Below are 128,539 nucleotides of genomic sequence, written 5' to 3' on the forward strand. Positions count from 1 at the left end.
GTTAAAATGTCAATACTCCCAAAATCGATTCATAGGTTCAGTGCAATCCTTAACAGAATTCCTTTTTCATTTCTTGGTAGTGTCCTTTGACACACAACAGTTTTATAGTGTTAGCTCTTCAAGTTGGGACTTTAATCCATTTTGAGTTAATTTTTGTAACTCACGTGAGGTAGGAGTGCAAATTTATTTTTTTGTATGTAGATATCTAGTTATGCCAGCACCATTTGCTGAAAAGGCTGTTCTTTCCCCACTCAGTGGTCTTGGCACACTTGTTGAAACCGCTCTCAATCATATTCAATTGATCCATATTTATAATCTTAAATAGAAGAAAGAACAAAGTTGGAGGATGCTTACTTCCTAATTTCAAAACTTTCTGCAAAGTTACGGTAATCAAAACAAGGTAGTGCCGGCCTAAGAATAGATCTAGAGTATAATTTAGAGTTCAGCACTAAAACTTAAAAATCTCTGGGAAGGAAACATAGGTACAAATCTTTGTGACCTTGGGTTAGACAATGGTTTCTTAAATGTGACACCAAAATCACAAGAAACAACCAAAAACATTATAAATTTATCTTCATCAAAATTAAACACTTGGGTGTGTAAAAGGACACTATCAAGAAATTAAAAAAAGAAACCCACAAAATGGGAGAAGTTCTTTGCAAATCACGTATCTGATAAGAGTTCAGTATCCAGAGTATATAAATAACTCTTATAATTTAATAATAAGATGCCGAACAACCCACATTTTTAAGAGCCAACAGTTCTGAATATCTACTTCTCCAAAAGAAAGACCCACATGACCAACAAGCACATGTAAAGATACTCAACATTGTTATTCATTAAGGAAATGTCAATCTCAATCATAACAAGTCACCATTTCATATCCTGTCATTTTTTTTTAAAGGAAACTAACAAGTGTTGGTAAAGATGTGGAGAAATTGAAATTCTCACACAATACTGGTAGGAAAGTTAAATGGTGAAGTTCTATGGAAAGCAGTGTGGCAGTTCCTCAAAAAGTTAAACATAGAGTTACCATAAAACCCAGAAATTTTACTCCTGGGTGTATACCCAAGGGAATTAAAACTATAGGTCCACATAAAACAGGTACATGAGTGTTCAGAGCAGTAGTATTCGTAATAGCCAAAAAATGGAAACCACCCAAATGTCCTTCAACTGATGAATGGAATAATGAAGTGTGGTTTATCCATACAATGGAATTATTCAACCATATTGTTCAGTCATTCAACCATAAAAAGAAATGAAATACTGATACATGGTACGAGGTGAATAAGCCTTCAAGACATTATGCTAAGTGAAAGAAGCCAGTCACAAAAGGTTGTATATTGTATGATTCCACTTCTATACAATGTCCAGAATAGATACAACTATACATATAGAAAGTAAATTAGTGGTTGCCAGGGGATGGAGGGAGGTGGGGAGTGGGACTGACTGCTAACAAGTATGGGATTTCTTTTGGGGGTGATGGAAATGTTCTGGGGTTGGATAGTAATGATGATTGTACAGCATTGTGAATATGCTAAAAACTTCTGAATTCTGCAGTTTAGAATAGTAAATTTTATGTTACCTGAATTTTATCTCAGTTTAAAATAATCATAATCATACATAACTGGTACGTTAATCAAACACAATTTTTGATAAAAATAAAAGTACAGCTTAAAAAATGCATTATCCTTTAAGTTCCCTTCTAACTTCAAAATTACCTGCATCTACCCTTGGTGGAACCTAAGGGCTCAGAAGACCCCTAAATTGTCAACCCCACCTGCCTGTGGAGACAGGTTGGGTATCCAGCTCTTTTCTGTGTGACCAGTGCTGTAACCAAGTTCTAACACGAGGTCTCGGGTGGGAGCCGGGGGACGGAGGTGGATCAAACCAGGAAGCCTTGAGTTGGGGAGAAGAGGGCTTAGTAAAGACTCCCTCTGAAACTTCACACAGTAGTCTTCCCCCACCTCCCTCCAGCCTTCTGGGCAGGGCAGGTGTTTCGGTTTCTTTGAACAAAAATAAGAAACAGAGAAGCACCATTTCTCCTTCAAGACACACGTCCAGAGGTATAGATATAGGTGAGTACCATTTAAACATGTTTTTGTCTAATTTTAATCAGCTATGCCAGGAGATCTTAGACTTTATTGTGCATCAGAACCACCTGGGTTGGTCATAAATATGCAGATTCTCAAGGCTCCAATTCCATAGGTCTGGGGATCCCCCACAATCTGGTCAACGGATGGTACTTTGAACAGAACTGTCATATATAACACTTTTCTTTTCCTTTTGCTCAAGAAAGTAGAGGCATTTATTTTATTACAAGTCGTTATGTAGGTGTTGTTATTATTGGTAGTTGGATAATTTAGAGCTGTGTTTCTCAATTCAAGTTATGTTGTGGACCACAGATAAATTTACTCTCTTAGAGTTGAGTGGGCCACGGAGATGGGGAGGGACAGGCGAAAGGGATCCAAACTAGAATGTAACTTGGAGGAGTTTGAGGTTTGGCAACATTCTCCTTTTTTATCCCCAAGGCCTCCCAGGCCCAGACCATGAGTGTCTCTGAAATTTTGAGTAAGTGAATGAATAACCAACAAAAAGTGCAATGATTTTTGTAGATGTCTGATACCTCTCATTTGCTGAAAGTTTATGTCATGAATGGATGTTGAGTTTTGTCCAATGCTTTTCTGCATTTATCAAGAAGGATCGTACAGTTTTGTCATTATTCTGTTAATATGGTGATTTAAATTGACTGCTTTTTCAAATATTAAACCAATCTCTTAGTTTTTGTATAAGCACCACTTGGTCAGAATGCATTATGCTTTTGAAATACAAGTATACACAGAATTTGGGGCTCTTGTTCTCTACCCCTTTCGTATGAGAGACGTTTGCTCCGTTTGTGTCATTTCTTTTTGGACTTGTTTCAAGAGACAGCAAGTTTCCTGAAACAATCCTGCCATCATGACTTCTACATTTTATGGGAGGAAGAAAGAAAGGAAGGGAGAGATGGAGGGAGAGAAGAGGGGAGGGAATCAAGCAGACATAGTAAATGCTCACTAGACATTTGTTGAGTAAACGAGGGAATGACTCTGGGATCATTAGCCCTATTTTATATGTGAGGACCAAAGTTTCAAAAAGCTTAAATGGTTTGCCCAGGAGCACAGTAATAGGGCCCAAATTTCATCTTTGAATCCAGTTCCAGGTCTTTGAATCCAGTTGCACTGCTTTCTCCTACACCTACTAGGAGACTGGTCTAACTTCGTGCTACTCAAATGCCAATCTTCAAGGAGAAAAGGGGCTTATGACAGAATGTAAATTAATGCACTGCTTCCTTCATCAAGAAAACCTTGCTAAGAAAGAATGCTAACCAAACTAGAGTATACTTAATGACTCCATGTGCTGGTGAAATATCCTTATCTTGTTACAAACAGTTCACCAACTAGTACCGTGTTTCCCCAAAAATAAGACCTAGCCAGACCATTAGCTCTAATGCGTCTTTTGGAGCAAAAATTAATGTAAGACCCAGTCTTATATTATATTATATTATTATATTATGTTATGAAGACCCGGTCTTACATGATATTAAAATAAGACTGAGTCTTATATTAATTTTTGCTCCAAAAGACGCATTGGAACTGATGGTCCGGCTAGGTCTTATTTTCGGGGATACACGATAGCAAGTCCATGGACCGCACATTTCTGTAATATGAATTCTCTGGAACTATAGCCTAACCAGGTGCCTTTCAACTCCATGTCTCTATCACTTCAGACGCTCTCAATGTCTAGATGGAGCCCTCAGGCATCCCAGAGTCCACCACCCCTTACGATTATGATCCTGACAGCTTTCTGTGTGAGAAGCGGACCTTCACCTTTGCTGCCTTCAACACCACCATCCTGTATAGCCTGGTGTTCGTCCTCAGCCTGGTGGGCAACAGCCTGGTGTTGTGGGTCCTGGTGAAGTATGAGAGCCTGGAGTCCCTCACCAACGTCTTCATCCTCAACCTATGCCTCTCGGACCTGGTGTTCTCCTTCTTATTGCCTCTGTGGACCTTGGAATACCACTGGGGCTGGGTGCTGGGCGACTTCCCCTGCAAGCTCCTCAACATGGTCTTTTCCATCAGCCTCTTCAGCAGCATCTTCTTCCTGACCATCATGACCATCCACCGCTACCTGTCTGTGGTGAACCCCCTCTCATCCCTGAGAGTCCACACCCTCCAATGCCGAGTGCTCGTGACCACGGTGGTGTGGGCCGCCAGCGTCCTGTCCTCCATCCCTGATGCCATCTTCCACAAAGTGTTTCAGAATCCAGAACCTTCCCGTTGTGATTATTCAGAACTCAAGTGGTTCCTGGCCTCGGTCTACCAGCACATCGTCTTCTTCCTGCTCTCCATGGGGATTATCCTGTTCTGCTACGTGGAGATTCTCAGGACCCTGTTCCGGTCACGGTCCAGACGGCACCACCGGACTGTCAGGCTCATCCTGACCATTGTGCTGGCCCACTTCATCAGCTGGGCTCCCTACAACCTGTCCCTGTTTCTGCAGACGCTGTTGAAACTGGAGGTCATCCGGAGCTGTGAGATCAGCCAGCAGCTGGATTACGTCTTGCTCATCTGTCGCAATTTTGCCTTCTCCCATTGCTGCTTCAACCCAGTGCTCTACGTCTTCGTCGGGGTCAAGTTCCGCAGACACCTCAAAAGTCTGCTCCGGCACTTCTGCAGGTCACAGGGGTCGATCCCTTCCCCGCTACCTCACTCCCCGGGTTCCTTCCACTATGAGGGTGCCTCCTTCTACTGAAAGAGAGTTTGGTGGGGCAGGTAGCTATAGACAAAGGAGCTGGAGTGGGAGCAAGGAGAAATGGTACAGGAAGGAGCCCTGCAGAAGGTGCAACTCTGGGGAAGCTACAGCCTCCTGGTGGCGGGGAGGGGGGGGGCGGAAGAAATACATTACACCAGGTACATGCCCCCTCTTCTGCAGAAAAGTGGATCCCCACCTGCAAATTGTATATTGCCATCAAGAAAAACATTTCTTGGATTCTGAGTTCATCATTCATTCCTTCATTTAGACATGGATTTCTTATTGCTTAGTTTCAGAAGGTTCTAAAACAAGGAAGATGTCCCAGAAAGGAGCATCCGTCAAGACTTGATGAGGGGCTGAAACTCACTGTGTGTGATAATTGTGCCCCAGTCGCTCACACTCCAAACCTGAGTCATCTTCGAGCCCTGCATTTCCTTTCCCTCCACTCCCACGGCCAAGATTTATTGCCTCTGCCTGCCCAGTGTCTCTCAGAGATGTTCTTGCCATCATGAGCCCACAGATTCATCCCCCCACAATGGCCTCGCTTCCCCTTAGCAGTTTCCTGCTGCTCATCTCTTTCCCCACCAAGTGTCCTCTGCGTTGAAATCAGGGTGCTTCAAAAGCCTTACGGGCTCCTAGCTACATAGAAATAAAGCCCAGACACCTTAGCAAGTCTTCCAAGACCCCTTCAATCTAGTGCCAACTGACTTTTCCATTCTTATTCCACCCTAAGCTCCCACCCCCAATCAGCTTGGGATCCAAACACAAAAGACCACTGGCCCCTTTCCAGAAATCTTTCTCCCACTTACCTCTGGGCTCTTGTCATGCTGTCACCTGGGCCTGGAACATGTGCCCTTTTACTCCCTAACCTACAAGCAAGCCTCAGCTGAAAGGCCACCTCCTTCCGGAAGCCCCTCCTCAATCTTTAAATCAGGAGTGCCCTCTCTGTTTTGCTGTGGCACTCTGCTTGTCCCCTCGAAAATATTATTTGTCACTTTCCACCATACCTCGTAGTTACACACTTGCATGTCTTATCTCCCTGCCCCTTCAGACTGCAAACTGCCCGAGGACGGTTTACTGTTCCTACCCCCTGCTAAGGATGGACCCTGGTGCTCTATCACTGTGTACTGAGAAGGAGCAAAGAATGACAGCTGTCATTATTCTTCTGATTTATGCTTTCAGGGGAAATACACCATGGGGCGCTTTCGACCTTCCTTGCCCCAGGCTGCTTCTTTATAGATACTAACCTTTCTTCCCTAGTCTACACTCAGAGCACATTATTTAATCTTCTCCATGGCAATGATTATGCTTGACCTTGCTTTTTAGTTAGTGGTACACATGCCTACCTCTTACACAGTCTCATAGCTTCACATCCAAAAACGTAGATAAAAAGCCACCCTCTAAACTTAACCACACAGACCTGGTTCCAATCTGCGAACCTGATTCAGCTCTGGAATGGGGCCTTTGGAAAGCTCCCCAGGGGGTTCTGACATGCACCTTAGTTAGAAACATTTGCTGCAAGTCCTCGAAAATGGGAATACCAGAGTCTTGCTCAGTTCCTTTGCACAGAGTTACTGTGGCACCTAGTACATGCTTGTTGAATAAAGTAGCTACTAATACAGCCCTCAGCTGGAGCCTAGAGATGTATTTTTCCCTTCAGTTCCAGCTACAATTTCAATGATCTATTTGCCATTAGGTGGCCAGCCTTGGAGGAATTTGACCTGGCTGGGGAAGAGTGAGGGTCTAATTTCAAGAATTAGGTCAGTAACACCTGCTGGAGAGGGTTGGGTGGTGTACCAGTGAGGGGATAAAGCTCTAGGGAACTAACTAACCAATAGGTGGGGCCATTACTCGCCATGAATGGAAGAAATAGGAAAAGGAAGGAGACCATGAGATGGTTACAGGGTCAGAGAAGCTTATGGGCTTCTGTCAGGCTAATCATTTGGCGCCCCCTCAAATTGATAGGATTCAACTTTTGTTCAACTTTTATTTAGATGGTGGGCTCAGCCCAGGGAGCAGAAGGGCAGAGGATTCCAGCTCACACACCCACTTGGCCAAACCAAACCACCATGGGTTTTGAACCCACTTTTCTTAGAAGGCAGGTTCTGGGGTATCACCACACAGCATGTTCTTGGAGAAGCTTGCTTCACTGTCCCCACTCCATCCCATTCCTTCACATACTAAGATGCTTATCCAAGTATTTTTTTCAACAACACACAGCCATGTCACTTGGAGCACTTCATTAAATACAATCATGCCCATCTCTTTACATTTCTAGTGATGTTTTGGCTTTCCCAATAGACTAGCCTCCCGGGGAATCTTTAATCAAGAGTCTTCTCCGAATCCAGCTCCTTGGAAATCCAAGGGAAGAGGCACAGAGACAGAAAGGTGTAAACAGGAAGCTAGAGGGGCATCCTATCAGAAAGGAGTGTGGGTGAGACCCATGACCACACTCTGCATTCTCTGACCACACTCTTCATTGGCCACAACCTCCTGCTCTCCCCTCCCTCCATCCACTGAAACCACTGTGAAACCTCAGATGGATTCCTGCAGGCCTACCCCTCCCTCTCCAGTTGAAGAACGGTGCCCTGGACACAAGGCTGCAGACCTGCCACTCCTGAAACATAAAAAAATCCACAGCAGTTTCTGGGGAAGATCCTCTTCCCAGCATTTCCATTTCCACTCTCAAGCAAAATCAAGAAGAGAAGAACCTTGCCGATTCCTGAAAGGAATGGGCCTCTAAGCCCAGGACAGCTCCAGACCTCGGATGACCTCAGCCAGAGTGACACTTCCTCGAGAATACAACCTGTGTTGCATGTCTAGAATTTTCCTTGGTGCCCAGTAATATTTGTGGTTGGTTAAGTGGATAGGAGATCATATTTTTGCCTTTTTTCTACTTCTGTTTCCTCTTCTGACACTTGTTTATATTGTATCTTCTAGTCAACTCCAGGTATCATCCGTGGGCTTCCCATGAATTATTCTCCAGAGCCCACCAGCCCAGATATCACTTGGTTTGTTGAACTCCTAATGGCTTTCATTTGTGAAAGCTGCAAAGCCCAGTAGGACAGATTTCCAAAGTAAACTGGCTGAGAAAGCTCTCGGAATTTGAGCCCTGACCCCAAACCCCAATACCAAGCTCTTTTTCTTATCCACTGTGACTTTGGGCCTCTCAGAGCCTCCGTGCTGCCATCTGTAAAACTGCAGAAATGTTGACAACACAAAGACAGACTCTGCCCACATGGTGGAGGTACCCATGAAATCATGTGTGTAAAAGTACTTGCTTTGCAAATCATTTAGCCCAGACTAATACGAATTACTATTGCAATCATCTCATAAAAACAGAAAGCATCATTGTATCATGTTCACAAATAAAAGATTAGCATGAATTGGCTTACCTCTGGCTAGTTATGTCCTCCTTGTTTCTACCCAGGGTCATTACATAAGATTCCTCAAAGCTCTCTGCTTATGGGGAAACTGGGTTAGGGTCTGGGGTGAAGGGAGGGACACAGAAGAGGGATTGGAGCTAAAATGTGGACCAAGCTCTGTGTGGGTCAGGCTGGTGGGAAATTGGCTCCGTTTAGGCCTTAGGCAAAATTGTCCAAGACCATGTCTTTCTGGAGTGCTCTGTGGCTCAGTTTTCGGTCCCCTATCCCACTCTGGTCTGGTAACCCAAGTGTTCTGTCTCCAAGTCCAAGGCTTTTTTCTATCTCGTGATCTGTTTGTATCTGAACAAGAACCTTTCAGAGATCAGCCCTCCAATCAAAAGGAATGACACTGCTTCCTGCTGGGAATTTCAGGCCGCCTGAAAATGTGATGAGCGCTACTTTGCAGGTTTGGGGGTTAGTTTGTGAAGAGGAGCTGCGGTTATCCTAACCCCTCACCAAGTTATTCTGTATAGATCTCCCCTCTCCACCGTGAAACCAGCTCAGATTTTAGGTGTGAGGTGGTTGTAGTCCCCTGCTGCACAACGAACCCCCCCCCCCCGCCCTTCCACAAAAGGAAGTGTGACCAGAGGGACCAAAGGAGGACAAAAGCAGCCCAATTCCTGGACTTTGACCATTTCAGAATATCAGCCTTGAACATCACTTGTGGTTAGAAGAAATGGCCAACAGACGGGCATGGGAAATGGGGTGGTTGCAGGGAAAAGGGCATGAGCAGGAGACGTGTAGACCTCCAGGAGGTCCCTGGCCTCATTTATGGAGGGCCTGCTCTGTGTGAGGTCAGCGTGAAGCCAGTGCAAAGCCTGTGTAGGGGGAAATGAGACAGCAGAGATGAATTAGCTCCATTTTCAAGCTGGCCAGCCTCTAGTCACTCACAGTTGGGGAAAGGTTTCCATAGGATTACTCCAGTCCCAGGAAATTCCTGGCCCTTTCTCCAGATGACCTGGGTGAACCCTCTGGACCAACAGAAAATGACCTCACTTGGTTTTTCACACAACTGGGAATGCATACCTTGCGCATGTCATTGAAACTATTCCAAGGCACTTTGCCATGAATTATAGGAGTTGAGAAGAGAACGTACCCACCTGTATCTGCTCCTCCCACTTTGGTTACAATTGGTTCAACCTTCTGCCTCTGATCTTGTCTAATGGTAAGGAAAATATGAGTTTTTAAAAAAGTAATAATACTGAACATTGTTATTTCTTCAAAGTATCTTCTGTTTATTTCAACGTTAGAGGACCCACAAACGTTGGTCCCATGAGGAAGTCACTCACTTTTCTGGCTGGGCCTTTAGAAAGCCACTTCCCCTCCTTTGGAGTTTATTTTTTCAACTTAACTGGAGAGGTTTGAACTCAGTGATCTGTAAGGTCCCTTCCCATGATTAAAAAATAAAGTCTATGGGCCTATAATTTCATGGGTTGCATTTCCATGAGATTCTTCATGGGATACAAATCTATAGCATAGGGAGCATAGGGCATGTTTTGGGTTGAAGTGTGTCCCCCACTAAATTCCTATGTTCAAACCCTAACCCCTCATACCTCTGAATGTGACCTCATCTGGAAGTAGGTTAGTTACATATGCAGTTCGTTGAGATGAGGTCATATTGCACTAGGACAGGCCCCTAATCCAATGACTGGTGTCCTTAAAAAAAGGAAAAGTTTGGACACAGACAGGGACAAAGGGAGAAAGCCATGTGAAGACTAGAGGTATACTACCCCAAGCCAAGGAGCACCACAGATGGCCAGCAACCACCCAAAACTAGGAGAACGCTATGAGCAGATTCTCCCTTACAGCCGCAGAAGGAACCAACCCTGCAGACTCCTTCATCTCAGACTTCCAGCCTCCAGAACTGTGAGAAAAGAAACTTCTGTTGTTTAAGTTACCTCGTCTGTGGGATTTTTTTTATGGCGGGCTGAGCAGAACAATACAGGACACAAATTTCAGTAGGTATGCGGAAATTCCAGTGCATTTCAGAACCCACCCCAATAAGTCTTCTTCGTTTACCTGGCCCACACAGAGCATTGCACCTAACTAAAGACACATACAGGAGATTGGAAACTGACTTTTTCTGAAACCTACTCTGTGCTGGGTCCATACCTTTCCACATCTCACAGCCACCTTGTAAGACCTCTGTTTCCCCACTTAGACCATGGAGCGCATTAGGGCTCACAGAGGTCATACTCCAACATCCAGGGCATGGTTCTCAATCTGGGCAGTATGCTAGATCACGTGGAAAGCTTCAAAAAATACTGATGCCTGGGTCCTACCCCCAGAGTTTCTGATGCAATTGGTCTGGGGTGTGACCAGGCATCAAGATTTTTAAAAGTTCCCCAGGTGGTTATAATGTAGAGCCAAGTTTGAGAAGCACTGATCTAGTGTATTTATTCATTTGATCACTCACACAATAAATATTCATTGAACACCTACTATGTGCCAGGCACTGTGCTATGTGCCTTGCACACATTATGTCACATGTTCACAACGACTTTGTAAGGTAGGCATTGTCTTTTTTACCCAGATGAGAAAAGGGAGGCTTGGAGAGATAAATGACTTGCTCAAGCTCATGGGATCCAGATCGGGGATTTTTAAACTCAGGCCTATCTTGTCCCCAAATACCTACTTTTCCACCACATCATTCTGCTTCCCCAAACAAGGAATGTGTCCATAAGGACTCTTAGATATAATCAACAGAAATCACCTCCAGCTGTCATGCAGAAGAAAAATGTATGAAACAATATTGGGCAAGATTGCATCGTGATTGTGTCATAATATCTACAACTACATCACAAATGATTCAGGAAAATGAAAAAAGAAAGAAATGAATATAATTATACATAAAATGGAGGGAAGTAAAACACGGAAGTGTTTATACTCAGAGAAAGAGAAAAGATGCTGTAGAGCTCACAAAACTGACGGGAAGGCAGAAGAAACAGGTAAGACCAAAGAAGCTTATCTCTGGCACAACCACTCCAGAGGCCAGAGGTAGCAGCAGCTCCGGAAGGAACTGCCACCGCCCTGCACATGGCAGGCACATGCAGTGCTTGGATGGAGCTAAGGCCACACGCCTACACTCTGGCCCCGTGGGAGCTGGGACGGCACGCATGGGCTTGCTGTAGAAGTGGGCTCTATCTCCCACCAAGACTCATATGATGGGGAATCCCCCCAACTAGGGAAGGAGACCAGCCACCAAATCTACAAAGAACTGCCACCTGTGGGGATGAGGTTACTGAGGTTTCACTACTGCCCAGGCTTGCTGCAATCGAAGTCAACAATATGGGACACCAGAGGTGTGGCATCGATGCGCCCACCCAAAAATATCTTAGGAAGAAGACTCTGACAAGCAATACAATCAGACCCCACCCCAAACTGCTCCTTTCAGTACTGCCCCCTGCTCAGGACACCAGAACTATTCAACGAGGAAGTGACACTCTTAGAAAATGGCAAGCTCGATTATTGTAGAATAGTATTATTGAGAATTTCCTTCCTGCCATCCATTTACTTAAAGGTTATTCCTTGGTAGCAAAGATAAGACTTTTTCTAGGGGGCCCTTTTTAGTTTCTTCTCATATCTCATATGTAGTTGATTTCCTTTATTCTGAGTGTCAAGAGCCAGTTTGGGAAAAAAAGAATTTTATTTTTCTAATCAGAAAAAAAGATTTCATTGCACAATCTTGGGCAATGAAATACTTAAAGCCTCCTTAGGTTTGCCTTGAGAATTTGGAGGCTTCATAGTGGAAGAGGCACTGAATTATGAGTCTGAAGATCAGGATTTTAGTCCCAGGTGTGCCGCTAGCTGGTTGGGTGTGGTGCTGCAAATAGTGATGTTGATGATGGCGATTATGATAGTGGTGTTGCTGGTGGTAATGGTGGTGGTGCTGGTGGAGATGATGACACTGATGATGATAGTGATGATGATGATGGTGGTGGTGGTGATACTGGTGGTAATGGTGGAAATAGTGATGATGGTGGTGATGACGATAGCAATGATGATGATGGTGACGATGACAAAATAGCCAGAAATTATTCAACCCTAACTCTATATGAGGCACCATGCTAGAGTGCTTGTCTTGCCTTAGCTCATTTAATAGTCACAAATGTCATTTGAAATTGCTGTGTGCATGAAGGAGTTAAGCAAATTACAAGAAGTCACACAGTGAGGATTCAAACCTAAGCCTTCGGGCCACACATTGTGTCTCCTTCTACAAGCCTGTTAACATTTTCTAGGCCTTAGTTTCTTCATCTGTAATGCAATGAATTAGGTCAGAGGATTTTAACTAGGAATGCCTGACAGAATCACCTGGGAAGGTACTTTAAAATATACACACCAGAAGCTCACCCTTATCAGAGGTACTGATTCAGTACGTCTGGATGGGGCCCAGGCCTCTGTATTTATAAATACTTTCCCATGTGATTCCCATGCCCACAAGTGAGAACCCATGAACCAACACACTCTGAGTTTCCTTCCATCTCCTCTGGTTTTCCATCTGCATGTGCCAAAGTGTGTTTCCTGGAACACTAATCCCTTAACATGCCTCATGACCAACGGTTCCCATAGTAAATCATCCTGGGAAATGCTGCTGCCCTACCTCCATCTCAGAGACTCCCAGTGCTGTCCTGACTGCCCTGGCCCTGACTTTAGTCAGGCATGAGGCAAAGACACTTGCTGTGGTACCCTGCACTTTGAAGTTCTCACCTTTCGTGAAAAACAAAATAGGGCAAAATCTGAAAATCATTGTGTGGCTGCCTTGCTGATTATATCCTGGTGTGAGTTAATAGAATTATATAATAATCATTGCTACTGTTATTATTAAGTGTGTACGGTGTGCCAGGAATTGGGAAAGCACGTCACATACATTATCTTATTCAGTCCTCAGAACACTCCTCCTCATCACCTGACGAGGAAGAAAACACCCAGAGGAAAAGTGACCTGGCCGGGGTTACATTGCTGGGAGGTGGCCAAGTTGAAGCCCCCCTCAGTCTACCTGATGGCAGAGACCACCCAGCTAACCACACCCAAGTATGCCATACTGGGATCTGCAGGTTCCCAGGGGCTCAAGTCTTGGAATCAACGAGAAAATGAAAGGAAGTGATGATTTTGTCATTACCTCCCACATACACGATGTAGTAGATATTATTGCATATAGATATTATTAACGAATGCATGTGTTCTATTAAGTCCACTCTGAGTACTTTGCAACTTATAAATAGAAAATATAACTAATAAATAGAAATTGAGCAGAGAGTGGGGCAGAAGTTAGGGGTGGAAGTTCATTAACACGTAGTTTTTGAGCACTCATTTTAAGTAGATCAGTGTTTTAAGAAGTGAGGGAGATCAATATATAATGTTTTTTATTTAGCTCAACATATCAAAAATATTATCATTTCAACATGTAATCAATATAAAAATGTTAAGCTATTTTACATTCGTTTTTTTCGTATTGAGTCGTTGGAATTCAGGTGTATTTTGCACTTACAACACACGCACAATTCAACTCAAACTAGCCGCGTTTCAAATTCTCAAGTTAAACATGGACAGCGCTGCTTTCAAGATTCCAGACCCATGGTTTGTGGGCACACGCCGGCATTGCAAGGGTTAACCCACGGCGGGCTGCCAGGAAGGACCAGTAGGAGTTGTAAACATCTGCTCTGCGGCGCATGTCGGGAGTTGTAGTCTGCGTCCATCTGCACGTGACGTCCGATGGATGTTGTAGGCCTTGGCCCTGTGCAGCATGCCGGGAGTTGTAGTCCGCACCCGCCTGTGTTGCGGTCTGCGTATCATGGCCGACCACGCCGCGCTCCCGCGCTCTTCCGCTTGGCCGCAGAAAGTTTCGGTTCTGTCCAGCGGTGGACACACGAGCGCGTAAGTGCCACCGGGGTACCGGCCAGACTCTAGGGGCGTCCAGGCTACTCTTGGCCCCGGAGCGGAGAACTTGCCTCCGTGCGCGGCTTGTCACCTGTTGCCCTTTCCGTCCCCGCCCATCCCGGGTTATCCACAGACCTCGCCTGAGCTCTTGCCCTTGTCCCGTGGGCCTGGGAAGCACGTCGGGCCGGTAAAACTGACCCTGGAACCCAGCCTGCCTCAGGTTTTCAGTTAGAAAGACAGACCCGCCAAACACCAGTTTGGGTTCCAGGGTCCAGGGTCACAAGGTGGGGTCCCAGGGGCCGCAAAGGAACCCACCTTGTGGGGGTCTCAGAACAAGCCCTGGGATGTTTTAGGCACAAGACTTTCTGCCTGCATTGCCCAAGGGGCCGCTGACCTAAGAAGCGTAGATCCCGGCTTAGCTGGGCCGGGGCCGCCCAGACCTTCACTTTGCGAGACTCCACTGGTGCCCTGGTTTCTCCCTTCTTCCCACAGGAAGACGGTTTGTTCATCCCAGGACATCCTCAGGTCACGGCCCGTTCTCTTTACTCACTGCCCCTTGTGCCCAGATACAGGGTCTGGAGACCGGCCTCCGCTGATGGTTCCTGAAACACCTGTGGGTCTGTGGATGGCCTCTGACGTGGCTGCTCCGCTTGGACTGGAGTCTGTGCTGTTCAGAACCTCGCTGGGAGCTGTAGGGGGAGGGCTGGGTTTTATTATTGTTACAAGAAAGGCCTGTGTGGTTGACATGTTAACCACGTGGCTCCCCGTTAATGCACATAGGGCCTCTGATACCCCTTGTCACTCTTCACAGTTTTCGTTGGCTGCCCTCTCTGGGAAAAATAGAGCCCTTAGTGAAACTGCCTGTCTTGGTCACAGCTTCTCTGCCCCTCTGTTTGTCTTACCACAGCAGTTTCCTTTCCCTGCAGAAAAATGGGTCAGGGGCTGTGAGGGCAGAGGATCAGGCCCTAAGGTGCTCACTCTCCTCCTGCCACCAGGAGCCTTGCGGTCTCTAGCAAGCTCAACTTCCCTGCCATCTGCCTAATGCGGCTTCTGGGTGTTGCAGCTGGGGAGGAGTTGTCATTCTGAGATTTTCTGCTTTCAGTGGCTTCCACCTTCTGAAGTGGGCCCAGGTGGGCTGGGCTGCACTTGACCCGCACTCTCTGTGACAAGCACTGTTCACAAATTATTGAATGCCCTGTGCCAGTTAGGGGCCATTATTATTATCACTCTGGAAAGCAGAGTTAATTGTCTCAGTGATGGGCTATGGCCTTCTTTCTTTGATTAAAAGGATCTGAAAAGGCTCTTGCTTTAGGAAACAGGTTTTCTATTTAGTTTTTAAAGTGTTTTCAGTAGTTTATTAGGAAGATGGTTAAACATACAGACTCGTTGAAAGAATTGCACCACCTGTTAGATTCTACAATTAATGTTTTACTTCGATGATTTTTGTGGCTTTAGAGTCGATCTTGTAACTGCTCCTTGGATGGTCTTTGCTCCTTGTGGCTCGTTTTGGGGCACCAGCATGGGGTCAGGAACTACGCGTTTAGCCTGGTCCTTTTGGGGCAGCGAGGGCTCCCACAGATGTCTGTGATGAGAGGAAGCACTTAAAACAGGTGTCTGGGAGGAAGAATTATCCTAGACTCTTCTTCTGGCTGGACTAATAATCAAGTGAAAACCAGACAGATTAGCAAGAGAAAAACAAATTAAAGTTTAATAATATGTATACCTCCTGTATACATGAGAGAGACCCAGGAACACTGAGTAACTCACCCAAATGGTGGAAGCCATCAGCTTAAATAACACTTTCAGCTAAAGGCTAAAGAAGATATTGGGGGTAGAAGGTCAGTAATAGAAGGTGACCGGGAAAAGCACAGTAAACTAGGGGAAGGTGGTTATGCAGATTTAAGTCCCTGCCTTCTCCATTGCATGTAAAGGCAGGCCTGGGACAGTGAGGGAGAAACACCCTTACAGATGGATATTTCCCTTACAAATGTAAATATCCTTTTACAAGACCTTAACGTCTAGGCTTTCAGAGCTTCTCTCACTGCTTTTTCTTAAAATGAACTAGCCTAAGGTAACCAGTCATCCCAAAGGGGCGTATTTTGGAGTGGCAAACTCTTCAAGAGCAAGACCAGAACAGCGGGTGACCTTGGCCATGTTGGTCCCCGAGGCCGTGGGCTGCTTCTCCAGAACTGTCAGCACTTGAATGGCAGTCGTCATCTTCCCTTTAGGGGAGAGGTTTGGCTCGTGGGCACACTGTGTTTTCTGCTGATTCCAGGGACAGCTTTGGTGACTCAAGACTGGGATGCCTTTAAATGTGAGGAAGCGTGTTGTTCAGCTGTGAACGTCACTGGTAGGAACTCAGAGTGTGGAGCCATGTTCCCTGGAGCAGCCCGAGGCGGCCGAGCAGGTAAGGTTCATTAACTGGTGTCTTGTAACGAGCTGGAAGCGCCTGTGAGCAGAGATGAGTGGAGTTGGGCCTTGGCAAACATCTGCTCACCTAGTGGCCAGATGTCATTGTCTTGCTCAAAAGATAAACAGTATTTTTTGTTTGTAATCTCAGGCCAGTTGGGTTTAACTTTTTTGTTTGTTTGTTTTGTTTTAAAGCTCTTGATTGGGAGAAGAGCCTCTGTTCGAACAACTAAATAAACCAGTAGGGTGGGTATTGAAATGTGTCCAGGGGTCTGTGTTCATCTTCTTGCAGTTTTCAGATGTGTCACTGTAGGTCCCCATCGTAAAAGCTTCAGCTTCAGAGCCCGTGGGCTCCACAGCTTTTAAAAGAGGAGGATGAGGGCTGTGCTCAGGTGTGCAGGTGTTTTTCCCCCCGCTTCCTCACGGGGAAACCAGTCAGCCTGGTGCTTTTAGCGATCGCCATTGGTTGTTCCTGTTCATGCAGGTCTGTGGCATTTGAAAGATCCTGTTTTCAGGGATGAGGATACATACATCAGTGTGGTTCGGAGGACAGACTCAGGAGAGCTGTGGTCTGGTGACAGTACTGTGGCCCTGTGGCTGGTTCAGGGGCCGAAGGGCAGGTCTGACCAACTACCTCGGGAGCCTGGGGTACCTCACCCTTGACGTGGAGCAGAAAACTGTTAGGGAAACCCTTGCAATTTAGAAATAAAACCTGAAGCGGAAAAAGCATTTCCAGCAGGGCATTAGCATGCAGAGGGCTAGGCCAAGGGAATCAGTTGGGCTGGACAGCTGGACCAGAGGTGGCCGTTTAACGTGGAGCTAGAAGGGATATCTTCAAGCTGAGCCTATAGCCCCAGGGGCTTTTTCCAGGGCATCTGCAGCCTCGGTCAGAAACAGGGAGGGGGCACTTAGGAGCCTCAGCCAAAGATAGATGCTGAGCATGTCTGTTCTTCTCCTTCTCCACCTCCTCTGTGAGGGAAGATAAAGGGTAACCCCCACCCTGTATGAAAACAAACAAACCAAAAAACCACGCAAGGTAGAAAAAGATCAAGTAACATCCCCAGAATAGATCAATTTGCTAAAATTGTCTGAAAACAGTTGGGTGAGCTAAGCTTACCGTGTGTCTCACCCAGTCATGGCATGATCTGATCGGCAATAATAAATTTCACGTGACTAGTCTGACTCCAAAGCTCCAAATCTGAATAGGGTCCAAATTGGCAAGACTCAGCAACAATTGGTAAAAGAGAAGACCGTTTTCTTGCCCATTGCCACAAATGCTTCAGAGCTATCCTGGGTCTTGCTTGCCCCTCCTAAATGCCAGAATATAGGCACCCGAGCCCGTCCCCCTGGCCTGTCTATACCCAGCTTGTTGCTCTTGTCCCCATGGAGCATAGCAGAAATCACATCCGTCAAAACTTCCCCAGCCCTTGCAGTGTTCCTGTTAGATGGTTCCAGAGCCAAACTTCTAGGAATGGAGGAAAGAAAGGGCCTCGGGGAGGCTGGGTGAGTGGGGAGGTGGTGGTAATGGCTGTGGTTAGCACTGTCCTGGATAGGGTAAAGGAGGCTTCTGGGCAAGGTGACTTCGGGGTCACAGCTGGGGTGCACACTCTCTGGTAGACACAGTTAATCCACCTGATTGCTAAATTAATTTATTCCATTCATTCTTGGAATAATAACTATAATATTTACACAATAATGATGGTATAATGTCTGCAATTACTTGACTGCAGACTTGATTTTTTAAATGCATTATTTTAGTCAACATGAAAGTAATTTGTGCTCCATAAAGGAAAATTGAAAAATCAGAGAAATAGAATTTTTTGAAAATTTACCCATGTTTCCCACCATTGAAGGATAATTATCATTATTTACATGTTGGTACATTTCTAGTACATTTCTATGCCTAAAGTTTCATTTGGTTTGTGGAGCGAGAGCCAGTCAGTGTGTTTGGTTTTGTCTGATTCATTCATTGAACAAGTAATTCATTGAGGGCCCTCCGTGTGTCAGATCTGTGCTAGGTGCTGGGGAAGTAATGAATAAATAATGAATAGCAGTGGAGCTTACAGACAAGTGGGAAAGACAGATTGAACAAGACATTACTGGAGAGGTAGATGGCCACAAGAGTGGAAGAAAGGAGAGATCCCTGCACTAGGGCTTAGAATCTTGAGCAAAGTAGAGTTCGGTGCCTCATGTGCCTCTGCCTTCGTCTAGGAGCTTCTCACAGGCCTCAGGTGAGCTCCCTTAGTTGCCTGTAAGCTCGCTGGGGTGTATATGGTCTGCCCCTCCCCGCAGGAGCGTGAGTTCCTTGAAGCCCAGGGCTCCGCCGGCCTTGTCCACAGCTGTAGCTCCAGCTTCTGGGTCCGGCCTGCCTCTTCATAGTGGTGCCAAGCACAACCCCTCTGGGCTGGCAGGCGGTTTGTTAACACGTAGAGGTTACGTGTTGTCTCCCTGAGGGCCGTGTTTGGTGGAGCAGCACATTCTATCAGAGAGAGCGATAGTACATCCTACCAGTTCTTAATTCATCATTAGCTGGACTGACGCCTTGATGCTCCGCTCAGGAGACTTCCTGGAGCCTGTGATTTGGGAGTGCTGCAGTTGTCTCCGCCAGTGCGGGCTTTGTGCTGTTGGGGGGCAGGAGTAGACGCACCAGTTGAGGTCTTACTCATTGTGCCGCTGATCCAGCAATGGCCTAGATTTTTACACGTGCCGTCATCACTTCCTGGATGGTTTCTCTGGGCTGTCCAGTGGCACTGCTGCCCCAAATACAGATGTATAGCCCCTCCCAGGAGCAGCTGCCATTCTTCCTAAGAAAAAAGACAGTCTGCTTCCCCCAGACCCGGAAGCAACACTTCACATCCACAGGTCCCCCTTGACTCTGCTCTCCTAGGTCAGTGGGCTGAAATTGGGGCCGGTGTCATGTGTGTTCAGGGCGAGTGACCGAAAAACCTGAAATTATCGGTGAGAAAGAGGGGGGACCCAGAGAAGTTTCAAGAAGTGATGGCAAAGTCTCAGGTCTTCATTCTCTCTAAGAAAGAAGATTGCAAGCAAGGAGGAGTGTTTGGAAAACGTGGCCCAGGCCTGCATTTGGTCAACACATTAATTGTAGGTCTAAGGGATGGAGTTGCCCAATGAGCTTTTGCTCACGTGTGCTGAAATGTCCGCCTCTGAGCTGACCTCTGAGCAACTCCTGAGCACTCCCTTCCCTAGGTACCTTCTTGGAGCTCTGGTGAGGGTAGCCTGTCTGCCCACCAACCTGTTCAGCGCTTGAGCCAGTGGGACCTCGGGCCTTCAGAGCTGCAGGTACCAGCCTAGTACCCCCCTTTCCATAGGTGGTAACTGGACATATGCTGTTGGGTGTGTTGAACCAGACCAAGGCAGTGAACTCTTCCAGAAAGGCTTTCTGCTTTGGGCTGATCTGAACTGTCCTTGTTAACTTCCTTTCTTGGTCTGGGTGGAATTTCCAGCTGGTCTGCTTCCAGCTGGTGTGAGTGCGAGGAGTCCAACGGTAGGTAAGGTACCCTCTGGTTCTTAGCTCTAGTGTTGGGAGCAATAGGACAAAGTTTGTTGAAGGCCTGGCAAGCTTGTCTTCTACGCCCAAACCTCCTCTTCCTCCCCTTCTGTTCCTTCTTTCCTTCTGTAGCTACTCAGACGCTGTGTTGCTCCTGTCAGAGCCAGTTTCTGGGCAACATTGTGAAGGTTAGTCATTTGCACCATTGTGTAAATAAGTTTACAAGAGTCAATCTTTGCCTTTTAATTTGGGACTAAACTGCTGTGTCTGTTGTTTAAGGCATTTAGGGCTTCCGGGCAGGTATAGGAGGAATTTGGAGGTGGGGAAGATCCTTTACCTCTAAAATAATACCTAGGCCATGACTAGGCACTCAGGAAGTAGTCCCAGGTAATAAATAAGAATTTTAAAACATGCTTTTAGTCCCTTTCAGAAGATTGGGTATTTTCAGACATTCTGGGTAAGTTTAAACATAATTTTGGATTGTTGGCTAGAGAACCCAATGTTCTCCCAAATTTTATAAAATATATTTCTTTGTTGTTTGAAAGCTTGCCAGAGACAGTGATAGAGGTTTTTACTAGTCACGCAACAACGACCCTGGGTTCATGGAGGTAACTTGTACTTTGGGGTCTTGTAAGGTGTGGGGGTCCTGGAGTCCTTCCCCCAGTGCTGAAGCAGCCATGGTGATGTGGACAGAAGCTGCCTCTGAGTGTCTCCTGAGCTAGGGGAGCAGTTGGCTAGTGGGGGTGGAGGTCAGCTTTGAGCTGGCTCGGGCCAGAAGTCTGTGAGACAATAAGAAATACGCATTTAGTCATTGTCCTTTGTTCCTGGCACAGAGCTAAACCCCTTGGAATTTCCTGATAGGAGCGTCTTTTGTTCTTCATAACAAACCCCTTTCTACCTTACCTGAGTTTATGCTAATGAGTGGCTCTTGGCTGAGGTCCCCACATGGCTTCAGGGTGGTAGCTGGTTTCCAGAGGAACCAACCACGAGAGTAGAGGGTTAGAACTTTCATCAGTCCCACCCCCAGACTTCTGGGGAGGGGGAGAGGGACTGAAGGTGGAGTTAATCACAGTGGCCAGTGATTTAATCAGTCATGCCTTTGTAAGGAGGGTGGGGAGCCCCAGGCCATGGGAGATCCTTTCCTGGGAGATTTCTTCCCCCAACTGTGCATCTCTTCCATTTGTCTATTCCTGAATTGTATTCTTTAAAATAAATAGTAATAGAACTGTAAGATAAAATAAAATAAACCAGTAATAGTAAAGTGTTTCCCAGGTTTTTTGTGGCGTTCTAGCAAATTATTAAACCCAAGGAGGAGATCGTGGGACCCCCCACCCCCACCCCGGGTTCTAGTTAGTTGGTCAGAAGTACAGGTAGTGACCTGGGACTTGCTGCTACTGCTGGGAGCGGGCAGTCCTGTGGCCCGAGCCCTAAACCCGGAGCCGGCACTGACTCGAGGTGGTTAGTGTCAGACTCGAATTCAATTGTAGGGCATCCAGGTGGTGTCAGAACTGGATACCGGTGTGGGGAAGACCCACACATTTGGTGTCAGAAGGGTTGTGAATAAAAATTAAAAAAAAAAAGCTTCATCCCTCCACCAAAGGGCAGAGTTATCTAGAGACACCAGGAAGTTAACTGTGGTGCGGCGAGAGACAGTGCCCCGTCTTTGTCATCGATGGTTAGTAATGACCTCAGAGCAAGGAAGGGCAGGACAAAGTGCCAGGAGTTGTCCTTTCCACGTCCATGAAAACAGCATCCCTGTGGAGACTGTGCTCCTCCAAGGAAGCTCGCATTTACTTCCGGAAACCCTGTGAGACGGTGACCCACAGGCACGGTAGGAAGCCCACTGGGACCTCCATGCCCATCAGCCAGTTTCTTAGGGCTCATTACCTTGGTGGTGACGCAGCCCCTTTGGAAAAGCAGCTTGTATAGTCAGCCGCTGGCACAGCTCAGCCCATGACCCGGGAACTTGGCATCAGCTGGGTATACTCCTAGGATCAGGTGGAGAAGGCGTCCTGGGCTCAGGCCTACCTGAGGGCCAGGACGTCCCGAGCGAGCATGTTTCTGTCTGTGCCCAGGCTTGACCTACCAGGATGCTCGTTTGGTTTGCAAATGTTGTTCCCTCCCTCATGGCAGAGTCCAAAGGGGGCTGGTTTCTAGAAAATCCAGCTGGTTGTCTAGTTCATGCGTTGTCCTGGCCAGAGCCTGGATAAGTTAACTCAGAGTCTGTTGTTCTCACTTCCTTTCAAGCTCCACCCTCTCCCACGTATGCAAGTCTTGCCTCTAGTTGAAGTAAACACAGACCCAGCAGGCTTGTTAGAAGACTCATGGGGTATTAGTCATCTTCCCCCAAGATTAGTTCTTCCAGAAACTACAAAGCTCTCTCTGTGCTGACGACATTCAGAAAAGGAACACAGGTAGAGAAACAGGCTTTATACGTACTCTGCACCCTGGTGCCCTTTCCTCCTTGGGTCTCTCTGAAGGACTGTTGTTCATTTTTCAGACCTGGCCCAACTCAGTTGCCGTCACCGAGTGCCTACCACCCTCTCCCTTCCCCGAGTAGAATTAGTTTTCCCTTCCTCAGTCCCACTGCATCTTTCTAAATTCATCACAATGCCGCTGTTTTTGCTGAGATATATTTTACAAGATGTGAGTTTTGATAAATACATGTTTGTCAGATATATGTAGTCATGTAGCCACCACCATAATCAAGATAGAACAGAATTGCCCCCCACAATTTCTGCATACTCCTTTGTAGTCAAAGCCTCCCTTCACCCTCAGACCCTGACAACCACTGATTTGATTTCTTCCCAGTGCTTTGCCTTAGCAAGAATATCATGCAAAATAGGGTCGTGAAGTGTGTAGCCTTTTCAGTTTGGCTTCTTTGACTCAGCACAAAGCATTTGTTGCGTGTATCTGTAGTTCGTGCCTCTTCATTGCCGAATGCCTGTAACTTTTTATCCATATCTCTGCGTGGACCTCTTCTGCTGGATCCTGATATCTGGATATTTTTCTGTCTCCCTCCTTGGTGCCCAGCCAAGCTCCTCCAGAGCTGGCCTGTGCCTTGCATGCCTCTGTGTGCCCAGCCCACACATAGTAGGTGCTTGGCAGAGTGTGGCGCCAGGGCAGCTGTGCACTGACCGTCGTGAGCCAGGTGGGGCAAAGTGTGTGTTTGGGCAGCAGAGCCCCTGCAGAAATCTGGCCGAGCCCAGGCTCCCCCTCTCTAGGGCCCTGGCTGGTCCCTGCTCAGGCTCTGGGTTCCTCAGGCGACCTGGAGAGACGCCCAGGACAGGCAGGCTGGCTTCTTGTAAACCACTCCCACCGTGAGTTTGGTGTCTGATGGGCAGGGTGCCAGCACTTGCTCGTGGGCTTTGGAGGGTTCTCGGGACCCCCTGACTCTGGGGCTCCGTGTCTTTGTGGTACAGGTGTGTGTCTGTCTCATTCCTCCCAGGCGAGACAAGCCCTCTTTGGTCCTTGTTTTCACTGAGTCATAGCTGCTTGGCTTGTTAGTTAAAAATAGGCCTGGGCATATCTGCCCTCTGACAGGCCCTCCTCCCGCAGGCTGATGCTGAATGCTTATGTAAATATTTGGAGGAGCATGAGGTTGGAATCGTTTCTATTCCGGGATCTGCTTGCCTCGCCCCTGGAGCAGTAAGGGGAAGATGGCAGCAGGGGAGTGAGGGCCTGCACGTGTTAGAAACACTCAGGGTGGTGGCATGTTATTCGGGAGACACTGGCATTCAGGGTGGTTCCTAGAAGCCAGTGGAAGTGGTTGGTCATTTGCTGTAGTGACAGTGGCTCAACTATAAATCCACAGAGTTTGAAATCACACTGACGATTCTACTCACACCACGATTCTACTCCTTGCTGGCCTGTGGCCTTAGACAAGTTTCACGGCTTCTCTGAATGCCAGTTCCTCTTCTGTACGTTACCTACCCCACTAGGGCGATTGTAAGAATGAAAAAGATCATGTGTGTAAAGCACCTAACAGGGCCCAGCACACAGTAGGCCCTCATGTAGTGGTGGCTGCTACTATGGCCGCCTCCAGTCTTGCTGCTTTGCCAGCAAACACTACGACTTTGAGGTGGGCAAGGAGGTAGAGCTTCTGACAGGAGGACCCAGCAGGGTCCAAGTGCACGTCCAGGCCTCTTTCCGATGCCGCTCGTATCTCCTCATCTTTATTGGACTGCAGCCACTACTGTGTCCTTAAATCACTTCAGCAGCTGCCCAAGTAGGGCTGGTAACTCTGGACTCACCAGCCATGAGAGGACAGTAACTGAGCTTAAAATAGAAGTGTCCCTTGACTGGTCCCGAGGGCTGTGCGGGGCCCTGATGGCAGGCCCGGTGGGGTCGGCCCACCCAGGCAGAGCCGGACTCTGGGCAGCGGGAGCTGCAGCCCTTCCCCCGCGAGGCAAGCCGGGCTTTCCTTGGTGCAGGAGCCCTGAGGGTATGTGTCCTCAGCCCACGCTCCTGGCCAGAGGTTACCGACCAGCCCTCCGAGAAAGCAGGCCTGGGGAAGATGTGGGGCCGGGCAGGGGGAGGCAGGGGCTTGGTGGTAGCCGGCACCTGAGGCTTAGCAGGCCAGGAACTGGGGTTGGACTGGTTCTGGCCTTGGTGCTGGGGCTGTGGGAAGCCACGGAGGGGCATCTAGAAAGGTGGAAGTGAGGCAATGCTGTCTCAGGGCGGAAAGGACGGGGACTCAAAAAGAATAGGCCACTCTGGTTGATCTTGTTTCTTTTTAAGGCCCAAACCAGGTCATTGTGTCTGAATATGAGTGTGTCAGAAGCCAGGCAGGGAATGCCCACAGAGCAAGGCCCACACAGAAAGGTCAAGCCCTTCCCATTATGAGAAGACGCCCAGACGGGCGACTTTGTGCCAGAGCAGCGTCCCTCTCCTGTCCTTACATTACGTCTGTGATGGCCTCTTCCCGCTGCAGGTGCCGCCATGGAGTCTGACTTCTGCTGACCAGACCCAGGACCCAGGACTCAGGACGCAGGCCGAAAGCCGAAGGTGCTCGGCCAGGACAGGCGGCCTGCAGCCAGCGGCCATGGCTTCCACTGGGGCGGAGGGCCAGCTCCAGAGAATCATCCGCGATTTGCAAGGTACGGTTAGGCCGCTTGGCACGCAGGTTTGGGCTGGAGGCAGCTGTAACTGTGCTCTCGATGTTGCCAGTTGAAATTGAGCCCTGTCAGCTGTGTTCACACGAGAGTAATTGGAGCCCTCAGGACACGTCATATTGAAATATTTGGGGCTCAGATGTCCGTCCTGTGTAAGGCTGGGAAAGCTTGCCTGGCCCTCATCCCAGGGCACTGTAAAGCCACTTTGTGAACAAAATCGATTACTCCTTTCTCGGGCGGGTGTGTGTGGGTGTGGGTGTGTGTGTTCATTCGTTCTTGGCTTTATCGCGGCTGTGTATTGTCTTGGCTTAACCACAAGCCTCTGGGCTCTGATGGAAGTGGTCCAGTTGGGGAACAGTGTTCTCCTTCCCTCTGAGCAGGAAGACCAGATACCCGTTTTTCTTGTTTTGCTGTCTCACCTGGTTGTGGTGGGCGGACGGCCCGTTGCCTGGGACACACTCCAGTTCTGGGCCTGCTGCCTGCCGGACCTCCCCAAGTGTGGCCGTGCCCAAGGAGAGTCTCTGCCTGTAGGCCTCTCTCTGGAGACGGGCCAGGAGTGGAGGGGCGCGTAAACAGGAGCAAAGTCAGGAGGAGGGGCTGCTTTCTCTGCCGGCTGCAGAGTCTAGGATCCAAGGCCTGCCTTTCAGGGGGTGGTCCAAAGGTCAGAATTTTGGCAAGTTTTCCAGACCCCGCAGACCCCAGGACTGGTCTTGTAAAGCCTCTTTGGAGCTCCTGCACTTGCTGCAACATCGTCTGACACTCACCACTTCCTCCTCGTCGCAGAGACCACAGTGACAGTCTTCTGACACAGCGAAGGCCCAGGGTCCTCCTGCTCAGACACCGTGATGACCAACAGTAGCCTCTCCTGCCCAGGGCCATCGGGCTGGTGGTGACCACACAGTCCTCATTCTGAAGGCCACAGTCGGTTAGATAAAATCACCTTCTCAGGCTTATCTCCTATTTACATAGCACTTTGGGCCTCTACTAGCTAATAATCACATGGCGTTTCACATGTGTCAGGCACTGTCCTACACGTCTTACAGATAATAACTCACTGAGCCCTCATGTTTGGTTCCATGAGGTAGGAACCATCGTTATTCCCATTTTGCAGATACGGAAACGGGCACAGAGAGGTTCAGTGGCTTGCTTAAAGTCACACGTCCAGTCGGGCAGGGCCTGGGTGTGCACTCACAGGGTGCCAGAATTTGTGCTCTTAACCATACCAGTCTGCTTCTGGCTAAAATGTTGATGCTTTAAAAACATATATATCTGTACACACACACACACACACACACACACACACACACACACAGGGAAAGTAAAATGACAATCCCTGCAAATCTGCATTTGCCACTGTCCTTGAGAGTTTCTCCCCAGCGCAGGCAGTCCTCTCTATGTTTCAGTGTCTGGTTCTCCAGCAAGACTGGAACCCAGAGGTCCTTAGTGGGAGGAAGAGAACTTCCAGTGCACTTGGGTGGGAATTCTTAAAAGGCACCGCGTTCTCCAGACCCTTTCCTTTTACCTGTTGGTAGCTGTCTGGATACGCACACAGTAAGGCTCCAGCTTCTGCCGTGGTGCATCCTTACTGAGCTGTGCTTGTGCAGTGCTCAGCCTTCACCCTCTGCAGGGCAGCCTCGTGTCCTGGTGACAGCAGTTACCAGGGCTTTGGTGTCAGGCAGGCTCAGGGGCAGCTCCTGGCTCCGCATTGGAACCCTGGCAGATGTTGAACAAGTCCCTTCGCCTTCCAAGGCACAGTGTTAGCTTTGATGATAACACCCACTGCTCAAGGTTGTTGGCAGAAGCAAATAATAATTCATGTGAAGCTAAGATTATTCCTAAGGAATGCATTTGCTTTATCAGAGATTAGAGCTAGAAACTTGGTATTTCATATCCAAGGCTCGCGCTGTCAAAATCTCAGGAGTTCCCAGATCAGGTTCTGAGCACTAAGCCAGCCTGAGGGTGGAGGAGGAAGGGCGCGTGTCTTCTCCAACCCCTGGGTCCCCAACTTTCTGTGCCAGCCACAGCAGACACCTCTAATAGGGCACAACTGGGCAACAATCACTTGTAGGAATCAGTCCTAAGAACCGGTCTTTGCTGTTAGCTGACCTTGGCCTGCGGGGTCAGTGTTAATTAAACTTGAGCAGCTCGGGCTCAGTTTGTGTCCTGGGCAGACCTGCTCTGTAGCCACGGTGCTTGAGGTCAGGGGCTCGGCCTCCTTTTCTGTTAAGAGTTATCAGAGAAGAAGATAGATTTTTGTCTATTTGTTTTAGTTTTTTTCTTTGGGTTTTTTTAAATATCTATTTTTTTAAGAAGACTGTTTGTCCAGCATTTTCCAACCATCTCAGCTAGAGACATTTTTCCAAGTTCTAATTGAAACCCAGCTTCTAGCAGTCCCACAGCAGAGGCTGGGAGTGAGGGTCAAAGGGGGATTTTCCCCGTTTCTGCACAGGGAGGTAAATTATCTCCGAAGTGAATGGGGGGGCTCTGGAGTCCAAGCCCTTGAGAAAACCAAGGTTGTCATTCTAGCTGTGTTGTTTGCCATCCGTGATCTTGGGCCAAGCGCTCACCTCCGTGAGTGCCTCGTCTGCAGAATTCTAAGTTGTACTTATTTTTTGATATATATTTTATTTTTTGTCATATTTTGATAGCTCTGAAGTTGGGATCACCTTAAAGTCAACTGCAGCTCAGGTTTGTTGACATGAAGCACTCCCTGTCGCAGTGCTGTATTAAGTGAGAAAGACATGCAAAAGCCAGGCCCTAACAGGCAGGCAGCTAGCAGCTACTGTTGTCCTTCTTGGGACTGTCATTGCTAGTGTAGTGTTTGCACACTCTGGTCTTCTGCAGCCTGGACTCCCCTGTCCTGAGCAGTAGAATGAGTGAAGGACAACAAGAAGCATGGCCGCAGTAAAGGATAGAGATTTCTGGGTCAGTATCGGGGGACTTCCGTATGACTCATCCACGCAGCCAACATGTGTGGACCAAATACTGCATGCAAATTACAAGGCCTACGTGGTGGCCCTACAGGGACGGCCCAGAACTGTGCCCAGCCAGCGAGCTGTGGCGAAGGACCGGTGGGCTGTCACCACTGTGGGAGCTTAGCCAGCGTCCCATGGATGCTGACATCCTTCACATTTCTGAGCTGCTGTGCCGTCGCTGACCACTTACTCCTCGTGCTTCCTGGAGTTACTCTGCTTCTCTCACTTCCCTGAGGTCGATCACCATTTGATAACACGTTCCTATTTGTTGTCTTTAAGATGCTGTGACAGAACTAAGCAAAGAATTTAAGGAAGCAGGGGAACCCATCACAGATGACAGCACCAGCTTGCATAAGTTTTCTTACAAACTTGAGTATCTCCTTCAAGTAAGTGACTCCTGTGATGTGTTGATTTCTGCTCTGCTGTCTCGTTTCCCTCTTGGGTGACTCATCAGCATTCAGGATGTGGTCCTGAAAGCTCAATGGGGCATTAAGTCCTGTCAGACTGAAGGTCACGCCACCAAGTGCTGTCCACTGGGGAATCGGAATGTTGCCCCTTAGGATGATTTGAGAATCCAGAACATTCTTTAGAGATTTAGGTCAGCGTAAGGCAGAGGTCGCAAGGTCACTGTATAGCAGAGATCTAACATTGGGGCAGTCACGTCTCCCTTTGAGAGTCTGGTGAAAGCTATGGAATATCTCCCAAAGAAACATGCATATGTGTGTGTGTCTATACAACCAATCGCACATTTTCCAGGAGTGTGTGGGCCCTCTGAAAATTATCCAGAGGCCCCTATTTTTAGAGCCTTGCTGCTCAAAGTGTTAGGCCCCAGTCCTGTAAGAATTCTGACTCCAGCAAGGTTAGGGCTTCCACAGCAGGGTCCGTGGTAGAGGGAGACTTTGTGTTTTTCCATTATCACTGAGATTGCTTAGGGCCGCTAGGGCTACCCTGGGTTAGCTTGCATTTGTTTTTATCTGGGGATTGTGTTTATGGTTTGTTCTTTGATTAGAGTAGAGCTCAAAATGCAATTCTTGGCTCTTCTGTAATTGCTCTGCATTCTTGACTTGCCTTTGGTGCTGGAAGGGAAAGGCATTTATGCCTTGGGTGGGTCTCCTGGCCTTCCAGCTGCCCTGGAATTGACTGGTGTTGCATACTACCAGGTGCCAGAGACCCGCCGGAGAAAGAAGATGTTCAATGTCAAGGAGTCACTGTCAGATTGGGCTCCTGACGAAGTTAAATACGCAGGCGGGGTCCTTGATGCTCTCCTGACTTATCCTCCACAGCCCACTGTGGGCTGCACCCTAGGAGGCATTTGTGTGTCCCCCTGAGTATTGCAACTGCTGTCAGAATGTGTTCTACTGTGTCGAGGGGTTTGAGCTGGATGTGAGTGGTGTGGGATGTTGCAGTTAGTGGGGGTAGGAGCGTGTGCTGCGTAATAAGCTAACGCTCGCTCCTGTGTGCTGAGCCTGAGACGGCCCTCGTGTTCTGCTCGTGATACTGGTATCTATCCCACAGTCAATAAAGTGTGCTCGGAGTCTGCAATCCAGAGTGGACTATGTTTTCATCAGATTCTGTCCTCCGCGGGTGGCTGAGGTGTTGAAGGTGGAGCTAAGCAAGGCAGGATTAAACGTGAATTACTGCGGCCGTCATCACGGCCCACACGACCAGCAGCCCAGGGTCAGCCGCACAGGCATCCCCTGGCAGCACGTTAGGAATGGATTCTTGGTTCCCACCGTGACCCCCCAAATCAGGAGCTTTGAGGTCAGCTCAGGAAGTTTTAACACGCCCAGAGCCTAATGCATGTGTCTGCTTGGTTCAAGAAACAGATCTATAGAACGCTGCAGGCGTGGAAGAATACAGGCAGCTGCAGGAAGGAAATGGATCAAATTGTTGACAGAAGTTATCTTCGAGTGGTGGTGTTAGGCATTATAGTTTCTAATTTTTTCTATTTTTTTAATCCAGATTTCCTAACTGTATATGCATATGATCAGGAAAAAATGCTCTAAAATGTTACGTTAGAGAAAGACATACCTATGCATTTTGAACACCCTCAGGTTGCAACGCCACGTCCCACCGAAGTACACAGGAGGAAGCCCACTGGCGGAGACGCCCCCAGCGTGCTGACGGACTCACCCTTCATGTGCCTTTTCAACTCGCTCTCTGTCTTACCTTGTGAACGTGTTTATGGACCTTTTTTTCCCAACCAGCTCATTTTGGTTTTGGATTTGAAATGACTCATAGCTGACATTTGAATTTATTGTGTGTATATTAAAACATTGTTGACACTTGAGTAACTGGGATAAAGTGCCACTTACTCATTTCCTTAAGTTGAGATGTAGTTAACACTGTTCACATTGCCCTTAAGATTTGGCACATGTATTTCTCTGTCGTAAGTTGTTGCATATCTTTATCAAAGATCACAACTTTGGTGGTCTTCCACCCAACTCTGTGCACAGAGGTCTCTTAATGGATAAATCTTTTTGGGGGTGCTATTATTCCTGAATCTTACTAGTTGTATGACCTTGAGATAGTTACTTAACCTCTCCTAGCCTCAGTTTCCTCATCTGTAAATTGGGAGTTAAAACACCTTCATTTGCTAATAAATGAAAATAATGCCAGTGAAGTGCTTTGCCCAGTGCCAGGCAACTAAGAAGCTATTATTATTATTTATTTATTTTAAACTCTTAAGTTTTACTGGGGAATATTGGGGAATAGTGTGTTTCTCAGGGGCCCATCAGCTCCAGGTCATTGTACTTCAATCTAGTTGTGGAGGGCGCAGCAGCTCAGCTCCAAGTCTGGTCGCCGTTTTCAATCTTTAGTGGCAGGGGGCGCATCCACGATCCTGTATGGGAATTGAACTGGCAACGTTGTTGTTGAGAACTCGCCCTCTAACCAACTGAGCCATCCGGCCACCCCAGAAGCTATCATTATTTGTCATTTAAATGGTGGGATGAACAGCAGCGGGTTTGAACCTCCTTTCTCTGTCCTTTTCCCTCCCCAGTTCGATCAGAAAGAGAAGGCGACCCTCTTGGGCAACAAGAAGGACTATTGGGATTACTTCTGTGCCTGCCTGGCCAGGGTGAAAGGAGCCAATGATGGGATACGATTCGTCAAGTCTATTTCAGAGGTGAGCAGCCAAGGACCTCAAGTCTTCCTCCTCCTGCCTGACGCGTCTCTTGCAGAGAGGCCTTTGCTGCAGGCAGTCGAGTGAGGAGGTCGGGTGTATGGGGGTAAAGAAGTGAGGAAGTCCAGTCCCCGCATGCTCAGTGCCCGCTGAGCTCGGGGAGCCCGGTGTGAGCAGTGATGACTGAGGAATGGCCGGGTCCTGGCGCTGCTGTTACATCACAACCCACACGTTGCCTGTCAGGGTGGGCTGTTCACACTGGTCGGCTCTTGGTGCCCCTCAGGCGTGTACAGCACAGGACACCTCCACCTTTCTATAAAAATCAGTTTCTTAGAGAAAATTCTTAACGTTGGCTAGGTTGGTTTCTCTACGGTTTGCCTAGGGAACTTGGATTTGAAATGAGTCATTTCTTAAAATGCTGACATGCTACGCAGTGAGTGCTGAGCCCCTCAAGAGCAGAATGTCGTGGCTTTGCTGTTTTACAAAACTCCAAAGCAGCAACATTCATCCTCTCACTCTCCTTTCTGCCTCTCTCCCACCTGCCACTCCATATGAATCTCTTTCCCTTTCTCATAAACCTAGTCCATCTGCGAGTAAAGAACTTTGCACGTTAGGGAGTGCTCACCCCCAAGATTTAGGGCAGGAGACCTAAAGGTTTATACTGTTCATCTTTTCAGTATCTTGTCATTAAGTTGAAAGTCACTTGAAAGCCAGCAGATGTGCTCCTTGGCTGGCCTCCTGCAAAGGCCACGGAGTCAGGTGTTCTGGGGGGACTGGAGCCGGATGGGTTTCTTCTTATAGAGGATGACACATGTGCTGACATTGAGGGCTGGATATTTTCCACCAGCTGCACCCTCTGACACCAGAGAAAATGAGGAGACCCTGGCTTGGAAGAGTTTGTTCTGCACATTTCTTTAATGTCCATGTAGCGTCTTGTGAGCTCGTGCCTGGGGACCCTCGGGTGCACGGTGTGGAGCAGTGTTTTAATGCAGCAGAAATCGGGAGGGTTCTCGTTGTCGCCCTTCCCCCCAGAAGCCTAGTTCTCATTGTCGTTTTCTTCCAGTCTTCAGAGCAACTGAAGCCTTCACCTTTATGACTCAAACAGCTGAAGTCTGGAAATAGATTTAGTTTAATACTCATTGTCCAGGGTTATGAAATGCTTACATCTGCTTTTCAGCTAGTTTCCTCTTCTTTTCTCATAATGCAGTCAAACCTTTAGACAATCCAAGGCCAGAAAAACTGACTTCTAGAAGCAAAACCTGCACGATCCTGGTGGGTGTGTGGTGGGTGTCACTGGCATAAGCTCTGCCTCCCGTAGGGTCCAGTCAGCTCGTCTCTGTTGCCAGCTCTGCTCTGTGGGGCACCATTGTGAGGAACGGCTCGGGCTGTCCCTGGGCTTCCTGAACACTGATTACAGTTAACCAAGTCCCCAGCAGTCTCCGCCCTGCAGGTAGGAGGGGCTGCTGGACACCTGGGTTAACTCCAATCAGTAATCAAGTGCCATCCAGGCCAACAAGCCAGAAGGTAAATGTAAACGTTCATGGATGAGATGTATCTTTGGGTCCCTCAGGCCCCTTGGGGCGGGAGGCAGACATTTGGGCTGAAACAGCCCAAGGCTCTAATCAGCCACTTGTAAAGGTTCAGAACAGATTGGGCTCAGCCCGGACTGCACCCGTCTCTCCACAGCGGGCAAGATCAGAACCAGGGTGCAGCGTGGCATCCACTCCTGGCGCAGTGGCCTGGCTTAAAGCACAATCGGCCCTGGCGTAGCTTGCAGACTTCCCTGTCCTTTGCTGCTGTTGTATCGCTTCCTGATATAGTACATGTGAGTTCCGATTAAACGCTGAAAATTTTAAGGAATTAGGTAATGAAAGCAGATCCATGATCTCAAAAAAATAAAAAGGCTGTGCAGTATTTCCATTTGGAATACACAGGAACTATTGTTCTCTTCCCCAAGAGATGTTTAAAAAGACCTCATAAAATAAATAGCTCCTTTTTATATATATCTAATAAATTCAGTCAATAGGCCTGATTAAAAATATGGACTCACTTGTTTTCCATTAAAAAAATCCGATGTTCCAAATGCTGTTACAATGGCCGTTTTGCTAATAAGGACACACCCCTCTCTTGGGAGCTTGCAGACATGGGCAGTTATACGAGGTTCTTACTTGGTTCCGTGGGCCTGGGGGTGTGTGTATGACTGACATGCTTCACTTCACAATGCCTTGCTCAGCTGTTCTTGCTGCCTGAGTTTCTAATATCACCACTGAACACTTTGTTCTCAACCTCACTCCTCAGTGGAAAAAGTATTTGTATATGGGGATGCCATCAAGATTCTCCCCTGGGCATCATCTGTCATGATCAGCTGTCTGCAGCCATGCCATTGGGGTTATTACAAAGCTGGGGTCAGGCTGCCTCCCACCTTCGTTCCCAGACATCCTGACTTTACCTCATACCCACAAAGCTCACAGGGAGAAATACCTTACAGCCTCTCTAGTTCATGAGGTTTCACACCTTTTTGTTTTTTAGAACTATTTCATCTTGTGGTGTCGTTTCCTCAGTCAACAATAGCTCTGAGCTAAAAGATGTTTTATGCTTGGATGTTTACACCATCATTAATGTTCCAAGGCGCAAGGCTGTACCACTTACTTCCTGTCTCAATGCAGTGCCGTAGTTGGTTTCTTAATAGTGTGGAGGGTTATGGCCATCTTGATGAAACCACTGCTGCCTCTTCCCCTGCCAGCAAGTGAAACGTAGCTGACCTTTGAAGGGTAAGGCGGGTGTGGGTCTCTGCTTACCCCACTCAGAGCCAGAGCCTGACAGAACAGGCACCTGTGGTAGGTTGAGAGCTTTTGAATTCCTGCCTACTTACCTTGAGCTTCTGGGGCTAAAACATCAAGAGTATGAGTCCTCATTTGCAAACTGGTCTCACGTGTCTTTTTTGGCTGTCCCCTTGATCCCATCCATCTTGGTGGCTGTGTGTCCACAGCTGGCAGAGTCTCTGACCAGCATACCCCACCTCCATCACAATGAGCTTCCAAAAACTTCTTTAGAAACCATGTTTTGGTGTGGTGGGGAGAGGTTCCGAAGACAGGCCTGCACCGTCCACCGCAGACTTCCTGAAATAGAAGCATGCCCATGTTTTTGTTACCCCAGTGTGACCGGCCACTTAGAGACACCCTTTGCTCTCACTCCCTGGACATCTTTGACTAAATGCAGCTGAAAAGAAACCCACCGAGGAAAGCATTAATAGATACGTGGGTTTTACTGATGGTTTCCTGAGGACTCAGGAGGCAGTTCTACATCTATCAAGTCTGCCCTTTGGCCCCCCACCCTCCACCCTCATTAGCCAAACTGAGACCATCTCTCACTCAAGCTCACTTCTGGTGTGAGAAGCCCTTCCTTTACCTCCAAGGTATATTCTAAATACTTCAAGTTAAAAATCATACAGTTTCATCTCTGACTTCCAAACCCAGAGATTCTGATGGAGCATCGAGGGAGGATCCCCTTTGTGGAGTCCACAGAGGTTGGCGAGCCTCCCGCGAACCTGGCTTCCTGGACACGTTTGCTGGGGTCTGCAGATGGTTCTGGGTGGAGGCCTGCAAGAAGTCCGCCCACTTCAGGCTGTGCGGTGACATTATCAAACATTTTGTGTCGCTTAAGGGACATGAGTGAAGCCAATGTGACATTTTCTGCCCTGTTTTTGTTTCATTCAAGCCATCTGTGAGGCCAGGTCTCTAGTTAGGCCAACAGCTCTTCATTTCTATGTGATCTACTTTTTCCAGCTGCGAACGTCTCTGGGAAAAGGAAGAGCATTTATTCGCTACTCCTTGGTGCACCAGAGCTTGGCAGACACCTTACAGCAGTGCTTCATGAACGTCAAAGTGACCAGGTAAATACTTCAGGTGCTGGGATGGCCCCCATACCATTCAGAAATGAATCGGAGTCCCCTCATTAATAGTAAGGACAACTGCATGCCTGTTTGTGTGGCACCTTGGCACAAGCAAAGCCCTTCCACATCTGTCATCCTCTCTTACCTGTCCCTACCACGGTCCTTGGCACACATGGGGCAGGTAGCACTGAGGTTTACTGGTGAGAAAACGGAGGCTCAGAGAGCCTAAAGCCCTTCTCTAGGCCCCAGCGATGCTGAGTTGTAAAGCAGGAGCTTGGATCCAGGTCTCCTAACTCCTAGTGCCAAGTAGTTTTTCCTGGTAGAGAGCATGTCCATGGTGCTGGCGCTAATGAATGGACAGACACACCCCACTTGTCACCCTGGACCCAGTGGATTGCAGCCTTGGCCTCTCGGCAGCATCAGCGGTGGGGTTTTAACACCATGGAGCCTGGAGCCTCACCCGAGACAGGGAGTCAGCGCCTGCTGGGTGTGTCTGGGCTCCCCGGAGATTGTGATGGGTGACCAGTTAGGGACCCTCGGTGCTGGTAGTGATGAAGCCTGGGGGGAGGGAAGGGGGAGGCAGGACTGAGGGTGTAAAGCTGGGGGAAGGTCCTGACAGGGCACTGATGGGCGGCATCTCGGGTTGCCCAGCGGCCCTCTGCCAGCTCTGTCTCCCCTCTCCTCCGGGAGCATTTTTCCAGTTCCTCAAAGAAAGAAATCACTTCTGAATGCTAAAAGAAAGACCTGTTGGGGAAAAATACTTGGTTTCATTTTGTTACCTTTAAGATTGATTTGCATAAAGACGTGTTTCTCGCACGTGTGACGGGTGTTGTGCGTTCACGTGAGTCGAGAACCTTCACATGCTTGATGTGAAGGTTATTTTGTTCTGGGTGTTTGGTGAAAACCGTCCTAAACAGCTTGGCTCCAGTGTGTCAGAGTCCACAGACAACAGCCATGCAGCTCTGTAAACTCACCAACGTTGTCCTTTTAAATTCCCATCACCTCATGGGAAGTGAAAGAGCCGGTACGTCACAGTTCATCTTCTGTTCCTTCCCCTTTAAACTGGTGTCGGGACAGAAATTAGTGGTGAGTTTGGTGTCCTGTACCGAGTTCTCCCGAAGGAATAGAAGATGAGGTTACGTTTCAGAAAGGAAGTGTTCTTTCCCCTGTAATTACCCTTTCTTGGCAGGTAATTGAGATTTAAAGTTTCTCAGATCCTTTTTGGGACCTAGATGTGATGGAAATAATAAATGAATAAGTATCTAGTTCATTTCAGCAATTTCTTTCTAGAGTAAGAAGTCTCTTTATTTGAGACTTCTGTGTTCCTGCAGTAAAAAGCAAATTGGGGGCGGGGGTTGCGTGTGTCTGTCTGTAATTCAGTAACCTGAGTTAGAACTGGGTGAGGCAGAGTCCTACTGACAGGACTGATAAATTCACTCTTTTCTGGTCTGTATCAGTCTTGTGAGCGCTACCTTGTTCTGTGTCTCTGCAGTGACTGGTACTATGCAAGAAGCCCCTTTCTGAAGCCGAGGCTGAGCTCCGACATTGTGGGCCAGCTCTACGAGCTGACGGACATTCAGTTTGACCTGGCATCACGGGGCTATGACCTGGATGCTGCCTGGCCGACGTTTGCCAGGTATGTTGACGAATTGCTTGGTTTAAAAGGGAGAAGAGATGTTTGAAGTTTGAAGATCACCTCTAGTCTACTCAAAGCACTATTGTTTGCTTAGTAAATTACATAAAGGTTTGCAACTCATATACCTGCTCGTTTTACAGACCTGAGACTTCGTTGAATGGTGACTCAGAATAACATTTGGGCCCCAACCTTACGCTAACCTAATTGACCAGGAGGTATGCGTCAGTGGAGATTCATATACTAAACCTGAGGTTTTTAAATGTGTTAAGGGACTTGTCATGACAGCCTGGGAGGAGCAGGTGGGCTTTTTCCCATTTGTGCTCTTAGGGAGTTATCATGGAGGCCTTCCAGGCAGTAAGAGAGGGAGTGAAAGCTACAGCCCTTCACATAAGGGTTGCTGGAGGGGTTGCTGTGTTTTCTCCTTACACAGGATGGCACTCAACACGCCATCCAACTGAATCCGCATGACCACTCCGGGAGGGAGGAAACAGGCTCAGAGAGTGCAGGGACTTGCCCAGAGTCACCCAGCTGGTGGACAGCAGGGCCAGGGCATGGACTCGAGTTAAACTTAAGACCGGCATTCTTTGTTTTGTTTACTTTCTGTGAATGAGGTTTCTAAAATTTTTCATATTTTGTATTAGGAAATATTTCCAATGTAGAGAATAGTACTGAAGATAATGATATCCACGTACCAGGAATTAATAGCTAACATTTTGCCATATTTACTTTATGTGTCCTTTTTAAAACTTTCTAATTTTGAAATTATTTCAGAATTACAGAACAGCTACAAAAGTAGAACAGAGTACTCATCTAGCCTTCCCTCTATTCCCCAGCTATCAGTATGTTACCACAGGTGTTTTATTCTTTATGTATACATGTTGTTTTTTTCCTAAGTCATTGGAGAGTAAGCTATAGACTCGATTCCCCTTTCCTCCAATACACTTCATTGTGTATTTCCTAAAATCAAGGATATCCTCTTATTAACCTCAGTACAGTTATTAAAATCAGGAAACTAACATCAATAACAATACCACGATTTAATTTACAGACCTTGTTTAAATATTGAGAATTATCCCAATAATGTCTTCTATAATCTAGGGTCACATGTTACAGTTAATTTTTATGTCTCTGTTTCAGAACAGTCTAACTTGGAACAGTGTCTCAGTCTTTGAAAAGCACAAGTCAGTTATTTTGTAAAACGTTCCTTATGGGAGTTTGTCTAGCGTTTCCACATGTCACGCAGGGTGTCATACGGGGTCTCTGGTCCCGCTCCCCACATAAGAACGCAGGACATGGTGAGACCAAAAAGGAACACCCATGGAGCCATAGATAGGGGACTCATACCAGTATATTCTCGCTGGCAGCTGGGTTGGAGACACAGGAGGCAGGCGCCACACGATCCACAATCCGCACTCCGCCACCTACTACTAGCTCAGCCACCACCTTCTTGCTAGCCCCCATTTTCGGCTAGTGTAGCCACAGCAGTTATATTAGTGGCCAGTGGCTCACTGGTTACAGCTGACAGCCAACTAGCCACAGCTGATGGCCATCCAATCACAGCTGATGGCCATTTACCACCTGAGCCAGCGCCTTTCCACGTGAGGGCGAGAGCCTGGGAACTGTACTCCTGGCTCTGTCCCTACACCACGTTATTAAATTTAGGGTTAAGCATTTTTGGAAGGATGCTTCCAAGGACACAACTTCAAATGTTGTGTCCTCCATTCATAATATCCAGAGACACCGGATACTCATTTGTTTCATTATGAGCACGGTTAACCATGATAATTTGGTTAAAGTGGGGTCTGCCACGGTTCTATTAAAGTGACTGTTTTTCCTATTGTAATTAATATGTATCTTGTAGTAAGATACTTTGAGATTAGTTTGTTATCCTGTTTTTTTTAATACCTCTCTCATCTATTAGTTTTAGCATCCATTGATAATTTAGGCAAGAATTTTTTTACTATGTGTGTATCCATAAATGTTTTATTTGTGTATATAGTTTTATTTTGCATACATGGAATCATGAGGTAGCTAACCATTTGCACCTTGCTTTTTTTCACTCCACATTGTTTTTGAGATTTTATCTGTATTTGCCCACAGAATTCTATAGCTGTAGGGTAGTGGTCAGCAACCACGGCCCATAGGGCTGTGTGTAACTCAGCTTCGCCCATTGTTTGCGTGTTGTCTCTGGCTGCTTTCATGCTACAGTGGCAGAGGAGTTGTGACAGATAAGGCTTGCAAGCCCTTAATATTTACACCCGGCCCTTTACAAAAAAAGATTGGTATGGAGTATTCTGTTGTGCGAATAAGCCACGTTTTATCTGTTTCCCTAGCAGCACAGAGCTAGACTGGTTCCACTTTCTCCACCATGACAGTGCTGCCAACAGTGCCCCCATATGTCTCCTTATGCGCATAGGTGGCTGTCTTTAGGGTAGATTCTGACAAGTGGAATTGCTGGGTTGTGGACACCAATAAGTTTTTAAAAATGCAATCATTGTAGCTTAAGGAAAAGCTTCTGGTTAAATAAAAATGTTTAGTTTGCACTGTTCCTACCAAACGAGAATTATACAAGGCTTCATGTTTCTAGGCTGTCAAATAGAACTTTCTGCAATGAGGGAAATGTTCTGTCTACACCGTCCAGTGTAGTTACCAGAACGACTTAGAAGCAGGTCACTCAGCCACGTTACACATGTGTAGTTATAAAGCGGTGACCATGGGCCCCTAAGCCCAGTGTGACCTGTATTTACCAGGTTGACTGCTACTCGTTCCTCACTAACAGACCGACTATGGCAGGCACCAAAACTTAAGAAAAATTTAAACCAAAAATTACAAAATATTACGTTCACTTAGTTCTTTTTTGGCACTGAGGGGAAAGCCGTCATGTTTCCACTTTAGCAATGGGGCCCATTTGCTACAGACCCAACGGAAATGTGCTCTTTGGTGGGAACTGCTGGGTTTTGCCTTCTTATACTGTCTGGGAAGACATTGCCCCCTGTCACTACCTGGTTGCCTAGTGACAACCAAGGCCTTCACACATGCAAGTGTGTGTGTGTTCCTGGCTCTGATCCAGGTATGTCTGTTCTGTGCCCCACAGGAGGACCCTGGCCGCTGGCTCCTCAGCTTACATGTGGAAACCCCCCAGCCGAAGCTCCAGCATGAGCAGCCTGCTGAGCAGCTACCTGCAGGTACTGTCGGAAAGGCTGCCGAGTGCCTGGCTGCAGGGTCAGCCAGGGCACATCGCTGCCCCTCGCGGCTCAGGGTGGCGTTCTTAGACACCTGTGGTTCCAGCCAGAGCCACATAAACCCTCAGCTATGCCCCGTGTTTCCCAGAGTCCAGGTGTTTATAACCGGAAAGAACTCATTAGGCCTTTGAAAAATTAAGTGCTAAAAGCAGTTCAGCACTGGGGTGAAAAGCGGCAGAGTCAGATCCCGACTCTCACCTCCCAGCTGTGTGACCCTGGGAAGATGACTTACCCTCTCAGAGCTCCAGCTCGCTCATCCATAAATCGGGGATTATAAAAAGCACTCTCGCTGATCGGGGGTGGTGGGGATTGAGTGAGGAAGCACACATGCATGAACGCTTGACAGAGCAAGTGCTCAGTAAACTAGTGGGTAAGGGTTGGTTTTGTTAATTTTGTTAGAAATGTGAATGTATCATAGCTATTTATAGTTTTGTGGGAAAGAACACTGAAATTAATCAACAAGCAAAATAAAAATAATCAACGTAAGCAGCATTAGGAGTAGACTAACCTTTTACCCTATTTTGTGGTTCAATCACAGCAGCTGTGGGTGTGGTGCAGTGGTGAACAGTAGTTTAAATGTAACTTAATTTATCTAAGAGCCGACATCCACTATATTACCAAAGCTACAGGAGGCTAGATGGGAAATGCGAGTTCTGAGTCTCAGTTGAGCTCACCTGTGTGCTGATGTGTCCTTGGGATGTGCTGCTGACCTCCTTTGGCAGGTGCTGTGAGCAAAGGGGTTCTAGTCCTTTGAATAGCTTGGTAGACTCACCTTAGGTCACGGAGTTGCTGTATTTTTACTTCTGTTCTCATTAAATGGTAAAGCTTTTCCAAGTAGCTTCATCCCAAAGCCACCTGTTTTTGGTTTTTCCTCCCCAGACTCAGGAAATGGGCTCCAGCTTTGACCTGAACAGCCCCTTAAACAACGAGGCCCTGGAGGGCTTTGACGAGATGCGGGTGGAGCTGGACCAGCTGGAGGTGCGGGAGAAGCAGCTGCAGGAGCGGATGCAGCAGCTGGACAGGGAGAACCAGGAGCTGAAGGCGACCATCAGCTTGCAGGGAGAGCAGCTGCAGATGGAGAAGGAGAGGGGTCGTGCTGCAGCTGAGGACAATGCTCGCCTCACTTGCATGGTGGCCGAGCTCCAAAAGCAGTGGGAAGTCACCCAGGCCTCCCAGGACACGGTGAAGGAGCTGCAGAAGTGCCTGCAGGTCTTGGAGGTGGCTGCAGTGGTGAAGGAGGAGGGTTCGCACTCAGCTGTGCGGCAGCTGGAATCCATACTGCAGCCTCTGGTGCAGGAGCTCGAGGCCACACGGGACTCCCTGGGCAGGAGGAACCAGCTTCCAGATGATGTCCGGAACCCGCCGGGCGCAGCTGAGCAGAAGGTGCATGTGGCACTAGACACAAAGGGGCAGCAGGAGCCCACGCCCAGTGACTTGGCCCTGGAGATCCAGCAGCTGGGGGAGAAGCTTCGAGCTCTAGAAGGGGAGAGCACCAAGGTCCAGGAGCTCAACAGGCAGCAGAGTGCCCAGCTGGAGCAGCTGGCCAAGGAGCTGCAGCTGAAGGACGAGGCCCGGGCCGGCCTGGAGCGGCTTCTGAGGGAGATGGCGCCGCTCCAGGAGGAGCTGTCCAAGAAGGGACAGGAGACATCCCAGCTCCGGCGACGGCTGCAGGAGTCGCTGGCCCACTTGAGCTCCCTGGAGGAAGAGCTAGCCGAGGCAAGACAGGGGGAGCAGCGTCAGCGAGAGGAGAGGAAGCTGCTGGAGCAGGAGGCCAGGTCCCTGACCCGGCAGCTGCAGCTCCTCGAGACGCAGCTGGCACAGGTGAGCCAGCATGTGAGTGACCTGGAGGAGCAGAAGAAGCAGCTCATCCAGGACAAAGACCACCTCAGCCAGAAGGTGGGGATGCTGGAGCTGCTTGCTGGGCAGCCAGGCCCAGATCTGCCTGTGGCAGGGGACCAGAGTGAGGCTCTGGGCCCCCCGGACGCCACCCAGCCACAGCCCCTCGAGAAGCCAGAGGAACAGGAGGGAACGACGGACGATACAGAAATGCCAGCGAGCGGCCAGGAGGAGGTGCTCCAACAGGTCAACAGGGAGCTGGAGAAGGAGCTACAGAGTGTGCGTGCGCTCAACCAGCTCCTGGAGAACAAGCTGCAGGCCCTGCAAGCTGACTACCAGGTGCTGCAGCAGCGGGAGGCGGCCATCCGGGGCTCCCTGGCCTCCCTGGAGTCCGAGCAGGCCAGCATCCGGCACATGGGTGACCAGATGGAAGCAAGCCTCCTGGCTGTGAAGAAGGCCAAGGAGACCATGAGGGCCCACGTGGCAGAGAAGGAGGCTGCCCTGCAGAGCAAGGAGGCCGAGTGCCAGCAGCTGCGGGAGCAGCTAGAGCAGAGCCAGCAGCTGGCAGAGGCCCGGGAAGGGGAGCACAGGGCTCTGGAGAGCCAGTGCCAACAGCAGGCCCAGCTGATTGAGACCCTCACAGCAGAAAAGCCTCACCAGGGGCTCGGTCCACCTCAAGAAAACGCATCCCATGAACTAGCTGCCCAGGAGGGCCATCAGGGGGAGGCCCAGCGACTGCAGGCTGAGGTCATGGACCTCCGGGCCACACTGCAGGCAGCCCTGGGTGACCAGGAGAAAGTGCAGAGCCAGCTGAGTGTGGCTGAGGCAGCGCTGCAGGAACACAAGGCCCTTGTGCAGCAACTCAAGGAACAGAACGAAGCCCTCAACAGGGCGCATGTGCAGGAGCTGCTGCAGTGCTCGGAGCAGGAAGGGCTGCTGCAAGACGAGAGGTCCCACGAGCCCCATCTGAGGGTGGAGGAGCTCCAGGCCCTGCGGGACGAGCTGTCCCAGGCGAAATGCACCTCCCAGGAAGCCCACCTGGAACAGGCCGAGCTGCAGGAGGAGTTGCACCGGGCCAACACGGACACAGCTGAGCTGGGCATCCAGGTCTGTGCGCTGACCGCAGAGAAAGAGCGGATGGAGGGGGCCTTGGCCTGCACCGCCCAGGAGCTCCAGGATGCCAAAGAGGCAGCCTCCAGGGAGCGAGAGGGCCTGGAACACCAAGTGGCAGGGCTGCAGCGAGAGAAGGAGAGCTTGCAGGAGAAGCTGAGGGGGGCCGAGGAGGCGGCCAGCTCACTGCCTGGCCTGCGGGCCCAGCTGGCCCAGGCTGAGCAGCGGGCCCAGAGCCTCCAGGAGACTGCACACCAGGAGCTCGACACCCTCAAGTTCCAGCTGAGCACTGAGATCATGGACTACCAGAGCAAACTTAAGGTAACCCTGGCCTTGACCATCCGGGCGGCACCTGTCTTTTGCAGCCATGCCTGGTGACTTCACAAGAGGATAGGATGCACCTGCAGCCATGTGGCCCATGGCACCCAGGCAGACAAGGTCCTGTCCTGCTGTCGTAGCCCAGCTTCCTCCTCCCTGCAGGAACGTTAGGGACGCAGCTCTGGGAGTGATGCCTTAGCCCAGAACTCTAAACTCTAGGCCATTGCAGACAAGTTTGTTTTTAAATTAGTAGCCAGCTTGTAAAGAGCAGGATGTTTACAAATCCAGTTTGGGGGCTTTTGAAATCTTGGGAGACCATAGAGCCTGCGTCCGCATGCCCCCATGGCAGGAGTCAGCAGGAGCTGAGTGGGGCTGCCCACTTTCAAGGAGGCATCGTCTGCTGTTTGCTCACACTCCTTTCTGTACTTGCCCAGCCCCTTTGGGCATGTGAGTTTGAGACCCTTGCCGGAGCCTCTAGAGACCACTGCAGAATGGCAGCAGTTCCTGGCTGCCTCGAGTCCTGTCCCTGGGCTCTCTGTCCCTTCAGGTGCCATCCTGATGGCAGGTGCGTGACAGTTAGGTTTCCCAAGGCCCTGGGGATAGACGAGTCATGAGAACAGCGGTTCCCATGTGCCTTTGATCCTGCACAGAGAAAAAGGCTGAAGAGCGAGGGTACAGGCAGCGCGGCCTTGGGGCTCTGGTTCCAGTGCTCACCACCTGTCTGTCTGTACCAGGTCTGTGCACTTGGATCACTCCTGACCCTCTGCTCTTAGGCAGTTACTGCGTTGTCCCCACAGACGTGTCTCCCACCCTGGGTCCCCATCCTGTGCAGTTCCATGCAGCTCATAGGCCACTTTTTCTGTTGCAGAAATGAAATTCTAAGCTTGGGTACCAAGCTAAGTCTCTTAGGAAGCTTGAAGGATTTTGTTACCAAATGAAGCCTGAAGCTTATTGAGTTTGGGGGAAAAAATGGAGGGGTAGCTTGTTTTCACCCATTTGGACAAGGACCCAACTTCTACAATCCCTGTCTCTCCAGGCCGCCAGTGAAGAATGCAGGAACCTCAGGGGCCAGCTTGAAGACCAAGGCCGGCAGCTGCAGGCCGCCCAGGAGGCGGTGGGGAAGCTGGAGGTAGGCCCGGCCTGTGCGGCCCAGGGGAGTGCGCTCCGGGAGCCTGCGCAGTGGCTGGCCCCCCGGGCCGCCTGGGCGGCGAGTCAGTGTGGCGCCTTCTGCCTGCTCATTCCCAGGCCCGGTGTGTGGACCCATTAGGGCAAGGGGAGCTGGTTTGGTTTTCGCTGGACCATTGGAGGGCCCCCTACAGGACTTCCAGCTCCCAAGCTGAAGCCGTCATCAGTTCACTGTTGTAGACACCCAGACTTTGTGTCACAGTCCCTTTCCACTCCCTGGATACCTGGCTGAAGCTGCCAAGTGTGGTTTTCACCCAGCCCTACGGGACGGAAATAAGTTGTCCTTAGTCCTCTCCCCAGGCATTCTCTAAGTCAGTGACTCGGAACGGAGTGGGGAGCAGCGGTGGTGCTGAAACCTGTCTTCAGGGCAGTGACTTTTTTTAGGTGAACCCTGTTCCTGCCACCCCACCTCCACCCTCACCCTGGAGATTCTGATACCTGCCGTCCCTCCAGCCACCACAACCAGTTGCAATTGAAGCTTAGGGGACATAATTAAAACAGGAGTGTGTCACACTCCACAAATAAGAACAAAGGTTCTTGGCCTCTTGCACTTAAAAACAGAGAAACAAAAGCCCCTCCAGTTAGAAGTGACCCAGCCAGGTGGGGCGGAGAGCACGCCAGTGACCCTGTGGCATCTGGCACGTGCTTTTGCAAGCTGAGTGAGTGTCTTCTCCCTGGTGTCCCGGGCCAGGCCGCCCGGGCAGATACGGAAGAGAAGCTGAGCCGCAGCAGCAGCCACCTCTCGGAGTCCCGGGCCGCCATGCTGAAGAAGGACGAGGAGGCAGCTGCCCTCCGGGACAGCTTGGCCAGGTTGGTGACGGTCCTCCCACGCAGCCAGCGGTAGTGACTTCAGGGAAGGAGAGGCTGTTGGATGCAGTCATTTAGAAAGTCAGCCGCTGATGTCAGGTTAAAGAAGGCCTTTGCAAGAAAAGCCACAGACACACCAGGTACCCGAAACACGCCACAGAGACCCTGGCATTCTGCTTAGCGTCGCTCTATGGATGGCAGACCTTCCTCTTAGTTCCTGTCCTATCTCTGGCTGGCCACATTTCAGTTCAGTAACGTCAAGCTTTGGAAAAACTAACAGGCAATAATAGTGGGATACAATGACGGTAATAACGACAGCACACAGACACTTGAATATTATGCCTAAAATGGAGCAGCACTGTTTGTGTTTTGCGTCTGTTTGTCCCTTTCATCCTCCCAACAGTCCTGTGAGGATGGAATTGTTTATCCCCATTTTAGTGATGAGGAGGAGGAGGCTCAGAAGAGTTGAGTCGCCGTCTCAGGGTCGGACAGTATGTAAGTGTTAGCAGTGGGGTTAGAACCCAGACCATTTGGCTCCCGAGTCTGTTTTCTCACCAACTACCTAAAAAATATATAGACAGATCGTGTTGTGTTCTGTTTTACTGTAGGGTACTGGCCGTGTGTGCGTGCGCGCGCGCGTGTGTGTGTGTGTGTGTGTGTGTGTGTGTGTGTATTTTCCCCGCTATGGATTTGACTGGAGCTCTTCATATTCGCTGTGAAATGAGAGGCGCAGGGTGAGGTGTGGGTTCTCCTGAGAGTGAGCGAGTGAGGGACCAGGACGGGCTTGCGTCCTGCAGCCTCTCTGGTGCCGTGTCCATGGAGGGCACATCATGCTGTCGTCACCCTTCCATCGTGATTTTTTTTAACTTGACAGTATGGCCCTACGTGTGGCCGGCCCTCAGGCCTCCCCGAGCCACCCCGTCGTCAGGCTTGGGGGCCACCTGGAGTTGTGAGCATGAGCCCCCCCCATCTGCTGGTAGGGCCAAGCTAGTCCTGCCGAGGCCTGATTAAGACAGGTTTGTCGGGAGGGTGGGGTGCGGGGACCACGTGGCATGTGGCCCCCACAAAGGCCGGCTTGCACTTTCCCAGCTGTCCCGTCATCCCCACCTCTCACCCTCCTTCCAGGCCTGGGCCCAGGCCCCATGGGAGATCCAGAACAGGTTCGATGTTCCGTGACCCGGATGTGCATTACTTCTCATACCTGGCTGCCTTTAGCCAGGTCACGTTCACATGACAGTTTAAATAGAACTTCCCAAGTTGGTGGTGTGTGTGTTTATTTTACTTTTTTAAGTGCTGTGGTTGTTTATGAGATCTCAGAGCCATTGTTTTAGCTGCTCAAAGTTTCATAATCCATCTGCCCAGGATTGGGTTTTCTGTTACTCATTGTGTGAAGCCATGAGGGGGTGTGTGTACACCCGTGAGGTCATTTTGGTGGACAGTGTCTAGTAAACAACCTCCTGACAATGTTGTAGTGGACGTGAAAAGGCTGGCTTAGATACAAACTAATTTGTCTCTGCGGAGCCCTCTGTTTACTGACCCTTTTATGAACATCTTGCTGGGCCTTGGGAGTTTATAGGGCATCCTTGGAAAACCACTGCCTTATGGGACAGCCGAGTTGAAAGTGGGGTGGGCAAGATGGGGAGACAGCCTGGCTCAGCCAGCCGCCTCTGCTGTAGGCTGAGGCTGCAGTGCCCCAGACAGAATTCCTTAGTCCTCGGTGTCAGGTCGAACCCCTGGCAGTGCAGACCGAGTGCCTGTTGTATGCCCAGCACTGAGCCCCATGTGTAGAGTCCCAAAGACTCACAGAGGACTGGTCCTCTGTGTGGTGACCTCCAGGGAGCTGTGCCTCTGTTCTTTGTGTCCTGACTCCTTTTTCCTCTTGCAAAGCCCCCCATCGGGCTCCTCTCATAACCTCAGGCCCTGCCTAAGAACCACGCAGTGCAGACTTGAGCTCAACCTGAGGTGCTCCCAGTGACCTGAGGTCGACCTGCCCTCCCAGGACGCCCTTGAGTTGGGTGTGTGTGTGTGTGTGTGTGTGTGTGAGTGTGTGTGTGTGGCAGGGCATGAAGAGTCTGGGTGTGAGAGGAGTCTGCAAGGCTAGGGGAATGCACCACGTGAGCATAGCAGGTGCTGCCGAGGGGCTCCTTCCCCGTGATGAGGGGACGGCTGGGAGGGCAGCGGGACCCCTCATTAGAGGCCTGGGTCAGCCCGGAGGCACAGTGGAAGCTGGACATAGTGGATAATCGGGAAAACTGACTGCTTCTCTACCAGGACCCAGAAGGAACTTGAAAAAGCCATGAGAAAAATCCAAGAGTATTGCGACAAACTCTGCCAGGAGGTGACAAACAGGGAGAAGAATGACCAGAAGATGCTCGCTGACCTGGATGACCTGAATAGAACCAAGAAGTACCTGGAGGAACGGCTGATAGAGCTGCTCAGGTGACTAAGGGACAAACAGGTGGCTGGGGTTTTCCTCCAAGCTTCGGTTTTCTTTAAGGAAACGCAGCTCTTCTTAAAAGGACTCTTCAAGGGAAATGCCCACCACCTTGTGTGTGTGTTCGGTTGTTAAGCCCCGCCCCCCTTTCCCCCACGTGCAAGGTCTGCTCAGGCCCTTAGCAGCCTTCTAAGGGGATTTCACTGTTAACCACTAGTGCTCCTCTGGGTTTCTGTTTTCATATTGCCATGTAATTTTTTCCAAATCTCTATGTGTGCAGAGCCACAAGAGTGACAATCAGTGATGGTTCGTATCTTAGGGAATTTCTCCCTTCCCAGTACCAGGGTTCCCAAACTCCAGTGCAAGGAGCAGACAGCTAATGTAAACGCATGACCTTGGCCAAGAGGGCACTTTGGGAAAGCGGAGGACGCAGCACGTTCCCCCTGCAGTTGTTGCCACACAGGCATCAAGCCCAGGGTGCCCAGATCACCTTACTTCTTAAGAGAAGTGGGAAATCTGAATGTTTATGTGAAATTGGCCTGACTTTTAAACACTGGCAAGCCGTTCAAAAAAATTTTAAATTTTTTTCTTATGGAAATTGTCAAATATGCAAAAATAGAATAACAGAATGCACCCTGTGAACGTGTTACCCAGCTCAACATTATTCAGTTCATAGGCGATCTTGTTTCATCCAGAGTCCCACCCATTTCCCCCACGTCCCCAGATTATTCTGACGCAAATCCCAGATAATCATTTCATCCGCAAACGTTTTAGCATGTATCTCTCCAAGACAAGGACTCTGCATTTTAAACGACCACAATATTATTACCGCACTTAAAAATTGGCTGTATTTCTGGTATCATCAAGTATCGAGTCAGTTTCAAAGTGTTTCCAATTGCCTTATAATTTTTTCTAATCAGGATCTAAATTAGAGCCATACATTGTGTGGTGATGTGTTTCTTAGATCTTTTAGTCTATGGGTTTCCCCACCATCTCTCTAACTTTTTTTTTTTCTTTGCAATTTACTTTTGAAAAAACAAGGTCATTCATCTGGCAGAGTTTCCCCGTAGCCTGCATTTTACCAACTGCCTCTCCATCCCATCACCTAACGCGCTCTTCCACCCTTTGTATTTCCTGTAAATGGATAGTTGGAACTAGGGCAGTGGTCCTCAACCGTGACTGCACCTTAGAATCACGAGGGGAGCTATTAAAAAAAACACTTCTTTCCAGGCCCCACCCAGACCAGCCAAATTGGGATTTCTGGGAGTGGGGTCCAAGCCGTCAGTGAGCCAGAGGTAAAAGCACTGCTCTGCTAGAGGCTTGCTCAGACTCAGGTTCAAACTTCTGCCCAGAGCGTTTCATAGAATCGGCTTGTAGTTCTGGGTCTCCCCTTCAAGAGTCACCTAAGACCTGACTATCCTTTTCATTGAATGTTAGCAGCCGTGGACAAGCAATGCCTAGATCTGTTCATTCATTTGGGGTTACAAAAGGGTGCTATTATAACTAAACTGGAAGTTTAACAACTTTGCCCTCCTGTCACCAGTGTGCAGACTGGGAACTCAGGGCCTTTGTGACCTCCGAGCGCAGACATCTTCCCGAGGTGTGTGATGGAGAAGCCCAGATCCTGGCAGCATGCCTGCATTCCCAGGGTGTGGGGCCTGGCATTCTGGGACAAAACAGACATGCTGTGGCCTGCCTGGGAGAAATGTGGTCCGGAGAACAAATCTTTCTGCTTCCTGACAATTTCAAGTGTTCTTAAAAAGCCAGTCAATTCCATGTTCTGGCTTTTGGATTTAGGGGCAATGGTCTGGGTTTTGTATGGCGTCCCTGGCTGGTGATGGAGCCAGTTTCTCAGGACCTAAGTGGCTCTGGTGTTGATCATCAGGGTGTTGCTGGGCCACATGAACCCTCAGGATGGTGGCAGGGGTTCCATGCAGGGAAGAATTAACCTTCCCATGTCAGAAGCCGTAAGCCCTGAAAATGGCCATTTAGCAGGAACAATTCCCCCCTGGCGTAGCAGGCATAGGTGGACAATGCCAGAGCTTCCCGAAAAGCCCCCCTCTTCTTTCAGCCTTCCTGGAGTGACTGTACCTTCTCTTGGAGGAGAAGGGAAGATAACATCCCATCAGGTTTTCAGGCTGGGAAATCTTTGGTCTTCTGCAGTGATTAGTTGTTATTTGAACCGTAAACTATAAAAACATAAAGGGCCCTGAGCACATTTAAGATTTGAGTGGGCAGAGCATCCGTGGTCCTCGGGCTCGCAGCGCACAGACTGTCGTGTAATCATGACAGCACGTTGCAGCTTATACTCCCAGGGGCCTTATGCACTGTCGTGTAGACGCCTGAGCAGTGTGTGGCCCTCGTCCACGCTGGCAGCTCTGCAGTTGCCAGAGCCTTTTATGTACAGCCGGGACCTCCTCTGTACCTACGTATGTGCGGTGTCAGTTAAGGGCTCGCATTTTCAGAGGGTCCCACTGAGTCTGGGACTGATGTGCGGTGACAGAGAAGCCCTAGATGGGGTGTGTTTCCAAAGTAAAAGTGAATTTTCCTTCTGTGTCTTGGTAAATTTGGAGTCAGTCTTTCGAAATGAATCGGATAATTCTATTGTTTTCATGGATTTTTTCTTTTTCTAATGTGGCTTTGACCCAGAGACAAGGATGCTCTCTGGCAGAAGTCAGATGCCCTGGAATTCCAGCAGAAGCTCAGTGCTGAGGAGAGGTGGCTTGGGGACTCGGAGGCCACCCACTGCTCTGACTGCAAGCGCGAGTTCAGCTGGATGGTGCGGCGACACCACTGCAGGTCAGCGGGCAGCGGGCAGGGCCCAGAACCAGAGCGAATGGCTCGGACAGACATTGGCATCGTGGCTGACTAGGACAAGCACAGTGCTTTCTGGCTGTGAGGGAACAGGGCGAGGATGGTGGCTTAGGACACTCAGGGACCTGGAAAGGGCAGAGAGTTTAATACAGAGGTGCAGGGGAGATAAGGGGACCCGCAGGGATGTGGCGCGTCCAGATACCAGCAGCCTTGGGCCCTCCCTCAGCCTGCAGGGACCGAGGGGAAGGGGCATTACTGGAACCCCAGGAGAATGGGGGCTGAGGCGTCACTGGAACAGCAGAGCGCTGAGATGCTCCTGGGCCCAAGGAAGGGCAGGCGGAAGGGGATCTCGGGCTGGGGCCAGGGCACAGGGGCCGTTCACCGGGGCCGAGGCGGGGCACGTACACTCGCATCGTGTGTCAGGGAAGGGGAGTTTCCCGCGTGCTTTACCGCAGCCCCGCCTCCCGCAGCCTCGGGAAGGAAAACCTGCTCCCACTCAGCTTACCAGCATGGCTTTATTGGAATCTTGTCAAATGGGCCAGAAGGTCTCACACTGAAGTGGGGGCAGAGCCAGATTTGACGGGAGCCATTGGCGTCCAGAACCCAACAGAGACCCAGTTCCAGTGTGCGAGGCCCACAAAGCGCTGTCCTCACAGCCTGTGCTTATTTGGTCCCCAGGATATGTGGCCGCATCTTCTGTTACTACTGCTGCAACAACTACGTCGTGACAAAGCACGGTGGCAGGAAGGAGCGCTGCTGCCGAGCCTGCTTCCAGAAGTTCAGTGAAGGCCCCAGCTCCCCCGATAGCAACAGCTCCGGCACCAGCCAGGGAGAGCCCAGCCCCACACTGTCGCCAGCCCAAGCCGGGGCCCAGGCCACCAGAGGCCAAGGTCAGTCCCCCGCTGCTGCCCTCGGTGTTCTCGAGGTGGCCCCACCCTCGCATTTCTACCCCATTGTGGGTAGTTAGCTCTAAGACCTCGATTCAATGTTTTCCAAACCTAAGCATTCAAAAGGTGTTAAAAATGTAGTACCACCAATCTGAGACTTTCTTTTTTATGTAATTAGGATTGAAAGAGAATTGAAAAGGGAATAACTTTCTCTGATATGATTTAGCGTTGTGTAACATGAGGCCCGTGTTGCTCTTAGCTCACATGCTACGTTCTCCACACTTTGGAGGATGCTGTCTCCCACAGCCTCAGCCCCAATATTCCACCCTCTCTCCCAGAGTAACCAGAGTTGTGTCTGGAAATGACCGCGCGTCCTTCGCTCCCTTCCTGTGGCTCACGTTCCCTCCCAGTGGCCAAGCAGGAGGCATTCTCCTTCATGTGCTTTCTCTCAGTTCAGTAAAAGGAAGTGGGATGTGGTTCCTGCCGCTTTTGCTCCAGGCCCGGCCTAGCAGAGCAGCCCAGGCTGCCGTCTCAGGGGCCGCACTTTGGCTGTGCCAGGGAGCCAGAGCTGAGACGGCAGGGCAGACGTGAGTCTTGTCTTTGCTCCTCATCGTCTTCCAATCTTCTGCTCATTTAAAACTCTTTCTTTAACTATTGAATTTTGAGAGTCCTTTATATATTCTAGATGAAAGTTATTTATAGATATGTGTTTTACAAATATTTTCTCCCATTCTATAGCCTGTAGTTTCACTTTCTTTCAAAGAGCAGAAATGGTTTTCAAAAAGCAGAAGTTTATAATTTTGATGACGTCTAATCCATTTTTTTTCTTTCTCATAGAGCAATGTTTTTCTTTTGGTGTCATGTGTCTTTGTTGAACCCAAGGACTGAAAGGTCTTGTTTTTTTTCCTAGAAGTTTTATAGTTTTAGGTTGCATGTTTAGGTCTGATCCATTTTGCGTTGATTTTTGTATGTGGTACAAGTTATTCGTAGAGATTCATTTTTTTGCAGATGGTTTTTTTGCCATTGTAATTGTTTTAATACCACTGGTTGAAAAGCGTATTCTTTTCCTATGGAATTGCCTTTGCATCTTTGTCAAAAATCAATTGCCCTTGCATAGGTGGGTCTACAGCTGGACTTTCTCTTCCTTTCCATTTATCTGTGTGCGCTTTCTTTCACCAACACCACACCGTTACGATTGTCGTAGCTTTGTAATGAGTCTTCAAATCAGGTAGAGTGGGTCCTCCAATTTTGTTCTTTACCAAAGTGTTGGCTCTTCTAGCTTCTTTGCTTTTCCGCATAAATTTTAGAATCAGTTTGTCAATTTCTACAAAATATTCTGGTGACATTCTGGTGGGAACTGCATTGAATCTCTCTGTGAATCTGAGGAGAATTGACATCTTAACACAATGGAGCCTTCTAAGCCATGAACCTAGTGTAGCTCTCCATTTATTTAGATCTTTTTTGATATCTCCCAGTGGCCATCATGTTGAGTCCCTGATGCTCATTTTCCCTCCCCTTCTTTTCCTTCTGCCAGTCTCAGAGGGCAGGTTCAGGAGTGTGGCTGAGTCTGTGGAGAGAAACCAATTCCTAGTCCCCCTTTCCAGCCTGTGCCTTGAGCCCTGCATTATGCAGACTTCAGCCAAGACGAAGAGCGTTTCTTCTAAAGCACAGCCTGTCCCAGTTTCCATGTGGCAGGGCTCGCTGGGAACTTGGAGCTCATAGGAATTGGTCTTCTTGCTGAACAGCCCAGGAATCTGTCTTCCCCTTGCCCGACTCACTGGTGTATGTTCCAGCGACAACAGAGTGTCAGAGTGCTGACGTTACCTGTTTTGATTTCTGACATTTCCTGTCGCCTTGTTTGTTTCTCTGCCTTCCTTCCTCCTTCCCTCTCAATCTGTCTTTCTGTCTTCTTTTTTTGTTCGCCTCAGACCTGCCATCACATTTTTTGTGACATGTACAAGAGAGTGTTTGTGGGTGGGTGACTGGCACAGGAGCAGGCATACTGCATTGTTCCTACCGAGTGGCCGGCAAAGTCAGACACAAGTCCCTGGTTGGAGCACAATGGTTGCTGCAACTCCCTGAGCCGGGGGAGGGTCTCTCCCACCCCCACCCCCACCCCCCAGTGGATTGGGATGGAAGTGCAGCCCAGACGGAATCCTGCTTTCAAAGAGGCGCCAAGAGATAGTGTCTGTGTCTTATGGGTCAAGGATTCAGCAGCGCAAAATGTTTACTTTTCTGGTACGTTCTTTCCTGATAAGGTTTAGGTGAGTTTTTCTCCTTCTAAATAAAGCGTCTCAGGGACTATATAAGAGCTTGAAACCTCTCTAAGCCCCTAACTAGGGCTTCACAGAAATCTCTTAAGTTGTGCATTGAGTTTCACCTGGAGTCTCAGCTCTGCTTTTCCAGAGTGTCCAGCAGCCATCTCTTTCCCATCTGGAGTGGGCACTCGCAGTGTGCCCCGGCTTGTCCTGTATAGCTGCCCTCCGTCTGTTCTCTGAGGCTCCCTCCCCATCCTGTGTGTAACCGCTGTGCTTCTCTTGTCTCCTGATCGGCCTCTGCCCCAGGTGCGAACACAGACTCCAGGCTGCCTGACGACGCCGTGTTTGACATCATCACGGATGAGGAGCTGTGCCAGATACAGGAGTCCGGCTCCTCCTCGCCCGGAACACCCGCTGAGTCTGATTCCCTTGACCCAAACGTGGCCGAACAGTGAGTAGACGCCACCTCCATTTCCTGAGTGCTCATTAAATGCCTGGCCCTTGTATGTTCTTACCGAAGGACCAGGGAAATGCAGAAGCAGGACTGGCTGTCTTTGCTTAAAGGGAAGGTGCCTTAGAACAGAGCTTGGGATGGGATGGGATGGCGCTCGAGGGGCACCAGGGCTCGGGAGTGGTCAGTGTTGAGCCTTGTCAGAGGGTTCCTGGGCACTCAGTGGTCCCCTGATTTCAGCATCTCCATTAAGGCCTTTCTTAGTTTGGGCAACTAGATTAATCTGCTTAGGCCGCCATAACAAAAGACCACAGACTGGGCAGCTTAAACCAGAAATTTAGTTCTCACAGCTCTGGAGACTGCGGGTGCCAGATCAAGGTGTGAGCAGTTTGGTTTCCTCTAAGGCCTCTCTCCTGGGCTTGTAGACAGATGGCCACTGTGTCGCTGCCTGCTCACGGGGGCGTCTCTCTACGTGTGTGCACGCCTGGTGTCTCTGTGTCCTAATCTCTTCTTAGGAGGACACCACTCAGATTGGATCAGGGTCCCCCTAATGGTCGGTCTCATTTTCACTAAGTTACTTCTTTATAGCCCTTATTTCCAAATTTAGTCACATTCTGAGCTACGGGGGGTTAGGACTGCAACACAGGAATTTGAAGGGGACGCAGATCAGCCCAGGAGAGCAGCCCTTGCTGTGCTGCCTGAGCCGAGCTCAGAGCAGCGAGTTGCCCTTTAAAAATCCCATTCGTCTTTTGGAACCACTAATCAGGCTGGGTAACGACGCCCTGAGGAAGGAAGCTCGGATTTCGTCTCACTTGTCTCGGGGAGATGTGTTCTCTCCGAAGTCCCTTTAGCTCCTGAGAAGCCCTCCCAGAGTCCCCGAGTCCTAGGCAGGCCTGTCACCCTTCCACACGCCCAGCCTGTGCCCTGCCCGTCGCCAGCGTCCTGTGCTGCTCGTAGTCAGGCACCCCGGCCCACCAACCCGTCCTGAGGCTGATGGCGCCACAGGCTGCCCTACAAGTGCTGCTTCTGCATGGCCCGCTCTGTTTTCTGGGCTCGCTGTTTTTAACAAGGTTTGGAAGGAGAGTTTTGCCAATTTTTAAATATATGCAGTACTGCACAAAGTGTCACCATATTAAATGACACGCGTTTGCCATGGGACCCACAGGAAAAGGTCAGGATCCCCTCTGTGGCAGCCTTGCCCAGTGTTTGTCAGCTCCTAGAGTTTGACCTGAGTCCAGTTTCTACAGCAAAGCACTGGCTGTTCAGAAGCTCGAGAAAGAATTGACACGACTGCCACGTCCAGACGTTTCTTGACACACTTTCCATCCCATTTAGGGGGTTTTGTGATGCTCTTGGTAACTTGTATTGAAATCGCTGCTACTCCCTTCCTGCCCAGAGTTCAGAGGCAGACTAGGATTGACCTGTCAGATTATTACCCGGGGTTTCTGCTGCATGAGAGGAGATGTGCTTCGTCTCCGCGAGGCCCTCAGCACAGGAGCTGTCCGGCCTCAGCGTACCTACCTCCTCTCTCCCGTACTCTCTTACTGGCCAGTGACTGAACCTGCCCTGTTGTGGCCTCACGGATCAGCCAAGCTGTCACCCAACCCAAGAAAGCCCCTGCTCACTGTCGCTACTGTGACTGGGCCTTTCTTCTGGAACCCTCACCTCAGAAGCCGCCCCTGACTGCCGCAGCCTGCAGCACTGTCCCCGACCCCAAGGCCTGGTGGTCCCCAGGGCATGTTCCATTCCATTAGCCCTGAGTCACTCTCTGCCCTCATCACCTGGCAGCTCTTCACTGACCACGCCTTCACTCCCGGGCAGGTGGGTCCGTGGTAAGGTGAGCAGGACCAAGCCTCTGGCTGCAGCCTATGTCAGAAAACGACCCCCTGCAGCCTCCTCTTTCCCTCACCCTTTTCCCAGTGGGAACCAAAACAGAAGGTGTTCTGACTGCTGACAAATATAGGTGTTTTCAGTCTTGGGAAATCAGGAAGTGTTCCAGGGGAAGGAACTGGCCGGTGTGCTGGCCCACGGCCTGCAAGGTGGATCCGCGACTGACAGACAGAGACCTGCACTGGGTCTTTTCTGATGAAGAGCCAGCCCTCGCGTCAGTTAAGGGCCTGCCTCGTCACACACCTTCTTTGTGCAGTAGCTAGAGGGAGTCCCAAGCAGATCTGGAAGCTTTTTCTTATATTCTTTTTCTTCCTAAGTTTAAGACCAGTCACACACACCAGGACATGTGTAAGCGACCCTGACAGGAAACTTCGAGAAGGAAGTCAGCTAGTCCAGAGTCAGAAGTAGTCCAGGACGGATTGTACACTGTGAGTCCAGGTCCATGGGGAAAGAAGGCAGCTTGGAGCGGTGTTGTTGAAGGCCACTGTCCCTGTGCCAGCAGCTTGTACACGTGGCCTCACTTGGTCCCTGCTGTACGTGTCGGAACGAGGCTTTGGGCCCAGAGTGCGTCCCCTAGGCCCCAGCCTGTACGTGTCGGAACGAGGCTTTGGGCCCAGAGTGCGTCCCCTTAGGCCCCAGCCTGGAGACTTGCTTTGAAGAGGACAGCTCTCTTCCCCAGGTCCCCACCTCCCTATCTGCACAGCAGAGATCTGTCCACGCCCCCGGCCTCATGTACATTCTCATATACGTAGGGCTAACCAAGTTGTCTGCCTTGCCTCTCCCAGCAGTGATGGCACAGGAAGAGATGCCAAGTCCAGGCTTTCGGGGAGACCTGGCAGACTCCCTGAGCAGCCTCCCAGTTGGCCCCATGCCGCCCCCACCCCCCCAGTGTGGCTCAGGGCTAGAGTAGCAGTGTGAGGCAGGAACACAGCTCCTCAGATGAAAAGATGACACTCTTCAGAACCTTCTAGATATGACTGTGACCCGCCACCCCCGCACACACGTAGTCATCCAGGCCCACCTCAGCCAGCTCCCCTGACCAGGTGTCCGACTGTTCTCAGGACTGAGACGGCAGGCAGAGAAGGAGAGAAAAATGTCAGTCAGCTGGTAGCTGCACTGGGCCTGGGCTCCCTTGACCTCTGCTCAGTTTCCGCCCAGTCATGCCCTTGAGGCCGGGCCCCCTCTTCTGATTACTGGACAGACGACAGGCTATATGGTGGTGACGAGTTAGAGCTCCAGAATCAGACCCACTTGGTTCCATGGCTTTGGGCCCTGCGCCCCCTGAACTCAGTTCCCTTCCCTGTACCAAAGAGGCGGGCAGCACCCACTCCCTGGGGTTCTTGGGAGGATTAGAAGAGAGTGATGTGTACCAAGCACAAGCCCGGTGCCTGCATCGCGAGGCCTCCTGTGGACGTGCGTTGTTTTCATGGCGTTTTATCTGCGTTGTGATGTGTAGGGCTGAGCCGTGCTTGTCTGCTGCTGTGTGCTCAGTACCGTGTACCCAGAAGCCCACTGGTCTCCAAGGAAAATCACTCCAGATGTGTGGATGCTGCCGAGCTGGCGCTCACACAGGCACAGCCTGCCCCCCGACCCACGAGCATCTCTACCAGGAATTGCTTTAGAACTGGCACTTTGTGGTCACAATGCTTTGGGGAAGCGGTGGTGGGTTTCTCACCGTGAGGAGATTTGATGCCTGGTATCAAGCGAAACGTGAACAGGATATGGTGATAATGGTTAAGGTTAGAAAGCCACCCTGCATGTGGGCTAACAGCTACGCCTACAGATGAGGGCAGAGCTAGCAGGTACCTGGGGCCCTTCGTACCCAGCATTTCTGGGCGGAGAAAGAGGCTCTTCACTGAGGTTTTAGCCCCATTCTGCTGAGTCTTTGAGAGCTTTGGCAGGTGTTAGTCTCTCTGAACCAGTTTCCTCATCTGAAAACGGGGATGGTAGTGCCAAGCCTCCTGCACAACGGCGTTGGCAGTTAGGAACCACGGAGGATGGGCACAGGAAAGGGGGTGCTGCCTTGACCACCCCTTGGAGGGGAAGGCTGGAGCGCTCCTGGGCCCCGTGCTTTCTGCTCTGCCTCCACCCCTCCAGTCGTGGCTGCTTCCAGTTTTTCTCCCCCACAGCACCTTTTCCTCGGTGCAGAAGGCTCTCGGAGATCACCTGGGCTTCTCCCAGGTAGCCCTGGAATCAGGGTCACCCTGTGTTCACATCGGACAGTGTGGCCATCCGTGGTCTCTAACCACCCCACCACCAAGCACTGGGGACATGTTGGGGTCGGGGAGGAGCCCACTCTTTACCTCAGACCCCAAGGCCACACCTGAGACAGACTGGACTGGATAGAACTGAGCCAGGGTCCACACCCAGCCTGGCCCCCTCCAGCCCCCCAGGTAGCTCAGACCCCTTCCATCACGTGCTGGTATGTGTGAGCAGAGGGGAGCCAAGGTGGGGAGAAAAGCAGGTCTGAGTTTGAAAACTTATACTTCGTGGGCTGTTGTGTGGACAGAATGAAGTCAAGACACAAAAGCCCTCCGTGACCAACACGTGCTGTGCCAGTGTCTATTGCCAATAATGGTGTGTATCCAGAGGAGGGTCAGAAAACCATACCTACTCCCAGGTGTAGCAGGTAAGGGCCCAGGTTGTGTAGGACCAGTGAGTGACTGAGGAAGAAGAGAAGGTGAAAGAAGACTCAGCGGTGGGGCGTTCTGGGGACAGTAGGGTACATTTTCCTAAACTGTGGAAGGGCCGGTGCAACACTTTTTTGCAGGGGGCCTAGAGAGGGCATAGAGAACAGGCTGGGGATAGAGCACGGCCTGGCAGGTGCCTGGTCTCACTTGACTCAGCCAGGCAGGCACCTGCAGGCAGAAGCCAGTGGTCCCTGCAGCTGCCCCTCTGTTGTCGTGGCCAGGCAGCCCCCCAGCTTGGTTCTCAGTGCACTGTCCATGCCTCATAAAGCACTCCTGGAGGGACGGCTGTCAGTGTGGGCGGTGAAACAGGCTGGGGTAGGTTGAGTTGCTTGCCCGAAGACAGACACACAGAGGTGGAGCGGTCACTGAGCCGGCGTCTGAGTGGCCCGAGTCCTGCTTTCCCCATTACACCACACTGCTTCCCTCTGGGAACATGTGGTTGCAGCCCTGGCTCCCCCGCTCCCCGACTCTTCACCTTTTCCCCAGTTAGGGCCTCTGCCTCGGGCTGGGTCACTGTACGGGAAGTCAGGGGCTAGTGGCCCCTCTGTCTAAAGGGCTGAACATTAGGGTCAGCGCACAAAGAGGGGTGACAGAAGATCCCCTCTGCAGCCAATTTTAAAGTGATAAAAGCCTTGTCGCCAGGACAAGGGCAGATTTTGTAGTTTGAAGATGTGCCTGGAGGCCCTTGCAGCCTGAGTACAGTAAAGTAACTCGTTGTGGGTGCGTGTAGGCGTGTTTATGAAATAGTAGGCGACTCCGGTGGGGCCCGCAAGGCTCAGCCTGTGCTCACTGGACCAGAGCGTGTGTGGCATGCTGTGCACCCCTGGAAGGCACGCAGCAAACCCTGCCAGCCTCGCCAGCACACGGGGAGCCATCGGCAGCTTCCATTTTGTGTTGCTAGTTCTTTGTTTTTTTTTAATTGCGGTTAAATTTATTGGTTAAGATTATGAAAGTTTCAAGTGTACAGTTCTGTAATACATCATCTATCTGTTGCATTGTGTGCTCACCACCCAGAGTCTAGTCTCTTTCCGTCACCATATGTTTTGCTTCCTTTTACCCTCTTCTACCTCCTTTTATCCACCTTCCCCTCTGGTAGTCACCGTACTGTTGTCTGTGTCAATGAGCTTTTTTCTTTGTTATGTTAATTCATTTGTTGCTTTCTGTTTTATGTTTCACATGTAAGTGAAATCACATGATTCTTGACCTTTTCTATCTGACTTACTTCGCTTAGCATGATACTCTCAAGATACACTCATATTGTCGCCAATGGCAGTGTTTCATCTTGTCTTACAGCTCAGTAGTATTGTTAATTCTTGTGAGAACAAAACTGGCATTTTGGAGCCCTTCTGCCCAAGAATGCAGACTATGCTAAGCGTTCTGTGCGCATTACCTCAGGTCCTCGCCACGCCAGCCCTAAGAGCTGGGTGCTCTTATGGTCCATGTTTCACCAAAATGAAAGAGGTTAAGAGATTCCCAACTGGTCTTACCAACTAGCGAGGGACAGAGCTGGGGTTCAGCTCTGGTCTGTCCAAACCTGAGCCAGTTCTGGCCTGCCTCGTGCACTCTCCTTGCCTGTCGTCCGCTGGTTCTCCATATTTCAGTGAATGATTTGTGACGCATGAGCCAAAATGGCAGCGATAAGCCTGTTGAGCAGACTGTTAGGTTCTGTAAACATGCACAGGTGTCTAACATGACAGCTGCTTCATCCTGGGGCCACATTGTGGGGGTTAAACAAATGCACCTCATCTTCTGGGCAGGAGGCTGGAAGCCATAGTGAAGGAACTGGGTTGTTTTCACTAGAACATTCCACTTCCTTGATAGAGCAAGCAGTACCTAGAACATTTACGATTTTAACTTATTTCTTGGGTTCTGGGCCCACAAGTGATCACTTTTGATCCATTCCAGGCATACCACATTAAAGTAGAAGGGTAAGAGTAGTTTGGAGACTTTTTTTAAAAGTTTCTTTCTTAGTCATGAAAATCATATGCTGTTTGATGTATGTGTGTATTATGTATACACACATAATAGGATGCGTGTGTGTGTGTGTGTGTGTGTGTGTGACACAGGATAATTCATTTTTTAAACAAGCAGACCCCACGTTTCAGAAACACCTCTTAGATTAATGACAGTCTTAAACTCTGCTGCACACACTTTTCTAGCATTCTGTGGACCACTGGAATTCTCAGTCAATTCGTTTATTTTGGCCCATTCATATTCCCTGGTGCTGAGTCCTTCCAGGATTAATCAAAGAGAAAGAACATAAGCATCTATCTACATAAAAGCCAAACCCCAAGGTGAGGCAGAACCTGATCTCATTTCCGTCAGGAGCCTGGTGATTGAGGTCTGAGCTGAATAGGCCAGCACTTGTATTCATGGCTACTCTCACCTCCCCTGCCTCCCAGAGACCAAAAGAATCTTCTGCATTTGGGAGCCCAGAGCGTCATCAGCAGCCTTGTTGGCCATAGTCCCCTCTTCAACCTTCAGTTCCAGTTCCAGTCTTAGTGAAGGAAAACTGGAGGTCTTTAGAGTCACACGTCATTCCATCTGTGTCAGGATTCTCAGGGATGGCAGCAGAAGAGCTCTTACAGTTTTCAGACTCCCCTTTGAGCTTTAGGCCTGTGTGTTCATGAGGAGAACAGACGTGTTCCTGCCTGAGACGAAGCATTCTGCAGCAGCTGCAGCATTTGGGTACTTCGCCAAGGAATGCATAAGCTATATACAAAGCCGTCCTCGTCACATCCAGCGGACGCAGCCGTCTCTGCAGCTTCTCCACAAGCCCTACAGCTGGAACATACTGGTGGCCTCTGCGTTTTGGGAGGCGGAACACGTCTTGGAAGTGTCCTCTGAAGACTTCCAGTGTCCTGAGGACCCCAGGTAGGGGAGGCAGCCAATGTCTTTCACCAGTTTCCAGAAGTTCCTACGGAACTTCAGGCCAACAAAGGCATAGAGCATGGGGTTGAGGCAGGCCCGCAGGTAGGCAATGGCCTCCGTCACTGTGACAGCGTAGTGGAAGCTGATCATGGTGTAGTACTCCCAGCTCGTGCTGCGGACGAGCTTCACGAGGTTGAAGGGCGTCTGGGTCAGCACGAACATGGCCACCACCAGGAAGATGATCTTGAGAGACTTGTGCCTCTGAAAGCCTCGGGCGTGGAGCAGGGTCTTGATTATGACCGAGTAGCAGACAATCATGGCGAGCAGTGGCAGGAAGAACCCGAGGCTCATCTGGATGGCGAGAACGGGCGTGGAAATCCCGTCGTCATGGTAACCACAGATAGACTTGTCCTGGTGCCTGACATCGCCGTAGATGATCTGCGGCAAGGACACCAGCAGGGAGAACACCCAGGTGGACACGCAGATGGCCTTGCCCCAGCTCATCCGCTTGGCCTGCTGGTTGTAGGCCTTGGTGGCCTGAACCACTGCCATGAAGCGGTCCATGGTGATGCAGGTGAGGATGAGCATGGACGTGTAGAAGTTCAAAGTGTAGACGCCCAGCAGGGTTTTGCACATGATCTTGCCGAAGACCCACTCGTGGATGCCCGCGTAGGCCCAGAAGGGCAGCGTGCAGACGAACACCAGGTCAGCCAGGGGCAGGTTGAGCAGCAGCACGTCCGTCAGGCTCTTCAGCTTCTGGTAGAAGATGTGTATGACCAGCACCAGCGCGTTCCCCACCAGGCCGCAGATGAACACCACCACGTACACGCAGGGCAGAAAGAAATGGCGGAACTGCAGGAAGCGCTGGAGCGCCTGGCTGCTGTTGTGGGGAGTGTCGAAGAACCCGGGGTCCTGATAATCGTCGTCAGCCATGGTGTCTGTGCTGTTGGACATCTCTGAGTCGAAACACAGGAATTACATTTAAGGCTGAGGGCTCACTCCCCTCACCTTCCCACTGCCCCGCTGCTCACATTTAGGGCACATAGTCATCTCCTAAACCCACCCAGCGTTCTGCCCCCTGCCCGCACATGCTGGTATACTGGAGATAGCCCGTTGTACCGGGAAACGGCTCAGACTGGACAGGGAGTTCTTCTTTGGCCCTCAAATTCTCAGGGTCTCACGCATCTGAGAGACGATGCCTGACCTCACGCATGGTGCATAAAATCCTGTGCTGACTTTGAAATCAAAGGGCACCATGTAGTGAAATGGGGACAGTTCCCTTTGGAAGGGCAGCACTGCTGCCTAATGGGGAGGGCCTGTCTTCATCTGCCTGTGCCTCACAGCAGGTGCCTGCCCACCCTGGGCCCCATTTCTGTTAAATTAGCCCCCGGCGCTGCTTATTCTGAAAGCTAAGGCACATATTCCCCTTCTGGGGGGTGGGGGGGGGGGCCGAGGGGAAGGGTCCACCATCAAGGAGACTCCTCGAGACCAGGAGGTGTGTGGGGACGGTCAGGACTCGTGCTTGCGTGGGTCGTGCATCCTGCCTTTTCTTGCCCTTGGATGCATAGATTTTAAAAGATGGCTTATGGGGAAACAAGGCGCAGAAAAGCACATGGCTGACAGTGCTTGACCAGGGAGTGGGGAGTTCTCCCTCCCCAGTCCCAACCCCAACCTTCCCCCTTATTAGCTGCCACAGTTAACTACAGCCCACCGTCAGAGCTCTGATTCCTGAAGGTTTCTTGACCTTCTGGAACCTCTTCACAGGTAGATTTCCCCAGACAGGAACATTGCCTTAGCTTTCATGACTAGCAGTTTAGGGCCAAGGGGTCTCCTTTACCAAATGGAAGACGCCAGTGGGTGGGCTACTGCAGCAAGGCTGGTGGCTGGCCTTGCAGGGAACTTGCAGCGAAGCCCAAACACCTGCCTTTCTTGCCCGGGGCTCCTGGCCTTTAAGGTGTCACTTCCCTTTGACCCTTCTCTCTGCCCTGTGACCCTGCTGAGGACCACAGACAGGGCACAGAGGTGATATAACCCGTGGCCTGGGAGTGCCAGGCCACTGCCCTACAGGTCGCAGCACACGGTGGGTTGTTGCCAGTGACCCAGTGCCATGTCCTGCTAGTACCTCAAGAAGTGTTTTAAGAAGAGCGGGCATTTGGTTTAGCAACGTCAGAATATCACCTGGCCAGACGAGGGCATATAAGCGGAGACATCTCCGTCCTTATCTACCCAGAGATTGTTCTCTTCCTGACTGGAAACGCTGTCAGCCCTGGAGGTGCCGCCTCAGTTTTTCCTGGGGGCAAAGCAGCCTTTCTTGCCCACGAAGGACCTTGCCTTTGGGATGTGACTACTCAGTAAAAAGTCCCTGCTCCTAGACCACAAGATGTCAGCTCTCTATGAGTGACAGGCCAGCCGTAGGCACCGTGCCCCGCCAGCTCCCTGGACTGCTGGGGTAAGTAGGTCAGATGACGGTGTGTATGTCTTACTGCTTCACACAGAGACGAAAACTTTTTTTTCATCATTTAGAACATGAAGTAGGTGGCTGTCCTTTCTTAAGAGTAATGTCAACTCTCCATTATTGCTTGACTCATTCTTGCCCTTTTAAAAAAAAAAAATCCTACCATGGCTGTTGCTGCATCCTTATCCTGACATTACGTTTCCTCAAAGGCCCGTGCAAATTCCTTTGTGAGAAATTCCTCTGTGATAGCAGCCTGTTGTTAATAATGTGTGAGCAGGTTGGCCCTGCACGGCTCTGTGTAGATAGAGTATGAAAAATTCCTTTTCCTTCTAGAAATGTTAAAACCATTTATCTTCTATAACCAAAGTTCTATGTTGATTTGTGAAAATTAAAAGTAATATATACAGTAAATGAGCAAATTATAATTCAGATATAAATAGAATATAAGTAACGTTTAGAAAGTGCTTTGAATAGTGTGAAAAATGCAATGCACTTAAATTGCTGAGAAGAGTATAAGCACAAAGTACATACGCAGAATCAGTATTGGCTGTTACTATTAAAGTGAATTGATGACGAGAAGGATGTAAAATTGATCATGATTGTTAAGTCAGCCTTTGATCATAAACCCCTTAGACTCATAAAAGCCACAGACCTTTGCCTCAGAAATATGTACACACACCCCTGCAATTCTGGGGATTTGTGAACCCTGACTCCCTGTGCCACATAACTGTGCACCCTTGTTTAAGGATCCATGATCCTCTATAGGATTTTGACCGTATTTTTTTAAAACAGAAAAGTGACCAGATTTTATCAGTTTGCTTGTGGCTGGTGGAATTAGGGGTGATGTATTTCCCTTCCTCCTTTATATTTTTTTATGTTTTCCAAAATGTCTACAGTGGCACATTGAGACAAGAAAGTAAATCTAATCTGAGATAGCAGCCTGTCTTATAAAATAGAAAAGAAACAAAAACAGACTAGCCTCTGCCTGTCTCCTTCGGAGGGTCTGATTAGGCCATCACCGCCAGTACCATGACCTTACAAGCACTGACTCTCTGCCCAGGACCGCAGTCCTCTAACCCTCACAGCAGCAACAGCAGAGATGGAATCCGAACCAAGAGCAAATGAGCGCTAAGGCCTGGGCATCTGACATCAGGCTGTGCTGTAGGCAGGCGTCTGAGCTGACAACCTGGAGTTCTGTCTTACCTATAAAGCAGACAAGTGATTCACCAGCAGAGATGATGTGTCAGTTCCAGAGACGAGCTCTGTTCAGCAGCAGGTCCTGCCCCTACTGCTCTGTGATGTGGGGTGTGTTTCCGCTGAAGAGCTTTTAAGAACTCTTGCTTGGGGATGATCGAGACCCAGCCCATCATGCAGATCAGAATCCACATGACCAGCCCGCACCCCATGTAATTTGGGGGCCAAAGATAGGAAGCGGTGGCTCTGATGCTGCGTACCTGCTGCCACCGGGCTGGGGACGTACTCTTCTGCCAGGTCCCAAGATGGTTTTTGCTTGTAAACTAAAGGGGAACACTAAGTTGGTCTGGCTCTGGCAGTCCACTGAAGATGGCATTTGTACCTTAAGATTGTTTCATTTACTAGCCATATGTCTGTTTCGAACAGTTTGGGTCTAGACCATGCAGAGTCCCAGCGGTGGCCTGGGTTCTATGTCTGCATGCAGCCTCCACTCACATAATAGCCACTGGTGCTCATAGCCCTGCAGAGGAGGTACCCCAATTGTATAAATGAGAATACTGAAGACAAAATAACAGCCCCATGTGCACACAGCCGCTAAGTGGCCCTTGCAGGATACAAACCCAGGTCTCTGTCATTGCGAGACCAGTGGGCTCTAGATGGCTTCTAGGTGATGGGTTTGCCGTGGGGCCTGGTGCAGCCCTGCCTCCTACAGCCTCACCACCGGGGCCCCTCGTAGGCCGTGCTCCCCCGCCCTGCTCATCCTGCACAGTCCTTCTCACTTCTGGAACTCCCCAGGTAATGAGCACCTTGATCAGACTACAGTTTCAGCTGTTGGTCTCCACGCTCCTAACATGCAGGCGCTTCTGGGAAATAACACTTGGGAGGCAGGAATTGGAGGAATGTCTGCCTGGGTCAGATTCCCCCACTGCCTGCTCTGTGGAAAGCGTACTAGGTAGAGGTGTGGACTCCATTTCTGCTTTCCCAGAAGCAGCTACCCTCCTTCCAAGTCACCAGGCCTCCCTTCCCTGATTGTGCACCCCTATCCAACCTGCTTCCCCCCAAGGCTGGTGCTCTGCCCCCCTTGTTAGGCAAGTCCTCTCCTGTGGTTGTTCCTGAGGTCAGGGTATCAGGCATCGGGAGTAGGGACCAGAAGCAGCCCCAGAAAACTAGAGACAATAATACTCAGTTCTATTAGGATTCGGGCCCTGGGCTGGATGCTTCTGTGTATAGTTGTCTAATCCTAGTCATGTACAGGCGAATAAGCAAATTGGTGACATTAGCTCATTTGTCCAAGAACACGTGTCCCCAGGAGTCACCCAGGATCTGTTCCCTGTAGTACTCTGAGTATGGAGCTATCCAGGGGGCCCTGGTAAAAGATCTGAAGACCTCTACTGGATTTTCAGGTCTTTGAATGAACTAATTCAAACTCTCCACCAAACTGATACAAATGAATGAGGCTCTGTAGAATATGTATCTCTAGACTGATGGGTGGGCGGGTGGGTGGGTAGGTAGGTGCAGGGGCTGAGGGATGAATGAACAAACGAATGGGCTAAACCCAGTACTGGAGAGGAGATGGGCCAAAGCATCCATCCTTGTGAAAGAGACCTTTGGGGGCAAGACATCCCTTTAGAGTGACATTTGACAGTCTTTTAAGCTTTGAGAGATGAGCTTTACCCAGGGGCAAGCCAACCATGTCATTTGGGACTGGTTCGTAGGGCAGAGTCTGCCCGGCCTGACCCTTGTCAGACACTTGCTCAGCCATGCTCTCTCTTAGCAATCACTTGTATTCCGTGGGGAAAACCAGGCCTTGCCTGGTGCCCTGTACAACTAACTGTGTGCATGCATGTGGGTGCTTGGGGGGTCGGGGTGATGTGTATGTGGGAGCATGACCACATTTGTCATAACTGTTCTCCAGTGGAAAGCTCTCCAGTGAAAGACTTGCAGTTAGATTGGAGAAACAGAGCCAACTGGGGGCCAGAATTTTATTTCAGCTGCTTCACAAAGTGCCTTTTGTTATCTGCCAGTTTGTCATGTTCATTGTTTCAAGGGCATTGCTTTTCTTTGAAACAAAACAGTAAACTTCTTAAGGGCAAGTACGCTGTCATATGTCTTGGATTTCCCCTGGAATACTTAAACGTTTCCCAACTAGAATTGAGGGAGGAAGAAAAGGAAAGTGGCAGCCATGCCAGCTGCAGGTTTACCTCGGAAGTCAGACTGTTGACCTCACCTTTCCCAAGCACCTGACATCCTTGAGCCTGAGCCTGAGCTACGATGGCACCCAGGGAGGCAGCAGCAGAAGAGGCTAAGTGCAGGGCATTGGTGGGCGAGGGGCTGCGGAGGACGAGTGAAAAGATCCTCAGAAAAGGAGCCTAACAGAAAAGTGAGTTGGCTGTGGCTTGCTCAGCGGCGCCCCCAGGTGACGGTTGCGAGAATGGGCCTGCAGGTTTGTGTGTTGTGTCAGACCAGAGTTACCCAGTAATCAAATCAGGTTCCCAGAAGTGCTTTTCTTCACTTGGTTTTTAGACAAAAAGGAAGCCAATGACTAAAAGAAAAACTAGGAATGTAACAGTAAACTAAAAAGGTGCCCCTGAACCTTCCAAACCGTGCTGTTCAGTAGAGCCTTCTGCAGTGACGGGCATGTCCTGTATCACTGCTGTCCGACCCAGCGGCCACTAGCTCATGTGGCCGTTGAGCACTAGAAGTGGGACCTAGTGCAAGACCAAGGAGCCAGGTTTTGAGTTTTTGTAAATTTGGATGAATTTGAGTAAATTTGGATGAATTGAGTAGTAGCCACATGCAGCAGGTGGCTACTGTGTTGGGCCGTTGTCAACTAAAGACGTCTGCGTTCACAGCCTGTCCACAGGTGGAGGCTGACCTGGGGCAGCAGGAGCTGGGCAGTGAGGCAAAGCACCACTCACAGCTGTGCTGGGCATAGCAAGGCAGAGCAGTAGCTGGAGCCCTCTGGGGAAGGTTGTCAGCCAGACACTCGGCCACTGGGGTTCGGGCACCCGTTCCTTCCTGGCCATTCTACACAGAGCAGAGTCTGCTTCCTTGCCAGTCTTCAGTAATTAAATGGAAAAATTGGATAGTAATTAAATGAAAAAGGCGAAAGCATTTTGATTTGTGAGAAGGGAGTACTATGGATTCCAGCTGCAGAGATTTCTAAGCTGCGGGGACCCCACCCGTGACCCCTCATCCAGGCAGACATGGACTCCTGGACTACGTGCTGGGGACTTCCTCATTATTTGCCTTGTCCACGGTCCCTACTTTATTCTTACCTGGTTCTAAAGTGGAGCCTTGGTCAGGTCCCCTGGAGGGACATTTGGGACAGAAACCACCGTAGCCTGTGGCATATAATCCAGCTGTGTATTGAGCACAGGCTTTGTGCAGGGCTGGTGCCCCTGGATGACCACCTCCCAGAGGGTGGAGCAAGTTGACAGGTGTGCGAGCATCAAGACAGCTTCGGCTGGACTGGCCGCAGGCCCGGGGACAGAATCTCAGCAGGAAAGGGTGACTTGCCATCAGCTATAGGAGGCCACCATAGCCAGCAGTAAGCTCCTATTACCAGAGCAAGAGGATGAGGAAGGTCACTTGTGAACAGTGTGTTTGTCTCACTTCTTTTCTGAGAAAAACACCTCTGGCAATAGAAGGAAGTCGCTCTGGTAGGAGATAGGCTGCCCCCTTGTGGCCTTGCTTTTCCCTGTCATTCTCAAACTTAAAAATCTGGTGACATCTTCTAGCACCGTTGCTTAGACATTTTCTCCTGCCTCGCACAATAAGAAATACGCTTTACATGACTGCCCAGGTGTCTACGTGTGTCGACGTCAAGTCAGAATAGGAACCTCATGAAACAGTACTTAGCCCTCCCAACGTGCAGTATGCTATTGCACTGATAGTTTCTATTGTGGTTTTTCAGTGTTGGCCGTAAATTACTAAATTGATTCACAACCTAAATGGGCCATGACCCACAGTTTGAAAATCCACTCAAAAGAAAACTGCCCCTAATCATTGTCTTCGAGATGGCATCACGCACCCACGCACACTCTGACCTCCCCTCCCCACCTCACTCAGCTCCCCCTGCAGGGAGGGCCTCAGCCAGGACTGGCAAGGGTCTGCGGGACCTCCTCTGGGAACCATCTACCTGCAGGTGATCAGGGGTTGTCTGTCATGGTCAGAGAAGGGGGAGATGCAGGAAGAGAGGGAATAAGAGATGAGGGCATTCTTTGTCCTGCACGCATGAGGACAGAGAACCAACTACAGTTTTCAGAGCTTATTCCTTCATACGTGTTTCTCTTTTTTGTTTATGGTATTTGTACTTTGGACAAAGATAAGAGCAAATGAAATGAGGTAGGCCTGAGTGGCCTTGGGCCCGTCTCCTGTCCCCTACATCCCTGCCTCCGTAGCTATCAAGTGGGGTTTGGACTAATTGGTCTCTTGAGCTGCTTCTCGCACTAATGTGCTGTGATTCTGTTAGTCCCGGGGTGAGGGGTGGGGGAGTCTGGAAACCAGTGGTTAGAAGAGTAACAAGAAGGAGGTGAGCAGGGAGGAGCTCAGCGGTTGGGGCTGGGCCGGGGAGAAAGAGGAACAACAGTGAGAAGGCCAAGGGCGGGGTGCTGCCCAGACCAAGCCCACCTCTTGCCAAGCTGGTGCGCTGCTCCGTGAGCTGCCTCCTTCAAGTCCTCTGAAACTCACAGCCTTTTCAAGCCGGCAGAACCTGGAATCCATCTGGTTCCATCTCCCCCCTTTAAAGGAGAGAAAACTGAAGTCTCAGAGGAGGAAAGGGCTTACCCAGAGTCACGCAGTCCTAAAGCCAAGACTGGAACCACCTTGGAGTGACAAAAGAGCTATGCCAGCTCTCTGCCCTCTGCAGCCATAGTGACCTCCAGCTAGAAGGAGCCCCGTGCTCAGGGCTAGTGGTGCTCAGCCCCCGAAGGGCAGGGTGTTTGTGAAAACAGGCTGTTCCACTTGTCTTGGGCTGCTGTGGACTGCACACAGACAGCCCTGGCTGGGCACCTGGGCGCTAGTGAGTGTCTGATGACCTAGGCAGCCCTGGAGGCTCCTAGTACCAGCCCCCCGCCACCCCACCCCCCCGCGGCCCCCGCAGCAGTGCCCCGAGAGCAGACCTGCACCCAGTGGCCTCAGCACTCCAGCAGTAGACAGGCAACAAGGCGGAGGACAGGGAGCTGTATGGTGGCGAGGGCAGCTGTCAAGCCTGGTGATGAGCAGGTGTCACCTCCAGGCAGCCCGAATGAAGCCAGACCTTGAGCTTGGAGCATTCCCAAGAGCACAGAGGCCTCTCCCCATGCACTGTCTGTCCTCCAGCTCAGAGAGGCTTTCTAAGTTGGCAGCAAATAGTCTGCTTTTGTGTCTGAGAAAATCCTGTTAGAGGCAAAGGTGGCTGCAGTCTGTCCTCGGGTGTGGATCTGCTAACCCAGCGTCTGCCTCTCCATGTGTGACTCAGGGTCTTCTTCCTTCAAGGATCTGTCCCCAATTCTTGTTTTGATTTTGTCAGCATTCCCTCTGCTCTTTTAGCCTGAATCTACACTAACAAGTGACACCCCCATGCACATTTCTTAGCAAGTAGCCTTAAGTCTCTTTGGTTCCTGCAGATGGCAGCGGCTGACGGCTGTGGCACCGGTCCAGTATGGCAGGGAAAGCTCAGCTGGGTTTTGCGTTCCCTCCTGGTTGTGGGTCGCCATGCCGTGGTTAGGGTTTATGGTGAGATTGTGTCTCAGTGTTTCCCACCCACTTTGATGGTTTCCCTCTCGATTGCCCAGTGTGAAGGGGTCACTCCGCCAGTTGTTAGGGGTTTTTCAGGGGAAATTGTTCCATGGATAGCTGTAGGTTCGGCATGTCTGTGGGGGGAGGTGAGTTAAGCATCTTCTTACGACGCCTTCTTGAACCGGAACCTCCTCTTTTGTATTTCCGATGTCCCGGAAATAGTAGGTCCTGTGCTCACCTGAGCTCTGGGGTTCAGGATCTGTTAATTGGCCGGGAAAGCTGCAGAGCCCTCCCTGCATGGCCGTGGGTGTTACACCAGTGTTTCAGCACAAGTCATGGCTCCACTCCAGGTGGATCCAGGAGCTTGGTGCCCTCGTGGGTGTGGAGGTGGCGAGGAGGGCCGTCTGATCGCACGTCTGGATGCTTGCTGTCAGCCCGCTGACCTCATACTGCCCTTGTGTGTGCTGAGACCGCCTTCCAGTGTGGAAACAAAGAAAGGACACCTCCTTCCATTTTGCCTTCTTGTGTATGAAAAGGAAGGGGATGCCCTTGGGGAACTCACCCCATAAACATGAGGACCACCATCCACCTGTAGATTATTATACCCAACGGCTAGACCCTGTGGCTCAAGGGTACCGCCCTTGCCTCAGGGCCGTTCCTGTTACTGTCCTTTGGGTTAAGGCCCCTGGAGAAATAGTCATGGAATCCCAAGCCGTAGGAGCCCTCCTGAATTCCTGTCACACTTAACACCTTTCGGCCAGTCGTCCTACCCCTTACTTACGAAATCCTCTTACTTACTGCTCCCCACATAATTCTCTCACCGTAATAACCTTAACCTGGCCACGCTTCTTCCCTCCTGCAAGGAGGAGACTCCTCATGACTGTTGGACGGACAGATCACCTCCTGACCCCCACCTCACCGACCCCTTGATGACTTCTAAGAAACTCCTTTGGAAAACGCTGACTTCTCACGGTTCACTGATGGTTCTTATGTAAAGGGAGGAGATGGTAAATGTGCTGGATGGATATGTACTTGCAACTCATTTAGAAGTCAGGGGGCTGCACTTTGGCCTTTGGCCACCTCAGCCCAGCAGGCTGAGTTGTACACTCTTTCTCGGGCCTTCATTTTCGCCAAGGGCAAGACTGCAAATATCTCTACTGCCAGCAGATGTGCCTTTGGAGTGACTCGTGACTTTGGAGTGCTGTGGGAACAGCGAGGCTTCCTTACCTCTAATGAGGGTAAATGAGAAATGGCCTTTAGGTCCATGACTTACTGCATGCCTTATGTCCACATGCCAGACTTGACCCCCCGAAGGCTAAAGGAAACCACCTCGCTGACATTTCTGCCAAAAACACTGCTCTCAGAGGAACCAATAACCAAACCTGTGTCATGGTCCAAAGGGATGTTTCCCCAAATTATGATCTACAAAAGTTGGCTAGAGATGTGTAACAATTGGCCCCAGAAAAAGAAAGACAAAACTGGCAATGTAGTAACTGTTGGTCTGATAAAAAGAGAGAACTCTGGTTTGGGCCAAATAAAAACCCAGTCCTGCCAGAGAACCTAAAATTCCCGTTGCTGACTACTATACATGCATTAAATCATTGGTCTGCTGATAAAAGGATAACTTTTATGAATCAGTACTGGTAAGCAAATATTAATAAGGCCACAGACAGTGTCTACTTTCCTCGCCCCTCCTACCCAAAATATAGTCCTGGGAAACCTGTCTGCACTGCCCCCAAATACTTTAAATTACCCAGTGGATCGAGATTTGGGAAATGGATTTCATGCAGCTACCCCCATCTCATGGATAGAAACATGTTTTAGTCATGGTGTGTATGTTTTCTCACTGGGTTGAAGCTTTCCCTGGTAGGCAGGGTACTGCCTCTTCTTTAGGGGCTAAATTCTGTGAGAAAAGGTTATCCCACCTGGGGAACCCGTCTCGTACTTCATAGTGAGCAGATAATTCATTTCACCCGTCAGGTGATTCGGCAGGTCTCTGCTATTTGGCGGGTTTAACGACACTTTCACTGTGTTTAGCACCCTCCACCCTGAGGGCTAGTTGAACGCACTAATGGCATTAGTAAGACTATGGGCACAATTTGTCGAGACCCTTCAAAAGCACCCTGGCCAAAAGCACTGCCTAGTCCTTTTAAGTCTCAGGTCTGCCCCTTTTGGAACTCGTAAACTTTCACGCTTTGAGATAGTCCCAGGATGCCCACAGCCCCTAGCTCCTGCCTCTTTTGATCCACACCCCCCAAAAAAGGAGATATACTTCAATATTGTAAAGGCCTTATTGATTCTGTTGAAAGTTAACTGTGCTTCAATAGAACAGTCTTTTCACAACATACTGTCAGGAGCTGAAGACCTCCAGCATCACTCCTTATAACCCAGAGATCCCGTCTATCGGAGAAGACATCCCCAAAAGACTCTTCAACCTTGTTGGAAAGGCCCCTATCGGGTTCTATTAACTAACCCTCATGCCGCAGACTCGTGGGGTAGATTCTTGGCTTCATGAGTCACGTCTAAAGAAAGCGCCAAACCCTGACTGACCTGCACACTAACTGGTGATGAGAAAATAAAGATTTCCAGGAACTGAAGCAGACGACAGCTGAAGGAGACAGGTTCCCAAAGATGACTAGACCAGGCCTGTGTACCCCCTTTCCCTTGCTCGTTCTCATGTTTCCTTTGTCCTCTGTTTCTTGGGAAGTCAATGCCCTTGTCTGTGTTTCTCAATCCCTTAAAAAAGGGGGAAACCTTTCTGACTTGGATCTGTCACCGAAAGTTCCGATCTCTTCACAATGTTGGAGACCCCTTGGTCTTGTCTGTAACCAGTTTCTCTCTAGTCCCAAATGCTCCTGCCGTTACACCCGGCAGCCTGTGGATGTTACCTGTCAGGGTAGGCTGTGGTGACCAGCTGTTGCGTACCTTGTTTCAGCCTTTCCCTGGTGTCACCATTCCAGCTCAGGTAAACCCTCCATCTTTGCCAATTGTATAGTCTTCACTCCCGTATGTTCTTTTACTTATCTCAGTGTGACGTGTCTCCCTAGGAGGCCACCCAAAGGAGTTTGTGTCACCCAAGGGTTTTCAAACTGGTTTACACCTCTGCACGGTTTTTATAAAAAACCCCTTTAGGAAGCAATGGCCTCTCAAAGAATGTCATGTTGATTCCTCCAACCCATAGCTTGAAAGGGTCAATTAGGAATTTCCAGCTAATGAATCTATTAATAACAAGGCCTTAGCTGGAGTCCTCTGTACTCCACCAGGTTTCATTTTTGTTTGTGGTGGACAGCATTTCCTATAGACATATGAATACTTTAGATGTCTGGCAGCTTGGAGGTCATTGTTTATTGGGACATTTAAGTATCCCTGTTAACATCCATAAACAATCAGACGCCTCCCATTGGTCCACTGCATTAGATTTCTGTACCATCTTAAACGTGAACGGCATACATGACTCCTGGTTTCCTTCCACAGGGAGAGCTTTTCTCCCTTGGGTCAAAGTAAGTGCCAATAAATGCACAATCAGAAACCTCTTCCTAACATGGGAGAGCGAGCCGATTCCACAAAGTAACAGCAGTCCAAGAACGATCCATTGACTCGTTGGCTAAAGTAGTTTTAGACAATCACATGGCCCTTGATTTATCTTCTTGCTGAGCAAGGAGGTATTTGTGTGATGGCAGATACCATCTGTTGTACATCGATAAATACCTCAAGAGAGGTAGAAATTCAGTTACACACTGGTTATAACATGGACAAGTACACTGGTAATAACAAATTTCTCTTGACACTCCATGGTCTTTTGATCTATTTAGGCTACCTTCAGGTTTGGGCTCCTGGTTTAGCACAATCATACAAACAGGACTTGTCATAACATTTTTAACTCTGCTTTGCATAATTATTTTTAAGCTCTGTACCTGTTGCCTGTCAAAGCTTTGTAGAAACAGTATACCAAATAGGGTGATACTAGCTGAACGCTTGTAACCTTGATACGTTGGGGAATGCCTGAGAGTTCTCCCTCCTATCTTTCTGTGTTACTCACATGGGGTCGGTTGCTGTGTACTTTCCCTCCGACGTGGGACATGACAATCTGGAAAGCTGCTTCCTGCCATCAAAGAACAAAACCACTCAAGGTGGAAAAACCTGGCTCTTCATCAGTGATGCTTTCGAGGAATGACCTTGATGAAAAGGGAGAAATGTGAAAATAAAGGAAACCTCATTTAAAATGGACTCTGGAAACCCTGAAGGGGGAGCGCTCTCACATGAACCACTCATTGCAGGAAGGAGGAAGACAAGGATATTTCAATAAGGGAGGACATTTTTCGTATAGGAATTCCATCTGCTTTTTAAAAAGGAAGGAAGACCACTCCCTTCTCCAGCAACAATGTGGTAACCACCGATCGCAGCCAATGAGAACCCACCACAACCTCCAACTCTTGTTCTCCGCCAATGAGCTTTTGTTCAACACAACCCTCCGCAATTTCCTCCTAGAACCTAATAAGAGTTGTCCTTGATTTTGTCTCTTCGGACTTGCCTCTGTTTCACCATAGCTTTGCTTTGTCCCAGATGGCAATTCTCTGCTCTTCCCGAAAACTCCTTTTGCCGGTTATAAAATAAGTGACTAGCTTGTTTTTGAGGTTGACACCAGCAAGACCCCAGCTGTGTGTTCTTGCCTCAGATGGAGAGTTGGTGGGCGGGGCCCATGCCCACTTCCTGTGTCCTGTGCAGTGCCTAACCGGCCTGGGCCTGGGCTGACCTCGGGACACATTCAACTGTAGGCAGAGTGCGGGGAGGGCAGGACTGAGTTCCCGCAGGGCCTCAGAGGACAGGGCGGGTGAGTGTGCCCTGGGGTGCGTGGGGGCAGTTTGGGGCATATTGGCCTCACCCCAGAGACATTTGGGGAGAGCTCTCTGAGAAGGGGGTGGTTCCTGTACCATTTCTGGGAAGAAGCCCCGCTGGGTGGGAGCATCATGAACGCCTTCCGTGGGGGGGTGGGGGGGGATCATTGTTATTTTCTGGACCTAGGTTTCCCCTGGCAGAATTGAGGAGCAGAGCTGGTTGGGCTTGCGGTCCTTGAGGTCATATACGCCATTGGCCCAGCTGGGTGTGGGGCCCAGCAGGATGAGCCCTGATCTGGAGTCAGGGTGTCTGATTCTCGCCCTGCCTCTCAGGGACTTCCTGGGCCTCTGTGTCCCCATCAGTGAAGTGGGGGGACTGCAGTCTAGCAATGTATTCAGTAGGAGCTAAAAATGTTCCATGGTCAAATAAATGTAGGCGTGCTGGAGTTACAATTTATTAGATGTCGTTGCTGCAGGGCTTCTCAGAGCCTTGAATTTACTGCTTACGTCGCCGTGACTTTCTGAGATTATGTGGTTATGTGGTTCTCCCACACCAACTCCCTCCCCCACCCCAGCACTGGTGTCCCACAGATCACGTTTTGGGAACCATAGTGTGTCTGTGCTGCCAGGGAGCTCTCACTGCTGATTCTCTGCACAGCTGACAGTGGGTCGTGAGAGAAAGAGGAGAGGTGGCCTAGATCTGCCCCCTTTGCCCATGGCTCTGTCCCATGGCCTCCCTCTCGGCCTACACCTAGTCTGCCCCATCAGCTCGGGGGCCTGTTCTTGTTCCCCAGAGATGGGCCACAGCGGGCTCCTTTGGTCGTGGACTGGCACTGAGAAGGTGGGCTCCGTGGTGCCGCCAGCTTGCCCTGTGGCTGTAGCCCTCTGCTGGTGGGGGGTGAGGGGTGGTGCATTGGCGTCATGGTCACCCCTCCCCACCGCTGGGAAGACGGCAGGGAAATCACTGCAGCCCTGTTGTCTTCTCCCCATCCTGTGTCCCACTGCCCAGAGAGTCTGCCAGGCCTCGGTCATGGCTGCTGGGATTGCAGGATTTCCCACGCGTTCTGAGGTTACATGACTTCAGTACATGGGACCCTATGTGCTGATCACTAAATGGATGTTCTCTTGTCTGTGACATTTCAGGGACTCCCCGTCAAACTCACTAACCCCTGAGGACACTGAAGACATGCCCCTGGGGCAGGATGCTGAAATCTGCTTGCTGAAGTCTGGAGAACTGATGTAAGTGCCAGGTCCCTGAGCGGGACTTCCCAGGGTGGATTTGGGGCGCAGGAGCCAAGGAGGAGCGGGGTCTGCCCAGTGCCAGAGCCGGAAAGCACCCCGAGGGTGCTCAGACTTGGCACCGGTAGGGGATTTTTTTTTTTAGATATAACTTACATACAGTAAAATTCCCCCTTTTTAGTATATAATGCTTGGACTTTGACAAATAATGCAGTGTAAGCACTAGTCGTCCTGCTGGGCCCCACACCCTGCTCAGCCAGCAGCATATACAATCTCAAGGACCTCAAAGCCCAACTAGCACCCCCAATTCTGCTGCAGGGGAAACGTAGGCCCAGAAAAGAAAAATGATTTTCTCCCACGTGACCATTCATGCAGACCAGTTCCATCACCCCCAGAAGTTCCCGTGCCCCTTTATGGTCATCCTGCTCTCACCCCTATGCCTGATTTTCTTTTTTGAAAATAACTTCGTTTTACTTTCTTATCGTAAAAACAATACGTTTTCATTGTAGAAAATGAGGAAAGCAGAGAGAAGCAAATCTCATTGGTATATAGCCTTCCAATCTTTTAATACATACATATGTAATTTTTTAACATAAACATCTTATTTTGCAGTCTTTTTAAATTTCATAGTGCACGGGTATTTTCCCATAGCATCCTTTTTCTCCAGTGTTCTGTCCAGCGGCTGCATTATAGTCGTTGAATAGATTCCATCACTCATCACAGGTACTTACTCAGCATAGGTACTGTTCTAAGTTCTTCAAGTACATTGGTGAAGAAAATGGAAAAAGGTCCTTGCCCTCATGTTCAGTTTATAGGCCAGTCGGGGCTGACAAACAATAAACATGAATAAATCAGTAAATTATATAGTATTTTACAAGGTGGTGCTTGCTGTGGAAAAGAAACAAAGAGTAAGAATAAGAAGGGAGGGGAATTCACAATTTTGACACTAAGAAGGTAAGGCTTGAAGTAGCTGCCATGTATATAAGGGAACAGCATTTAGGCAGAGGGAACAGTCAGTGCAAAGTCCCTGGGGCAGGATGGTGCCTGGCATGTTCAAGGAACCAGGAGAGGGCCAGGGTGGCTGAAGCAGAGCGAGCAAGGGAGACCTTGTCAGAGAGGGAATGGGGTCCACATCACACCAGACCTCGCTGGCCATTGTGAGGACTTTGGTTTTTAATCTGAGGGAAATGGGAGCCCCAAAATAAGGTTTGGAATAGAAGAGTGACTTTAATTTACATCTGATTGCTCTGGTTGCCATGTGGAGAATGACTGGAGGGACAAGGGCAGAAGCAGGAAGGCCAGTAGAATGTACGCTTACGGTGTGAGTCTTGTAGACAGTAGGCTTCTTTCATTTAAGATGATATTTGAGCAGAGAGAGCAAACCCTTGATTTATTAGTATCTCCTCTGAGGAGACTGAGTGTTGTCCTCTGACTGACCAGATGGTGTCAGGAAATGGTAAAAAGAGTAAAGACACAACCCAAATAATGATGCAAGGGGAGGATTCTGGAACATAAAATTATAACATGACCCAGCATTGGCGGGGCGTTCTGCCAGAGTGAGTGACTGCGTACGTGGTAGTACCGTAACATTTCATGTTACAACAGACACCTCTTTTCCTCAGCGAACCCTTCTATCTACTCTCAGAGTCTTAAAAACTGTAAATACTGGACAAGACCTTTTGTACCATATTAGAAATAAAGCTTAACACATAGAATAATGTTGCATGGAATTAAATTTTCACAAAGGTGAATGACTTTGAGCTCTTCTCTAGAGCATTTGGGTCTTTTAATCATCGATTAGTCTCATTAGCATAGTTTTGGGTAGTGTTTCCATCCATCCCCTCAGCTTTGGAGGCAGACAGCATGCGCAGCACCACCACTTACTTGCTGTGCTGTCTCGGACAAGTGAGCTAACCTCTCTGAGCTTTGGTTTCCAGCCCTGTGTTAAGCGGACAGTAATATGTTTTCTCCATGAAAGGCAGTTTGGTGTTGTAGAAAGGCAATGAATGGCTTGGGATCAGATCTGTGTGGACATGGACCAAGTTTCTCCATCTTTGACACATGACCTTCTTCCCGCACAAAATGGAAGCACGATGTTTCTTCATGTAGCTATTGTGATAACACATGACCCGGTGAGCAGAGGGGCTTGGCACATAGTGGCCGCCACTTTCCCGTTTCATAGTTGGGAAGATGAGACTGGCCCAAGGCCACAGCACTGCTAAGTTGTAGCCCCGAGCTGTCATGCTGCCTGTGGAGTTGCACGTGCAGGACGGGGTGCCACTCAGGCGACGTGGGCAGCGTCAGGGAGACTTTCCTGTTCAGGTCAAGTTCATCCTCTCATGTAACATTCACACCAGTCGGGAGGCAGGCATGGTTGGCCCTGTTTGCAGATGAGGAGATTGGGGCTTAAGAGAAGGTAAGCCCTGCGGCAGGTAAGAAGTGAGGCAGGTACCAGAACCTGGGTCCCTTTGGCTCCACACCTCATTCTTCACATCACATCTGGGTCCTGCGGAAGGCCCCGCAGCAGAGGAATCACTAAACCCTTCGGACTGATGGGAGAAGCTCGTACACACTTAGTGAGAGTTAGAACCAGGGACACAGCCCGAAGCCTTTCTCCCTGAGGCCATCATGCCAGCCCTGCCTTAAAAAGAATCCGGGGTGTTGCATTTAGGAAAAGTCAGGGTGCCCACTTGGAATCTTGCAACAGGCCCCAGATTTTACTGAGAAGAGGGACCACCAAAAGGGCAGGAGGTTTCTAATAATGGTTATACTTTCTGCTGGTGCTAATTACATAATTCTGCTGGGTGAGGGGCGGGGGATTAGAAAGAGAAAGGGGTCAACTGAGCCTCAGGGCAGGGAGAGCAACAGACAGCTGCGGCCTCTGCACTCGCTCCCTCGCCCTGAGGGGCCTGGAGCAGCTCAGGATTAGGGTTTCCAGGCGGGAATTCCCGCCCGTTCTCAGGAAGTTTTTTCGCTTTCCTGTTCCCAAATCCCGAGATATAAACTGTTTTCTGCTATCCACAATGAATCATTTCTACAAAGTGATGGCCAATACTACCAACCACCTGGGTTCAAGGAGCCGATTTTCCCGATTTCCCGACCAACTTTTCTCAGGATTCGGGAACAGAAAAGTAGAAAAAATTCCCGAGAACGGGCGGGAATTCTCGCCCGGAAACCCTACTCTGGATGTTCTCCCAGTTCCAGCGGGCTTGCAGCTACCACAGCAGCTCCATGCAGGCAAGGACTGTCGTCTGTATCTCTCACCCATGTCCCTAGAACCATGCCAGGCACGTAGTAAGGTGCTCAGGAAACGCCTGTTGACGTGAGCTGCACATCATGTTTTCTCCCATAATGAAGCGTGTTGGGCGAGGTTACCCAGGTCTTGTCCTCCCGAGAGCCTCCGGGCCTCTGGCTACCTCTAAGCCACACACAATGTGACCAGCAAACTCCCAACACTTAGCCCACTTTGATCAGGTCGTCTCTGCACTTGGTTTTCAGGATCAAATTACCCCTCACAGTGGAAGAGATCACCAACTTCGGAGAGGGCAATAGGGAGCTATTCGTGAGGTCCAGTACCTACAGCCTCATCCCCATCACTGTGGCCGAGGCCGGCCTCACCATCAGCTGGGTCTTCTCCTCTGACCCCAAGAGTATCTCCTTCTGTGTGGTCTTCCAGGAGGCAGAGGACACACCGCTGGAGCAGTGTAAGGTAAGGCTGGTCCCTGCCCGCGGGCCCTGCCTACACGTCAGGCCTGGGCAGGCCTTCCCTGGAATGTTCTAGGCCCCAGCTGTGAGAGGGGCACGGAGAGAAGCCAGGGTGGGAGAGCCTCTGGGCTGTGTGTCACAGAGCAGGCAGAGCACCTGGCCTTGTCCAGCTTGGGGAAGGAGAGACCGGAAGTCCAGGAGAGCTGTCTGTAAATGTCTGAAGGTCGCTCCTTTGTCAGGCAGCTGCAGTCTGACCTTGGGATAGATCGGTGGGTGAAAGTTAGAGGAACACAGAAGTATAACTCAGTGCAAGGAGCATTTTTAACAGAGCTGTGCAGAGCAAGAGTGGGTCACTGTGGGAGGTGACCGAGATCTCTGCCTCTGGCTGTTAGCTTCAGACGGTCAGGCTCTCGCCTCAGAAACATCAACAAGAGACACGTAGCTGTTGTGTCACTTGGGTTATTGGGCTTGAAATCTTGGTGGCAGATACCAGTTCATAAACCCCTAGGACATTGTGGATTTGGAATGTTGGTCATAGTTCTCAGCCTGGGCTGCACATTAGAAACACCTGGGGAGTTTGTTGGACACCCCCCCACCCCCACTCCCAAGGCCACGTCCCAGACACTAAATCAGAATCTGTAGGATTCATGCCAGGCACATAGTAAGGTGCCAGTGAGCAGCTGAGGCTGAGGACGACGGGGCTGGATTGAGGGGAGAAAGCAGAGGAGAGGATGGGTGGAATCCGGAGCCAGGACGGTGCGCAGGACCCGTGGTGGCTGATGAGTATGGGGCGAGGGGAGGGAGGGGCGGGGACCCGTTCCTGCATCGCAGGGAGAGGCTGCAGGGGCAGCGGAGGGAGAGCTGGTCTGGGTGGAAACGCGTTCCATTCGATCACCCTGAGTGGTGGAAGGAATGGTGAGGACAGTCAGACATGCTGGACAGGAGCTCAGGGCGGGTCCTAGGCTGTTAATACAGTTGCCACAATCGCCACTTTTCAAGAATGACAAGAATCGAGACAGAGAAGAGCAATTTGAAGCCACGTGAAACAAGACTTCTGTGGCGTCTTTGTGATAATTCCCATTTGTCCCTCATACGTGTGGCCCAGTGGGTGCCCTGAGGGGCTCGGGGCTCGGGGTGGGACGACCCAGAGCTGCAGGAGAGCCAGGCTGGGCCCGGTGGGACAGTCTGCTGCTCCTGCTGCCGCGTCTACATGGAGGCACGTCTGTCTGTCCACTGTGGTTTGCTCTCCTGCCTTCCCTGCCCTATGGGGACCTGCTCAGCGTACGGATTGCTTTATTATTTCTGTCCTCTTCAGATTCGCTCCTTAAATGTCAGTCTATCCCCCTGAGGTGGCCTGTGTGTCAGTCTCATGTTCGTTCTCCTTTGAACAAGCCTCTGCCCTCTCCTCTCAGGAGCTGACAGCTGCACCCCCTGCATAGCTCTGGAGCCCTTCCTCCCTGAGAGATTGCCAACCTCCAGCCTGGGGGTCCTTGCAGGCCTGAGAGTGGCCTCAGGGATGGCAGGAGAGCAGGGAAGTTGGCATCTCACTTGGGGGCCAGTCTTTGTCCCCGTTGCAGGTGAGGAAACAGATGCAGAGTGACGTGCCTGTGTGCTTGTCAGTTCTGCGCTGACAAACCGCTGCCCGGCCAAGGAAGCACCACCAGCCCCTTTGCTGTTTGCCCTCGTGTTCCCAAGGCCCACCAGGCACCTAGCACTGCGTCCGCCCAGATTAGTGGCGTTTGGCAGGAGGGAGGGAGGTGACGAAGCCAGGCGTCCAGGCCTTTGCCATTCCACCTGCCCACACGTGGCTGGGCTCTGGGCCTCTCCCCAGCTCGGTCACTCACCCGCCAAATCCGCATGGCCCGGGAGACCTGTGTTGTTCCTGGGGCAGCAGTCCTCATGTCTGGCTTCCAGGTGGCTTTCTGGGGGCTGTGACTCCCGTTGTCTTTCCCACAGTGGACGCCAGGGGGCAGGAGGAGCCCATCTATAGGGCGAGCGAGCCTGGTGCCCAGGTGTTCCTCTGTCACCAGCCCACTGTGAGCAGTGGTGGTTGTTTCTGCCTGAGGCCCCCCAAACAGGGCACCTGTTTCCAGGCACACGTCCCCAGCATCTGTCCCGGAGACTCCCCAGGTGACCCCTGAGCCTGGGTCTTACAGGAAACACCGGGATGCAGTGCACTTTGCAGCACTTAAGCTTCGCGAGGCTGGAGGTGCAGGCGTGGGACTGCTGTGCACTCGCCATCTGCTCAGGGCCACTCACTGAGCTCGTGCTGTGATGTAAATGGGCTCTGCGGGGCCCACTGGGGATAGAGAGAGAAGGGATCTGTCCTGGAGGAGCTCGTGGTGTCATCAGAGCGAGACCCTAGGACATAGACTGCTGTGATTTCTGGTGGTGAGTGTTGTGACTGGTGGGTGGGCACTGTGGGGTACCCAAGGAGGGCAGCTAACCCAGCCTGGGACCAGCGATCAGGGTGGGGGGAGACCTGGGTTCGAGCAGCATCTAGGCAGAAGGAGCAGCATTGCAGAAGGCCAGCCCCATCTCTGGTGGCACTTGGTAGACACCCCCCACCCTGGGCCACCCTCTCTCCAGAGTAACATCTTCCATGAAGGACATGCCTTGACACTGACATTAGAGATTGTGAATTTGGGAAGGCACTTGATAAGAGAAACAGTAAATCAACGACTTGAGGCTACTCGTGTGCAAACCACTGAGGACAATCAGAACAGGACACGGACCCTGCTGTCTGTCTGGGCAGAGGACCCGTGTTTGGCCAGAGAAGCTCGCGGCCACAGAGGGCGTTGGGAGGAGCCAGGGCTGGGAGCAAGGACCTTTGACTTTTTATTTTTTAAACAGCTTTATTGAGATACAATTCACATACCATATAATTCACCCATTTAAAATGTACAATTCATTGGATTTTTTTTTATTTTTTTTTTAGTATATCCACAGAGTTGTGCAACTGTCACCATTATCTACTTTTAGATCACTTGCATCATCCCAAAGAGAATTCTGGACCTATTAGCAGTTACTCCCCAACCTGCAGCGCAGCAACCACCAACCTGCTTTCTGTGTTTATGGACTTGCCTGTTCTGGACATTTCATGTCCATGGAATCATACAATATGTGGCCTTTGTCACGGGCTTCTTCCACTTAGCATAGAGCCCTTCTTTAGTATAATACCAGGGCCTGAAGCCACTAGAGCCCAGAGAGAGATCACTTAAACAAGCTTGGCCTGTTTGCAGAGACATCTCGTAAATCAGGGAGGGCGTGGACACTGGCGGCCAATGGGAGGCGTCCCCAGAGTTCACACAGTGGAGTCCTGTCTCTTGGTTTATGCCAGTCATCTTCCTATCACGTCAGCTGCGTGAGCTTTCACATCAGAGCCTTTATTAATCTCCCCTAGAGATTTGTTTATTTATTTAAAAATAACGAGAGAATTTTACAGATTTTGACCATGGTAGAAAAATAGCAGCTGGAATGCATGAAAAATAGAGTAGGATGTTTGAAAGAAATGAAGAGTATTCTTTTAAATGTAGCCTCTTCTGAGAACCTGCCTTAACGAGCTCTTGGTTGTTGCTTTGTAATCAAGGCAGTGACTGTGAAGATAGGAAGTGCAGGGCGCACAGGTGTCTGTGTGTAAACAGCAAGCCTTCCTCCCAGCAGCCCTTCCTGTGCTTGCTGGAGTATGTTAGGCCAGGCTCACAAGTTTTAGGGCATGGACCACAGAAACAGACCTAACCATTCGGCCTCCCACTATCTTCAGTCCCTGGTGGAGGTGGAATTAGAATATTATAGAACAGTAATGGAATAGCGTGCAGAGTGGCTGCCACAGAGCCCCCACATAGTAGGTTCTTATGCATCTTTGTCCCCTCCAGGCTTAACTTGGGCCCATCCTGCTTCCCACCACCAGCTTCAAGCCAGAGCAAATGTACTGCAGTGTCTGGAACACAGTGTGTGCACGCTGTGTGTGCACAGTGTGTTCTCCCATGCCTTTGGTATCTCCCTTTTGATTTCTCTTAGACGCATGTGTTATTTAGAAGTGATTTTATTTCCAAATATTTGGGGGTTTTCCAGAGATCTGCTATTTATTCTAACTTAATTCCATTGTCAGAAAACACACTTTATATGACATGAATCCTATTCAATGTAAGTAGTAGTTTTGTTTTGTTTTTTTTTAACAGCTTAGAGTATGACATACCTGGTGAATGTTCCAAGTGCACTTGAAAAAAATGTGTGTTCTGCTGCCATTGGATTAAATGTTCTGTAAATATCAATTAGATCAAGTTAGTTGCTAGTGTTGTTCAAGTCTTCTATTTCCTTATTGAGTTCCTGTCTACTTATTCCCTCAATTATTGAGAGATATTGAAATATCCAACTATAATAATTGAATTTATTCTGTTCCTCCTGTAATTCTAGTACTTTCTTGCTTCATGTGTTTTGAAACTCTGTCATCAAATGCATAAATGTATAGGATTATTATGTCATCTTGATTAACATCTTTATCATTATGAAAATTATCCCTGGTTATTTTCTTTGATATTAATATAGTCAGTCCAGCTTTCTTTTGACTAGTGTTTCATGGTATGTCTCTTTACATCCTTGTACTTTTAACCTATTTGTATCCTTATAGTTCAGTTGCATTTCTTGTAGGCATGATGGGGCTGGGTCTTGCTTTTATCCAACCTGATAATCTCTGCCTTTTAATTGGGATGCTTAGACCATTTACATTTAATGTGACTCTTGATAAGGTTAGGTTTGAGTATATCATCTCACTATTTGTTTCTTATTTGTCCCATCTGGTGATGGTTCCCTTTTCTTCTCAAAGCAGTGAGCTAGGGCAGTTGTAAGGCTCACCTGTTTTCTCAGAAATCACTGTCCTTCACAGCCTGATGTCCAGTATCTTGAAAACTGTTGTTTTGTATAAAACTAGGGCCAATGGGAGATGTCCAGACAAATGGATTTCACCTAGAATAAGCCCCAGCTTCCTGAAGCCAGAAAGGGACTGCTTCTCCAGATGGTGGGGCGTTCTGGCACTGGCCATGGTCATAGGAGGCTGGGGGAGCGTTCCTTTGGGCTGCTAACCAGTTCCTATGAATTCTGGATGGAATTCATACCTACAGCTTGCCCCCTACCACAAGTATCAACAAATGCCAGGGCATGTGGAAGGCATTCCCCCACTCCTGGGGGCTGATCCCAGCCCCCAAGCCAACTCAACTTTGACTTCAGACAGGACATTCAGCTTCCCTGGGCCTCATTTTCCTCCCCCAAAATAAAGGGTCTGCCCAGAGGATCCATGGGGCCCTTTCAGCCTCTGATGCGCTTTCATATCTGCTTTCCTCCCAGGTACTCATTCCCACCACCCGATGCAATTCCCACAAGGAGAACATCCAGGGCCAGCTCAAGGCGCGCACACCGGGCATCTACATGCTCATCTTTGACAACACCTTCTCCAGGTAGGGCCCTGCCCATCAGCAGACTAATCACTACCTGGCACCTGGCCTCGAGAAAGAGCTGGACAGTGAAAATAGACAATCTAACCGTCAGTCATTTACACTAATCGTTCTTTGATGTCAGACCCCTGTACTACAGTGTTCTGATGTGTGTGACCGATTTTATAACACACAGGCTAATCCTTACAGTCTGACCCCACGCCGGGCGTGTTTTCGGCCCTCTGCTCTTCCTAACTCACTGAAGCCCCACAGAGCCTCAAGTGGTAGGGACCGTCCTTGTCCTCATGTTACTGCTGAGGGACTGAGGACCAGAGGGGTAAAAGAGTGATACTCCCAAGTCACACAGCGAATGATGGAGCCAGATTTGAACAGAGTGGCCCAGTTCCAGACTCTGGACTCAACGGGAATGCTCTCCTGCCTCTCTCTGATGTTCAGGTTCCCACTGCCCAGCCCAAAGAAGGCTCAGGAAATACAGTGGGAAGGTTGGACGGATGGATGGATGAAATGCGATGAACAGGACTGGAACTGTGTGAGGCAGAGGCCCTGGGCCTTCTTGTCATGGGGGCAGGAGCATTGTGTGCCATCTGGGAAACACTGTATCAAAGCACCTGACACAGGTCCAGGATGCAGAGCTGGGGGTGGCGGGGAGGATGAGACACAGGGAGGTAAGGCTGGAGGGGCGGCCAGGAGAGGAAGTGGGAGAGGACCAACGTTGGTTGAGCATCTACCTGAGCCGGGGCTCGTGGAAACAAGAGACAGGGGAGCTTAATGTTGCTGGCACCTGTCCCTTCAGCATAAGACCTCACTTGGGGCTGCCTGATCAGGCTTTTTACGAGCGAGACACATCCTCTCCGAGTGGGGGCTGCAAGCTAATGGCCATGTCCCCATACACGGGCAGCTTTCCCAATTCACTTGGCTTGTAGCAGAATAACTTCACAGATCACTCTCAGGGAAGACGGTGCCAACCCCTCCCCAGCTCCAGGCCTTGAACTCCCAGGGCTTATGGCCAAAGGCATTTCCCAGAGGAGAGCTGAGGAGAAGGAACTTCACACCTTGGCCCTCTCCTGCCCCTGCCCTACACACCCCATGACCATGACACCCCTTGACTTAGCAGGACTCGTGGGCACAGTCCCAGCATGTCCCGAGAGCTGCCTCCAGAGACCTCCTAGGATGCGTGGGGCAGCCAGGCACAGGCTCTGCTCCTCCCTCTGCAGGTCCTGTTCAGGCCCCAGTTCCCTCTGAGTGGCAGCGAGCATGGCCGTTACTCACTGAGCCTCACTGCGGCTTGACAAAGAGGCTCAGGAGAGTCATGTTGAGGATAGATCGTAGTCCCAAGCCGGGTCCCAGTTGTCACTAGAGGTGGCCATGGTGCTGTGATAGACTCTGGCCTTAGCCCATTGAGGTCTTCTCGGGGGCCTACTCGAAATTTCCAAAGGTGGATGGCAAAGCAGATTTAGGTGTCCAGTCAGAATGAAATCCATACTCACCTCCACCATCTGTGGCCTCTCAACGCCTGCTCTGTCCACTCATCCCCGTGCAGTACAGACCACCCAGGCCCCTGAGATCCCCAGGCCTTTTCAAAGCAGCAAAGAAAGGGAGCGGTTTACAGCATCGGACCGAGTGGGCGTTTCTGCACCCAAGCCCCAGGAAAGTCCATGGTGATGTCCCAGGTTCCCCCGATTCTTTGCAGGGAGAGAACTCTGCTGGGCAGACAGGAAATGGGGGGATGGGCCTGGAAGCGTCCACGCACTCTGAGAGACCCTGGCCTGTGAGCAGAGCTGGCCCCACTTTTCCCCATGCCAGCCGCCACACCCACGAGGTCACTGCAGCCACCGCAGAGGCCCCAACAGCAGCCTCTGACCCCCTTGCGGCTCTTGGAGTAACACCTTCCTTTCCCATTTCTGTTTCCTCAGGTTTGTCTCCAAGAAAGTATTTTATCACTTGACAGTTGACCGGCCTGTGATCTACGATGGAAGTGATTTCCCGTAGCCTCAAGCACCTGGACTTGACTAGTTTCACTTTATCCACAGGAAACACTACTCTCCCTCACCTGTCACATAAAACACTAAAAAAAAAAAAAAAAAAAAAAAGGCAGCCGCTCTGAAGCTGGTCAACTAACTATAACTATGCAAGTCTGGGCGCCAGGCCCTCGGCTGCCCCTCAAAGCTGCATTGTTCAGGAGCACCGTGCACGGGCACTCTGGCCCCCGAGGCTTCTAAGGGCTCAGGCAGCGTTTCCAGTGCTTAGGGACCCAGCTGCCTCCACATCCAAAGGGCTGAACTCCCAGATCATTGGCCTCTCCTGAGGGCACAGTTGGTTCCAAACCTTCTGTGAAGTTTCACAGGCCGGAGGTGATGCCAAATGCTGCCCATGGAAAGAGTCACCCTGTTCTGCCTAGCCCAGACCCAGGCATCCTGAGTGACCATGGGCCAGGATCCCCTGCCAGACCCTGACGCCCTCGGGTCCTCCCAGGAAAAGGGGTCCTCAGGGCCATCGGGTGGGTCAGGGCGCCCAGGGTCTCTCCTGAGGTCTCGACCAGCCTCTTCCCGTCATGTTGCTGCCCGAGTTGGGGGGCTGCTCCAGAACTCGGCAATTGCAGAGGGGCCTCTAACTGCACCTTCCTCCTGTCCCTTCTGTCTGGGCAGTTCTGTCCTCAAGCAGAGCCCTTCTCAGCCAGGCCTCCCACCTACTCGAAACATCACCCTGAGGAGATTGTGCACTGGCCTTAGGTCCCACCCCTCAGCTGCTGGCCCGTCTGTTTGTATAGGTAAGAGCTTCTGCCTCACCTGCAGATACACTCACTAATGGTCATAGTCAGCATAAGAACCACCTTCAGACACTGAGGCCTTCTTAACAAGTCTTCGGTAACTCAAGTGCAGACATAATTCGTGAATCTGCTCTTTGTTCACTTTCTGTTCCCTACTCCCCACCTGCCACATTTCCCGGCACCCCATTTGCCTACTTCCTTCTGCTCAGCCTGTACGTGACACCCAGGAGCCATCCCCCTGAAGGCAGATGGATCCTGTTTCCTTTTCCTGGACAAGGAGATAACGGTCCTGTTCTCTGTAGCCCTTTCTTCTCCCACCACAGAGTTCACCTTTGGTGGCCTCTCTGTGCCTTGTTCACAGAGGCCAGCCGCTTGTAGCCAGGGCCCCCATACTTGCACAGGTTAGCAGAGCATCTGGCAAAGTGGCCCACTGTGACCAGGGATGAGGGGGAGAGCCCTGGGCAGGGTGTCGTCCTCCAGCTGGCCTGCTGACCCAGTCAAGTCACACCACCTCAGGCTTCATTTGGTCATCCACCAGCCTCTTCTGACTGGTTTTGAGAGCTGGAGAATGGGTCAGGGATCCCAGGCTAAGTCCGGCACAGACTCCCAACCTCACCTTCACCAGCAGAGGATGCTAGTGGGGCAGGGATAAGAGGAAGTGACTTTTGACATTTAAACAGGATACTTGGGCACGTCCAGTCAGTTTAAGTGGGGTATGGGGATTGGCAAACAGAACCTTCCAGAGAAAAGTTGGGCCTCTTTTGCTGTCTTTTCTTGGAGCAGCCTCCTCTGGCAGAAAGCCATCAGGGTCTCTAGCATCTCCTCCTGGCCAAGGCTTTGATGGTGCTCAACGCCAAAGCAGAAAACGGCCAAGCCCCCAGAGACTTCCTAGCCCCTGCGTGTCCTCACAGGCGTGCCACAGCCTAAGAATCCAGAGCCAACTACCCTGCCTTTGATGCCCGCCCCCTAGGAAAGGATCAGAAGTAGCTGGTTCACCACGTGAAAGAAACTAAGTTAAAAGAGAGCCCAGAGCAGTCTGGATTCTTGTTTGGAGTGCTTAGCTTTCCCAGGATACTGTGGAGACTGGCCCAGCTATAGCCTGCCAGTGTCATCACCACCATCTGCAGCTAGAACCCAAATCTAGTGAGTAGCTGATGTTTCCAGCGAAAGGCCTGGGACATTCCATCCAAGACCGGTTCCGAACCTCTGTCACTCAGCCCAGTAGGGGACCTGCTGCAGCTCTAAAAACCACTTGGCTCTTCAACCCAGAGCCACTCCAGGGAAGCAGGGGCCCCTTGTGGTGTGTACACCTTGCACGCTAACTGCAGTTGTGCAAAAAAAGCCCTTTGCTGTGTTCAGAAGGCCGCCCGCTCCCTGGCGGTCACATCCTGCCTCTAGCGTATTTATTATTTGTGCTGGATGGACTCCTGTCCTTTGTTACTTTGCTGTGCAGGCTTGAGTGTACCATGCACTCTGCAGCTAGAGAATGTCTTGGCCTGTGGAAGTGTGGCTGGTGTAAATAGCTTTATTATCTTAAAAGGTTCCCAGCTTTACTGAGGTTTGGGGGTTGGTGTACTTTGAAAAAAAGGCAAATGACAATGAAGTATGACTATTGAAGGTGGCAGCCCAGCCAATAGCTGGAATTACCCCAGAAATCAAGAAGGAAACAACCTTGGGATCCAGATCATCATTTAAAAAACAAAAACCAAAAGTCAGCAGCCCCTTGATGGCCTCGCTCTCTGAGTAACACTTATTTTTTAGTGCTGCTACCAGCTACCTAGTTCACGCCGGCCTCGGGAGCCACTCATCAGCCTCACCGAGCAGGCAGCTGTGTCAGGGACACACCCACAGCAGGAAGCACGTTTGGGATAAAGTGGCCTCTACAGAGCACAGGCTGGAGCCCACTGGACTAAGAGCAGGCAAGTAAATCCACGAGAGGAACCTAGAACCGAAAAAGCCCCCAGGGTTTGGAGAGTAGAAGTGAAAAGCCTGTACCATAACTCAAAAATTGGGATAGTTTTTCTGAACTTTTTCAGTTGTCACCATCCGAAGTGGCAAAGCCATTCCAGATCACATGAAAGGACATCCCCACTTGGGTACAAAATCTTAGTCTGTCTTTTGGTACTGGTTAGATGTCCACTAACAGTTTTACAGGAGTTTCATTTGTACAAGTTCGCATTGGTGACTCCATGTGGGGAGGCCACCCTTGGCTCAGAGGTGTTGAGAATTAAAGCAGAGAGAAGACATGGTGCTTAGCGCCAGGGGTCGCCCTACAGAGACAAGGCAGCCAGCCGCCCACGTTGGCAAAACACCCAAACACTTCCTGGTGGAAATTTGGCTGTATTTCTCATTCCATTGTGATTCTTCCAAGGAAACGGGAAAGACTGAATAACTTTTCCCTCTTGAGCACTTTTTAAAAATAATGAAGTATATCTTTAAGTTTTGGGAGGCATTTCTGCTAAAAAGGCTTCCGTAGAACCTATGATTGTTATCCAGAGACGCTCTGCCTCTGGTGGCTGCAGAACACACAGGCCTCAGGTGGGACGGCTTCCGATCGGAATTGCACGTTAGCTGACTAATCCTCAATTCTCGCGGCCTTACGGGAGAGTGGGTCTGGGAACCAAGTTCATTCTTACCTGCCAAAGAATTACCCAGAAGCACATCAAATGCCAATGCCCCACCTGCACAGTGGAGGTGAGAAATTTTTGTATCCCAAAACATACTCCTTTATAGCATCTGCTGCACCATTTGGAAATACTTTCAACCTCAGGATTTAAATAAACACTGACATTGAGAGTACTGGCATCTGTCATTCATTAGGACATCAGGTGCATGGTGAAGTTACCGGGCCAGGGTCGGAGTGGAGCTGCCCTGCTGGGAGATAGACCATCATCTTGGACTGAGGCTTTTCAAAAAGGCAGATGTTCTGGGAGGTCCCCACACCAGCTGATACCTGGATACTTGCCAGTGTCCTCTGAGGATGCCAAGGCGTCCTTCCAGCCACCGCCCTCGGCCCTCAGCTCACACGTCCCCACGTTTCCTGGCACTCAGCCCTGTGAGCCAAGAGCAAACATCTGGTTGACCAGAATAGTGGGGTGGGGGAGAAGGTCATGGATGGCCTGAAAGCACAGTCCAGTCTGTGGTACAAAGCTGGGTAAGGCTGCCCGGCCACGGCAGCGGGCAGAGGGAGGAATCCACGTTCCCACTGCAGCTTACACGGCTGTTGCTGGGTCAGGTCTGGAGGGGCATGTCCCACTCACTCCTGCACCGGTCAGATTGAGCTCAGGCTGAGCAGTCCGTCCGCACTCACCTCAGCCCACATCCGGGGGTGACGGCCTCTTGTCTAGCGCCCTGTACCTCACAGAACGCCTCCCAACCCCGTTCCCTTCATTCCTCTCCTGTCCCCAGATCCTCATGTGGTCTCTCCTTTCATCAGTTATTCAGGAATAAGTTGCCTTTTCTGCATCCATGTTCTCCCTGGAATGCAAGGACCGGGCTTCGTTCATCTCCATCCTTTACCCCCACAGCACTGAGCCCTCTGCCAGACAGGAGCATGAGCAACAGGTACTGAATCCGTAAGGAACTGCTTAGCTACAGGCCACCAACAGTCCCACTGGCCAACTCGGCCAGGGACAGAAGCTCCCGGACCTCCATGGCAGAGGAGGGCCAAGGGCAAGCCTACAGGGCAGGTTGGGGAAGGATGCAGGTGAGCTGAGCACTCACTCGATCCTCCCTCCTGCACCCCCTCTTGTATTAATGGTGCCCTCAGGCCAAGTCTCATTCTGTCCAGTGACCAGCTTGAAGTAACGGGAGGTTGGTTCATCCAAGTGCCCAAAACAGCACAGCAGAAGGATTTCTTTGTTCATAGGACAGTCCCTCCAGAGGCTTGGTGTCCCTTGGACTGGGGCTGGAATGAGAGAGAACCTACAGAGACACGTAGATGTGCATCTGGGGTTGGGATCTGGGGTCCTCTGTGTCAGGTCCCCATCACACCTCCCCCCACGTGCTAAACCTCCACGCAGCCCAAGATGACCAAAGTCTGCTCCAGGTTCTAAGCCAGACCCTCAATCCCAGGCCCAACTCAGTGCTGCAGGCACCCCGGCCCTTGGAGAAGCCACATCTCTTCCAGACATGTCACCCCGTGGTGCTGGAGCATGTTGTGAGCCCCCCCAAGGTGACTCAAAAGGACACTCTGAGCAAAGGTCAGCCCTTTCGGTTTGAAGATGCGTGAGAAAAATCTGGTGAGAGGAGCTTACCGCCCACACACATCTGAAAAGCAAATAGAGGGTGAAAACTCACCCGAGATGAGAAAACGGACTTTTTTTGAGGGAGCAAGTGAAGCTGAAGCCAGGGGGAACACATAGCTATTATGAAAGCCATTCAAAGTGGGTTAGGGTTGAAGGAAAGGTCAGTCTTTTACTTTTCCCACACCCGCTGGGTTCTGAAAAAGGATGGTGAAGCTGAGCAGATGCGTGATGGCCGACCTCGCACCTTTGATGTGTGTCTCCTCCCTCCCCCAGCTCAGCTCAGTGGGAAGACAGACTGTGGTTTCCTCACACCTCTGGTCTGAATGTACTGAGTTTATCTCAGCACTGGCAGCCCCATCTGACGCCTGGAATGAATGAAGTCTTCTCAGCTCAAAAGTGAACAAAGTGAGACAGGCCTCACGAGACCTGAGAGGCGTGAGTGTCCTTACAGAAAAGAAGACCTCATTTCCTGGCCAGGTTTCGCTTTGGGCTGGTGGATTCATGGAATCATTAAAGAGAAAGTGGTTTCAGGAGGGCCTCCCCAGCTTTCTGCTCCCAAGGAGCCTCTGAAAGGGAAGGAAAACATTCCTGGGAGGCCCAGACCTCTGCCTGTCAGGTCAGTGGGACAGGTGCTGTCTTCTCCCTGGCATTAGAAAGGAAAGCGAGTGAGGGAGTATAAGGACGGGAGAGCAAAGAAGGGGGGAAGCAGGAAGGGCCTTCTCAGAGGGTTCGTGGAGGGCTGGACTGGAGGCCAGGTCAGCAGAGGTCACCTTTCTCATTGGAAGGAAGGAGCAGGGGGGCAAAGCAGCGTTGTTGTGGCCAACGCCAACTACCACATCCAGCGGAGGCAACATTATAGGGCAAGCAACATGGGGACTGTTCACTAAACACACCAAAGCAGTGACTGCAGACATAGGAAAGATGATTCCGTTCCTTCCTGACTCAAGGCCTTGCGTGCTTTCACCCAAAGGGCCTGGGCAGTGCTGGCACCATCAGTCCTCCCAAGACACCTTTGCACAAGAGGGGGGGCCCGTGTGTGGACCCAAAAGTCCTCGTAAAAACAGCCCTTCTCCACCAGCAAGGACGCCCGCAGCATGGTTGGGTGTTTTCAGAAAGAGGACCCCATGTCTATGCCCCGAGATGACCGGGGAAAAGGGACAGGGAGCCAGTCCTACAGCCTCGTCAGTTACCAAGGCTTCGGACATCGGGCTCAATCCCAAGACTGGACAATCCCAAGACTGACCCTGGGCTCAGTTCTGCTCCAGAGTCTAACTCATTACGTCAGACTCATTAAGTGTCAGTTCACATAAAGCAAGTACCAGAGTTTCTTAGAATAAACTTCTCTTATTTCGGTTACCTGGTGGCCTATTAAAAGGCAGATACATGGGCACCACCCATGTCAGCTCTGGTTGATCAGATCTGGTTCATTCACAAGCCTGCCAGGTGGCTCTGGGGGAGGGGGTCTGTGGACCCTGCCGAGGTCGTTGATGACGGCTGCTGTGCCCCCCACATTGGTTTCAACTTGAGGATAAAATGTGCTAATGGATCTTTCTCCTGATTTCACTCTACCAGCGACACTCAGGTCTTGGATCTTGGACTTCTCCCTCAATCCGTCTGCCCAACCCCTGGGATACAATGATGGAAATTGCATTCTCCGAGAGGAAGACATTTCTAAACGATCCCCCAGTATGGAACTATTCTAGAGGTAAAATCTTCTTACAACCACAGTTTTTTAATGGCTTGTATTTGTATCCAAGGGGCATGTTGTTACCTGGCAAGTCACTTATAAGTGGGAAAACATCCCCTTTTTCAAATACAAAATAGTTCCATGCACGTCCAAAATTTAAGGATTAGAGAAATACGGGTTTGGTACCAGTGGACATGGGTTGGGGGCGATGAGGTTAAACATGAGTTCCTAAGTTGGTCCGTACACAGAAATCAGGTGAATGCACTTGGACGGGGGTGAAATAGCCTCTTTCTTCTAACTTCCAACTGAAATTTAGGTCCTCCCTCAGCTATGAATGCAGACAATATACCACACTAGTGTGTATTAGCAAGACCTGTGGCTTTGTCACCAGTGGAAATGGCAGATATTTTCTTATTACGTGACAGCTCTTGCAGACTCAAAATATCACTTACGCTCATCTCCGCTCTGAAATGAAGACTGTCAGGAGACCCGCTGGCAGATTTTATTTAATGCATTAATGAAGAGACACATGTACACTAGTCCATAAATCCGTTTTAATATCGAGAGAATTTATTTCAATATAATTGGTTTCCTTTTGAATCTTACATATTTTATTCATTTTAAAACATCCTGAGAAGGAGGCTATAGGCTTTGTCAGGTTGCCTAAGGGGTGCAAGAGGCAAAAAGGACCATCGGGTCTGGCAGGTTTTTATGGGAAAGAAGACGAGAGAGAGAGAGAGAGAGAGAGAGAGAGAGCAGCCCCCTGCAGCTCTGTTTCTAATAACAACAGTAGCGTAAATAATTCAGTAGGCTCTTTCCATACGTCAGCCAGCTGTTGCAGCAAAGACCCAAAGAGGTGGGGAGGAAGCAAGGGCTGGAGGAGATCAGACAGAGCTGTCTAGAGAACTGCAGGGTGAACTTGAACTGTTTGTCACCTTGTCTGGCCTCCTCTGGGCAAGGGCGGGGTGAGGAGGAAAGCCACCACCACGTGTCCTGTGGCCAGAAGTTTGCCTAGGCTTGGGTGCAGTGTCCTTGGACCTGCACGCACACACCTGCGTGTGTTTGGGGAGGAGCCCAGGAGAGGGAGCAGGTAGGAACCTTGTTGTTATGGTGAGGATGATGCCATCGTCCCTTGCTGGTCCTCCTCACGGCCCACTTTTGAAGGAGGGGTCAGCAGGGCCTCGGCTGTCACATGTCATTGTTTAGAGTTCCCATCCAGCGGTATCTGACAAGGCTGTGCCCATCCGTTTCTCACCCTCTGGGATTCAGCCTGGTACTTGGCACGTTTTTGGTGGACCCTCCAGAGCAATGGCTGGTTTGTCTGACTGTGTCAGGAAAGGCAAGGTGACACTGTGGGTAAAAGCCAAGGCTTGAGGGCCAAACACACCCCAGTTTCCTGTCCTCGCCTCTCCAATTGCTAACTGCACAACTTTGGGTGAGTTCCTTCCCATCTCTGAGGCTTAGCCCCTTCATCTGTAAAACGGGGTTAATTACAGTATCTACCTGGCACCGAGTAAACAAGCAGAAGAGGACATCTGAAAGGTCCTAAAAGACTCTGTCCTGTGCACCCCGGGCCCGGGCCTGCCCTTGGTGCGCAGGAAAATCCCTGATGGTTGAAGTAAGATCAAAGGGGCTGTGCTCACAGCCTTCGGAGATGAGTTCTGTGGCTGGTGCTCAGCGCCCCGCACAGCTCCTGGACACACGTGCTCTGTATGTTGAGTCTTCATGGGCTCTTGCAATTGGTGGCCCCTGGTGAAAAGATGGTTGCAGGCTTGCTTCTCTAGAAGCTGACATGCAGCTGGAGTTTGGGGTATCAGATGTTCACCAGGGACCAGCACCTATGAAGGGAAGTGGGAGGCAGCAGGATTGGGCAGCAGAAGTCAAACAGATGCAGGCCCAACAGACCTCAGCCGGCAGGAAACTGGAACAGACACTGCCCATCAAAGTGCCCCGTCAGGTGGGCATGCTCTGTCCCCTGCTTCTCAGGCACTGGATGCAGGTGGCAATGGGGGACATGGCTCTGGCCAGGGCAGCTCTCTGCAGCATAGGCCGACCCCGAAGGAACTGGCAGCTGGAGATATATGCCGACCACATTCCCGGCAACTTACTTCATGAAGGGAAATCTGGTTGGCGCATCTCCATTTCACCACAGACATTTCTTACTTAGCCTGTGGTACCCAAACTGACTGTGACAAATAAGTGTATCAGGAGTGGAGAGGAACTTATAAAGAGACCCATGTTGGAGACACACATTTGCATGTCTTTCATGGGCTTTTATCATATAAAAGTCAAAGAAAGACATTGAAAGGGACATTAGCTACTTGGGTTGTCTGTACCAATAATATAGAAATGATTAGAGGGACACTTGTCCCAAGAGCATTCTGGGCGCAGACCTCAACTGTAACAGGAGGGGCATGTGGGATGGGGAGACAGAGATTGTGCTGCACACGCGCTGTAGCATCTTGGGTATGATGCTAATTCTAAAGCCATGGCATCTGTTAATCACACACAGCAAACAACTTGTTGAATGAAGAGAGATTTCTTTTGAGTGTCTATAATGTGTAAGGTGTGGGTGGGTGCTGGCGGCCATGATTAGTTCCCCTTTGTAAAATTATTTAGAGCCCCTTGAGCAGGCCTTTCCTTGAGAGGAGCTTACCAGGGTGTAGGAGGGAGACGTGCAGCTCCAGTGGAGAGAGGCCCAATCCATCGAGAGACAGAGGTCCTCGGACGCGAGGGCCAGGGTGGGACAGGGCAGGGGAATGTCTTAGCTGGAGCTCTGACCTAGACACCACGCAAACCTCCAGCTTATGAGGCCAACTCAGAACTGAAAAACCAAGCACACCCGCTCAAAGCTGACAAACACAAAGTACACGTGACAGCTTTCCGTTTATTGAAGCGGAGAGTCGGCGGACGCGGGCAAAGGTCTCATCCTTCATGGAAGCCTTCGCTGTCAGCCCATCATGGAAACACTATGTGTAACCACCACACTCTGATGGCAATGGCCTCCAGTGAAGGGCGACCAGATCACCATGGAAGGCGCTCACTGGGGCTGGTTGCTTCCTCATGCAGGACTATTTGTAACAACTACTATGGGCAAGTGGGAGAAATTATAACCACACACCTCTCTCTCCAGAGTTGGCAGGCAGCAGTCTGAGCCACTCACCAGGCCATGGAAGACACTAATGTCCAGTTCTGCTGGACAGCCAGCTCCTCTCAGGCTGCCTATAGGTGACAGGGTGGCATTACTACCCGAAGGACGTAATGTCCCACTGCTTAAGATTGTCAATCTTCATTTTTCAAAGTTTTCTTGCAGCTGATTTCTGATACGTGAAGTACAAACTTGAGACATGACTAACTTTAGATTTTAACAAATTTATTAGTTCAACATATTGTGTCTACCACATACAAGGCATTGTGTGGGAGGTGAGTGTGTTTGGCACGTACACCAGATCAGGAACTCACGCAAAGCTGCTTGTCCAAGAGCTTCCCCAAAGAGGCTGCCACGTGAGTGGCTTGTTCTTGGAACTGTCTACAAACCAGCTGATAAGCCATACAAGGACACCAGCCTCATGATTCTCAGCCAAGGGGTATCGCCTGACAGAAGCTTGCATACCTCCCTCTGATGTCTGAGTCCACGTAGCACTTGGCTTTTCCTCTTTGCTAGAATGTAAGCACCTTGACAGAAAGGACAATTGTAACCTTGGTGAATAGAAACGTTCATGGTACAAATGTTTGCTGAATGAATGAATGAATGAATGAATGAATGAATGAATGAATGAGTATTCTATAGGCCTGAGAGGCAATTACAAAACACCAAATTTCTAGCCATTGAAGCTGACTACTTCAAAACAGCAATCCCCACTTGAATATGCATGTTGTGATGTGTTGACTTAAAATTAGTTAAAATTTTTTTGGTTAAAAAAAAACACACCAGTTTCCTTTTTGGTAATGAAAACACATCGTATTTCATTCAGTTTCTTCATTTTTCTGATGTATAGAGTTCTAGTAAAATGTCATTATATTTAATATCCCCTTTTATCTTTATTTCAAAAAGTACTCCCACAGTGTATATATATTCTAGAAATGCTGAATGGCTCACAACTTCCTCACGGATTTCCCCATATTGACTCTTCCAACATTTTTAGCTTAATATGTTACTGAAACCTACTTTACTTTGAATGTAAAATGGTCTTATTTATGCACTCACTTAAAAACTAAGACAATTTGCCAACAAAGGATGCCTAAAATCTTTAAAATATAATACAGTTACAGCATGCCTTTCACCCGGCTTGGAAACTGTGTTAGGGCTGGGACAGTCCAATACTGACAGTCGGGTACTAAAGGAAGCCTTGAAACTACACATGATCATGTGCACTGGGGTGCAATGCATGGTTTGTAGTTCTTGTGGCGTTCCCACATCTCCTTTCTTAAAAATCAGAGGGGGAAAGGTGGAGCTCCTGGCCCTTTTTTCCAACTAACGTACATTGGCCTAAGTCGTATTTACCTCTAAATTCCCACTAAGATTCCATCATAGTGTCACTTAAGTAACTCTAGACTGTGACTAGACTCTACAGACACAATTATGGGTCACCTTCCTCTTTGCATCCCTCCCCCCAACCTCATCTCCACGGGGACCCCCAGGACACATGGTACTAGAACCACAGTATCAAGAGGGCATAGAATGGAAAAGCCAGACTCAGTGGTGGTCTTTCCACCTAACTGTACAGTGGTTTTAGGTTTGGCTCATGCCTATTACTCACCCTTCCAAGTTCCCCAAACGCTATCTGTGTTTTCTGGTGGCCATACAGACGGCTCTGTCCATTTTCGGACCTTGAAGAAGACATGCTCCCCTTGACTGTAGGCAGTGCTTGTGGTACTGGAGCCCATGTTGATGTGCTGACCCAGGCTAATGCTTATTTGCCACCAACTGCCCAGTCCCGGGATGGGGTAGTGAGGCCTTTGCATCATCCTCCTGCTGTCTGTCATGCTGCCCATTTTCTGCTCCCTGTCTCACTAACACCTAGTTTGGAAGTGGGCAGGGGAAGGAGGGGAATGTGGCAGAGTCCAGTGCACTTGTGTCTCCTTTGGAAGGGAACGCCTGGGATGTGAAAATATAGTCATTCACAGCACGCTGGGGAAAGCAGATGCTTTCTCTAGAGCACGCGCCAAAGCTGCTGGTTTACGGTGCTGCTCTAATAGTCCTCCTTGGAAATTCCCCTGGGCTAACTGGGAAAACTTGGAAGTCACTTTGACCAAAGGAGAGGTAAAAACTGGTCGGCCAAGATGCTTTCAAGGTCCTTTGACAATTTTATTTCCTTCTCCCAGTCTCTTACTCTTAATATGGCTATTTGATCTGTAATTGTGTACATATTTAAAATAGAGAGGGTGAAGAAAGTGACCGGTAATAGATATTTTTAAATGTACATTAAAAAGCACTTTTCTAATAAGAAGTATTTTCAAATGTGATAACTGTGCCACGTACCTAAAAGAAAGACACAAAACAAAAGAATTCTATTACTTTTTTTCAGCCTAATCTCTATGTTGAAAGCTTTTAAACATGCTAACACTGTATAGTAAGAAAGGAGAAGCATGGAGGCAAATATCCTTCCAGCAGCCTCAGAAATAAGAGGGTCAATAGGACCAACCCATTTTATAGGTAGCAAAATGGAGCATCACAAAAGCCGCTCAGCAGAGGGAGCCCACCCCAGTGTCAGGGCTCCGGGGCTGGTTCCTCCAGCTTGGGTTCTCGGTCTCCCTGCGCCGGCTGAGAGGATCACTTCCACGACACCAGCAGACAATCTGAATCCTTGCCCAGGGCAACCCTGCAGCCAGACGTGCAGTCACAGGACACCAAAATGGGTTGGAAGCCACCAGGATCCGGATCACTGCTGATACAGTCTCTTGCGCAGGGGCTCACTGACTAAGTCCTGCAGAGAGTTTCAAAACAGGAACAAGGACCCTTCCTGGCCCAGAACATATCAAGGAGACCAGAGGGGAATTAGATCTGAGGTTGTTTGGAAAGATTCTAGCTCAAGAACCTATAAGACCTGGCATGGGTATCAGCCTCCAAACCAGGATAGAAATCCCCCCAAGATGGAAGTTTTCATGAAACCTTGTCCTTTTGTGGACTATATAGAGTGGCTAATGCTTCTGTATTTCCTTTAGGAAGAGGTGGCACAGAATTGAAACCACAGCAATTCGCAATGCACTGAGAAGCTGAGACTCCTCTTCCAGAGGTCAGCTGCATTGATGCCCAGGCAGGTGGCACGAGGGTGGTCTGCCATTAGTCCTCTGAAAATTCCAGGCATTGCAGAGCCAGTCAACAATGTCCTGGCTTAGCCAGTCAGTTTGAAAACTGGCTTGGCAAATTCTGACTCAAAGTGATGTTTAAATTCATTCCTTTTTGAGTTTTTCTTTTCTCTTCCTCTCTTCCTTTTCCTTCTTTGGTTTCCCTTTGGTCCCATTGGTTGGGAAGCTCTGTCTGTCTTTCTTGTTACTTCCGAAAGGACCATCTACCTCAGAGAGAAGATCCCTCAGAGGGAGAGAGCTCCCGAGGTTGTGTCCAGCATAGATGACAGCTTCAAGCTCCCCTCTCTCCTTGTGAAGGAGACCCACTGGGCCTGGCTGATGCAACCCAGGTTCTTCAGGGTTTTCACCAGATCCCGGCGGAATCGCTCCCCCACAAAAACGTAGAGAACAGGGTTCAGGCAACTGTGGAAAAAGGCAATGGTTTGAGTGACCTGGAGGCAGATGTCAATGTTGGTGGAAATGGCACAGTTGGAGATGAACGTGACATAGGCATCGACGGTCTGCACCAACAGAACACAGTTGTAGGGGAACTGAGACAAGACGAAGACAGTAAGGACCGTGATGGTCACCCTGAGGGCCTTGTGCTTGGATGACTTCTTGGCTTGGGTCAGAGTGTGAATGATGATGGTGTAGCAGCAAGCCATGACCACAAAGGGAAGGAAGAACCCCAGGATCACCTTCAGGGTCAAGACCGTCGACTTCAGTTTGGCGCTGTCATCATGAGGGTAAACCATGGTGCAGACGGTAATGTTAGATTCCTCCTTGGTTTGGCTGTACAGGATTTCCGGGATGCAGAGCATGGCCGCCAGCAGCCAGACAGTAACACAAACCATTTTGCTGTACAGAAGCCTTTTCTGCCGCCAGGTCTGCGCCTTCATGGCCTGGGCGACGGCGATGTATCTGTCCACGCTGATGCACATGATGAGCAGCACACAGCTGTAGAAGTTCATCTTGTACGTGCTGTTGACCACCTTGCACATGACGGTCTGGAATTTCCACTGGTCAGCGGTGGCGATGGCCCAGAAGGGAAGTGTGAAAAGGAAGAGAAGGTCGGCGATGGCCAGGTTCAGCAGGAACGTGTCGGTCATGGTCTTCACGCGCGTGCAGTACCAGTAGACGAGGACGACCAGGCTGTTGCCCACGGTGCCCACGAGGAACACCAGCCAGTACAGCGGGGGCAGGAAGCGGCCCGCAAACCGCCTGACGCCGCTTTTCTCACAGAAGAAGTCCGTGAAGTTGAAGTTCACGTAGTCGTCGACGGAGGCGGCGTCATCGTAGCTGTAGTCGCCCGACGGGTTGGGGACGGGGATCTGCAAGAGACACGACACAGTGTTAAGGCAACGACAGTCTTGGAGGCCCCGTCAGAGGGCACACGCGCAGCCCACCTGACCCTTCCAACTTCCCAAATCTATGACAAAAGAAATGCACGCGTGGGAAGTAGGAATTCTGAGAGGGTCTGCTTGGATCATAGCACATGTATTTATCCAGCAAAGGTTTATTGAGCATCTACAATTCGTATGTCAGGTACTGTGCAGGGGGGAATAAGCCAGACATGCTTCCTGCTCTCACGGAACTTGCCTATACAGGGAGGGCACACGCGTGGAGGGCACATACATGGAGGGCACACACATGGAGGTCACACGCATGGAGGGCACACGCATGGAGGGCACACGCATGGAGGGCATGCGCATGGAGGGCACACACATGGAGGGCACACGCATGGAGGGCACACGCATGGAGGGCACATGCATGGAGGGGATGCGCATGGAGGGCACACACATGGAGGGCACACACATGGAGGGCACACACATGGAGGGCACGCACATGGAGGGCACGTGCATGGAGGGCACACACATGGAGGGCACACGCATGGAGGGCACACACATGGAGGGCACGCGCATGGAGGGCACACACATGGAGGGCACACACATGGAGGGCACACACATGGAGGGCACACACATGGAAGGGCACGTACATGGAGGGCACATGCATGGAGGGCACATGCATGGAGGGCACATACATGGAGGGCACACGCATGGAGGGCACACGCATGGAAGGGCACGTACATGGAGGGCACATGCATGGAGGGCACACACATGGAGGGCACACACATGGAAGGGCACGTACATGGAGGGCACATGCATGGAGGGCACACACATGGAAGGGCACACACGTGGAAGGGCACGTACATGGAGGGCACACGCATGGGAGTGAATAGTTACAGGACACATGGCAGGTGGGGTAGGATCTCAGATGGGCACAAACTTTTATCAGACTCTGTGAATGATTCTGACCATCCCTTCTCTCTGTCCTACCCTCCCAAAAAGGTCTTCAGCGGCTCTTAAACGTTTCTGGGCACAGATCCCGCTGAGCTTTCTGGAAGCTATGGGTCCTCTGCTCCAGGAGCACCAACACACACACGTGCACACACACGTGCACACACACACATACATACACTCTCACATATATGCACATGCACATGCACAAGCCCCAGGACAGGCTACATAATTTTCAGGATTCCTTGTTCAAAGTTTGTTAAGAATTTCAAGATAGCAGAGCATTAAATCGAGCAAGTGGCACTTCTCAGTACAGGGCCTTGGGCAACTGTATGGGGAAAGCGCCTATGAAACTGCCCCTCACAAGCACACACACACACAATTCATGCATAGATTTGCACACACATATGCACAAACATGCCTACACTCAGGCTCACTTGCACATATGTATGCACACATTTACACACACACGTGCACACACACACACACACACACACCGCTCATTAAAGTTTTGGTGGCTTCCCGGCTCAGAAGCTCAGAAGCCATCCTAGAACCTCTAGAAGAAGAGGAAATAAGGGCTGGCAATCAGAACCCTGTGACATGAGCCCTTGAGTCAAACCTGGGACAGGAGGGAGGGAGCAGAGGGCTGCCGGGATGGAGGAGGGATGCAGTCCCACACCTGCCATGTTGCAAAGGCTCCACTAACATATCTTCAAACACTCTCACTTCCCATCAGTCCTCTCCCAGGGCTTCCAGCAGGGCTCCCAAATTCCACCAGAGACCACCAGTTCTTGCTCCCTTGCTCGGAGGAAATTCCTTGCCAAATCTCATCTCTACCTTTATTTCTCCTCAGGTAAATGAAACAGTTGTTCAATTCATTGGGATGCATTTGGAGTAGAAGTAATCTCAAATCCACAATAGGTTTTTATTTTGTTTTAAATATTAAATATTGACATGGAAATATTTAGTTTACATATTTAGCCAGTCCTATTGAAATAGCAAAATATCCCCTACCAGACTTCTGTTAGCTGGGTTCTCCCCCTCTATACACATTGTAATTTCCATCTATTTCTAATAGCTTCAACAAGCGTTTCTCAAACCATGTTTGGGTGGAACCCTACTGATAAAATAGTTGAGAATCTCTGCATACTGTATCACCTTCTTTGAAATTCACATTACTCATGAGCCTATTAAAGGCTCTGAAAGTCCTGCAGAACTGGTTTATTTTAACTGCACATGAGAACAATAAAGGTTCTGCTGAGTCCTTCAAATCTGTTGAATTTTGTTCAGCAATGTTTCCTAAACTTATTTGAGCGTAGAACCCATTGTATGTGTTTGTGGAGTGCTTGGTAAGATACTCGGACACACTGAGGTGGCTGATGAAGGGCAGTAGGTGTCAGGAGGCTATTATCTCCTGAAGTCTGAAGCTCACACCAAGAGCTAAGGAGATGCATTCATCTCCTGCGTTGGCAGAAAATACCAGCAGGACCCCAGGCAGGACACCCAAGGTCAGTTGGACTACAACTAGAAAAATCTGGAATCCAGTCCTGACTCCGGCTCTATCTAGTGTGTGACCAAGAGAAAGTCCTATTGCAAAGAGAGAGACTTCAGAGGACGGGATCCAAGAGATGGTTCTTCAGAACCAGGCAGCTAGTTACGGCCTACTGCTGGGAAGGGCTGAGGGAAACTCGCGCCACTGTTTAGGTGCTTCATCCCTAGGCCTGATGGATCCAGTCTCAGTTTACATTTACAGATTTCCCTCCCAGCTTTGGGCAGTGTCTGGAAAGCCAGTCTCTTGGGAGGACAGATCTCATGGGTGACATATTTTAGTGAAGATTTGGGAAGGGTGACATTTTGGAGGAAAGTCAGTAAAATCATGCAGACCAGCAGGTGTCAACTGTGAACCCACACAATGAGTAAGCATGAAACTGCTTTCACAGAGGTATATTTTGTTTGTTTGGTTTTACATTTTTGGGTCAAATAACTTTAACAGACTCTCACGTGAACCTGGGCCCAGTGTTGTGATGTAGGGAGGCAAACAGCGTCCCCATCCACAGATGCAGCCCAGAGGATCTCACAGAGGAGGCCCCAAGCAGTCCCAGTATCCCAGGGGACCCCGCTTTCTCCACTGCCTGGTGAGCGGGCTCAGGACCGCCACTCCCCAAGAGGAGTCCCAAAACAAGGACACGTGTCCCGCTTGAAGCACAAGGAGTGTGTTTCCTTGTGGGGTGAGGGTTGGCGGAACCGGCTCGTCAGAATTATATTTAGTTAGAGACTTCCCGGGCACATTTTAAAAGCCATTCAATTCACACACAAGAAACCCTTGATTTGTATAAATTTCGTCAAGACCACATTTGATGTGGAGACCAATATAAGCCTATGTCATCGTTACAAGTTCAAAGCTTTGGTCATCTTTATGAGCATAACAGAGCAAGAGTTAGCATCCCAGGCTGGGAATCCTGGACAAAGGTATCTCGCCCCTGTCAAGACTACGCTTGTAGCTATGTACATGCCTGGTTGGTAAATAGCCTTTAGATCGTAGACACAGAATTCTTTGAAAATCTCCCAGCAAAAGTCATGTCAATATTCACCAACATATTTATTCACTACTGTTGGAGTACCTAGTACATGTCAGACCCAGTACTGAGCACAGCACGTGCATATGTTTAATCCCTGAGCTTCCAGATAGGGGCAGGTCCCTCTTGCAGATGAGGGACTCCAGGCTTCCATGAGGAGTTCTGAGGTTGCAAAGCCATTATTCCATCCTCCCTCTTCTGAGCTGTGTCCTAGAGACACTGCTTGTGCTGGAGAAGCTACTTACAGAGGCTGGGGTCTCTCCGAAAAGGATTTTGAGAGAAGATTAGTGGAAGAGTCTGAAATCCACAGATTTTTACTCCATGTTCCATCCAAGAGCACACAGTGGAGCCTTCTGGTTTGAACACTTTGTAGATTGACTTCCCACCAGCTGCCCTGGCTTTATTCCTGGGATGTGCATTGAGGTGGGATCCAAGGAGCTCCCCGGGGAAGCCCACTGTCTCCCACATGGAGAGCAGGTCCTCAAAGGCCTTGTTCATACTGCTGTGTCCTTCTCACTCAGATCTACCCTAGACATTTCTTTGGCATTTAAATACAAAAGAGATGTGAAGAAAAGCTTCATATCTCCTGAGGGATAGCTATGGGTTTTTATTCTCATGAAACGTGAATTTTATGACTGATCAAGATTCCGTTTTGTTCTTCAGATTCCACGTATAATTTTCACTAAGTTCCTTGAGCATCTTTATTACCAGTGTTTTGAATGCTGTCTCTGGTAGGTTGCTTGCCTCCAGTTCGTTTTTGGTTCCTTTTCTGGAGTTTTCTCCTGTTCTTTTATTTGGGACACATTTCTTTGTTTCCTCATTTTGGCTTCCTCTCTGTGTTTGTTTCTATGTAGTAGGTAGATCTGCTATGTCTCCCAGTCTTGGCTGGGTGGCCTTATGTAGTAGGTGCCGTGTGGGGCCCTGGCACAATCTACCTAGTCACCTGCTCAGGGTGCTCCTGGAGTGTCACTTGTGGGGGTTGCATGTGCCCTCCTGTTATAATTGAGCCTTGATTGCTATTGGCACATCAGTGGGTAGGATTAAGGCTGGTTGGCTATGGGGTTTGGCCACATCCACAGCTTATAGGCTGCTGTGCAGGGGGCTTACCCCACTGAGTGGGATTCACCCCAGTGAGCTCATGCCTGTTGAGACCGCCCTTTGGATGTGCCACTTGTGGGGCTAATTGGGCGGTGTTCTGCTCTGGTCCAGAGCCAACCTCCAAGTATGTTGGTTTTAGGGTCTTTTGGGAGGGGCTTTGCTACAGGTCCATGTTGCCCACTGCCTCTGACCAGCCAGGGACCACCTGGTAGGAGCTACAAAACAATCCGTAGTTGTTCACTGCCTCTGCTAAAGTTGTAGGCACCTGTGAGATGTTGCGAACCGAGGACGTCTGCCACCAGTACTGGGTCTGGGATAGCTGCCAGAACAAAAAACCAGGACACCCCAAGGCCTACTGCCACCTGCCAGCTCCCTTAAGATTCAGTCATTGATAAAGCCTCATGCAAGTTGGGTGAAGCAAGGTCTCATGGAGTCACTAGAGTGGGAAGAGTTGTGGTCAGCAGGTTAATGTAGACTCTGGTTTGGTGCCAGTGCTGAGCCTAGAGCTATTCAGCAAAAGTCTCAGAGCACACGGAGGCCAGTCCCCACCTGCCTGGGGTCTGTCAGGCTCTGACAGTTTTCCTAGAGTGCAATGTGGGTCGGGCTGTCTGCCCACAAAGTGCCTCTGGCTTTGGGGAAGTTGGGTGGGGCAGGGTCCCAGTGAGTCAACATGGCGGAGCTCACCAGGCCAATCAGATTCAGATTTGGCCATGTGGGGGGCGGGCTCAACACAGGAAAGATGGCGCCCACCTGCTGGCTGCAGGGGAGAAGGACCTCCTCACAGGGAAAATGACCACTGTCCTCCAGCCCTCAACCCATAGCAACACAACTCAGTCTGCCCTCGTTTGTCTCCGACACCCCCCACGTTACCGTCCCTTCGCTGGAGCCCAAGGTGAGTGCCTGGGAATGAGAGAATCTGTGTGAGGGCTGTTTAAGAGGCCGCCTGGGTTTCCTGCCACCTTCCTTCCCACCTGGATGGTTGGAACCCCCACTGTTTTTCACAGCCAGAGGTTGTGGGGACTCCTCTTCCTGGTATCAGTACTCCAGGCTGGGGAGGCCAATATGGGGCTAGGACCCCTCCCTCCTCTGGGGGAACCTCCGTGGCCGAGATATCCCTCCTAATTCTCAACCACCACATGAAGGTTTGGGACCAGCCTGTTTCGCATCTCCACTACCAGTCTTAACGTGGCTTCTTCTTTATATCGTTAGTTATAAAACTTTGTTCCGCTAGTCTTCTGTGGGGACAGAGCCAGGAGTGCAGTTTCCAGGCTCTCGGCCTCACGTGGAAAGGTGCTGGCTCAGGTAGTAAATGGCCATCAACTGTGATTGGATGGCCGTCAGCTGTGGTTAGTTGGCCGTCAGCTGTAACCAGTGAGCCATTGGCCACTAATATGACTGCTGTGGCTACGCTAGCAGATGATGGAGGCTGAGCTAGCAAGAGCGGATTGCAGTTAGCAAGTGGGGTTGGTTGGTTGGCAGACAGAAGTGGACGGCAGGTTGCGGATAGTGTGGCTTCTGCTTCCTGTGTTTCTAACCCAGCCACTAGCGAGACTATAGTGGTCGACTCCCCTGTCTATGGCTCTGTGGGTGTTCCTTTTTGGCCTCACCATGTCCTGCATTCTATATGGGGAGCAGGACCAGAGACCCCATATGACACCTTGCATGACACTCAGATGGTTCTCCAGGTTGCATGTTCTATAATTTAGTTGTAATTTTAATGTGTTCATGGAAGGAAGCAGGCACAGTGTTTACCATCTGTGGATCTCTTTGCCGTCTTGGATCTCTCTCTTTCTCAAGATTCCCTTTTTAATTGGGTGCCTCAGCCAAACTCGTAGCCCAATTTTTGTAACCAAACAAGACCCTTTAGACTAGCACTATCCAATAAAAATATAAGGCAAACCACAGGTGAAGTTTGTATTTTCTAATAGCCACATTAAAGAAGTAAAAAGAAACAGGTGGAATTCATTGAATAATGTATTTTATGTAAACCTGATCTATCTAAAATGTTATTTCATTATGTAAGCAGTATGAAATTTATTGAGATACTGTGCATCCTGCTTTGGAGTAAGTACTGTTTTCAAACTGAGTGTGTTTTGCACTCACAGGACATCTCAGTTGAATCAGCCACACTTCAAGTGCTCAACAGCTTCGCACAGCTCATGGTGACCTCACTGGACAGCACCGCTTTAGGCTAAAAACCCAAGTTCTAACTCCTCTTGATATTTTCCACCTATTCTATCTACTTCCTCTAACCTTGTTTTAATTTGTGTTCTTTTTTCCCTTATTCTGTTGTTTATATCTTCGTAAAGTGTTTCCAGTATATTATGGAACATGAGGCTGGCAGAGATTGAAAGGGCGGGCGCCACTGTTGACAGAAAATGCCCCAGCCCTGCTGTCTGAAGGGGCTGACCAGTTCTCTTTCCTGTCTTGTTAAAATGTCTAGAAATACTCTTACCAAAGGTTTCTCTTCCTGTATTTCTTAGCAAACTATGTTGTTCTCAGACCCCCTTGGAAAAAAATTAGGTATTTACCAAAGTTAGACCACTGTTTGCAAACTGTCCTCCTGATTAGCTGGAGTCTGAGCTAGTTCTCGATTCCTCTACTGCTGTGAGGAGTGGTGATTTGTGAGGGTGGAGAGGGGCCCAGACGTGGATGGTGTGTTTGTGAAAATACGGCCATCTCCTGCCATGCCCAGACTGAGAGAGTGGCATGCTCATCCCACGCCTGAGGAGCATTAGCTCTTTATGTCTCTTTTGGGCAATAAATACTATAATTTGTTCATTCATTCAATAAATATGTCCTGAGCACCGTCTACGTGCCAGGCAAGGAAACCACTTCCAAGAAAATAATGGAAATAGAAATGGAGGAAGACATTAGAAAGGTCCACAGCTCCTAAGTCAGGCCAGCCGATGGGACAGGGTGACATGAGTGGTCATGTGGTTTGCCTATGTGCACAGAGGGCCCTGATGGCAGCTTCATAGCTCAGAGATGTCCTTTCCAGGGTGGCATTGTGGGAGCGCTGTGTCACTCCCAAGGGGCTGCTTAATTTAGGGATTTATATCATTTATTTTGGATGATTTTTAGCATTTTGATCAAGAAAAAAGTGCATTATCGTAATGCATCTAAGTAAATGAGAGAATGTAACAGCATGGCCAGTGGCCAGCCCAGAATTCAGCAATGTGGGCTGTCTTCTTCTCACGTAGGTTTTTGTTTCTATTCTGTTTTTGAAACCTCAGCAGGTTTTAGAATGATTTTATGATCTTAGAGACCACTGGGTTCAACGTTATGATCTTAGAGACCACTGGGTTCAACGTTGTCATCTTAGAGAGGAGGAGACAGACCTGGGGATTGGAATGTACTGCCCAAAGCCCTCAGCCACTGGGGGAGGGTCAAGGCCAGAGACAGCCCCCCACCCCCCTCAGTCCCAAGCTGGGACACTTTTTTTTTTTTTTCAGTTTCAGGTGTACGAAACAATGTAATAGTTAGACATTCACACCCCTTGCAAATTGATAACCCCCTGCCCCCAATCTCCTACCCCTCTGACATCGTATATCGCTATTACAATTCCACTGACTCTATTCCCTATGCTGTACTTTACATCCTGTGACTATATGTATATATTAAGTTATAGTTGACATTCAATATTATTCAGCTTCAGCTTCAGGTGTACAGCGCAGTGGTCAGGCATCTACACAGCCTATGAAGTGCTCTCCCTAATAAGACAAGTGCCCATCTGACACCCTACAGACTCTTTACAACATTGATTGTATCCCCCAAACTGTCTTTCATGTCCCCGTGGCAATATTGTGGCTACTAATTTGTACTTTCTAATCCCTTTCCCTTCTCCCCAAGCTGGAGCACTTTTAATCCCTCATGACCCACAGCCTTGCTCTCCACGTTCTGATGTTGTCCAACTAACAAGACAAACCAAGTCCCATAGTCAGGGAGCCCAGGCAGTGTGGCTGTCAGGTCCCCCACCTCCACCTCCTCGATACAGTGTGGAGCACCACAGGTCTCCTGTGGCTTCCTCAGCCCAGCAAAGCTCATCCTAGTTAAAGATCAGAAAACCCCTTACCTATTAATAAAATCTAAAATAGTATTTTCCTCTGTCTTCACAATATACCCCAAAGCGCTTCTGGCTCTTCGTGTTTGCAAAGTCCTCTGCTAGACATCGACCTCCTGTATGGGGCGCTGCTCAGCAGAGATCTCACCCCTGGAAATCTCTCAGAGAAATCCTTCCCACCCCCACCCCCCCGCACCCCCTACCCCCGCCACAGCAATGGATTCCCTCCCACACCCCAAATAAGGCAAGATGAGTGCATTTTGAGGAGCATGAGGTATGTGGCTACTCACTGTGAATTCTGTGGGTGTCATGGTGGGCCTGATGCAAGCTTGCTTCTAGAAAGACAGCAAAATTAAAAAGAGGACTTGTAAATGAACAGTAATAAACACCTCAAGGTAGAGATTACGTGTTCAATCTGTCTGTTCTCGTGGGGGAAAAAATCCCAACCAAGAGTTGGAGTCCATGTTACACGGAGGGCAAGTACTCTAGCTTGCAAACTCATCTTGGTTGTTCACAGAGAAACGAGAGAAACCTCTCTTCTGAGGGCCTTTGGGGGCTTTAACATTTTCTCAGCATGTCCTTTATCCATTAGCTTGTTTTCTCTTGACTCAACTTCTCCGTCAGGGTCTGTTTTGCTGAAATGCCACCCCCCCAACATACACACACACACACACACACACACACACACACGCACTTTTTATCAACCAAGAGACTCTTAAAGATGACAGGACTGTGTGACTTGGGGATGCTCTGGGCCAGACTCCACAGGGGACGGGCCTCTGGGTAACGAGGTGGCAAGAACACGAGGGTGGGCTGGTATCTGTTAGTCTCCAGGTCCGTGTCCCAGAGTGGCCAGGAGCCCCAGCACCTACCTGCATGCTCCGTTTACAAGCTCACGGAAAGATAATAGGCCTTGTTTTCGCTGGCTCTAGCAGAAAAAGGAAGTCCTAGGTGTTTTTTTCACCAAGGAAAATGGAGTTCCTTAACGTACAGGGCCTCCGAGCTGACTAAAATCAATCTCGGCTATTGTTTTCATGTGTTTCGAATCTCTGTAAAACCCACACCCCTGAAAGGACCAGGGGAAAAACAGCTCAACTCCCTTCAAAGAAGGAGTCTGTGCCTGAGTTGGGTGTTTCCGTTTACACTTTTAGTGAGTATATATCAAACATGTCCAGTGTGACACCCCCAGGCTCTAGGAAAAAAACATTCTCCTTCATGAATCCAACCCTAACCTGTTGGTTTCCTTTCCATAACATGACATCCTGACTCACCCTGCTTTTCTAAAAGTCCAGTGGTTTTCAATAGATGATGTGTGATACAAACACTTTGGAAACCACTTGTCAGTTTATTGAAAAGTTAAACATATGTTCACTATGGGATCTAACCATCCCACTCCTGAGTATTTACCTAAGAAAAATGCAAGCAGATGTCCACACAAAGACTGACCTACGAATGTTCATAGCAGCTTTATTTATAATAGCCAACTATTGGAGCAGCCCAAATGCCCATCGAGTACAGTGATAGGATCAGTAAAATGTGAACGAGCCATTCGCTGGAATCGGAATGAGTGACTGATATGCACAGCAACATGGATGGATCTCAAAAGGATTACGCTAAGTAGAGAAACCAGACCATAAAAGGTACATACTATGTGATTCCACTTATATAAAATTCTGGAAAATGCAAACTAACCTGTAGTGACAGAAAGCCAATCGGTGATTTCCTGGCGAGAGAGAGAAGGAGGAAAGGGCAGGAGAGGTGCGAAGGCGTCTAAGGAAGCCTTGGAGGGTGGTAAGTGTGTTCCCTCTACTGATTGTGCGATGGTTTCACAAGGGTATACATATGTCAAAACTTACATTCTGTGCTCTAAATACTTGCAGTTGACTGTAGTTGGGCTGCAATGAAGTGGTTAAACTGAAGAAAGGGAAAAAAGCAAGATCCGATGAAAACTTTTCAGTTTTCTTCACTCCTCAGTCGTATGTGGCCATTAGCAGGCAAGGAGAAAAGCAGCCAGAACTTTCTCTTGCAACCTTCCTCCCAGCAGCTTCTCCACAGTGCCTCGCGGTGCCTTGTGCTGTTCTATGGGTGTTGAGGGCTCAGTATGAACTCATGATTTTAAGATTAGATGTTAGATACTTTGAGTATATATGTATGTGTGTTTCACCTACATATTTCCTGTCTCTTTTTGCTGAAATAATGGCACACAGTGGAATGAGCATGCACTGCCCAGATCTTGGTTTTTAATTACCTTTCTACACCAGTAGCAACCAGGACTCCTTGGAGAAATGTGTGATTCCAGAGCTAGGGCAGGAAAACTACAAGATAAACCTGGAACTGCTTTTTGCACCAGAAAGCAAAGAAGTGTTCAAAGGGCCTCGAGGAGTTCTCAAAAGGACATAGGAGCCAATTTGATTGGGACCCCACTAGCCAAGTCTGAGACAATTTGAGCATCTAATTAATTAATGAGAGCAATAACTAGAACACATTCAATTAAATGACGATCCATGAATCCAAACCGATGAAAATAAATAAGAGAAAGTTCTTATGGTGCCAACTAATAAACATAGAAGGAATCGTGGAATTAGAAAAGCACCAATGGGATCCGGCCCGGTGGCTCAGGTGGTTAGAGCTCCATGCTCCTAACTCGGAAGGCTGCGGTTCGATTCCCACATGGGCCAGTGGGCTCTCAACCACAAGGTTGCCAGTTCAATTCCTCGAGTCCCGCAAAGGATGGTGGGCTCCGCCCCCTGCAACTAAGATTGAACAGGGCACCTTGAGCTGAGCTGCCGCTGAGCTCCCGGATGGCTCAGTAGGTTGGAGGGCGTCCTTTCAACCACAAGGTTGCTGGTTCGACTCCTGCAAGGGATGGTGGGCTGTGCCCCCGCAACTAACAACAGCAACTGGACCTGGAGCTGAGCTGCGCCCTCCACAACTAAAACTGAAAGGACAACAACTTGACTTGGAAAAAAGTACATACTGTTCCCCAATGAAGTCCTGTTCCCCTTCCCCAATAAAAAAAAAAAAGTACCAATGGATGTTCAAATTAGTGGGGGGACGTTTCATGAGGAATAGGATATTTACCTCACCTCAAAGGATCTCACCGAAAATTATACACATATTGCCCGTTGACTTTATCATTCTATTTTTTTTTTTCTGAATCATGCTCTAAAAAAATAAAATCTTTTTTTAAATGCCCAGTTAAGTTTGGAAGATTCCCAACTCAGCTAATTTAACTTTATTACAGTTTGGGGAACAGGGAGATTGGTTTGGGGAACATTTGTTAGAAAACACTTCATATATGTCTAGTACCCATGGCTTGTCACGTCTTTTGTATTTGCATGAAGTGACTGAATATTAATCAGATCATATCTGAGAAAAGAAATTGCCAAAGAAAGAAGCTGCATAAAGAAGAAGCAATGCCTTTGGTTATGGTTAGATATGCATAGTTTTAGGTTGAGAATAGGGATTGAGGATAATAATGTTGGTAAAAGAGTTTGGGGCAAAGACCTCCACGCTGCTGTGAACAGTGTAAATCTGTGTGATCGTTTTGGAGGGTGAAGCCATATCTGTCAAAATTTACAAAGCACAACAGCTCTGACTCAGCAAGCACTTCATCTGCTGGGAACACACCCTACTGGTATTCTCACAAAAAAACATAAAGATACAGATACAAAGATGTATGTTACAGCTTTTTTTCCCCCCAGAACAAAAAACTGGAAACAACCTAAATATCTGGGAATTGGTAATATTCTGGTACATCTATTCAATAAACCACCTGTAGCCAATAAATAGAATAAAATAGACTTCACACTGATGCAAGGAGGTCGCCAAGGTTGTTGGGTAACAATGCAAGGTGTAGAATACTATGTTGCATGATCTTTTCTCAAATATATCAAAGGTTATGCACCTCCCTGCTGAGTAGTACTGAAACATGTTCTGGAAGGAGATTGAACGATGAGGGCCAGTGGAAAGTGAGACTTTCATTTTTTTGTAGGTTTTGTAAGCTATTTAAATGTTTTACTTTGCCCGTGAAATTTTATTTTAAGAACTATCATAAAAATAACTTGTCAGCTTTTTTAAAAAAAAAGAAGAAGCAGCCCAGCGATCTTCCGTTCCATACACCTGTTTGCAAAACTCATCCAAAGAAGGAACCGGTAACCCAATCCAGCTGGCCTGGAGAGCAGCTAGCATGAAAAAGCAAGTCTAGTAATTAAGCTCCACGAGGCTACTCTTTGTGACTTTGAAATCCTACACTAGCTTTTTATAAAGGTTTTATAAAGGTTTGTCTTCCTTCCATGATAAATGTGTTTCTGGCCCATAGAAAATTTGGAGTGAGCCAAAGAGCACAAACGAACCTAAACCCACCATCTAAAGATACCACTCATGGCCTTGCTAGCTATTCCTCCCGACTCCTTGTCAGAATACTTTTTGAATATTTTATTCCACAGACTGCAGTCTCAAAGCTTGCTTTCATTTTCTTCTTGCCGCTGAGATGGAGGGAACAACAGGGTGGGAAAAACCCAAAGATGACAAAACATACTGAAAGCAAGGAACCTCTCAACGGTCTTTTGGGAGAGCACTGGCGTTTGACTCAGCGCTGCCCCAAACCTCTCCCTCGCTGCTCAGTGTGGCCTCATTACAGGGCTGCATCCTCCTGTTTGGCAGCATGGATGAGTGAGGTGGGGGAAAGCGCGATGGACCAGATGTGAAGGCCCCCATCTGCCCTTTGGCCTGTCCCTTTCTGCTTGTGGGAACTTGGCACGGAGTAACATGCCCCCAGATGGAGATGGTAGCCCAGCCTACTCCAAGGGCTTGTAGGGAGGATCAAGAGCAGTGCTGTGCATGAATGATCTCTGCGGAACACAGAAAGCTGTGAGAATAAGGGAATGTTCTTCATCCCACAGCTCAGTTATTTCATGTGACTTGACACCTGATGTACTTGCTTAGCTTAAACAGTGTATAAGACACAATCTGTGTCCTCAGAAGTTCAGATTCAAATGCAAAGGACACGTCATGGCTGCAAATACTATGATGGTAAATGCTAGGAGACGCTTTGGTAATTGGGAGAAGGAAGTCATGTTCTCCAGGGCTGGGGAAAACCCAGGAGGGCTGCATTGAGGAGGTGATTTTTTTGCTGGCCCTTGAAGGCTGGAGAGCATGGGGACATGCAATGAGGGGAGAGAACATTGCTCCAGGGTCGGGAAACATATCAACAAAGGCATGAAAGCCAGAAAGTGGGAGGTGTCCGCAGGGGTCTTGGAGGTAAAGGGACAAAGCTGCTCATTCTGCAGAAGTGGAAAGTGCCTATTAGAAAAGTTAGCCTGGAGTCCATTACTATCCAACCATTATTTTTCTATCCTCTACTGTCCTTAATTAAGCAACATGAAAATCAGCAGGGAGCCGCTGTGGACGCAGCAACTCCCCACGTCCATAGGCTCGGCAGCTCATAGTAGCCCAGTGAACTGGACACTAACGTGAGTCAGGAATGCAGGTCTCACTTTGACCTCTGTCCAGTTTGTTACAGGGTCAGGTGCCCACCCAGCCCCACCCTCATAGGCACTGCCCTGGGCCCCGGGGCTCCCAGTGCCAGCCTATGAGTGGGGTGCACTTGAGGGGGCTTCAGAGCAGATAGATATTGAAAGAAAGGCTGTCAGATTCTGAAATGGCAGATTGGCTTTTGTCTGTTCAGCCGAGGGAGGGAGGAGATGGGCTCTCACAGACTGCTGCTTTATATCCCAGTGCGCTCTCGGTACCGATGGCCTGCGGTGCCACCTGGCCTGAGCCAGGGCTGTTTAGAACTAAAGGGGCGGGGGGTGGGGGGGGTGTTTGAAAGGACAAATCGGCATTCACTGATGGGTCATTTAAAATAAAGTAGCTTGGCTTTTTTTCTGATTATAAAGGAATATTTTCACAATATACAAAGAAAATCCCCCTAAAGCAGACATATATAGTGCAGAAAATATTACGAAGAAAATATTGCAGTTTAAAAGGTTAAAAACAATTGCAAAAACTGCAATTATTTTTGCGCCAACCTAATAAAAATTTCTAAACATCTCTTTCCTAGTTCAGCCATTGTTAACTTTCTGAGATACCTCCTTCTAGATTTTTGTCTGTAACACACACACACACACACACACACACACACACACACACACACACATTCAGGGGTAAGAAAATCAGACTACACAATGTTCTATCTTGCTTTTCAGTTAACAGTCATTCCGGGACCACTTTTCACATCAAGTCAATGTGAAGCCATGTCATCTGATTGGATGACTGCTGAGTATTCCATGGCCCGGATAGGTTACAATTTATTTAACCCATCACCTTGTGGTGCATACTTTGCTTGTTTCCAATTTTTCACTGCTACAAAGGCTGCTACCCAACATCCTTCCAACGGGTCAATGTCTCAGACCCAAGGACCTCACGTGGGCTTCACTTCCCCAGCCCTTGGCCACCTTCTTGTCACTTGTCCCCAGCACCTGCTTCTCCCTCCTTTCAGGTACCAATCACAGAAGAGACTGCCCTGAACCTGTACTTCATGTGTGTGGGTGGCAGGCCATCTTATTACTCACCCTAGAAGCCTGGGCAGGCACCACCTGCTTCATCTTTGCCTCCCTGGCAATTACTAGCTAAGTTTCTGGTGCCATGTCTACTGAACATATGAGTGAAAGCCTGGGTTCTAGAAGTCACCGTAGCAGTGCCCAGCTGAGGACGCGGGTGACACTGGGACAGAGGAGGAAGCAGGGCGATACTCACAGGCTCCAGGAGAAGGCGACCCCACCAGCTCTCTGCCTGGGATGAGGGCCACGTCTTCTATGAGCTCTGAGCAGGCAGCAACCTGATATACACACCAGAAAGGAAGCCAGGCCACCCCTGTCTGTGTTGTCACTGGTGGGGTGGCCCAGGAGGGTGGGGAGTGGGGAGTCACCAGCTGCAGCTTTCAGCAATCAGCAGAGTCTATGATTTGTAACCAGAAATGAAAAGCCTAGAACTGCTGGGCTAAGGGAAAACCATCTTCTTTGAAGACGCGTAAACAGGCTGATTATCTAAGAACAATGTCGTTTGCTAGACAGCACAGCTACTCTCAGGGAATGGGGAAGTAGAGAGTCCCAGTGAGAGAGGTCGGCCTTGTCAGGCTTGCCAAAGGTGCACATTTATGAGGTTTGTTTGGGGGGTGGTGTCTGAACAGGCCCGTGTGGGATCGTCACCTTCAGTGCTGTCCGTCACCGTGGAACCCTTTTTGGCCTTGACAGATGTACCCAAACCCATAGAGCTGTGCCGTCCAATACAGTAGCTGTTAGCCACGTATGACTATTTAAATGGAAATTCATTCAAATGTAACTTGTTCCTCAGTCACACCGGCCACATCTCAAGTGTGAGATGGCCACATGTGGCTCGTGGCTACCGTAGGAGACGGCGCACATGTGGACCCTGCCCCTGATGTCTGTACGTTCTGTTGTAAGGTACTACGTTAGAAAGTCATGTATGTGACGCCCATCTAGGCACAGGGAGTGTTGGAGGCCCACAAACACCTTAAAATTGGGGTCAAATACGGTAAGATTTTATTTTGACATGACCACTATACTTCAGGTATATTAACACTGATAATACGTTTCATTTGGTTAATTATGGGTGTTCAGATGAAATTTTGCAAAAGGCTAAACACATAGAATGTTGCATTTTTAATGAGGCTCACACATGAAGTCTTCCCGGCTACAGCTACGTTGGGTCCTTGGATCACAATGCAGGGAAAAGATCCAAGTTGATTCCTTGTTGTGATTGTAACAGACAACCCCCTTTTTTATATTTGTTCTGGGGGAAAATCAACAATCACAGTCCCATGGAGACTGAGTTCCTCTTTCCGGTATCTTTCTCGTCCTGGGGACTCAGGGGTGACTTCCAGCAGAGTGGGCCTTCCCAGACATGTGGCCCATCACTCACTGTCCATTTGGACAAAGGGACGTGTGAGGGGCAGCTGGATTTATCACCAAATAGGAAAGGCCAGTGATTAGCCCCTATGACAGGTACAGACTGTGAGCAGTAAGAATGAAAGTGATGGTTGATTCAGCAGCCGTGAGGGAGCCCTGCGTTCCTGTCCCTTGTCCCACATTCGTTGCACGTTGTGTCTAAAACAGTGCATGACAGAATCAGTCAGACTCTCTGGCTTTTCACTTCTCCCTCTACATTAGCAATTGTTGAGAGAAAAGGGAGGCCCAAAAGAGGGAAGAAAATGCTCCTGATTTTCTGGTTGTCTTTGGTCGTGAGCAACGAATCTGCTTCTCCCCTGTGTTTGGCTCAGACATGGGAAGGCTTTCAGGAGACTGAGACACGCACACACTGTGGGTAAGGAAGATGTGCTTTCTACCTCCTGTGGGTTCAGGCTGTTTCTTCCCCAGGTAAGGGCATCCCCAGCAGACACTGCTTGCCCACTGCATGTTTGGGTGAGGCAGTGGGAGGAAGGGGAGTGGAAGAGGAGGTCAGAGAAAAAGAGAAGGAGTGAATATGACATTGCGGGAAGATTCCCTCCTGTGTGATCCCTGTGGTCCAGGTGAGGCAGGAACACTCAGGTAGCATCCAGCCCTGGAAGAGCTGCTTTAGGACTCCCTGGTCCCCTCCACTGGGACACAGAGAGGAGGCACAAGGCTGGGCAGGCAGGAAGATGCGAGGAAGCGGCAGAGAGAACTTCTCATTTCTCAGAGGCGCCTGCGACAAATGTGATTCCTTTTGCTGTCGGCCAATTTAGGTTCATTCCTTGGAGAGAAAGCCCCATTCTTTTGTTTTCATTGCTGCGTTTCTCTCTTTGCAGGTAGAATTCAGAGAGGAGTGGTCATAAGAGGTCGCAGGTTCCCTTTTGCAGAGGGTGTTTCTCTCTTTGCATTCTCACCCTGCCGAAGGTGAGCTCCAGAGGGCAGGGCGGTGTGTGCCTCCCCGCAGCCCCACGGCCAGGAGCAACGCCTGGAGTTGAAGGGTGTGTAGGGAATAACTGTGTAATGGCAGCTGCAGTTCACAACCTCTTTCTCTAAACAGAGAGAAGACTCAAGTCAGCTTCGTAGGAGGGCGGGTGAGAGTGTCAGGTCTGGGTTCCCTCTCGTTCCTTCCCACGTTCAGAGTGTCTGACACAGTTTTGCTGCAATCCTCTGCTTTCCAGGTTCTCCATATTTAAAATTAGATCCGTAATCTTGTTTTCGTCCTTCCTGAGCTTTCCCTACATATTGGGAGCATCACATTCCAGAAGCACGGTGGGCTCTCTGGAACAGGACAATGCTAGACTTTTACTCTTCGTCGATTAAGGCCTTATCTTAAGTTGGGAAGCCCGAAGTGTCTGGAAGGGGTTAACAGTAGTCTGGTGGTGAGGGTCTGATCGGTGCAGGAATGAGGGTTCCTGGGGCAAACTTCCAAGAAGAAAATTCCTAAAGTCTCTTCTTTGCCCACTGGCTGCATGAGAACGGGGGCCAGGGGTCTTGGCTGTGGCTGCAGCTCAGCAGCACATTCTAGTAGCATAGTAATCATCTTCTGATTATGTTACTCGTTAGCATGAAGCTCTTACAAGTCCTGGGAATCTAGAGTAGAGCCACCCAACCGAGCTTTCTACAATGGTGGAAATGGTCTCTCTGCATTTTCAAATGTGCAGCCACCAACCATATGTGAACACTTAATGTACACTTAAATGGTGGTTAGGTGACTGAGAAACTGATTTTTCTTAAATTTTGTTTAACTGCAATTGGTTTCAATTGAAATGTAAATAGCTACATAATGGCTAGTGGCCACCATAGTGGACAGTGCAGGTCTAAACTGACCCACGTTTCAGTAGGACCCTTAGGATGGCTCAGTGTATGATACAAGCCGAGGGCCATGGCCTATGGCCAAACTACTCTCCTGGGCTTAAAGGGGAGCTCCTCCCTTCCCTTTTGCTAAATGTAGTTACCATGGATAGCCACTGAAATTGAGAAGGCCAGTTAGGAGGCCGTTGTCAGAGGCAGAGAGAGAGAGAATATGAGTGAATGCATGCATGCATGAATGAATGAATGAATGAATGAATGTTTATACCTTGCAGCAGCAGGAAGAGTAAAAGTGGTGGGAGAGATATGGCCACGTGGCCCATAGGACCTGGCAAATGATGGGCTGTTGCAGGAGGGGGAGAAGAAGACCACTTGGAAGCTCTGGGAAGATTTGGGTGCCTTTCACAGAGAGGGGATGTGAGAGGAAATGTTGGTTTTAGCAGACAGTGATACATGTAGCATTGGATGTGATATGTGAAGAGACCGAAATGAAGGTTTCTGAAGCTCAGAGGGAGGTCAAGAGTTCACCGTGCAGCCGCCAAGCTCTTGCAGAACGTGCCATGAGCTATTGATAGGGGAAATAAATGTCATCCACACCTCCTGAGGTTGTGTGCTCACAGCACGTGAATCGTGAGAGCAGTTGCAGGACTCGTGATTTTATTTGCCTCACCTCTTAATGCCAGAAAATATCCCTTCTGCCTTGACACGCTTTATCTCATTGGAAGATCTCGCTGGCATCTTTCATTCAGCATAAATGTGTCCAGTTCCTGGGATGTGCCAGCACTGATCTCAGAGGTAAGGGTCTGGCGGTAAAGGAGACAGCTAGTATTGAATTAAAGAGTTAAAGCAGAGAGATCACAGGGTGACAGGAGGGAAAGGAAGGGCTCACTAAACAGGTGACATTTAGGGCCTGAAACAAAAGAAGTTCCCATAAAGGTGAAGACGGGGGGACCATTCCCAGCAGAGGGAACAGGTAGCAGGAAGAGCTTGACATGTCCCAGGATGCGAAGCCCAGGGTGCTGCAGACAGACAGGTGTGAGGGGCAGCCAGACAAACGGGGGGCCCGACTGGGCGGGCGCTGGAGCCCAGGGTCCATAGTTTTGATCTGATGCCAGGTGTGATGGAAAGCCACGGAAGGGATTTACGTCGGCAATGACGTGAGCTGACTTGCAGGCCTAATAACTCATGGGCCGCTGCACGGGAAACTTCAGGGCAAACAGCAAACCTCAGGGTTTCTCAGCGGGAGGCCCGCCAGCCAGCACCTGCTGGTGGGATGAGAGCGTCCCCTTAGCTGGGCCACCGCAGGGCCCGGGACCCTGTGCTCTGCCTGCCACTGTTCCTTCTCCCACTTCTGCCTCTAAGGAGGCATCAGAGTGAATCCACAGCTCTCAGATCCCTCCCCGTGTCCCGACACCCTCGACTGAGGGAGGGCACCATGCTAACTGCACTTAACCTTTGCAGATGATGACAACTATACAGCCAGATGTGCTGACGGGCTTTTCTTTCTTTCTTTTTTAATAGACTTTATTTTTCAGAGCAGTGTTAAGTTCACAGCAAATTTGAGCAGAAGGTTCCCACGTATCCTCTGTTGCCACACACACGCGACCTCCCCCAGTATCAACATCCAGCCCCAGAATGGCACGTTTGTTAGACATGATGAAGCCACATGGACACATATTAATCACCCGAGTCCACAGTTTACGTGAGGCTCTCTCTTAATATTGTACAGTCCCTGGGTTTGGAAAGCTGCGTAATGAAGAGCGTCCACGGTGACGGTATCACACAGAGCAGCTTCACCGCCCTGAAGTCCTCTGTGCTCTGCCTGTTCACCCCTTCCTCTCCCCAACCCCTGGAAGCCACGGATCTTTTTACTGTCTCCATATAAGGGCTGACAATGAACTTTGCAAACTCATCCTAGAGAAAGTGCTACCTACCTCACTGCTGAGTATCACTATGGTCACCTTGGAAGTGCTCCCCTTGGGAAGCTATGCACCAACTCCAGCACTTAGTCCACCCTTCACAGCAATTTGGGAACTCTTTTTCTGGAATGGCCATCAGAGCTGTCATCATATTACCCTTGATGTCCTGAATGTCATCAAAATGTCTTCCTTTCAATATTTCCTTTATCTTTGGGTAAAGAAAGAAGTCATTGGGGGCCAGATCAGGTGAGTAGGGAGGGTGTTCCAATACAGTTATGTGTTTACTGGCTAAAAACTCCCTCACAGAGAGTGCCATGTGAGCTGGTGCATTGTTGTGTTGTAAGAGCCATGAATTGTTGGCAAAAAGTTCAGGTCATTTTTGTCTAACTTTTTAATGTAGCCTTTTCAGCACTTCTAAATAGTAAACTTGGTTAACTGTTTGTCCAGTTGGTAGAAATTCATAATGAATAATCCCTCTCATATCAAAAAAGGTTGAAAACATCATTTTGACTCTTGGTTTGGACTGACGGATATTTTTTGGTTGTGGAGAATTAGCTGACTTCCATTGTGCACTTTGACGCTTTGCTTCAGGGTCGTATTTGTACACCCATGTTTCATCACCAGTGATAACATGGCACAAAATATTGTCTTGCGTCTCCGAAAGACACCGCCACACATTGACACGAACACAGCTGTGAGACACTGATATACCGAGGTTATGAAACCTCACCGAGCTGTTTGTACAGTGCTGCCAATGTAAGCGCATGGTGGCAAGTTCGTGAACTTAACTGTCAGGCCTCATAGATTTGCCTCTTCCAGCATGTTGCACAGTTGGAATCATACAGAATGCAGCCTTTTCAGATTGGCTTCTTTCACTTAGTAATACACATTTAAGGTTCCTCCATGTCTTTTCATGGCTTAATAGCTCATTGCTTTTCAGTGCTGCATAATATTCCAGTGTCTGGATGTACCATTATTTATCCATTCACCTACTGAAGGACATCTAGGTTGCTTCCAGGTCTTGGCAATTAGCAATAAAGCTGCTAAAAATGAGCATGTTTCTGTGTGGGCATAAGTTTTTGACTCCTTTGGGTAAATACCAAGGGGTACAATTGTTGGGTCATATGGTAAGAAACTGCCAAACTGCCTTCCAAGGTGTCTATACCATTTTGCATTCCCACCAGCAACGAATGAGAGTTCCTGTTGCTCTGCGTCCTCTCCAGAATTTTGTGTTGTCAGTGTTCTGGGTTTTGGCCATTCTGATAGGTGTGTAGTGGCATCTCATTGTTGTTTTAATTTGCATTTCCCGGATGACATGATGTGGAGCATATTTTCATATTATTATTTGCCATTTGTATATCTTTTTTTTGGTGAGTTATCTGTTAAGACCTTTGGCCCATTTTTTAATCAGGTTGTTTGTTTTCTTATTGGCAGTTTTAAGAGTTCGTTGTATATTTTGGATAACAGTCCTTTATCAAATGTGTCTTCTGTAAATATTTTCTCCCGGTCTGTGGCTTGTCTTCTCAGTCTCTTGTTTTTTGCAGAGCAAAAGTTTTTAATTTTAATGAAGTCCAGTTTCTCCATTCTTTCCTTCATGGACTGTACCTTTGGTATGTATCTAAAAAGTCATCACCATACCTGAGGTCATCTAGGTTTTCTCCTATGTTGTCTTCTAGGAGTTTTATATTTTACATTTATATCTGTGCTCCACTTTGAGTTAATTTTTGTAAAAGCTGTGAGGTCTATGTCTAGATCATTTTGTTGCGTGTGGCTGTCCATTTGTTCCAGCACCGTTTGTTGAAGAGACTGTCTTAGCTCCACTGTGTTGCCTTTGCTCTTTCGTCAAATATCGGTTGAACTTATTGATGGGGATCTATTTCTGGGCTCTCTATCCTGTTCCATTGATCTATTTGTATGTTCTTTTACTAATACTATACTGTCTTGGTTACCGACAGGCTTTTTTTTTTTTTTTTTTTTTTAACTTGGGGTTTTTTTATGACCCTAAAAATCAGACCACTAAATGTTTAACTCTTCCTATAAGGAATATAAATTAAAAATGGACCCCCATCCCAGAGCTTTATCTTGTTTCCGGTTTTGTCCCTGACCTCATGCTGCTTTGATGCTTGATAACTTTTTCAAAAGCTAAAAGTTCAGTGGCTGGTGTTTTGAAACAGAAATTTTCCACAGCATTAAAATAGCTGTGTCAAAATGTCCTCAGTTTCAAAATGGCCACATCAGAACACCCACATCAAAGGGTCTGGTCCCTACAGTGGAGGCTCGGAGAAGCGCTTTCAGGTGGGGAACAGCTGACCTAAGGCCTCTAGGCTCCTGTTTCCTCCTGATCGTCACATACCCGCTGAGTGCACAAGGGCTTCTTGAGCTTCTACCTGGGGAAACACAAATTCAGACCCTATCACAGTCTTCAGATTGCTCACAGGGTTCCATCTGAGAAATAACTGTTCAGTTTTCAATATTAACCATATTTGGAAAAAATACACCCCAAAACAACATATAGCAGCCTTCCCAAACCGAGTCCTATGGCCCAGAGATAGTCAATGTATCTCAGGCTGTAGGAGTTGGGGCTCCCATATTTTCCCTTTCTCTGATAGGTATTGATGAAGCCTTTCCCCCCGCTATAGTCGAGATTACATAAGGGGGAGACAACTGTTGTCTTGGCTTCTGCCTGGGCTGTCTTGTATCCAGGGGGCTCTGAGCAGAGGCTGGGGAGTAGTCCCCCTTCCTCTCCTCCATCCTGCCACCTCTGAGATGACTTGTCCTTCCTGTCTGTTGGCCTCAAAGTTTTAGCTCATTTCTCTTTCTGTTATAAGGCTCCTACTATCTACCCAATTTCTTCAACTTTCCCACATCCCACCCCACTGCTGGGAAGTCAAGGAAGAGAGTTGAAAGGTCCACGCTCAGCAGAACAGGGCTGGGATGACTGCCACTTACTGTGTGACCCTGGGCAAGAGATTTCCTTAACTGTAAAAACGTACCTACCTCAAAGGGTTGCGGCGAGGGCAAAACGGCTAATGCAGGGAAGAGCTAAGCCAAGGCCTGGCCCTTAGCACATGCTCAATGAGCAGTACTTTCTATTGAAGTGTGTCGTCATGATGTAATGGTTATATCTGGGATCTGTCCAATTCTGTGCTTACTTACAGGGTGGCCTTTATCTGAGAGCCTCAGTTTCCTCTTCCTTATATTAATAGGACATTAATATCTATTCCCTAGGGTTGCTGTCAGGGTCGCTGTCTGAGAGTTTGGCCTTCAGGAGGTGCCAAAGCAACCATACTGGTCCTTTTTAAATTATATTTTATTTCTAAATATGACACAGACCCAATACATGACCAATGCAGGAACTTGATTCAAATTCAACCAAATTAACAGGATTGTTTTCCAATCACACTCTGGGATCCCCTTTCTAACAGCCTTTCTTCTTAATGCTTCCAGAGCCTCTCAGAGCTTTTCCGGGGCTTTCTCTCCTGTTCCTGGGGAAGCACAGTGTGGGTTTCCTCTGGACTGTAATCCCCACTCTTCTCCAGGGAAAGAGAAAGTAAATAAATGTCCTGAGCACCTAGTTTGTGCCGGGAGCTTTACAAACACCACCTCATTTAAATGCCGTCATGATTTTATAAGACATAGAGTGTGTCCTTTTTAAAGATAAGGAAGATGAATCTTTGAGCAGCTAACTGAATTTCCTGAGAAGTATGCTAAATGAATAAGCAAAGTGTACCAAGTGGCTATTTCCGTGTAACAAACCAGTCCACAATTTATTGGTTTAAAACAATGGTTATTGTTTAGCTCATGATTCTATAAGTTGCAGTTTAAGCTGGGCTCAGCTGGGCAGTGTTTCTGGTCTCAGCCAACCTCAGCTGACCTCAGCTGGGCCTGCTCATGTGTTTGTGTCAGCAAACAGGCTGGCTATCTAGGAGGGCCTGAGTTCCCCCATCCTCCAGCTGGCTAGCCTGGGCTTGTACAAATGCTCATGGTAAGGCTCTGAGAGAGAAAGTAAAGAAGCACAAGGCCTCTAAAAGCCTGGGCTCAGAACTGGCACACCATCACTTCTGTCACATTCTATTGGTCAATGCAAGTGACAAGGTCAGCCCAGATTCAAAGGGTAGGGAATGGACTCCACCTCTTGGATTTCAAAGGGTATGAGCAGAGAACCCTATTGATGGAGGACATCAGTGAAATCAATCTACCACACAGGGTGATAGGATAGAGGGGGGCTAGGTGGTGGGGAAAGGAGAGCATGAGGCTGACCTCAGATGCAAGGACAGGAAAGCCCTCTTTGAGGAGGTGACATTTATGCTCAGAGCTGAAATATGAAAAGGAAGAGCCATTTCAAGACACAGGAAAGAGCCTCCCCTAAGAAGTTATTATAAAAGGAACAATCCCTATAGCAAAATGTCCATATGCTGCACACAGACCTATTGGATAAAGGACTTAACAGCAGGCACATAGTAGGGCAACATAGCACAAGCACGGCACCAAAATGCTCATCCCTTCTCCCTCCATCCCAAAATGGCTGCTGAAAACCTGACGGTTTCCTCAGTGGGTGTTACTTTCATGAAATAGTTCTGGTTCCTTAGAGAAAAGTGCCCCCTAAAATAGAGACATAGGAGAGAGGAAGAAGCAAAAGGAATATTAATGAAGAATGAAGACAGGAGACAATGATAACAAGAAAGAGGGAGGGAAGGGAAAGAGAAGGGTAGAAAAATCTCTAGCATGCGGTGACCCCTTGATAAAACTTGTAGAATCCATGATGGACAAGGTCGCTATCTACTGCATGAGATAAAGCAAATATCAAATAATTAATGTAAGACAGAATAAGAAAACATCATGAGGTGGATATGCATACATACATGATATGCATAGGCGTGTGCGTGCACACATACATACATGTACGATGGAGGACTCAGGGAGGTAAAAAGGAGCAGAGGGAGACGTCTCCACTTAGGGGAGTAGAGAAGCTAAATGTCTTCAGAAGGTTGTGTTATGATTGGAGCAATGAGTAATACTTCAACAGGTTGCCTATCAGCCTGAGGGGAGGAAACTAGCGGGGAGGGGATGGTATTCTAGGAAGAAGCAATGACTTGAGGAAGGCTCAGAGGCAGGAAGCGTTTGTTTCTATTTGAATTGGGTCAAATATATCTTATGGTGAGCTTCTGGAAGAGAAACAGAATTGTGATGAGCAGGACGTGGTAAGAAACAAAGACAGTTCAAAACTCCAGGATATGGGAGGGGACCAAAAAAAAAAAAAAAAGAAGAAGAAGAAAAAAAAAACTCCAGGAAAAACAAAAGGCTGTATAAGAGATGAAATGTGATCACAGGTCACTACTACTTGGCTCTGCAGTGAACAACTTTACATGGTCACTATAACATAAAGGCAGTTTTTAAATAGTGATACAAACACTAAATAAAATGATATTGTAAAAATAGGAAGGTAACTGAAGCTGGTATGGGAATGAAATCCTCCTCTGTAATAACAGGATGTAAATGAAGAACATCCAAAAGTGATTACCAAACCACACAGCTAAAAAAATGATTTAAATAAAACCTTCCAGTACGAAGTGTGACCCACAGCCCGGCATTGCATCACCTGGGAGCTTGGTAGAAATTTACAACTTGGGCTCTGCCCCAGACTAACTGAGCCAAATCTGCATTTAACAAGG

At 49.3% G+C, this 128,539-nt stretch overlaps 4 protein-coding genes across 10 annotated transcripts; 2 read left to right on the plus strand and 2 right to left on the minus strand.

The window, feature by feature from the left end:
• Window positions 1-1,962: 1,962 nt before the first annotated feature.
• On the plus strand, window positions 1,963-8,185 carry XCR1 (X-C motif chemokine receptor 1). The gene is made up of 2 exons (XM_019724044.2): window positions 1,963-2,078; window positions 3,767-8,185. Exon 2 carries the CDS (start codon window positions 3,784-3,786, stop codon window positions 4,789-4,791), a length of 1,008 nt encoding a protein of 335 aa, XP_019579603.2. The 5' UTR covers window positions 1,963-2,078; window positions 3,767-3,783; the 3' UTR covers window positions 4,792-8,185.
• A 5,769-nt stretch (window positions 8,186-13,954) lies between these two features.
• On the plus strand, window positions 13,955-91,709 carry FYCO1 (FYVE and coiled-coil domain autophagy adaptor 1). Of its 6 annotated transcripts, XM_019724045.2 has the most exons (19): window positions 13,955-14,090; window positions 16,369-16,500; window positions 24,944-25,109; window positions 28,379-28,485; window positions 31,101-31,226; window positions 35,009-35,115; window positions 36,608-36,751; window positions 39,846-39,936; window positions 40,873-43,260; window positions 44,294-44,386; window positions 45,134-45,252; window positions 47,521-47,688; window positions 50,333-50,482; window positions 51,176-51,387; window positions 53,949-54,093; window positions 76,893-76,988; window positions 80,487-80,697; window positions 86,037-86,146; window positions 88,057-91,709. In XM_019724045.2, exons 3-19 carry the CDS (start codon window positions 25,055-25,057, stop codon window positions 88,130-88,132), a joined length of 4,398 nt encoding a protein of 1,465 aa, XP_019579604.2. In that variant the 5' UTR covers window positions 13,955-14,090; window positions 16,369-16,500; window positions 24,944-25,054; the 3' UTR covers window positions 88,133-91,709. The 6 variants fall into 6 exon arrangements, with proteins under 6 accessions (XP_019579604.2, XP_074168605.1, XP_074168604.1 ...); XM_074312504.1 differs by lacking the exon at window positions 28,379-28,485; XM_074312503.1 differs by lacking the exon at window positions 16,369-16,500 and having other exon boundaries at window positions 13,975-14,090.
• CXCR6 (C-X-C motif chemokine receptor 6) lies at window positions 60,853-65,324 on the minus strand. 2 transcript variants are annotated; one of them, XM_019724052.2, is made up of 2 exons: window positions 65,203-65,324; window positions 60,853-62,500 (listed from the first exon to the last, which is right to left on the minus strand). In XM_019724052.2, exon 2 carries the CDS (start codon window positions 62,496-62,498, stop codon window positions 61,452-61,454), a length of 1,047 nt encoding a protein of 348 aa, XP_019579611.1. In that variant the 5' UTR covers window positions 62,499-62,500; window positions 65,203-65,324; the 3' UTR covers window positions 60,853-61,451. The 2 variants fall into 2 exon arrangements, with proteins under 2 accessions (XP_019579611.1, XP_074168608.1); XM_074312507.1 differs by lacking the exon at window positions 65,203-65,324 and adding an exon at window positions 64,163-64,273 and having other exon boundaries at window positions 61,317-62,500.
• A 6,886-nt stretch (window positions 91,710-98,595) lies between the features above and the next one.
• CCR9 (C-C motif chemokine receptor 9) lies at window positions 98,596-118,241 on the minus strand. Its single transcript, XM_019723715.2, has 3 exons — window positions 117,926-118,241; window positions 111,457-111,501; window positions 98,596-102,463 (listed from the first exon to the last, which is right to left on the minus strand). The coding sequence occupies exons 2-3, from the start codon at window positions 111,475-111,477 to the stop codon at window positions 101,378-101,380; spliced, it is 1,107 nt and encodes a 368-aa protein (XP_019579274.2). The 5' UTR covers window positions 111,478-111,501; window positions 117,926-118,241; the 3' UTR covers window positions 98,596-101,377.
• Between the last annotated feature and the right edge of the window lie 10,298 nt (window positions 118,242-128,539).

The sequence above is a fragment of the Rhinolophus sinicus genome, linkage group LG10 (genome assembly GCF_036562045.2).
Source record: "Rhinolophus sinicus isolate RSC01 linkage group LG10, ASM3656204v1, whole genome shotgun sequence".
Taxonomy (NCBI): domain Eukaryota; kingdom Metazoa; phylum Chordata; class Mammalia; order Chiroptera; family Rhinolophidae; genus Rhinolophus; species Rhinolophus sinicus.

What these genes read in the sequence shown, in the direction of transcription:
- XCR1 (XM_019724044.2), top strand. Translation starts at nt 3,784, where the DNA reads ATGGAGCCCTCAGGCATCCCAGAGTCCACCACCCCTTACGATTATGAT.
- FYCO1 (XM_019724045.2), top strand. Translation starts at nt 25,055, where the DNA reads ATGGCTTCCACTGGGGCGGAGGGCCAGCTCCAGAGAATCATCCGCGAT. An exon ending in TGCTGAGCAGCTACCTGCAG is followed by an intron (nt 39,937 to 40,872) that starts GTACTGTCGGAA and finishes TTTCCTCCCCAG; the next exon opens with ACTCAGGAAATGGGCTCCAG. An exon ending in CTGAAGTCTGGAGAACTGAT is followed by an intron (nt 76,989 to 80,486) that starts GTAAGTGCCAGG and finishes CTTGGTTTTCAG; the next exon opens with GATCAAATTACCCCTCACAG.
- CXCR6 (XM_019724052.2), bottom strand. Translation starts at nt 62,498, where the DNA reads ATGTCCAACAGCACAGACACCATGGCTGACGACGATTATCAGGACCCC.
- CCR9 (XM_019723715.2), bottom strand. Translation starts at nt 111,477, where the DNA reads ATGACACCCACAGAATTCACA. An exon ending in TGACACCCACAGAATTCACA is followed by an intron (nt 102,464 to 111,456) that starts GTGAGTAGCCAC and finishes TGTCTCTTGCAG; the next exon opens with ATCCCCGTCCCCAACCCGTC.